This window comes from Odocoileus virginianus, chromosome 9 (genome assembly GCF_023699985.2).
Source record: "Odocoileus virginianus isolate 20LAN1187 ecotype Illinois chromosome 9, Ovbor_1.2, whole genome shotgun sequence".
Taxonomy (NCBI): domain Eukaryota; kingdom Metazoa; phylum Chordata; class Mammalia; order Artiodactyla; family Cervidae; genus Odocoileus; species Odocoileus virginianus.
In genome coordinates, this window is record NC_069682.1 from 37,292,090 (window position 1) to 37,409,066 (window position 116,977).

At 43.6% G+C, this 116,977-nt stretch overlaps 1 protein-coding gene and 1 pseudogene across 7 annotated transcripts; one reads left to right on the top strand and one right to left on the bottom strand.

The window, feature by feature from the left end:
- Nucleotides 1–751: 751 nt before the first annotated feature.
- Nucleotides 752–88,542, top strand: KIZ (kizuna centrosomal protein). 7 transcript variants are annotated; one of them, XM_020878382.2, is made up of 14 exons: nucleotides 776–944; nucleotides 8,764–8,826; nucleotides 10,567–10,720; nucleotides 15,245–15,337; nucleotides 23,625–24,270; nucleotides 24,647–24,962; nucleotides 46,818–46,931; nucleotides 53,647–53,797; nucleotides 63,162–63,327; nucleotides 64,198–64,257; nucleotides 75,187–75,291; nucleotides 77,163–77,259; nucleotides 87,947–87,990; nucleotides 88,394–88,542. In XM_020878382.2, exons 1-14 carry the CDS (start codon nucleotides 838–840, stop codon nucleotides 88,459–88,461), a joined length of 2,184 nt encoding a protein of 727 aa, XP_020734041.2. In that variant the 5' UTR covers nucleotides 776–837; the 3' UTR covers nucleotides 88,462–88,542. The 7 variants fall into 7 exon arrangements, with proteins under 7 accessions (XP_020734056.2, XP_020734041.2, XP_070328333.1 ...); XM_070472232.1 differs by lacking the exon at nucleotides 776–944 and adding an exon at nucleotides 1,009–1,181; XM_070472233.1 differs by lacking the exon at nucleotides 776–944 and adding an exon at nucleotides 1,009–1,181 and having other exon boundaries at nucleotides 10,567–10,705.
- Nucleotides 88,543–107,042: 18,500 nt separating this feature from the next.
- LOC110128381 (S-phase kinase-associated protein 2 pseudogene) lies at nucleotides 107,043–108,319 on the bottom strand (annotated as a pseudogene).
- Nucleotides 108,320–116,977: the final 8,658 nt, after the last annotated feature.

The following is a 116,977-nucleotide window of genomic DNA, read 5'->3' on the forward strand; positions in this document are numbered from 1 at the left end:
CAAGAAAAGTGGAGGGGATAGCCATTCCTTTCTCCAGGGTATTTTCCTTACCCAGGGATCAAATCTGGATCCCTGCAATGCTGGTGGATTCTTTACCCGCTGCGCCCTTAGGGAAGCCAACACTCAGCAAACTCTGGGAAGAGAGGGAAGGAGTGTATGCACCTAGTCAAATTAAAGCAGTTTGATGCCCACCCCCCAAAATACACCCATCACGGGATTATTCTAACCCAGCCTCCATCCTCTACCCATGGAGGGGCGAGGATCAGGTGTCATCCTTGGACCTGGCCTTCAGAGAAAGGCCCCGCCCGAAGGAATGCCAGGGTCTCTCCCACGAGAACTCCGAACGGTTAAGAGGAGAGGAAAGCCCCAGTCTCCCGGCGGGGAGGTGCGGGAGGAGGTGAGGCCACGGACACCAAGCTACAAGCCCGCCTCTCCACCACCCGAGTACAGACTCGGCCCGCCCTCTTCCGGGGCGCCCCGCCCCTACACAGTTCCGCGCCCCGCCCCTCTTGGCTGTCTGTCCCGCCCCTCTTGGCCGTCTGCCCCGCCCCTGCATGGCGTCCCGACCCTGAGGAGTGTGCCCCGCCCTCCACAGCTCCGCGCCCCGCCCCTCTTGGCCGTCTGCCCCGCCCCTTCATGGCATCCCGCCCCTCCATGGCATCCCGCCCCCGAGGCTGTTTGCTCCACCCCCCACGGCGCCGCGCCCCGCCCCTCATGGCCTCTGCCCCGCCCCTCCACGGAGCCGCGCCCCGCCCCCTGCGCGGCGTCGGGGCGCCGTATCGGCCCGCGGTGCATGTTGGGGCCGTCGCCTGGGACAACCAGGACCCCAACTGTCCCATGGCGGAGACGAGCGGCCGCGGCGGTGAGATGCTCTGGGCCTCCGCGTTGCCGAGCCCCGACTACTACGAGCGGGTGGCCCGCCTCCAGCAAGGGCTGCGGGACAGGTACGGCCTAGCTGGGGCGGGGGCGGGGAGTCGCCCGGCCGGAGGGTCCGCGGGAGCCCCACCCCCGACCACGGTTCCCATGGGCCGGAGTCCAGACCCGCCCTGTCCCCCGAACTCCCGGAGGACGGAGTTTACCGGAGACACCTCCCGCCCCGTGGGAGGTCCCCCGCGGGAATGTCCCTGGATACGCTCAGAAGTGAGAGCCGGAGTCTCCTGCCTGTCACTCTCAATCAAAGCGTGTGAGTTTCTCTGGTCTCCTTCCACACGCCCCCTCCCCGGCCCTTCAGGTTGTCATCCCACCCTGACAGCAGCGCTGCCTCGGTGATGAGAGGCCCAAGAACGCAGGCGGGAGTGAGTGAGTGTGTGTGTGTGTGTGTGTGTGTCAAAAACACGCAGGCGGGAGTGTGTGTGTGTGTGTGTGTGTGTGTCAAAAACACGCAGGCGGGAGTGTGTGTGTGTGTGTGTATATGTGTGTATGTGTGTGTTAAAAACATGTGCCCCGTTTAAAAGCACGAGACTTTTACAGGGCCAGATTTCCAGCGGGAGAAGTCCTAGCTTTCAGATGGTTCGTGATACCTTGCTTAAGACATGAAAAGATGAGAACCACTGAAAACCGCTTGATCACTGTAAAGAGAGAAAATTACAAAGCAATTTGCTACAAATATCTACATAAAAGATTGGTTGTTGAAGCTATTATTTAGCTGCTAAGTTAATTGGAGTTGGAAATCTCATTAGTCGACAAGAAAGGAAATAGATTTTTGGATCTCTTGATAAATAGCACCTTTAATGAGTGATTAAAAGTTATGAGTTATTTTACTGAAGAGGGGTGCTGCACACCATGATGATTCTGAAATGACAATAGTTACATGTAAGATAAAGGTAGAAGTTACTGGTTTTGAAAAGGAATTGTATTCATCCTATGCTAAATTCAATTCCTGTCAGATTGTTTATAGAGCATCTGCAACAGGCCTCCTTAATCTTCCTCACCTTTTAATTTATTATTAATTTTGTTTAACTCTTAATCCTTTTCTACCTCCTGTTTTCTTTCTGACATACTACTGCTCACCCACCCACTCACCTCTCCTCCAAATTTAAAAAAAAAAATCACTTCTTGCAGTGCCTTCCCTGTGCCAAGTATGAATCAACCAATTCCTGATTTATGCACATTCTTTGAGACTTCTAGGTAATGCATCAAGTGACTTGTATCCTGCCTACACTGGGAATTCCAGGAGGACAGGAACCACATAGAGCTGGACCTTCAGTTCATGTTAGAGTACCTGAAATGGCAGAGGAAGTGGATACATGTTTATTGAATGAGTAGAAGTGTCAGCCAGCTAGTGTCCCCCAGCTCATGTCCAAAGTCAACCAGCTAGTGTCCAAGAGTTGTGAATGTGTTATGTAGAACTGAGTAGCCACTCATTTACCATTAAATAATGACCATTTTCCAGTCAGTCAGGAAAACTGGCATTGTGATATTTCAAAAATGGTATTAAATGCACACACCTGATAATTAAGGGACAAAACATTGCTCTGTGCATCGTACACTTAAAGGGCTCATTGACTCTATTCTGTTAAAAGAGTGGCTTCCTTACCCCAGGCCTTAAGTTATTTGTATCTCTTAACCCATGTTCTAGTTTTATTTTTATTTTATTTTAAAATTTTGGTCTTACCATGTGGCAAGTGGGATCTTAGTTCCCTGACCAGGGATCAAACCTGCAACCCCTGCATTGGAAGTGCAGAGTCTTAACCATTGGACCACCAGGAAAGTCCCCCTTAACCCAGGCTCTAATTTTAAAATGTTACTAGTTTGAATGGTAGCATTAAAAAAAAAAAAAAGACAAAGTTAATTGTGAGTTATCATTCGTGTTTCCTGTGCTCAAAACACCTGGCTGTTTACAGTCCTTATGGTATAATAACTGTGCAATGTTTATTACTCACTTTATGTTTAACACTTAATGCTTTCACTGTTAAGCAAGGTGAGGCTGTTGAAATTATATCAGGAATCTGAGTCAAGCTTTATAGCCTATTCATGGTTCTGCCTTTGGAGGTTATTTTCATTTTTGAGTCAGTACAAATCTGTTACTGTGTGTGTTCATTTTTCATTTTAAAAGTCCCTAACTAACTCTAATGCATAGGTAATAAACACAGAGGCAAATAACTTTGGATACAGAGAAAACTGCAAGAGAAATGTAGAAACCAAGGTTCTAATCCAGGAACAGTTTTGTGATCTTGAGCTGGTCATTCAGCTTCTCTGACATGTTCATCACCAGAGATAGGGGGCTTGAGGTAAAGTAAGGCCAGGGATTTTTTTTGTCTAGTAGAGCAGTGAGATTCTGTTTTGTCTAACAGAAGCAGAAGACATTAAGAAGAGGTGGCAGGAATACACAGAAGAAGTATACAAAAAAGATCTTCATGACCCATATAATCACAGTGGTGTGATCACCAGCCTGGAGCCAGACATCCTGGAATGTGAAGTCAAGCAGGCCTTAGGAAGCATCAGTACGAACAAAGCCAGTGAAGGTGATGGAATTCCAGTTGAGCTATTTTAAATCCTAAAAGATGATGCTGTAAAAGTGCTGCACTCAATATGCCAGCAAACTTGGAAAACTTAGCAGTGGCCACAAGATTGGAAAAAGTCGATTTTCATTCCAGTCCCAAAGAAAGGCAGTGCCAAAGAATGCTCAAACTACCGCACAGTTGCATTCATCTCACACACTAGTAGAGTGATGCTCAAAATCCTCCAAGCCAGATTTCAACAGTACGTGAACTGTGAACTTCCAGATGTTCAAGCTGAATTTAGAAAAGGCAGAGGAACCAGAGATCAAATTGCCAACATCTGTCAGATCATCAAAAAAGCAAGAGAGTTCCAGAAAAACATCTGTTTCATTGACTACACCAAAGCCTTGACTGTGTGGACCACAACAAACTGTGGAAAATTCTTCAAGAGATGGGAATACCAGACCACCTGACCTGCCTCCTGAGTAATCTGTATGCAGATCAGGAAGCAACAGTTAGAACTGGACATGGAACAACAGACTGGTTCCAAACTGGTAAAGGAGTATGTCAAGGCTGTATATTGTCACCCTGCTTATTTAACTTATATGCAGAGTACATCATGCGAAATGCTCGGCTGGATGAAGCACAAGCTGGAATCAAGATTGCCGGGGAAAATATCAATAACTCACATATGCAGATGACACCACCCTTATGGCAGAAAGTGAAGAAGACCTAAAGAGTCTCTTGATGAAAGTGAAAAGGAGAGTGAAGAAGTTGGCTTAAAACTCAACATTCAGAAAACTAAGATCATGGCATCTGGTCCCATCACTTCATGGCAAATAGATGGGGGAACAGTGGAAACAGTGACAGACTTTATTTTTGTGTGTTCCAAAATCACTGCAGATAGTGACTGCAGCCATGAGATTAAAAGATGCTTGCTCCTCGTAAGAAAAGTTTTGACCAACCTAGACAGCATATTAAAAAGGAGAGACATTACTTTGCCAACAAAGGTCCGTTTAGTCAAAGCTGTGGTTTTTCCAGTAGTCATGTATGGATGTGAGAGTTGGACCGAGAAAGCTGAGCACTGAAGAATTGATGCTTTTGAACTGTGGTGTTGGAGAAGACTCTTGAGAGTCTCTTGGACTGCAAGGAGATCCAACTAGTCAGTCCTAAAGGAAATCATTATTCATTGGAAGGACTGATACTGAAGCTGAAACCCCAATACTTTGGCCACCTGATGTGAAGAACTGCCTCATTTGAAAAGACCTGATGCTGGGAAAGATTGAAGGCTGGAGGAGAAGGGAACAACAGGGGATGAGATGGTTGGATGGCATCACTGACTCAATGGACATGAGTTTGAGTAAACTCCTAGAGTTGGCAATGGACAGGGAGGCCTGTTGTTTTGCAGTCCATGGGGTCGCCAGTGTCAGACGTGATTGAGCAGCTGAACTGAACTGAGAGCAGTGAGTCTTAAAGTAAAAGAAAGTTGAAAGCTGTTAGTTTTGCAAAGCAATGAGCAATGAATATTATTGTCTGTATCCTGTTTGAGTGTTTGGATGTACCTGTTTGTTTGACCAATCCCAGTGACCATAAGGACCTTTGTCTCCTAAAACTGGAGTCATTTTGATGTCTGCAACCCCAGGTAGTCACAGCTGGTTTGTCAGTCTGGAAATGTCCTGGGGATGGGAGAGAAAAACAACTTGCCTTTTCTCAGTCCTCTTAGTGGTGGGTCATTGCAGTTTAGTTCAGTTCAGTTGCTCAGTCGTGTCCAACTCTTTGTGACCCCATGGACTACAGCATGCCAGGCCTCCCTGTCCATTGCCAATTCCTGGCAGTTCACTTCATAAGTGGTGTATTTCTAACCCACATTGTCTTAGCTGTTGTCACATAGAGATGTAATTTCATATTCTGAATTTTTTCCTTTTTGTATAAGGTGTTTTCTCCGCATTGTGATGAAAGCCAGTCACTGAATCTAAAAGAGCCTAATACAGTGATTTGTTACAGTGTATCTAGTGCCACAAGCAGGGTAGCAACATGAATGTGGAATCAACTCTTGGAATCCTATGAAAACATCCCTTTGAAAGGCTATTAACCAGCCCATTTTTTCAGTGCCAGTATTGATTCAGAATGTGATACCATAATAGTCTAGAAATTGATGCTAAGATATTTGTTGAGTAAAGCTGAAAACAGAATTACAAGTGGCTTATAAGGAGAAAACTAAAGCTCGTGGCTATGCTTTGAGGACCACCAAGGTGTGTAAAACTTCAAAAGGTCCAGGTCTGGGATGAGGTGATGGAAACTGGGACCTGTGAATATACATCCCAGGGCTGGGTATTTAAAGATTTTGAAATAGAGATTTAAGGTGTAGGAATTGCAAGATGATTCTCCCAATAAGCCTTTCTTTGGCTTTTTTGTTGGGGTAAATATCTTAAGTCTTAGATTTAGAAGAACAGATAGGAAAGTCAGTGTCAGGGGTGCTGCCGTGTGGATGTGTTTAGAAAAATGAGCCTGTGAGGAAGAGTTAATGAAATCGGCATCATTTTGTCTGGAATTAGAAGGCCAAGAGGTGTTTGACTGTGATTTTTCAGTTTTTGAAGTGTTACAGTAGAGAAGTGTGACCAGTGGATGTCTGTGGGTAGTGAAGATAGAGTACAAACAAGGAAGTTTTACATTCTTTATTGAAAAGAACTGGTTGTTTGAGAGGTGATGGATTTCCATAAAGAATATAGTCCTTTTCCATGTGAGGTCATAGGTGAATTTTTTTAATTATTTTAAAAGAAGGTCAATCTTACAGAAAAGTTGCAGGTATTGGACAAAGACCTCTAATATTCCCCTCACCCAGATCCCTCAGCTCTTAACATGTTATTACATTTTCTTTCCCCCTTTCTATTTGTCTGTCTGCCTGTCTAAAAGCACGAGACTTGTCCAAACCATTTGAAAACTGCAGATATGTGATGCCCCTGACACGATTACCATATAACCCTTCTTGTCAGGAAACTAACATTGATACACCAATCCACAGACCCCAATCAGATTTCAGCAGCTGTCCTAACACCATTTTTTTCCTGGTCCAGGATTCCATCTGTGAACCTGTGTTAATGTGTCTCTCCAACCTCTCCTGGAGAAGGCAATGGCAACCCACTCCAGTACTCTTGCCTGGAAAATCCCGTGGACGGAGGAGCCTGGTGGGCTGCCATCTATGGGGTTGTACAGAGTTGGACACAACTGAAGTGACTTAGCAGCAGTAGCCAGCCTCTCCCAGTCTGGACTCATTCCTCTGTCTTGACCTGTCTTTCGTGTTCCTCGCAGTTTCATAGGATACACCTCTCATCCCCTGGGCCTGTCTGATGGTTCCTCGCAAACAGACAATGATCACGCTATCCTGGCAGGAGCACCACAGGCCTGAAGCAGGACATCAGGGACAAAAGTCATAGCCATGTTTAAGGATCTTCTGCCCTTGTCATTTAGTGTCAGATTGCTTACACTGTCCAGTCAGCCACTCCTTGTTATCATACTGATAGTGAAATCTTAGACGGGGAATAAAAATTTCTAACATGGAAGTCGTTATTGCCATATTTATTCCAAGTTCACTCTTAGTAATGAGAAAGTAAAGATCTGTTTGAAGCTACTAGTTTAAAAATTTGTGATTCTACAATTTTTTTTTTCTTTTTTAAACATAGTTACTTCCCAGGTAAGGAATGGGTTGTATTCCACCATCAGAGATTACGTGTTTGGATTTTGGACATCATTTTCCCTTTAAAAGGATTTTGGCTAAATGGTGGTTTTCATTCTAGATTACACTGAGCAGAGAAATTTACTTATAATAGAGCTAACAGTATAACCTTTGGGGGGTTTAAGGGAAAAAAATGACTGAAGGAAAATAGAAACTAGCAATCAAGGGCTCCCAAGTGACCGTGCCTCAGCCCTTTCCCACAGGAAGCCACTGAGCCCTTCCTTTGCCGGAATCCTTGTCTTTGATTCACAGTCTTTTTTTTTTAAGACATCATATGATTCTTTTTCAGCCTTAGTTACTGTTAGCCTAAATTAGCCGCGTGGCTTCAGCTGAAGCTGTTACTCTGGTGGTCAGTGAGCAGAGTCTGCGGTTGAACCTCCTCAGGGCTCTTTTTGAGGCTGGAATGGCTTCCTGTCCAGCGGTTTTCCCCTCCAGCCACTGGGTTTTGACCACTGCCACCATTTCTGCTGCCCAATTTCCCCTGCTTTTCACCAGGCCGGGTGTGCAGGTGGGCATGCCCACTCTGTCCTCCAGCTTCCTGCCAGCACTCATCACAGGCTCAGACGCCTGTGTGGCGTAGCTCCTGGGAATGGCAGTCAGTGAGCAGTCATGATGGTGTTTCCAGGTTATACAAGGAAACGCCCTCAAATTACAGTCGTGGTGTCAGGGACCTGGTCTCCCCTAAACGTGAGTGAGGCAGGTCTGCTTCTCAGAGACCCCTTCCTGACTCAGCCATGAGGCCCTGCCCAGGCCTGTCTGGTGGAAAGCAGAATGAGCCCCCAACCTGCAGTCCAGGATGGATTTAGGGTAGCCTCATGTCTAGACCTGACGGAATCTTCGTAGCTCTCAGAGATGCTGGCCATGTTGTATTTTACATGTTTATCTTGTCTGTTGTCTGTCCTTAACTCTTGAATGTCACTGCCTTAGGATAGGAGCCTTAGTTGGCTCATTCACCAAGTCAATCCCTAGGACTAAAGCAGAGCCTGGCTCATGAAGGCACTCAAGAAATAATACTTTTGGAGTGAATGAACCTGCTTTCCAGGCTTTTCTCACTGCATTTCCACATTTACTTCGAAAAGCTTGTTCTTTTTGCTTCGTACTGGTGTCCTTTCTGCTTTTTGACTTCCCTCATGACTGCTAAGTTCTTTTGTGTCTTGAGTTTCAAATGCAGCTGGCATTTTCTGCTTCTTAGACCAGAGAGGGTTTCCCTAGTAGCTCAGCTTGTCAGGAAGATCCTCTGGAGAAGGGATAGGCTACCCACTACAGTATTCTTGGGCTCCCCTGGCAGTTCAAACTATAAAGAATCTGCCTGCAATGTGGGATGCCTGGGTTCAACCCCTGGGTTGGGAGGATCCCTTGGAGAAGGGAATGGCTATCCATTTGAGTATTCTTGCCTGGAGAATTCCATAGACAAAGGCACCTGGCAGGCTACAGTCCATGGGATCACAAAGAGTCAGACACTACTGAGCGACTTTCACTTTCTTTTCACTTCAGACCAGAGAAGCATTTTCAAAAAGGAGATCACGTTCTAAATTTGACTGCCTGTTACTGATCAGTGTAATTTATTCATAAAATATTTCTTTATTATAGTGAAAAGAAGAGATTGGACCTGGAAAGGAAACTTTATGAATATCATCAGTCTGATGCATTCAGGTAAGATATGACAGCAGAAAATTTTAAGACCAGTTTGCTTGGCTCAGATGGTAAAGAATCTGCCTGCAATGCAGGAGACCCGGGTTTGATCCCTGTATTGGGAAGGTACCATGGAGAAGGAAATGGTAACCCATTCCAGTATTCTTGCCTGGAAAATCCTATGGACAGAGGAGCCTGGCAGGCTACAGTCCATGGGGTCGTAAAGAGTCGGACATGACTTAGCAACTAAATAACAATCAAAATTTAACCCTAATATATGTTACAAATACTGCAGTTGTAGTTCTGTTACCATTCCTATTTCTAATGTATAAATGTTTCAAGTAAACACTGCAATTTAGTATAATCACTATCAAGTCTAAGAATAAATTTGATTAAAATAGATTTTAAAAAGTATATTTTCATTATTTGGTATTTCTGTAATTTCAGGAATCTATTTTGCTTAAATATCTTAAAAATTATACACATTATAGTCTTATCTTTTTTGATCACAATTTAAACATAGTGAATCTGTAAATGATTAAGGCATAATTATTATAGCTGACCTTTCAACAAAATGGTAGGCAGGATTATGTGGCATTTCATTTTGGAGTTTCCAAACATTTCTTTATTTTGGGGGGCTCCAAAATCACTGCAGATGGTGACTGCAGTCATGAAATTAAAAGACACTTGCTCCTTGGAAGAAAAGCTATGACCAACCTAGACAGTATATTAAAAAGCAGAAACACTACTTTGCCAACAAAGGTTCATCTAGTCAAAGCTATGGTTTTTCCAGTAGTCCTATATGTGGATGTGAGAGTTGGACTGTAAAGAAAGCAGAATGTTGAAGAATTGACGCTTTTGAATTGTGGTGTTGGATAAGACTCTTGAGAGTCCCTTGGACTGCATGGAGATCCAACCAGTTGGTCCTAAAGGAAATCATCCCTGAATATTCATTGGAAGGACTGATGCTGAAGCTGAAACTCCAATACTGTGGTCACCTGATGCGGAGAACTGACTCATTTGAAAAGACCCTGATGCTGAGAAATATTGAAGGCAGGACAACGGAGGGTGAGATGGTTGGGTGGACTTGATGGACACGAGTTTGAGTAGGCTCCGAGAGTTGGTGATGGACAGGGAGGCTTGGCGTGCTGCAATCCATGGGGTCGCAAAGAATCAGACACAACTGAGTGAGTGAACTGAACTGAAACATTTCTTCACAATTTGAGCAGAGTTACAGTCCATATGCTGTTATAAAATATTTTCATAATACAGTGCATTATTGCAATTTCTAATAAAAATTTAAAATATCTGAATGATATTTGGAGCATTTTAAATTTCTAAAATTTTTTTAATGTTTATGGGTTATAGTGTATAGTTTGATTCTATTTCTATATGAGCAAGTAGTTTTGAAGCTGTCACATAAAAGAATGCTGATGGGCTGTTCACCTGCACAAGGCCACATAGACCCTGCTGTTGACACCACACTTAATTTTGAGAAAGAAATCCATGTAAGTCTTTATGTGTAAGTGGTGTACTGTGGTCTTGTATCCATTTCTCAGGAAAGTTATGCCTAGAGGTGATACCTCAGTGATGTTGCATTAATTTCCTCTCTAAAGATGCATATACCTTCTGTCCTTTAGGCTGCAGCATTGGGTAAAATATCTTAGAATACACTGTCTCATTAACAATTTTGTTAAAGAAAATCCTTAGATTTCTCCAAGTGTAACTCCATTGTTTAAAAATCTGCTTTTACTTTTCTAGAGCTAAGCTGAAGTATATAAAGCTAAAGAAATACCTGAAGGAAATATGTGAATCAGAAAAGAAGGCTCGTATTCGAAACCAAGAATGTTTAAAACAGTTCGAGCGGATCCAAGCTGACATTACCGCAAGTTTAGAGAAGGTGCAACAACTGAAGGTGGTGTTTTGTAATGTTTTTTGTTTATGTTTTTGGGTTTTTTTGTCCTTTTTTGCTAAGGTTGGGAATGGTGAGCAATGTTTCATATCTGTGACAGTCACTAATGTTAGGTTGTTTATCCAGAAGATTAACTGTCAGTTTTTTCTGGGAATTAATTACCATATGGCCACATTTTGATCAGACAAGTTGAAATTGCGTGTTCTCAAATTTCTGCTTTATGAGTAACTGGAATGTCTGTAATTTGTTATACTACACAAGTGGTTAACTTAAATAGGCATAACCACTAGCCATACCTGGCCCCTCACCTGGTACCTGGTGTCTCTTTGCATCATCAGGATATTTTGCAGAGACTGGTGCCTCCTTCAGAGGGTTCTTTTTCTCTGGCGTGGGCCCCTCTGTTCTGGGCAGGCCAGGTGTCAGGAGAAACTGAGGGGGAGAACTGGTCCAAGGACTTGGTCCTCATGTCCATCGACTCTGAGAGTCAGAATAGCCTCCCCGTCCCTGCCCTCTCTCACCCTGGCTCCCCACTCCCTTGGGCTGCTTGACAAACCGTGCCAAGTGTGAAGGGCGAGGCCTCATTTCTCACCATTTGTGCTGCTCAGGGCTTTTACCTGACTTAACTGACCTGCTTACCAGTTACAGGAGAAGTTGGCTTCAGCACTCCCTTCTTTTTTTTCCCTCTCAAACTTTCCCCCTAGCCTTGTATTATAGAAGTTTAAGTACACAGGAAAAGATTATTATAATAAACATTCATACTATGGTCTGAACATTTGTGTCCCCCTGCCCAAATTCATATGTTGAAATCCTAACCCCACAAAAGTGTATTATTAGTGGGTGGGGTCTTTGTGAGGTGCTTAAGTCACAAGGGTGGGGCTCTCGTGAATGGGATTAGTGCCTCATAACAGAGTCTCCAGGGCACTCCCGGCCCATTCCACCTGTGAGGACACAGTGAGAAGATGGTAGCTCTGAACCAGGACGGGGGCTCTCTCCAGCAGGCCACCTTGATCTTGGCTTCCAGCCTCCACAAATCATAAACAATTCCAATTGTTTATGAGCCACCCAACCAGTGCTGTTTTACTATAGCAACCTAAATGGACTGACATCTTGTGATCTACCCAGTTATAAATATAAATATTTACAACAGTTATAAATATTTTGCTATATTTGCTTGACCTGTGTCTGTGTATGTGTATTTATTCCTGAGCCATTGAAAGTAAGCTGCAGAAGCCATGACATTTCTCCCCTAAATACTTGAGTGTGGATTTTCCCCAAACAAGGATAGTCTCCTCCATAATTATACCATTATCACATCTAAGAAGATTACTAATGATTCTATAATATTTAATATTCAGTTGATATTTTAGTTTCTGCAGTTCCCTTCAAAAGTTTGGTTTTCCAGACCAGGAGCCAACCAAGGTCCACATGTTACATTTGTTATTGTGTCTTTTTTAATCTGTTAATCTAATTTGGTCTCCTACCACTCTTCCTTTTTTGTTTTTTTCCAGATGATACTGGCTTTTTGAAAAAGGCAGGCCAGTTGTTTGTAGAATGACTTACATTCTGAATTTGACTTGTTATTTCTTTGTGGTGTCGTTTAACTTGTGTAGTGTTCCCTGTATTTCCTGTGAACTAGAAACTCAGCCTAGACTAGCACCTCCCAGTAGAGCTTTGTGGTGATGGGAACTTTCTCTCTATAGATGTTGTCTGATAACAGTTGCCACTAGCCATACATGGTTGTTGAGCGCTTAAAATGTAGCTTGGGAAAAAAAAAATGTAGCTTGGGACACTGAGGACTGAGTTTTGGTGTTAGTTAAATTTAAATAGTCATGGCTGAAGTTATATACACCAGTCAGGAGGTATCCAGTCAGGGGGTACATGAGCTGTGATGTCGGGTGGTCCTGCTTGAGCGAGGCTGAATTTGATGTCTTGGTTAATATAGTACTTTCTGGGTCTCTCTATCTATCATAAGGTACCTTTCTCCCCTTTGAAAATCAGTAAATCATCTGTGGAGTGGTGGCTTGGCATCTTGGAAATACCTTGTTCCTCAGCAGCCTTTTGCCTAGTGGTTTTAGGATCCATTAATGATGCCTGAATCAGTTATAGTGGAAGTTGTGAAATGTTTCTAATTTGATTTTATCTTCTATCAATACCTTTGTTAGCTGGCATTTCTTGAAGACCTTCCTTTCCTCCTCCTTCTCCCTCCCACAATTCACTGTGGGCTTGTGAATTTTTATTTCATCATTACATTATCAGTTACTGTAATTATTCTTTTGCTGTTCACATTTTCCCGTCCTTTTGACAGGATATTCCAGGTTTACTTCTACCTCCCTACCTCAGATGTGGAATTAGGCTCTTATCTGAGGAGTTCTGAGTACAGCTCACTGTGCAGCTCTGTACCACTTTGAGTGCAGAGGGTTACTTAGAAACCAAGATCTGGAGGCTGGCTGTGCTCAACTAATAGTCTTAACTACAGCTGTTCAGGTTTTCCCCTCTCAGTATTCAGGTAGAGTGCTTAAGGCTCAGTTCATGAATGTAAACCAGAGAATCAGCGGTGCTGTGAAGACATGCCCCCCCCCTCCCCTTCCTGCCCCCTTCATCCTCCCCCTCCATCCCAACTCCCCACCTTGGCAGCTTGTCATTTGGAGCATTTTTCCTCAAGTCTTGTCTGTTTGGCTTTTCTCTGAAGCTGATCCTAAGACAGGGTCTGGCTGTAAGTGGCTTGCATGGGGAGTGCAAAGATGCTGCAGGTGGGTAGCTGAGACAAGCAAGGACGGGTGACCGAAACGGGGTGTTAAGTCAGCTCCAGTCAGCACATGGAGATTTATCCCACAGGGACGCCCCACCAAGTGTTTCAGAGCATTTGGGAGATGCATCTCCGGGCTGCTAAGCATCACTGGTTTAGGGCTGATGGGGGAGGGGTACAGAGGGTGGGGTTTCATTACCCATGTGCTCCTGTGGACAGAGCAGTCTCCCCAGGGGCTAAGGAGCCTTCAGCACAGAGACAGGGGTGCTGGAACCTAGGAGCACCCAGAAAGCTTCCAGGGTCATATGAGGAGCATTGCCAGCCTCCACTTTAGCCTCCTACATTCAAGTGCCAGGCACAGGGCTGGCATGTCAGGGTTCAGGGAAGGCCCGAAGGGTCGGGGAGGAAGTCCCCATCTGGTCCTGTGTCTCCTCCCCCTGAAATCCTTGAGCATAAGAAAACATTTGTAAGCCATAGGAAGAAAGAGTTTTTGCTTAAGACTTATTATTTAGTAAAACCTCTTTATTTTGGGGTGTTTATTTTGTAAACCACCCCTCATCTCTTTTTAAAGATATTTTCTTTTGGCATTTGTAGAGGATGCCTGCTTAAAGCTCTTGGGCTTAAAAATCAAATATCTGTTGAGTTCAAAAGAGTAGATACAGAGCAGAGAGAAGTAAATTGTATGTTCTTAATTGCCTTATTTCTTTATCTTTTCTTGGCTTATTTTGTCATTTTTAGTGGCCTTATGAAACTTTGATTTAATTAGGTATCTCTTTATATCATTACTGCCATCTATTGTGTTAATAGCACTGTGATAGAGAAATAAGAAGTCCCTGCTTAACTTGTTACTAAAAATGGGGCATCATGTAATACCTTTTAAGATATTTTGAGGGAGACAAGTCAATTTTGGTTATTATTGTCTGTTCAGTTTTTGAGTATCAAAACAAAAACTTGGGCCCATTTTGTATTTAGACTGAGAACTGAGAAAACAGTTTTCTAATTTTATTATCTCATAGGTGTGTTTCTAATTGCAGAGCATCACTGCCTCATTTGGAAAATGTTCTGCGATGGAAAATTATCTGTGATGACCAGAGTCAAGGACTTTTTAAGGCTTTAATTACTAACATATGAATCAAAATGCTTTTTATGCCTTGCTTTTAAGGAAAAATCACTTCATAATGGAGTTACTTTCATCAGTTAGAGCGTGACAGTGATGCTGACATCTTTAAGTTATTAGGGCCAGAACAAACCTGATGCCTGCAGTGCTGATCACAGATGTCCACAGTGCATGTGTATTCCTAAGAAATGGCATGTGTTTCCAGTTGATGGTATAGCAAATAATGCACCCCTGGCTGTGACAAGTAGGACTAGGATACTATGTAGATATCATTCAGATAAGAAATCATTAGGATTGCTTTCTTTTTTCCCTTTTTAAGGACAGAACTTTTCAGAGAACATCTAATGTGTTACTTTCATGATAAAATAACTGCATTTTCATGATAGCTTAATATCATCAAGATTTTATTTCCTGAATTAATGAAAGGCTGAGTAAAACTTCCATCAGTGTTATTTTATTTAAAATATATAACATTTTACAGAATTCAGCTCTTGATATGTGTTGTTTGTGAAATTGTGTAGTTTCTAAGATACACTGAATTTCTCAGCTGTATCAGCTTCTACTGTCTCTTCACTGTTCCTTTTATGTTGTAAAGACTGAAAAATTTAGACAGGTGTTGGTTGTAATACTATCCTCCACAAAATCAAACTTTGTTTATTTTTAGATTGAATTTGAGACTCAAATTAAGAAGATGCAGCTATTCCCAAAAGATAGCCTGGGAAAAAAAGGTGAACTGAAAGATGAAGACAAAGAAAAGGTAGTAATTTAAAATGAGAAACTTTCTGTTAACAGAGGATTTTTGGAGTGTTCTTCTTTTAAGATACTTTTTAAAATATAATCATCTTATTATAAAGATTTTTTTGATTACACTCTAAGTGATTATTTAAAGACATTTGCTTATAGAGTATTGCTTTAGTGTATAATTCAATTAAACTTGCTGAAAGGCGGTCACCATGGCTGCAAAAGAGATAGATCCCAAAGAAAACCTCAGTGTTGTTAGCAGATGAAATTGTGTTTTTATAATGCTTTGTAGCTGCTTTTTTCTTCATTCCAGAAATGTTTTAAATGAGTGGTAAACAAAATAGGCATTTTGCTGCTTTTCTTTGTATACATAATTTTGTACATTTTAACCTTTTCATAGATAAAGTGGAAGGAAAGGATTGCATATCTCAGCAGCAGACAAAAAAGAACGGCAAGGAATACTTAAATAAATTCTGCTATGTATCTGCCATAATGCAGGCTTCTAATCCTCCTCCCTATCTCCATATAAATGATTCTGTTCAAGACCATAGATGTTTTCTTCACTAAAAGCAGTAAAGCTCTTTTAGATGAAATGTCTAAAAACATCTTGTAATAACTTGGAGCATGCTGGCAAGAGTAGTCACTTGTGACTATGTGTGAAACCCCCTCAGCAAGTCGATATTGTAATAAGCAAAACCGGGAGCATCACTCCATTATTCAGAGAAGCCAACAGCGTGCTTGCTCCTTAGGCTGCAGCATTCATTAAGAAAAGCTTCCTGGGCTGAAAGCTGGAAACAGATGATAACGGGATATGATTTTCATATTTAATGCTTTCCTTGGAAGAGTATGTGTGCTACAGATTGATAGAAGAATCAACTGCTACTTTACTAAAAGACTTTCAGGTTTGCCCTATAGCTACCGATGGAATCATTCAGCCAAGAAATTAACTTTTTCTCCTTTTACCTGCTTTATATATCTGCTAAGCAGGCTGCCTGGCTGCCAGTAAATGTTATTATGCAGTTAACTGTTTGGTATTTAAGACTCTTATCAGAAAAGAAACAGAGGCCACACTATTTTGTTTTTATAGTAGGAGCAAGGTTTTAGTTTTTCTTTTTCTTCTGTGCATTAGCAGGCATTAATCTGAGTTTATAGAAAGTTTTAGTTTTCCTTCCCAAAGATTAAAAAGTTAAAAAACCTAGAATTTAGAGCATTCTTTAAACTGTAAGATACAAAACACCAAGCCCCAGCAACCTTGACCTATATGAAAAGGCCTTTAATGGTAAATGACTTCTCTGCCATTAGATGTACACCAAATGTGGTGTGATGTGATAGACTTCTGAGCCATTCAGACAGTCTTTCTGTTTGACATTTGGTCGTGAAATAATTGGCGTGTTTTTAAATCTATAATCCAGTTTGTTCTTTCTGTGCTGCTCCTGACAGTCATAGTGTTAGTATGGCGGTGTCGATGGTACTTAAGCAAAACAGGAGGCTTTTTTTTTTTCTATTTGTACTACTGATTCCTTACCTTACATATAGTTATACATATAGTTATACAGTTTCCTTTTCAGTCATGTTTAACATTAGGGCAAGAGACATATAGTAGCCAACCCCCTAACATGTTATATAGAATAATTAGAAGTGTTTCCTTTTTACTGGAAAGTTACCTCCTTAAAAGCTTTGACTCTTGGCGGTATGTAAGAATCAATTAGGTAACACTTTGAGACATTTACAGGTTTCCTTTTTCAATTTCCCATTGATGTTCCATCAATTAAAAGGTAAAGACATTGCAGCAAAATCCCACAGTAGTTCAGTTAGTTCAGTTCAGTTCAGTCACTCAGTCGTGTCTGACTCTTTGCGACGCCATGGACTACAGCATGCCAGGCTTCCCTGTTCATCACCAACTCCTGGAGCCTACTCAAACTCATGTCCATTGAGTCGGTGATGCCATGCAAACATCTCATCCTCTGTCGTCCCCTTCTCCTGCCATCAGTCTTTCCCAGCATCAGGGTCTTTTCAGATGAGTCAGTTCTACGCATCAGGTAGCCAAAGTATTAGAATTTCAGCTTCAGCTTCAGTTCTTCATATGAATATTCAGGGATGATTTCCTTTAGGACCGACTGGTTGGATCTCCATGCAGTCCAAGGGACTCTCAAGAGTCTTCTCCAACACCACAGTTCAGAAGCATCAATTCTTCAGTGTTCTGCTTTCTTTATAGTCCAGCTCTCACATCCATACGTGACTACTGGAAAAACCATATCTTTGACTAGAGAGACCTTTGTTGGCAAAGTAATATCTCTGCTTTTTAATATGCTGTCTAGGTTGGTCATAACTTTTCTTCCAAGGAGCAAGCGTCTTTTAATTTCATGGCTGCAGTCACCATCTGCAGTGATTTTGGAGTCCAAAAAAATAAAGTCTGTCATTGTTTCCAAAGTAGTTAATACTTACTAAATACTAAACTAGAACAATTCCTTATCATTTGGGAGTGTGTTTTATCTTTCATTGGAAACCTGTGCACCTCTTCTTTCAGCATCATATGAGTTAGTCTCTGTGCCTGGAGCACTGGTCTCCAGGGACTGACCTGAGCCCCGTGGTTGAATTCAGTGGATCCTTGTTGAGTGAGTGCTCTGTTTGAGAAGCCACAGCAGGTCCCTCTAGGAATGCCACAATGCTTGCCCTCCAGGTGTTCCCCGCAAAGTGCTGTTCTTTCCCAGGCCCGGGGTAGTGTGTGCTGAGGGCCAGCTCGATGGAGAAAAAGGATTCATTTCCTCTGCAGTGCGTCCTCTGCAGCCTGGAGAGGAGGTAGCATGTGAGCTGACGTGAAGGATGGTGCAGGTTCCAGTCACCTGGGATGTGATAGACATTCTCCATTCTGGACGTGTTGTGAATGAGGGAGTGGAAGCTGAAAGCCTGGTGGGCAGCTGTCAGACTGGCTAAGGGCCAATGTTCTTAGAGGAAGTGGGAGAAGATGAGCTTGGAAAGGACCATCGTGGAACTCCAGTCCAGGCTCAGTGATTGAGATCCCGCGCCACCCCCGAATCAGTGTGTGTGCACGTGCGCAGTGGGGCAGGTGGAGAAAGCACTGAGGTGCAGAGCGATACCATCAGAGGTAGAGGAAGGCGGGGCTGGCAGGTGCCCTGGGGGAAGGAGCTCATGGAGTGAGGAAACCAGGCTTTGTTCAGATGCAAGGAATGAACCAGGAACCCTGAGTTGAGGTGGCCATTGAGATGGAAAACACCAATGAAGGGGAAAGGAGCTTTCAAATTCGTGATAATTCTGAGTTACAGAAGGATATCTTTAAAAAGTGGTTGTGCACCTTTCAACCAAAAGCAGTAACTTGGATGCTCTACTAAGGAGAATGATCAGATAGTGTCTGTTTTTTAGGGTAGAACTTTGGCTTGGTTTTATAATAGGGCACCCAGTGTGTCTGTGCATCCAGTGGCTGCTCTTCAGAGTCGGTCATGTGTTCTCTTCAGTAGTGATTGGTCTGTTCATCCCCCACTCTTGTTTCTAGTATTAATCCACTAAGTAAACACTCGTTGTTAATTAACAGGAAAGACAAAGTTCAGGTCCTAGTTTGAATCCTTACAAATTTTACTATCGTATAGTCATCCTGCTCTATTATACATTGTCATTTTTTTACTTTGGGGTAGACTCTAATACCATTGGTCTCTAGGCATGTTCTTCTCCTTGCCCAGTTTTATTATGTATCAGCAGTAACTAGGACATGTGCCTAAAAACACATCAAAACATATGTACCCAGGAGAGGTGGAGATGGCATTTGTGAATGAGAGCATCAACTTTGAGGTGGGGTTTCTGAAGTTTCTAAACTGTTAACACTGTAAAATATATGCCCCTAAAAGCAGAAGTGAACTGGGTATTTCACAGAAAAATTATACCCTACCAGGGCTGAAGGATGTAAAGGACGAGAGAATTTCATCACAGGGCTGCAGGCTGGTTGAGGAGTTCCACTCCCACTGTTGGAAACGTCCCTGCCAGAGTCACATAGAAAATGGCTGTGCAGGTTGTTATTTCCGCTTCTAATCCTAATAGTAAGAACAGGGAACAGTCACTGCACATCTATTTTGTCAAGGCCTGCAGTAAGCACTTTATATTCATCAACTCATTTAATCCTGTCGACAGTTCTGGAAGTAGATACTATTGTTACCCTCATTTTAGAGGAAGGCTCAGAGAAGTTGGCTGACTTGCCAAAGACTGCTCTGCTTGCAGGAGCCCAAGTTCAAACTCAGACCATGTCCATCTTATTAGCCATCTTGCTGCCACTGCCTTCTAAGGTAGTCTGGGTGAAATGCTCTTCAAAAGTTAGGAGAAATCCCTAGTCGAATAAAAGCAGCCTCGTCACATGGTGCAAAATAATTCAGTTATCCATTTAGATGTCACATTTTCACCTAAGCATAGGAGAAACTGAGATGGTCTCCCTTGCTGCTGGAATAGTCCAGCTGGATCAGGTGAAATGGGATTCTGTACAGGTTGAAGTAGAGTGAGAAATTAGACATACACTTCAGGGTCATTATGTGGAATTCTTGTGTTATTATGTAACCCAGTTTGAGTTTAACTCAGTTTTGAGTGTTGTGGCATAACGGATGGGCTATGGAGTCCTTGTATCTGGGTTTGAATCCTGTGACCAAGAGCAAATTGTCTGCCCTTGCTAAGTCTTCCTGGAGTGTGTATAACAAAAACCGTTGTTGCAAGGGTTCAAAAAGTAACTGATAGAAGTTGGCTTGATACCTGATAAGTGCCTGGCACCTGTCCACTGATCCTTCTGTCACCATGGTCAGCCATCTTCCTGCTCCCCTGGGCTGGCCATACTGAGGAGTCCTAATGTCACACCCCTCACCTGTTGTAGTGAGGCCAGAGGTACCTCCCAATTAGGAAACGGAAAGGAAAGCCACCTGGTGGTAACAACACATATTAGATGATTTTAGTGTGATGACAGTACCAAAAAACTTACAAGATGTACCTTTGAAGCCTGAATTTAATGGACCCATTTTGAAATTTTGGTAGTTCCAACCTCTATTGGATTTAGTGGCCTGAAACATCTCCTTTTGGGTACAGTTGTGAAAATTTGGTTGAGTCTCTCATCGACCCCAGTGGCAAAATGAAAAGTTAAAAATCACATTGTCATGGAGTCTCAGTCTGCCTGGACTGCCATAACAAAACAGCCCAGACTGGGTAGCTTGAACAACAAATCTGTTTTGTCACGGGCTGGACGTCTGAGATCTAGGTGCCAGCTGGGATGGTTTCTGGTGCAAGCTCTGAATTGCAGACTGTCTTCTCTCTCTGTCCTTGTGTGTCCTTTCCTCTGTGCATGTATGTGGAGACAGACAGATCTCTGGTCTGTTCCTCTTCTAAGCACAGCAGTCTACTGGATTGATAGACCTCATATAACCTTTATTATCTCCTTCGAAATCCTATCTCCACATACAGTCACATTGGAGGTTAGGACTTAAACATAATAATTTAGGGAAGGACACAGTGCAGTCTGACACATAATAAAGTGGAAGAATTCCTTCAGGATTGTTATATGTAAATTTTTATTAAGGGATTTGGGGAAGTCTCACTGTGACTTAAAGACTTGTTTACATAGAAACTAAGAGCAGTAATAGTACTGTGTGAAAAGATGGAAATTAGGTCTGACAGCTCCATTTTTCTATTCTGCATTCATCATGATACTAATTTCCTTATCTGTGGGGAAAAATAATAAGAAAAATAAAGATTACCTCCACATTCTGCAAAACATGCAGAATAACGTAAATATATTTTTCAAAGTGCAATAACGGTCAAGGTCCACCTGCTTTAAAAACTGTAGTTGGTGATTATTAGCTGAGACATTGTTACAGTAGTTCTAAATTTGCTGCTGTCTCCATCAGTGTGGCCTTTCCCCCTTCGCTCAGTAAAGATGAACTCCTCGTTTTAAAAGTTACCTTCTGTTCATTAATAAGTCTTTTCAGTTATATTCATTTACTTTGCTATAAGTTTTTCCATATACTTTCAGTTTATTTAAACTAAAAAAATTTTCACCATTTCTTTTATTCCCCACTCCTCCACCTCTGGCAACCATTAGTCTGTTCTCTGTATCTGTGAACTTGGTTTGTATTTGTATTTGTTTTTGTTTTTTTAATCCAAATGTAAGAGAGATTGGGCTTTCCAGGTGGCTCAGTGGTAAAAAAAAAAAAAAAAAACATCCCCCTGTCGTGCAGGAGATGCAGGTTTGATCCCTGGGTTGAGAAGATCCCCTGGAGGAAGGCATGGCAGCCCACTCCAGTATTGTCTGGAGAATCCCATGGACAGAGGAGCCTGACAGGCTACAATCCATAGGGTTGCAGAGAGTCAGATGCAACTTAGCAACTGAGCGTGCACGCACATAAGAGATTTTATACAGTATTTGTATGACTTATTTCACTTAGCATAATGCCTCTAAGTTTATTCACATTGTTGCAAATGACAGGATTTCCTTTTTTATAGCTGAATAATATGCCATTTTATATTTGTATCACTTCTTTACCCATTCAACCATTATTGGACTCTTAGATTGCTTCCATATCTTGGCTATTGTGAATAATGTTGCAGTATATGTGGGGGTGCAGATATCTTTTCAAGTTAGTGCCTTTGTTTTATTGGAATTGCTAGATCATATAGTAGTTCTAGTTTTACCTTTTGAGGTATCTCCATACTGTTTTCATAGTAGCTGTACCAGTTACATTCCCACCAACAGTACACAGGGGTTTCCTTTTCTCAGCATCCTCACCAATACTTGCTATTTCTTGTTTTTAGTAATAGCCATTTTAACATGTGTAAGGTGATATCTAACTGTGGTTTTCATTTCCTTTTCCCTGATTATTAGTGAAGTTGAACATGTTTTCCTATGCTTGTTGGCCATTTGTATGTCTTCTTTGCAAAAATGTCTATTCGGACTTTTCTGCCCATTTTGTTTGCTCTTGAGTTGTATGAGTTCTTTATACATTTTGGATATTGGCCCCTTATCGATATATCGACTTCCTGGTGGTTCCGCTGGTAAAGAATCCACCTACAATGCAGGAGACCTGGGTTCTATCCCTGGGTTAGGAAGATCCTCTAGAGAAGACAGTGGCTACCCACTCCAGTATTCTGGCCTGGAGAATTCCATGAACTGTATAGTCCAAGGGATTGCAAGGCATCAGACATGACTGAGTGACTTTACTTTCATCAATATATCATTTGCAAATATTCCCTCCCATTCGATAGTTTTCCTTTTTGTTGATGGTCTCCCTTGCTGTTCAGAAGCTTTTTAGTTTGAAGTAGTCTCTCTTGTTTGTTTCTGCTTTTGGTGTCAGATTCAAAAATCATTGCCACGGACTTACATTAAAGAGCTTACCACCTGTGTTTTCTTCTAAAAGTTTTATGTTTTTTGTAAAACATTCAAGTCTTTAATTCATTTTGAGTTAATTTTTGTGTGGTATTAGCTAATGATCTAGGTTCATTTTTTTTCATGTGGCTGTCTAGTTTTCTCAACACCATTTATTGATGAGATTGTCCTTTTTCCATTGTATATTCTTGGCTCCTTTGTTGTAAATTAATGACCATATGTATGGGTTTATTTCTGTGATCTCTATTCTATTCCATTGATCTATGTGTCTGTTTTTTTATGGCAGTACCATACTGTTTTAATTACTGCAGCTTTGTAATATATTTCAAAATAAAACCACATGATGCCGCTAGCTTTGCTCTTCTTTCTCAAGATTGCTTTGGCTATTTTGGGTCTTTTGTGTTTTCACAGAAATTTTAAGATTGCTCTGATTCTGTGAAAATTCTGCTGGAGTTTTTTGATAAGGATTACATTGAATCTGTAGATTGCTTTGGGGAGTATGGCCCTTTTAACAATATTAATTCTTCTAATCCATGAGCACAGACTATCTTTCCACTTATTTGTGTCTTTTCCAGTTTTTTTCCTTAAAGTTTTATAGTTTTCAACATGAAATCTTTCACTTCCTTAATTATATTTATTCCTGTGTATTTTTATGTAATTATGAATGGGATAGTTAATTTCCTTTTCTGATATTTCATTACTAATGCTTAGAAACCCTTATGGTCCAACTCTCACATCCGTATATGACTACTGGGAGAACCATAGCTTTGACTATAGTGACTGAACAACAACAAAACACAATGAGTTTTCTAAAACATGGTAGGTGTTGATTTCATTGGTCATGCTTCCTTACCTCATTTTGTTCCTGAAAACAACCTAAATAACCTCATTGTTCACAGACCGCATGTTTAACTCTTACTTACGTTGTTTGGGGCTGCAGGTTGTAATGCTGGCAGAAATTAACTCAGGGACAGCCATGTCAAGAGGACTATATCAACCAGCAACCATCTTTATGGGCCGCCAAATGTCAGCTTTCTCAGGCATTGGAGATTTCACTACAGAGCAGAAATCTCCCCAACCCACAAAGAACTTTTCAATTCCTGACCCACATTCACACTGGCAGACAGCCCAGAGCAGTGATGTGACAGACAGCCGTGTAGTACAAACTCCTGGTGACACACCGTGCTTAAATAAGTCTGACAAAATAGATGGAAAGACATCTCTTCAGATTGGTGAGAAAACGCCAGTCACAGCCAGCGCATTGTCTGAGGAGGAACAAACTCATTGCTTCGAGATAGAAAGCAACGCACGTCAGGGCAAGAGTAATTTATCTGAAAGCAAAAAGTCAGCCGAACTCCATTCCCCGTTACAGGAGAGATTAAGTCCAGAGAACAGAACCACTGATTTAAAGTATGACAGTTCCAGGAGATCAGAGAGATCAGAGGGAGAAATACTGACACTGGAGCATATTGAAGTCGAGGAAGAAAGAGCCAGACCGCCAGTCTCTCCGCTGTCAGACTCAGAATCCTGTGCATCTGAAAATGAGTGTCCTCAAGAGAAGCCCCCTGCTGGGGAAGCTTCCTCAGGTGGGGTGAGAGGCTAAGATGGTTTGCTGATTTTTGTCAGTATTTAGTTTTTCTGGGTGGTGATGGGTGTTAAAAATACAGAATACTGTCTTGTCGTATCTGTTCCAAAAGTAGTGACTGTGCCAGTGAATTCCATTCTAATGCATTCTTAAATATGTTCATAGAAGTACCTTTGTAAGCAGGTTCTCTGATTTTTAAACCCACTGTGATATTTTAAAAATATTTTTAATGGGCTTTTAAAAACACCACAGTTACTTGTGGATCATTTCTGTGTGTTCCTAGCTGATGAGTAGTTCTGCTCTGGGAGGTAGAGTATCTTACCTCTCCCAGCTCCCTGAAGTCAGTGATCGGCCATCTGTTCATGTCCCCTTTACAGATCACCTTCCTTGCGGGGACCCACAGTCACAGGAGCCCTTCAGAAAAAGCCAGGAAGAGCAGGAGGAGGAGAGTTTGAGCAGCAGCAGTGACCTCACAGTTTCTGTAAGCGAAGATGATCTGATTTTAAAGAGTCCAGAACCACAGCCAAATCTGGGAGACATGATGAAGCAAGAAGGTGGAACAGAGACCTTAAATGTAATCCACTCTGAGCAAGAAAGAGATGCCCCATCCACCAGAAAACCTAACTGTATTTTGCAAGCCCCAGGCACTCCTGATTCACCAAATGAATCCTTCACTAACTTGCCAGCAAGGGAGTAAGTCATTCATTTTTTTTCACTCTTCAGTTTTAATTACAGATATTTTGAGAGACCATTCCACTGGGAGTATATTATTGAACACTCAGCTATAAGTGTGTAAGTTCCTTAATTCTCATAGTCTTTTAGATAAGGGCTAGTTTCTTTTTTTTTTTTTAATGAAATAGGTTTAAAAGTCTGAATATCATTGAAATCATGGTGACTGGCAGTTTATAATGATATCTAAAGAATCCCTGGTTAATTCATAAGTAATTCCCTCTACTTCTTACGCACCATTCTTTTAGAAAACCAGTCATTTTGGACTTGCAGTAACACAGGTGACAAACACTTAAACTTTTGAGAATTCAATTTTTGAGACTGAGAACTTTGTATCTAATTAATTAATTTGCTTAATCCTTCTATCCCTTTCCCTTGTGTCATTTTTGTGATACAATTAAATATGCCTTAATAAGTTTTAATAAGTATATATGTAAGGCAGCTTTCCTTTTCTGAGTGTAAATGTGAGGACATTGGAGCCTTTAAGGTTCAAGAGGAGTGTCAGTGTTATATATTTTGAGCACTTATAAAATCCAAGTCATAAAAATTCATATGCGATTTTTTTTTTGTATGAGCTCCCCTGGTAGCTCCTCAGATGGTAAAGAAATCTGCCTACAATGCAAGAAACCCAGGTTCACTGTTGATTGGAGATAGTGGAGTTATAAGAAACATGAAAACAACATGTTGAGAATCAGTTCTACAATAAGGGTAGCACTAACAGCATCAAAATATCTTAGGGGTACAAGGAACCTAAGTAGACAAGCTTAGGGAGCAAGTAAACCTAAGCTCCCGAAGTAGAGCTCACCATCTAAGATGGGACACTAGGACTTCCCTGGCAGTGCCGTGGTTAAGACTCCATGCTCCCGACACAGGGGGCTTGAGTTCAGTTGCTGATCAGGGAACCAAGATCCCCATGCCACACAGAGCGGCCTAAAAAATAAATGAGGACGCCAAGGCCGGGCGAATAGGAATGACACCTAGGATGTGGGGACCAACCCTCCATGCAGCCTCCCTGCCCCCATCCCACCTTGGAACATGTGACACTGTGATGCCATCACTCGCTCTCCAGCATTCCCAGCAACAGCGAAAAGCCAAGTGGATTTCTTGCACATGAGGATGTATGTTCTCTTTAAAGTACCATTGTAGCTTTTAATATATTGCCTCTTACCCCTCATTACCTATTTACAATGAAAAGTTTATAGTCTAATGGACTTCAAACTGATGTTTAAGAAATATTTATTAAGAGCACCCAAGTACAAAGTACTTGCGCTGTAGATGGAAGAACCATTGTGGTTCCCATCCTTGGGAGATGGGCTTTATGGCAAGCCCAGTGGATTTTTCTAGTATTGGTATTTGTCTCTCATTAAGGAGGTATGGGCTAATATGTACTACATCATTAGGAACTTTATTACTAAGAAGAGAATGTTTCTATTTCAGGTAGTATTTACCTTCTTTTTATAGCAGTTCTTGCACAAGTTGGTATTTTGGTAGGAGGAGTAGTGGACTTACTCAGGACTCGGTCCTTTTTTGAAATGAATAGGTTGAGTATGAGTGTAGAATTAAGAATGTTCTATCTCCTATTCTGTATGAATGACTGTTTCTTATGACCCTAAAACCAATCTTCTTGAAATTTGGGGGTATATTTTACCAAAAATTGTTGAAAAATAAGCATTGGAGGAATTTTTGAAGGTTTATCATAATAGAATGCCCCCAGAATGAAAGATCAGTTGGTGATGCTGGTTTTCTGTGTCCATGTTATTAAATCTGAGCCTGTTGATCTTCTGTGGTGAAAGTCCTCCCCAAGCATAGGTTGACAGTGGTTTTATTTTTCTCCTTACAGTGGTTTTAAGTGGTGCTGGTTACCTTGCAGACTTCCCACATCTCTCGAGACCCTGCACTCTCTTCCTTTCTCTCAGCCTTTGCTCTTCTCCTTTGCTCAGAGGGTTATTTATTAATCTGATCCTGTGTCTTCACATTTACAGAATACCACCCTAACGTCAGAGCTTCTCAGTTTACTTTAGTGTCTGTTGAGGGCCTGAGAAAAGTTACTAGAATGAATTTTAGTTAACAAAGGTAAAGAGGTGGGACAAAGGAAGACAGCAGGAGTTGAACAGGAAACCAGACCCTCCGATTTGCTGAGATTGATGATGACGACTTCAGGCATGCCTCGGAGATACTGTAGACACACAATAGAATGAGTCTCGCAAGAAAGCAAGTCACACATGTTCTTTGGTTTCCCTGTGGGTCCACACTGTAGCATGTCTCAGTACTTCTTTTAGTCTTATGACTGAATTGTATTCCAGTGTATGGATAAACCACATCCTGTTTATCCACTCACCTGTTGATGGACACTGGGTTTGCTTCCACCTTTAGAAGCTTCTCTGCCTTCTCTCACAGACACCTCCAGATGTAGAGTGCCATGCTGTGATTCCTACACCTGAGCTGTAATTACAAGCTGTAATCAACCTTTCTCACAAGCACCCTTACTAGAATGAAGCTGGGTAAAAGAAATGTTAAAAAGGAGGACCTTGAATCTTGTATTTTCTCAAGGAGTGAGCAGTTCACTACAAAGTTTGGCACAAAGCTCCAGGACTTTGAACACTAGATGTTCGTTATTTGTCATGTGGCAGGTGGTTGACCCTGTGTCATTTGGGGCTACAGGGATAACTTGGCCACTTGTCTCTCATTTGGGGGATTATTTCAGCCTCAGTCACCTGGGAGAGGTAGCGGGGTTCCCAAGACAGCAAGAGAGAAGTCCAGTGCACAGATGCTCTTTCAGTATCTGCTTGCATCTTGTTTGCTAACGTCTCGTTGTCTAAAGATACCCAGGGGCCCAACGCAGAGTCAAGAGGTGGATAAAGACAGCCCATCTCTCGTTGAGATGAGTGGCAGAGTTACATTGCAAAGGGTGTGTACCCTGCAATGAGAAGTTTATGGTCAGTTTTTTTAATCCACCACAGTACTTTAAGACAAATTCAAATAGAGATAAGCTTGGTGTGAGTCCAAAGGGTCAGGAGAGGTTTTATACAGGTGTTGATGCAGCATCTTGAAGGATGTCCAGGCTTTGAGTACGGAAGAGGATGGTAAGGGATGGAATGGGTCTGAAGAAAGAGTGCAGGTACAGAGAACACAAGTGGTGGGGCTGGGTGGGCAGGCAGAGGACCTGAAGGCTTGTCTAGGAGCAGCTATCAGAGTGGAGGTTTGGAATGTCACCATGGTTGAGAAAGGCCTTCAATATCCAGTTAGTGTACATATAGTTCATCTCTATGTTCTGCAGAGCAGTTGAAAGCTATTTTGAGAGAAGGATAATATAGCGAATCACTTGATTTAGGAGAAACAGTGTCGTCAGGATGACTTACTCACGAGCTAGCCAGAATTCTGAGATGGCCCTTGATATTCCTGCCCCCTGGTGTACCCCTGTGTGATCCCCGCACCTGCGATGTAGGCAGGACAGTGAGGGTGGTAGAGCGCCCTCCTGTGATCAGGCTGGCATATGGTGGAGAGGAAGAATCTTGCAGATAAAATGGCTAGAGGTGTGTCCAATTTTTTTGAGGACCAGCTTTTTGTTTTGTTGATTTTCTTACTTGTTTTCAATTTCATTGATTTCTCCTCTAAATTTTATTATTTCCCCTGCTTGCTTTGGATTTAATTTGATCTTTTCTTTCTCGTTCCCTAGGGTGGAAGCTTAGATTATTTATTTTAGATCTTTCCTCTTTTCTAAAACATTTATTCAGTGTTATAAATTTCTCTGTAAGCACTGTTTTCACTCCATGTCATGAATTTCGATAAGTTGTATTTTCATTCAAGATATTTTAAAATTTCATTTAAGACTTGATTCATGTGTTATCTAGAAATGTGCTATTTAATCTCTAAACACTTTTAGATTTCCTATAATCTTTGTTATTAATTTTCTTTTGATCTGAGACCATATTTTCTATGATTTTTGTTCTTTAAACTTTGTTGAGGTGTGTTTTATGACCCACAGTGTGGTTTGTCTTGGCAAATGTTCCATGCGACCTTCAGAAGAATGTGTATCTTACTGTTACTGGATGAAGTATCTTTACATGTAAGTTAGATCAGGTTAATTAATGGAGCTCTCCACTTCAGCTGTATCCTTGCTGACTCTTTACCTGCTGGATGTATCAGTTACTGATGGAGGTGTGTTAAAGTATTCAGCTGTAAGAGTGGGCTATCTATTCCTCCTTGCAGTTCACCAGTTTCTGCCTGTGTATTTTGATGCTCTGTTGTTGCATGCGTACACATTAAGGATTTTTATAATGTTCCTTGGTGTGCTGATTTGGTGTGTTTGTCCTGCTTGGTGTTCTCTGAGCTTCCTGGATCTGTGGTTTGGTTTCTTTGGAAAATTCTCAGCCATTATTTCTTCAGATATTTTTTCTGCTTCTTCCTCTATTTATTCTAGTATTCCCATTACTTTTGTAAGTTTTTTTAAGAGACTTCCAAACTGTCTACCAGGATGGCTGGAACATTTTGCATTCCTACCAGCAGTGAGTGGCAGTTCTGTCACTGCCCATCGTCACCAGCATTTGGTGTCATCAGTGTTTTGAATTCGGGGCATTCTTGTAGGTGTGTAGTGGCGTCTTATTGTTGTTTCACTTTTATTTATTGTTTGTTTACTGGCCATGCCACGCATCATATGGGAATCTTAGTTCCTGGACTAGGAATGGTACCAGCACCTCCTGCAGTGGAAGCTCAGAGGCGTAACCGCTGGACCGTCAGGGAATCCCCGTCATTGTTGTCTTAATTTGCATTTCCCTGGTGACATATGATGTGGGGCATCTTTCCATATACTTATTTGCTGTACATAACATCATCTTTGGTGAGATCTCTCTTTAAGTCTTTGGCCCACTTTTAATTGAGTTGCTATATTTTCTTACTGTTAAATTTTGAGAGTTCTCTGTATATTTTGGATAACAGTCCTTTATCAAATATGTCTTTTGCTACAAATATTTTTTCCTGGTGTATAGGTTGTCTTCTTATTCTCTTGACATTATCTTTTGCAGAATATAAATTTTTCATTTTAATATAAAGTCCAGCTTGTCAATTACTTCTTTCATGGATCCATATCTTTGGGTATGGAAAAGTCATTTCCATACCCAAAGTCATCTAGGTTTTCTCTTATGTTATCTCTTAGGAGTTTTATAGTTTGATGTTTTACATTTAGAACTATGAACCATTTTGAGTAAATTTTTGTGAAGGGTATAAGTTATTTTTTCCTTTTTTGCACTGAACATCCACTTGTTCCAGCATGTTGATGAAAAGTTAACTTTTGGGAGGCTCATTTTCCTTCATTTGAAGATATTTCTATGTTTTTAAATTGAGATGCAGTTGACACGTAGCCTTGCATTAGTTTTAGGTGTCCAGAGTAGTGATCTGACATTTTCTATGCATTGGAAATGATCATCACAGTAAGGCTAGTAAGATCCATCACCACACGTAGTTAAAATTTTTTTCTTATTGTGAAATTTGTAAGGATTTACTCTCTCAGCAACTTTCATATATATAGTATTGTTAACTGTTGTCATCATGCTCTACATTACACCCCCAGAACTTGTTTTATAACTAGAAGTTTGTGCATTTTACTGCCTCCATCCATTTGGCGGCCTCCCACCCTTTGCCCACCTCTGGCAACTACTAGACTGCCAGTCTGTTCTCTGTATCTATAAAATTCAGGGGTTTTTTTTGTTTGTTTGTTTTTTTAGATTCTGTATGTAAGTAAGATCATACAGCATTTGTCTTTCCCTGACTGACTTATTTCATTTAGCATAATGCCCTCAAAGTTCATCCATGTTGTCACAAATTGCAGGATTTCCTTCTTTTTGTTGCTGAATAATATTCCATTGTAAATATATACCACAGTTTCTTTATCCATTCATTCATCAGTGGATACTTAAGTTTCTTCTGTATTTTGACTGTTGTAAATAATGCTTCAGTGAATGTGTGGGTGTATATATCTTTTTAAGGTAGTGTTTTCATTTCCTTCAGATAAATACCCAGAATTGAAATTCCTGGATCATATGGTAGTTCTATTTTTAATTTTTTGAGGAACTTCCATACTGTTTTCCATAGCAGCTGCACCACTTTGTATTCAAACCAACAGTGCACAGAGGATTCCCTTTCCTTTATGTCCTTGCCGACACTTATTATTTCTTGTCTTTTTGATGATAGCAGTTCTTACAGGTGTAAGAATATACCTGCTTGTGGTTTTGATTTGCATTTCCCTGATGATCAGTGATGTTGAGCACCTTTTCATGTACTTGTTGGCTGTCTGTTTATTTTCTTTGGAAGGATGCCTATTCAGATCTTCCACCCATTTTCTAAATCAGAAGCTTGGTTTTTTTGCTATTAAGTTGTATGGGTTCTTTATATATTTTGGATATTGACCCCAATCAGCCATATGATCTGCAGTTATTTTCTCCCATTCAGTAGGTTGCCTTTTTATTTTGTTGCTGGCTTCCTTTGCTGTGTAGAATATTTTTAGTTTGAAATAGTCCCACTTGTCTACTTTTGCTTTCATTGCCTGTGGTTTTGGTGTCATAACCAAGAAATCTTCACTAAGACCAGTGTCAAGCTGCTTTCCCCCTGTGTTTTCTTCTAGGAGTTCTGTAGTTTTAGGTCTTACATTTAAGTCTCTAATCCATTTTGAGTTCATATTTATTTGGTGCAATATAAGGATCCAGGTTTTTTTGTTTTTTTGTTTTTTTTTGGTCTGTAGCTGTCCAGTTTTCCAGCACCCCTTGAAGAAGAGATTGTCTTTTCCCCATTGTGTATTTTCCCTATCTTGACACTTTTGTCAAGATAAGAGTGGCTGTATATGCATTGATTTATTCTGTTCCATTTATCTATATGTCTGTATTTATTCCAGTACCATGCTGTTTTGACTTCTGTAGCTTTACAATATGTTTTAAAATGAGAATGTGTGTTCTCCTGCTTTGTTCTTTTTTCTCAATATTACTTTGGTTACTCAGAGTCCTTTGTGGTTCCAGTGAATTTTAGGATTGTTTGCTATTTTTCTGTTAAAAAAAAAAATGGTGCTGGGAGGTTGAGGAATTACATTGGATCTGTAGATCACTCTGGGTAGCATATATATTATAACAATATTAGTCTTCTAATCCATGAATATGAGTTGTCTTTCCATTTATTTGTGTTTAATTTCTGTTAATAGTGTTTTGTAGTTTTCAGTGTACAAGTCTTTAGCTTCCTTGGTTAAGTTTATTTGTAAGTATTTTGTCCTTTTTGATGCTATTGTAAATGGGATTATTTTCTTAATGTCCCTTTTAGATTGTTCATTATATAGAAATGCAACTTTTGCCTGTAGACTTTATATCCTGCAGCTGTACTAAAGCATCATAGTATAAATGCATTTTAAAGCCCCATGGGCCCCAAGAGGAACATTAGGAAATAACATGCATAGGAAAGCAGCCCAAGGCCTGGCTCCACATTCAGTGTCAGTAAGCTCAGACGGAACCAGAAAAGGTGTCTGAGGAGAGTCTGCAGTGAAAAGTGCAGAGAACCAAGGGCCAGGCTTGTGCTACAGATGCTAAGTAAAGTGTTTCACGTGGGATTTAGAGAGATTAATAACCTTCCCAGGTCACACAGCTGGTTGGAGGTGCAGCTTACATCCAGACTGATTGGCAGATGCCGTACTTATGCTCCCAGTTTCTGTGCTCTAACACATTAACACAACCAGTATGATGATGTTCCCTTCAGTAGCACCAACTCTGTGCCAGGCACTGTTGTGAGAGCTTTATTTATAACAGTATGTTTATTCCTGTTGTCATCACCATCTTACAGAGGTGGAAACGGAGACACAGTGAGGTTGTGTTCAGAGTCACAGAGTGGCTCAGTGTGCTTTGAACTCAGCTGTCTGGGTCCAGAGTCTGCATTCATAACTGTCTGCTGATAACTCTCTCCACTGCCTACATAACTAGAGTGTCATCAAGGATAATATTTCTTAAGGTTGAGTGAGGACGCTCAAGAAGCAAATAGATTCTTTAATTAGAAAAAGGAAACCACGCAGTGGCGTTTTCACCTTTGGCTCTGTCCATATTGATTTTGGTGCTTCCCAGCCTCATATAAGCTGGTGAAGTACTATATGCCTTTCTTCCAGCTTGAACAAAGTACTTGTAAAGTTGCTTTGTTCTTACTCCCGATGGAGCATGCCTGAAAGCAAAATGTAACACTGCCTTTTACGTTAAGTCAAACGAAAGCCTCGGTTTCTCAGGGTCAGAAAAATGCAGTCATATAGGTGGAGTCTCATGCAGTGATTTTAATTTTGCTCCTCTCACAAGTTAAGTATAGGAAGGAAGTTCTTGCATCTGAGAAAAGACTTGTTGCTGGAGTCATGTTGCCTGGAGTAATGGTTTACAACTGTTACAACTTTCGAATTGACCCAGAGTTTAAGAGGCACTGGAAGCATGTTAGTGAACTCAGTGTTCCTTCCAGCATGATAAGACCTTTAGATGTCTGCTCTCTGTTGCTCGTTTGTCTTCATCATGCCTTGGTTTTCCTGGACATGACCTCTGCTCCTCAATTCAGGTGCTCACCTGAGCTTTTTCTCACCACTCCACATATTCTGGCATTTTTCCTCAAAGAAAGGTCCCCATTAACACTTACAGAAAAAATAACAGTGCCAGGGTGGGGTTGGGGTGGGCAATGCGTCCCTTTCAAGTTCTACCTGGCATTTCATTCTCCAGTCTTGCCTGTGCCTCTCCTGTTAGCTCAGCTGTTTTATTCTGACATAGCTGAGGCTTTTATCTTTATTTTGGTTTAAATTTTTAAAAGTTCATAACCAGGTTTTCAAGAGGACAGGAATCCTGAGACCCATTTGTCGGCAAAGTAGGCAGTAATTACAGCCACTGTCACCTGGTGTGTGAACAGACGTTGAAAAAACTGTCCATTGGCCAGCCTCAACCCAGTGTCCCACCTCTGCCAGCCATCTCATCGCAGGCTGCTGGCCTCAGTCAGAAGAGGTGGGGACCTGGAGTGGAGCCAGGGTAGGGAAGACTGAGGGGCACTTGAAAGGCTACAGCAGGAGAGCTGCTTTCAAAACCAGCAGAACAGTCTGTTGATCAAAGTTCTCTCCATTTTTGTTTGATTACTTATTCTACTTCTTAAATGCTCATCTGTATGTTCAGGTTTTCATATATTTTTGAGTCAATTTTGAAAATAATGTAGTATACTAGAAAGAGATCTATTTTTCTAAGTTTTCAAATTTGTGGGCATAAATTTGTATTTTAGAATTTCTGCTATGTCAATAATTATGTCCCCTTTTTTCTCTGCTCTTTTTTGGAATGACTTTTAGATATATAAAATAACACGAGTTTCAGGAAGAAACCTAAAGAGGATTTACATTTGCTCCTGGCAGTACCTCGGGCAGAAGCAGTCCTGGTTCACATTCACCCAGGTCTGAGGAGTGAGATGGGTTGAAGCCAGGCTTTGGTCCCTCTGAGGACCAGACTATGTGTGTTTCACCCTTATCTGTAGGAAGTAGCCCCAAGTATCCAGTTCCAAGTGTGAATCATTTATTAAGGTTCCCCTTCCTTGGTGGACCTGTGCTTCCATTTTTATTCTCTTGCTCTCTAGGATTATCCAAAGATGACCCCACTACATCAGCTACCTTTTCAGAAATTGGCATATGCCCTTCAAAGAAAAGGTGCCCCAAACATTAGGCTCATCTCTCCAAATTTCCTTTTTCTCTAAATTTTGATCCTGTAGTTCTTTCCTAGAATTTCCTTTTTCTCTAAGGTTTGATCCTGTAGTTCCTTCCTACTTTGTGTCTCTAATGCTATCGAAGACATACTTTACACACCCACATGCACACACACACACACATATATATTTTTTCTTAGTGCAAGGATTATCCTGCATTACCTTGATGGCACTACATGAGGCTGAAGTCCTCCTTGTATGTACTTTTAAAGATAAGTGTTACTCTTGAAGTATAGCATGCATGCAGAAAAGCAAACAAATCTTGAGCATACTGCTCAGTTAATTATCACAGGTGACTACCTGGTCCCCCACCCAGTCAAGAAACAACATCAGCACCCAAGCCTGCTCCTCCCTTCCCCACCATGTCCCCTGCTCCCGTCTCCCTCATAATCACTTCTGCTTGGCTGCTTCTTCCTTCCTGAAAACCTAGGAAACCGGATCTCGTTTGGTCCCTTTCCTTTGTCATGATGAAGTGCATAGTTTTGACCCAGTCCTTTCTCATTTGGTTTGCTCTTTACCTTTTCAATCTATTCCTGGGACGGCTTTCTCCCCTTGTATATCATGTTTCTCCCCTTGTGACAAGCCCGCTCAAGACTGTTAACAATTCGTCCCTTTAGATTGTACACAATACTTTGCTGTTTTCCTGAGTGTGATTTTTAGAAAGCCTTCCAAGCTCATGATTGTCTGCTGACACGTAGAATATGCTATTTCAGGCTGTGATTGTGTTTTGTACACATTTAGGAACAGTAACCCAGAATTCAAACCTGTTGCCTTATTTCTCGGGTTAGCCCTGCCCGTCACAGGAAAAAAATCAGGAATTGTTTGGTTTGAGATGTTCTCTCGATCTCTCCTTGCTTGAGATGTGCTGTGGAATTGCAGGAAGAATTGCAGAGCAGTGACATTTTGCAGCTGTCATCTTGGATCTCTTTCTGGCAGGTATCACCATTGACTTATCGAGCTTGACTTCTCAGTTCTGATTTATCACCCTCATCAGAGTCACATTTTTGGCACAAGCACCTGGCACAGTGGCTGGCATATGTTGGCACCTGATAACTAATTAGCTTGTAGTAATCTGATGTGAGGGATTCACAAGTCAAGAATCAGGGACATCCATGAGGTGAGACAGAAATGGCCAGCCTTTTTCTCTCTTCCAGCTTTATTGAAATATAATTGACATATACCACTGTATAAATTTAAGGTGTGCAACATATAGTGATTTGACTTATACACATCACAAAATGATTACCACAGTAAGTTTAAAGAACATCCATCATCTCATATAGATACAAAATTAAAGAAATAGAAAAAAACTCTCCTTGTGATGAGAACACTTCAGATTTACCCTCTTAACTTAGGCTTTCATATATAACATGCAGCAGTGGGCCAGCCTTTTTTTTTTTTTTTTTAAGTTAGAAATGAACTTGGCTTCTATCTCTCCCACTTCTGACTGTTGACCATTTGGTAGATTTAATTTCTAGCATCAAAGAATCCGAATCCTGACAAAATGGGTGTTTTATTTTTCCTGGTCCTTTTCATTGAGAAGTGGTGGGTATCGGTGCAGAGTAAGCATAACTTGTGCTTCGCATCAGCACATAAGATCACAGTGAGCCCCCAGAACTCAGGGTTCAGCCAGGAGATAGTCATACAAATGAATGTGATAAGTTTTCCCCCAAAAATGGGATCCCTTCCAGAACCAAGAGAATTAGAGCTGATAATATATCATAAAGGAAAACCCTTATCTGAAACCCTGTGGGGTTCACTGAAGCCAGGATGTGTGAGCAGCTGGACCAAGGTTCACCTGCAGCCAGGAAGGGAAGGCAGAGGAGAACTGGGGAGTCACGTTTCAGCCCTGTTCTGGGGGGATAAGCCTGAGCCCCAACCTGGGCAGCTCCGAGGTTGTCGTCTGGGGTGGGACAGTGGTGTCTCACCACGCTGCACCTTCAGTTCAGTTCAGTCACTCAGTTGTGTCCGACTCTTTGCGACCCCATGGACTGTAGCACGCCAGGCCTCCCTGTCCATCACCAACTCCTGGAATTTACTCAAACTCATGCCCATTGAGTTGGTGATGCCATCCAGCCATCTCATCCTTTCTCGTCTCCTTCTCCTCCCATCTTCAGTCTTTCCCAGCATCAGGGTCTTTTGCAGTGAGTCAGCTCTTTGCATCAGGTGGCCAAAGTAATGGAGTTTCAGCTTTAGCATCAGTCCTTCCAATGAATATTCAGGACTGATTTCCTTTAGGATGGACTGGTTGGATCTCCTTGCAGTCAAAGGGACTCTCAAGAGTCTTCTCCAACACCACAGTTCAAAAGCATCAATCAATTCTTCAGCACTCAGCTTTCTTTATAGTCCAGCTGTCACATCTCACGCTACAGCTTGGTCTACCTGGAATCTTTAATATCTCATTAAGGATCAGCTTAGGCTGTTCTGTAAACTTGACATGCTAATACATAGCATAGTGATGAACATCTCTCTCTTCTTGGAGTGGGGCAGGGGGTGCCTGCCTGTCTAGTGGCCCCAGAGCTCCCCCTCCTGTTGCTCTCCCATCATGTTGACAGGTGGCCTCTTCCTTTCTCTGGTCACTTCCTGCTTCCCCCTCCGCACTCCAAGTGGAAAGATCCCTTTTGCTGCCCTGATCCTCTCAGTTCAGCTCCACTCAGAGCTTACACCTAGAGTTTGTCCTTAGGGCAGATGTCCCTGTACCCACTGCAGTCCCTTTTCCTCACCCTGAAGTGGACCAGGGACCCCCTTTCAGGTGGGCTGCCCAGCTTGGACGGTGCCCCTCAATGACTTGGAGGTGCTTACACTTGGGCCCAGCAGTAGGGCTTCTGCCTCCATGGCTCTGACCACACTGTGTGGCCACGCCCTGAGCGTCCCTGGGCCAAGGCTCCCAACAGACCCTGCGCTTCACTGTGAGTCCCTCTCGAGGTGGGTGGGTGATGGTGGGGAAGGCTCCTCAGGACAAAACTGGTACCTGTCTCCAGTCATCGGATGGCACACGTCAACACTTGGCTCCTCTCCATCTTGCTGCTGTTTTTTTCCCTCCTCTTCAGCTCCTCCCTGCTCGGCTCCCCTTTCATAGTCCCCCTATCTGATATTTCCCACCTCTGAAGAACAGTCTTTGAGCCACGGTGACAGGCTTCTGAAAAAAAAAAAACAAATTCCTGTGAAAGTGGGATTAGAGAAGGGACACTGGAGCTGAGGACCTGAGTGAGAGGTTTTCCTTTGGGCGGGGTGGGGGGCATCATGGGGAGCGTATGCACGTAAGACAGCTGAAAACCCAAATGAAGCAGAAAGTGAGCTTTTAAAACATACAAGATATGTTTTCTTGTACTTTCACACTTGATCTCACCATTTGAGTCCTTGTTGAGTGACTCATTCTGTTAACTTAACCTCCAGGAGAGCCTGAACCCGGTTCAGGAGAACCTGAACTCCTGGGAGGAGTCCTGAACCCTGTCCTCCGTGGCGTCCAGCTGACTCACTTTTTCTCACTGCTCTCCCTCATCAATGAATATCTGTTTTAATTTGCTTCTCATTTTGATGGACTGAATGAGTGTCTGAATCTACTGCTTCAAGCAACTCTAGACTCATTTCCTCCATCACAGTGATGCTCAGACGTGTTCCACTAGAATTATCCTGCAGTGAGTTAAGTGCTTTTCTCCAGGTCTGTAGGAAAATGAATGTTTGTGATGTTGAGAACTTGCTCAGAATCATTTTCCCTAAAACTTCGGTACTTGCTGTAGCTTGCCTACTAGAGGATGAAAAAATGTGTGAGAGCATCAAGTGAATAAGGACAAATCTGTAGGAAGCCGCTGATCTCATTAGCTTTGATGGATTGGGTTTTTATCACTGATGTGTGATTATAATATTGTACATGTATATTCATTGTCCACTCATAAAATTTTTTCTGATTTGTGTGATGAAAAGAAGTACATCAGCATGCTGGTGTTCTGCACAAAGTTCTGAGAACTCCAGGTGTCCTGCCACCTTAAACACTGAAAGTGAAAGGAAAATGAAGTCGCCCAGCTATGTCCAACTCTTTGGGATCCCATGGACTATAGCCCACAAGGCTCCTCCGTCCATGGAATTTTCTAGGCAAGAGTACTGGAGTGGGTTGCCATTTCCTTCTCCAGGGGATCTTCCCAGCCAAGGGATTGAACCCGGTCTCCCGCATTGCGGGCAGACGCTTTACCATCTGAGTCACCAGGGAATCTCAAAACACTGAAGAACACTGCTTTCTAGACCCTAAACAAATTTCTTATGGTATTGGCTCATGGCACTGACAGTCCTTACTGATCGGCTGAAATACAGATCATGAGGACACATGCTGACCATGCTTGTTGGAGCATAATTATGTCTGTCATCATGAGTGTGGGCTTCCCCGGTGATTCAGCAATAAAGAACCCGCGTGCAATGCAGGAGACTCAGGTTCAATCCCTGGGTCAGGAAGATCCCCTGGAGAAGGGAGTGGCACCCACTCCAGTATTCCTGGAGAATCTGGTGGACAGAGGAGCCTGGTGGGCTACAGTCCCTGGGGTTGCAAAAGAGTTGGATACAACTTAGCGACTAAAACAGTAACAGTCAACGCACATACTTGGAATTGGTTTCCACTGTTTTGAAAGATGCAGTTACCCCAAATTAGGGATGTGTTTGTCTGACATCCCGTGAAGCCCAGCACTGACAGGAGATGCCGTTTCGTCTGACTGCCAGCATCTACCCAGGAGGGCCAGTTAGCATGTCCTGTTTCCTTGCTCGCATCCTGCCTACCTTTCCTCCACAGTTAATTCATTTGTTCATTCACAATGATGATTTGGTATCGTCTGCTTTCTTGTTTCTTTTTTTTGTCTTTGGGATTCTTTTAGTAGCTTCTTAGATGATTGTGCATTTGAATAGTAAAGTGATTGGTTTTTTCATTGTAGTACAGTATTGCAAGGGCAAGTAGCAAGCAGACACAGTCTTTCCCATGGTGCTCTGTTCAGTTTCTACTGTACTCCTGTAGGAGGGGACAAGCATCAATAGCCAAGTGTTCAGTCCCTTCTCGCTGGTCCCTCCCTGGGTGCTGCTTCTCCCATTTCAGTGTCATCATTGAGGTGGACCCGGAACACTGATCGCCCTGGACAGCACTTCCACTCATCAGACATAATTGGCTTCATAAGAACATCACCTGTCCTGGAAAAGTGACTTAATATACTAACTTATTTCAGGGTCTGACCACTGCCTGAGCCTCAGTGAGCTTGTCCACCACCCGTCATGCCTTCTGGTCTTCCTCACATGCTGGAACTGTGCCAACCTGAGCCTCCTAGTCCTTTCTACAGATGCACGCACACATGCATGCACACACCCGCCCCAGTGCATGCACACATGTGAAGACAGCTGTGTAATAGTGCAGCAGAAGTCTGGTGTTTGGTTTAGGGTCCTCCATCAGTCATTATGCTGCAGCAAAGTTGTTACCCTGACAGTAAGATGCCCCTTTACTGAAAGCACCCACTCAGTTCAGTTCAGTTCAGTTGCTCAGTTGTGTCCGACTGTTTGCGACCCCATGGACTGCAGCATACCAGGCTTCCCTGTCCATCACCAACTCCCAGAGCTTACTCAAAATCATGTCCATCACGTTGGTGATGCCATCCAACCATCTCATCCTCTGTCGTCCCCTTCTCCTCCCGCTTTCAATCTTTCCCAGCATCAGGGTCTTTTCAAATGAGTCAATTCTTCGCATCAGGGAAGCAAAGTATTATAGTTTCAGCTTCAGCATCAGTCCTTCCAATGAATATTCAGGGATGATGTCCTTTAGGATTGACTGGTTTAATCTCCTGCAGTCCAAGGGACTCTCAAGAGTCTTCTCCAATACCACAGTTCAAAAGCATCGATTCTTCAGCGCTCAGCTTTCTTTATAGTCCAGTTCTCACATCCATACATGACTACTGGAAAAACCATAGCTTTGAGTAGATGGACCTTTGTTGGCAAAGTAATGTCTCTGCTCTTTAATATGCTGTCTAGGTTGGTCCTAGCTTTTCTTCCAAGGAGCAGGCATCTTTTAATTTCATGGCTGCAGTCACTATCTTCAGTGATTTTGGAGCCCCCCCAAAATAAAGCCCCTCACTGTTTCCATTGTTTCCCCATCTATTTGCCATGAAGTGATGGGACCGAATGCCATGATCTTAGTTTTCTGAATGTTGAGTTTTAATCCAGCTTTTTCACTCACCTCTTTTTACTTTCATCAAGAGGCTCTAGCCTTTAATTATAGAACCGATGATGATAATGTCTAATAAAAATTCTTTAATATGTTCATAGTATTGTTTTTTTTTAAATTTTTCCAAAATATGTGGTATTAAGTTGGTATTAATTAAGATGGTATTAAGTTTCACAAAGACATCAGGTAGTCTGATAAGTCATTCATCCTACATGTTCATTTTTGCAGCAGGGATTTCAAGCCAGGCTCTGCATACCTGTTGCGTGCACCTCTGATTGGAGAGCGCAGCCAGAACCCTAAAGGAGACACACCCCCCCCCCCCCCCCCGCCGTGACATGTCAGGGATGTAGCAGACACCCCGGGAGCAAACGTGTTCAGCTTTCATTTCCTGAAAATGAAATGGGCTGATTTTTATCAACCTGGGTGTGAAGTTGGGACCCCCAGAAATTCTTGGCTACTAAGAACTGGGTTCTAGGTTCAGACTGGTTCTCTCTGTTGAAGGGTGAAAGGAGAACACCTGTTATAAATCAAGCCTTCCAGAATCTCATTAAGGAACCTAAGAAAACAGGTAGTCTGGGAGAGGCAGTAGTTCTGAAAACTGAAGTGGGACCAAATAAGAAGGTCTGTTTGGAGGCCAGCGAGAGGGAAAGGCAAAGGTTTTGCTTGTAAGGCCTCTGCTGCTTTAAAGAAAGAACCGCCTCACAGACGCGGGTGCCCCGGTCCCAGCTGTCAGCGCCATCACCCGGCCTCCAGGTGAAGACAAGGAGCCTTGTTTCCCGGGTGAAGAGAGGAGCCTTGTTCGTGACCCCTGGCCCGCGGCACCACAGACCCCTGCCCCCCGCCCCCGCCCCAGCCTTTGTGCCGCCGCCCCTCCTCCCTTCCTCCAGGCTTTGTGCGCCTTCAAGTGGCCCCCCGGAAGGGACCACCCAGGGGGCTACACAATGGGGGCCGAGGTAGCCCCCCAAACCTAGGTTTCTTGAGACAGCCCTTGAAAAGAAAAGTACTATTTAACTATGTATGTGTTTGTCCTTTCTATCACCGTTTTGTGTGGCCAACAAAACCCCCCCCCGCCCCCTCGCGTCCAGACTCCCCCAAGGCCGTACCCCTAGCTGTTCTGGCTGCCGGGCATCAAGCCTGAGACCCTTGCTCCTAGTTCCTGCTCCCAAGGCACTGCTGCCTCAGTCTGCTTGCATGCACGCCTTTGGATGGATGGTCAGGAAATTTGATATCAGAGCAAACAAATGATGCTTGCCTGATGAAACTGTTTTATCAGTCATCCTCAGAGTCGGTGGCTTGGTGATGCTGCTGGATGAGATGTGTCTGTAGGACCACTCGGCAAAAGCTGGCAGCCGGAATTCAGTTCTCAATAGCCATTCACACCTCTGTAAAAGGATTAGCTCCGGCCGATTGTTAGCCTGTTTAAATCTTAATTTGCATCTTTATGGAGGTAGGGCTTCTCCGGGCCTCTCTGTTACTCGGTGGTGGTGGTGGTGTCTGTGTGTGTGTGTGTGTACCTGTGGGTGGGTGGGCGGGCGTCTCGGGAGGTTTTCTCTTACTGGCGAAGGTGCTAAATTGTTTCCGGAGGACCTGTAAGCTATGCAGATTGAGTTAGCGACTTGGGTTTTGACCTTGGTTGGACTTTGGTTCATTAGTTACATTTGGTTTAGCCAAGAAGTCCATTCGGGTTTTTCCTTACAGCTTACAGAAAAACCACCCAAACTTTTTGGCCAACCCAATAGTTTGCGGCAGTTGTGGGTTCAGAACATGAGGTGCATGAATGCATTCTGTTGCTTCTGTTTAAATCCAGGAACCTCATGGGTCTTAGGAGTTTTCAGTGTTGTTCATTATAATCAACAAATTTCCTTGGGCTTTAAATGCAGAAAACCAGACCTAGGATCTGATGGAATGATAGTTTTAAAATATTCTATTCTACCCAGACCATGTGTTCTTAGTGAAAAGATCAAAGCCACCTTAAGTTTCAAAAGCAGAGTATGACCTACCAAAGCTGTGAGTTTCCAGGCGAGGTTTCTGCGAGCTCTGGAATCCGATAGAGACTAGCAGGCCGTGTTGCCTTCTTCCCACCCTCACGTGTGTGGGTTATTCCTCCATGACATGCTCACATGCCACCACCACCTCTGTGAGTGATGCCTGCTTGTTGTTGCTCTTTCTGAAATAGTTTCCTCCCTAAAACTTTGTTCTGGATATAACAGCCTTCTGATTCTTCCATTTCCTGTAAGACACAGTAAACATCATCCATAAAACTTTAAACAAGTAACATTGTGTTGTGTAACTTGTGTAAGCAGACTCGTCCCTGCCTGGAGTCCGGGCCCACACCATGCAAAGACTGCATCTCTGGAGAGAATGAAACCCCAAAGTCAGGCTCCCATCACTGCAGCTGAAGCACATGCTCTCCAAGTGCTCACCAAGTGCCCTGAAGATGACAGCTAGGGCAGATGTGAAAGTCATGTACTAGAGTTGAGGAGAAATTTATTTTCTGTTTGCCAAGAAGTAATTCTCAGTTTGTGATACTGAAAGAAAAAGCGTCTTTTCTCCTTTTATTTCTTTAAAAAAAAAAAAAAACTCTACCTTGACTGCTCACATTAGCCTGGTATGAAGTTGCTTTCTTGTAAATTATGTCCTAAATTCTGTGTTACTGAAAATGAAGCTTTCTCAGAAACTTAATTACTTTAAATTTAGCCAAAACATAATTTATTGCATGCTTAAGTATTATTGGATAAAATAAAAGTTTGTTAAAGCATCCATTTGTGTTACTAGGTGTTGCTTGTCCTCAAGCAGGTTTGTCCTCTTGCTGGACCTCACAGAAAGCAAACGGATGGTAGGGGCCCAGTGCCTTGGTGCCTCTCTCCGCAGGAGAGAGATGGTCTGTCAGGCCGATGCTCTTCTAGCTGAAGTATTCTGGTAGGAATGCAAATAGAAGACACGGAAGAAACTGGGCTCTTGAATTTGAAAATGATATTTTCATCACACATCATCTTTAATCTTTTAACTCTGTACATTGTGTGAATTATTTAAGTTGTTTGCAGGCAAGTGTTGATGGGTATTTTGCAAACTAAGGTCTGTCCCATGGGGAGATAAATGTTAGAAATCCTCAACTCAGAGCCACTCATCTTTTGGCACACAAGGTTAGGAGTTAATCTGGGGTGGGCCATGACTCCGTGGGTTCAGTGCTGGTGGCCGTCTCACTGACCATCTTGTTGATCATTCCTTGCTGAGCCCTGGAAGCCCTGGTCCAGTGTGACACCACCGTGTAAAAACATGTAACAACACACATGTCATGAATTGTCTTATGTGGGTTTAAATCTTGTCCTGTCGTTCAGCACACAGTGTCCTTAAGAGTATCGTCAGCATCCTGTGAAATCCCAAGTACCCTTGCTGTTCTCAACAGGCCTCTTTCTTAGTCATGTGGGGAAGACTTGTCAGACGGGGCATAGCTGGAGGACAGCACAGGGTGGAGTGCTGTCTGCTTCATGCTGGAGGAACTCAGAGATGAGAAGGATCCTGTGAAGGAGGCAGCTGGTCTGAGCAGGCCTGACATCTGGGCTCAGCACACTGGCAAAGAGGGAAGGCATTCGGCGTGTGATTGCTCACTGGCCCTGCCGTGGTGGTACTTGGGATGGAGAAGGGGGAGGATGCTGGAGTCGGGGAGCATTGTCTGTAAGGAGTTATAACAGTAATCAGACCCCACTGATCGGCTTTCTCTTCTCATCATTCCTAAGAGTGGCAGAGGTAAGATACTCGTCCCTGGGGGCACTGCTGCATTCCACCTTGGCACAGCAGCGTGAGCTGATGTCTGTCAAGCTCCTCTACTGTACTCAGGTTTGCAAGGATACAGAAGCCACATCCCTTGTTCGGGGCTCACCCCTGGTCCCCCTGGTCGGAAAGTGGGTCTAGAGGCCATCTAAGCTGGAGATACCGAGCCCATAGCGTGGCTTTGTTCATCAGGCACAGTTTTTAACATTCTTCTGAATAGTTGCCGCATGTTAAAATCTGAGAGATATCCTATAAAAATAAAACAAGCAATGGTGAATTTCCAGCTTCTTTTAAAAACTGGAAAGACCTAACCTCACTGAGACACTCTGCCATGGGAGCCTGGGATGATCAGCCCTTTAAGGTTGACGTGTGCCCCAGCCTTTAGCATCCTCACCCCACCAGTGGTGGGCTTGTAGGTCCTCCCCATCTGCCGTCCACCACTGTGCTCACATCTGCGGACTCATCCCCTGCCACCCAGAGCAGAGGGTCGGTCCCTTGGCCCGTCTCTCCCTCATCAGCCCTGTCCACAGCTACAGCTGCCAGGAAACCAGCCATGACTCAAAAACTCACGACGTTTATCACTGTTTCCTTGCCAGGGTTTTATACTGAATCTTATTTCCTGTACTATCCAGTCACCACCAAGGCCAGCTTATCTTCTTGCTAGGCCCCACCCCCTCTTACCCTGGCTTTCCCTCGCCTTTGCCTTGCTGCCTCCTGGCTTCAGCTATGGTCTCCCTTTGTCTACATCCTGCCCAGCATAGGGCCCTGCCCCACCTTCCTGACCATCTTCGCCTCTACGCATCATTACTGCTCTGAAATTGGCTTATCTTCGTCTTCTTAAGGGCAGGTCTCACTGTGAATTGCTTGATGACAAGATACAACCTTCTAGGGAGAATTGGGACCCAGAGTTTCCTTCGAAAAAGCTGGTAGACATAGGTACTGCACATCCCACAGGTGAGGAGGTTTGGGGCAGCCGAGGTCCAACAATGAGGACCCGGCATGGCATGGGTCACAGGCTAAGGGTTTAGACAAGAGCTGGGACTTGGCCTGGAGCTGGGGGTGCCAACAAGGGGGCCCAGAGTCCAGAACAAGGCTTGAATCTGTGGACCCATTTCTGTTTCCTGCCCAGGGTGAAGGCCTGCTTTGGAGGGGGTGGCGGGACAAGCCTCCAGTGTACAGATGGAGCAGGTCTTTTTCATCCTTGTATCATCAGGCACATGGCCGTCGAATAGATTGAGTAATTTAGCCCAACCATTAGATCTCTCCCAACCGTTAAGACTGATTACAAATTAGTAATACTTTGCTATGAACATTGCTTTATAAGTTGCTTAGTTTTCCTCTTGGGGGATGTGTTGTATATTGCCAGCTACATATGTGATCAGTTTCTTTAAAGGAGAAGTATTTTGTCTTTGATATCTTCTCCCATGACTTTTTAGAATCATGCAAACTGTCATTTTTTTTTTAAGGAAGTTACTAACCAAACTCTTTGGAGACTGTTGTGACCCTGACAGACCTAACCTAGAACAATTAACACTCCACCAGTGTCCCTGTGGACTGCAGAAGGATGACAAGGGCTAAATCCCTCTTTCCACTCCTTCCTGTTCTTTCTAAGAATAAAGAAAATTTCATTGCAGTGGGATCTGAATGGAGAAATAATAGTCATTTTTTCTGCATTCAGAAATAGAGGACGTAACCTCTACTTCAGACAGCAGTTTTCAATTTCTTAGCAGTGACAATTTAAGTAAATTTCATGTGAGTGAAGGAGATCTAACTTTGTTATGATTGACAATGTGAAATTAGCCTTTTCTGCTGTTCAGATTATCTGGCATTCCTATCAGTCAGGTGGGATGTTCAGTGAGATTGCACAGCTGTGGATGTGAACCTCATGAAGTCTGCGAAGGGTTAAAAGCCACTTCCTCTGATGGATTTAAAACAGCCACCTTCACGCAGACAAGTTTTTCAAACCACCCCATTTTACATCTTTGTCAAGAGACAGTCTAGTTGCTGCGTCTTTATATTTAGATTATATTACAGATACATTTCAGTAAACCATGAAGAGCCACCATAGATTCTAGAAGCTGACCATCTGGGCTCAAATAAATGTCTCCTGCGACACCTGTTTTATTTTATAGGCTCTGTAACCACAGTGACATCCTCCGAGAAGGCCCTGACACCTGCGGAGCCGCTGTCCTTCACCAGCTCCCTCAACTCTGCCCCGGGGGTGGCAGTGACAACAAGCAAGTCAGGTGTGACAGTCTTCAAGTTGCTGCTGTGGTGGATAGGCCCTTCTTGTTCCCAGATAAGGGTGGAAAAACAACTGCTGTACACAGTCAGCTCTGTGCTGGGCACCTGGAGCATCGATTTAACTGTGGCCTCACCATCTGTCTTTGTGAATATATTTGTTTCTAATTGCTAATCGGATACATCTGCTCAATCCCTACTCCTGTATCTTGCTCAATCCCTGCACATGTATCTGCCGAACCCCTGCCCATAGCAACATTTTAAGGCATACTCGTGGGGAGGGAACATGGGTAAGCTCAGTCTCGCATGTTCACATGACTTGGTGAACACCCAGGTGGTAGTCCAGCAGAACTGCCCACTGGACAGGTGTCCATGGCAGATGTCCCTGCGTTTCCTAGGTCATGATGGTGATGCAGGCCTCTGATGAGTATAGTTCCTGTACCAACAGCATCCACAAATCCTGGAAGCTCGTTAGAAATGCACGTTCTTAGGTCCCATCCCAGATCCACTGAAACAGGAGTCTGGAGGTGGGGCACTGCTATCTGGGCTTGAATGCATGCTTACCTCTGCTCCCTCAAGTGTGAGACTGCCACTCCAACCATGTGCCTTCAATGGCTCAAAAGTGGGGGTGAGTGAGCGAGGTTAATCGTTTGCAGGGTGGTTGGCACACGTGAGTCATGGTTCTTTCTGACAGAAATCTTATCCCTTCACGCACCTTCTTGACACTCTGGGTGTCTTGTCAGGGCCTCAGAAGCTTTGTGGCAATCTGGACTTCTGAATTAAATTCACAGCATTACAGATAGATAATATGGGTAGTGGTTTGTCCACTGCTGCCCCTGGTAGGTGCCTAATTCATGGGTGCATGAATGTTACCAGTGTCCTTACCCTGATTTTTATTTGGGGGACTGACTGATTTTTATTTTATTTCAGTGAAGTCCCCTCACTGAAGTCTGTCCCCACCATTTTCCAGCAGAGAACAAATGGCTGCTCAGATGTGGTCAGCCGACCTGAACGGGCCTTGTCTGGCAGGGAGAGTGAGATGGCTTTCAGGTCGGGTTGTCTTACAACTGGAGTCTACTGTCCTTTCTGTGTGTCATGCAGACTCTTTTGTATGAGGATATAAACAGGCAGGATAACATGGTTTTCAGAGTGGAATTCGGCATAAATCCAGTGTGTATTGGGTCCCATCAGGGCGTGAGGAGCCGTCAGGGTAATGGTCTCTAAAAGGACCTTGTCCCAAGAAAACGTAGCTGATCACAGGACTCCATCCCACAGACAGCAGGGTGAGCATCACCAATGCTGAACGTGTTTACAGCCGCTTCCGCACCTTGCTGTGATCTCCACACTACAGAGAAGGTGGGACCTGCCCATCCTGGTCAGTAGCTTTTCAGCTTACAGCAGTGAAGGGCAATGCACAGAAATCCTTTCATGTTTTTTATCATGCAAAGTGAAGATAATGGCAGTCTTAAAATGCCCTTTCCAAGGGTGGGAGAAGCTGGCTGGAGAGGAGTCTCTCTGGCCATTTGGTGGTTGTGTGCAGTGAGGCTTTTCAGCTGGACCCCCAATTCTTTCTCACCACCTCTGTGTCTGTTGATATATTGTTTGGCATAAACCACAGTGGTGGTATGTCGCATGAAGGCATATACGCATTTATAATTCTCTCTGTGGACTGAGTTGTTAGACTAGGTGATTCATCATGTGACTCTCTTAACCTGGGCTGCCAGACTGTGGCGTGGTGATAAGATATGCCATCTCCATCGACTCGGCCTGCGTTTGTTACAGTTTCTCAACATGCATAAATAGAGCGTCCGTTCCCATTATGAGAGGTTGCATTTTCCATGACTATTGATCTACAGTTATGTATAAATCAGCCTTCCAAGAAGAAATGATCTTTCTTTATGACCAACACAAATTTTAAAATTAATATCTGGAGCCTTCAGAACTGTGTCTCTGCCACAGTCATTTTTTAAAGCCAGATAAAGAAGTCAGGAATGGTTCCTGAAGTCACTGTTGTGGTCTGTTATAATCAGAATTACCCCGTGTCATGACTGAGGATGCTGTTCCTTGCACACTGATTGCCACTGGTTCCCTCTCTAGCCTCAGAAAAAGCCCCAAGTGTCTACCTGACCTTTGAGAGACAGGCAGTCAGGTCTTAGCTGCCAGTCCTTCCTAACAGGTCTTAGTCCCGGCATCACACGCCCCTGCCCTCTACGTGTTCACCACCTCCTGTGCCCTCAGCGCCCAGGAGGTATTCCTAGTGCTGTGCTGTTCTGTCACTCAGTCGTGTCCAGCTCTTTGCCACCCCGTGGACTGTAGCCCAACAGACTCCTCTGTCCATGGGATTCTCCAGGCAGGAATACTGGAGTACATTGCCGTGCTCTCCTCCAGGGGATCTTTCCAACCCAGGGGTTGAACCCAGGTCTCCTGCATTACAGGCAAGGTATTGCTAGGTATTTCCCTAAGTGGGGTATTCTTGTCTGCCAGGGACAGCCCTTCGACTGACGCTGTCAGCTGGTCATTCCAGAAACACAGCTTTGAAGAGAATCGTCTACTTCTGTTTCTCAGTTGTTAGTGACATTGATGTCAGCCGGGCAGAATGGCTGACATAAGTCTAACAGCATATGGACTCCTGAAAGCCTGTGAGCAGAGCCATGTTTTGTGTGGCCATGGCCCTGCTTGTGCCCCTGAGCAAACCTCAGCAAGTAACATCCGTCTCTCTGCTTCATTTCCATCCAGGAAATGGGACACCTGGTCCACAGCATAGATTGGAAAGATAGATTTCTGAATTCTCTATCACAAAATGAAGGCTCTTCAAAGAAAAAAGGACAAAATCATTCCTATCATCATTATTATTGCTTTTATCGATTTTTGTTATACCTGGGATTAAATGTTGTAAGACCTTCATGTGAAAGGCTTACTGTTACTAGTAAGTTGTTATTTTAGACAATTCTGAGTTTTTAAAATATTATGCATGTCATTTGAGGCAGTCGATTTTTAAAAAATTGTTCTTTATTGCCTCCTGGAGAATATATTTTAACATAAAAGTGATTATTTAGTCGCATTGTCTTCTGTGGAAACCGTAATGAGACCACCCATGATTTTGTATCTTTTCCAGGTGCAATTGTCTCTATCCGTGGCTCCTTTCAGAGCCCCATTGTGCTCTCAAACTAATGCTTTAGGTTTATAGTATGTGGAGTATAGTATGTAGAAATCTATTTTATTCTGTTTATGTTCAGCATAAAATTCAAGATATTTATTATTTTGTCTGCATTTAAAACTTTGGTCAGATTACCCATCTGTTATAAATCAGTTGTAGTTAGGAAATGCTGGTACCTTTGCTTAAATTGCAGTTTTCTCATTGGAAACCATTATAAGTGTATGAAATTAATTATAGACTTTAAAATCTGTTTTTAATTAGAGGAGTATATAATTGAACTGACATCATGCTTTGTTTTTTGTTTTTTTTTCTGTGTGACGTTGATACTAGAAACTTAGAAAAGTGAAGTGGACAAAAGAGGAAACAACTCCTTTAAGTCCTCTGAACTGCTCCATAGATGTTCTGATTCTGTGTGTTTGTATAGAACCAGGGGCAGGACTCCACACAGGGCCTGCCATGGCCCAAGCCTTCCTGGTTGCCAGGTGTTGGCTCAGCCGCTCAGAAGTCACAGATTCTGATGCTGTCTCTCCTCCAGAAGTTCATTTGCTTTTTGAGCCTGTGGGTTTTCTCCTTTTATGAAGCAAGTGTAATAATTACAGGAAACCTCAGCTAGTGCTTTTGTGTCAGGACACAAAGAATGGTTACAGTTGGAAGAGTTGCTAGTAACCAGAGTCTTGCCTTGGCTTTGCTTCTGCAGAAATCATGTGTCTCAGTCACCAGAAGGGCTGGTGTCTGATAAGTCAGTGCATCCCAATTAATTCATCCTCATTAAATTTGTTTTCAAGTTGAGTTCAATCTAACTAAACATGCTTTCTAGATAGCAACAATTGATTTTACTCATTATGAGAAATATACCTGCTGACTGGACTAGAATTTGACAATGGCCCATGTGTGCGTTTTCCTAGAAAGGAAATCGCTATAAACCCAGATGGAGATACAAAGGGTAACTCATTGACATAGAACAGAACAGAGGACTTGGAAGCTTTATGATGTTGGTGAGGTCTAGATGTTACCAGGAGAAACAAGTTGCTTAAGGGGCTTCCTTCCAGACCAGCCAGGAACCTTGAAATCATCTGGGGAAATTTTTAAATAAGTTCAAGGATTCCAGTGATGCATCCCACTTTATTCAAGTCTTGGGGAAAAGCAGGGGTTAGGTCAGGCCAAATCTTATAACAATTAAGATTTCTTTTTAAAGGTTCTGAATTACACCTAGACTTCTTTCCCATTTTATTATGAAAATTTCCAAACATACAGAAAAATGAGAAAAACTGTAATGCTGACATACCTACCACCCAGCTTCTACCATTGACATTTTATTACACTCCCAAATCTATTTCCCATTCATCCATCCATCAATTCCAATGTTATTTTTATGCATTTCCAAGTAAGTTGCACATATTAGTACACAGATTTTTAGTATATACTTTGACATGTTTTGGAGAAGGAAATGGCAACCCACTCCGGTACTCTTGCCTGAAAAATCCCATGGGCGGAGATGCCTGGTAGGCTGCAGTCCATGGGTTCACAAAGGGTCAGACACGACTGAGCGACTTCACTTTCACTTTGACATGTTTAAACATCTAGAAAAGTCGGCGTGAATATAATAAAGTCCCACATACCCTCTCCCAGACCCACAGTTGTCAACATTTTTGCTTGTCTTGTTTTATCTCTTTCCCTCACCCACACTTTTTCTTCAGTAGTTTAAAACAGACAACATTTTTTCCTCTCACAAATACATCTCTAACGTACAAGTATTTAATACTTGACCACTTAAGAAAATTCTTTGTTACCTAGTCCTTGTCACTTTGCTTTGGTTTTCTCAAAAGCAGTGTGTCTACATTTGCTATCTTTGAATCAGGATCCAAATTATTTTCCCTGTAAACTGCTGGTTGGATCGGGATCCAGAATTATATTCCAGGCAGGTTATTCTGGCAGAATGCCATCACAGGCAGTCCTGCTGGTCCTTCTTACTTCACCTCCTCAGGTGGAACGTGACTGCTCGTCCCTTCGTGTGTGCTTCCAGGACTGGGCTAAGGACTTGAGCACTGGCAGACGGGTGCCTCTGATTCAAAGCTTCCATTATGCAGTTTCCTCAACATTATGATCATTTCTAGGTGCACTCATTAATTTGGACTTAGAAAACAGTGACTTTTCTAATGCAGCCCTTTGTTTGCATCTGTTAATTGAAAAAACTTTTCCCATCAACTGCTTGGTAACTCTGAAATTTTTTTTTTTATTTGTGTTTTTTGTTGTTGACCACAAAGGCAGGACAAATGCTTGACTCCATCCCTTTCCTTAACCAGTTTCCAGAATAACAAATTGTTTCTCTAGCAGCATCCAAAGGTTGGTCTGTTGATACTTTGGTGGTAAAAACACACATAAACATAAAATTTACCACCTTAACCCTTTGAAGTGTGCAGTTCAGTAGCATTAAGTACATTCACATTTTTGTGCATCAGATCTCTAGGGCTTTGTTGTCTTACAGAACTGGAGCTCTGTCTCCATTAAACAAGTCCCCAATCCTCCTTCCCCTAGCCCCTGGCAGCCACCACTCTACTCTGCCTCTGAATTTGACTATTCTCAGCATCTTATGTTAGTGGAATCATACTACTTTTTTGTGACTGGCTTATATAACAGAGTAGAATGTCATGTTGTAGTACATCTATGTTGTAATCTGTGACAAAGATTTCCTTCCTTTTCAAGGCTGAATCCAAAGGTTTTTTATTATTTATCTTTTAAACGCACTCATGTATTTTTATACATCCCCCGAGTCCTAGTCCATGTTAGTCACTGTTCTTTTGGCTCTCATACTGTCTCATCTTTGGCCAGTGGGTGCCTCTTTGGCACAACCGCTGAGGCCTGTTCACACAACTCAGGGTCCGAGAGCTTCCTCTCTTCCTGGGACAAGGTGCTCCAGGCTCATCTGATGCGTTTCCTGCCCCCAGCTTAAAATATAGCACATTTTTCTTCTGTTTAGTATCTAAATACAATATTATAGGCAGCAATATAGGCTTACGTTGGACTTTTTCCTAATAGTAACTCATTTAAAAAAAAAATGAAACCAGTGCAAGAGTACGATAAGAGTAAACTAATTAAGGTGGAGATATGAACTCTTGTTTCTCTTTACCTTTAAGAGGAGCCCGACCGCCTCTGCACTAGTTAGAAACAGTGACCACATGTCAGAATTGCTCTGAGAGTCTTAAAGAAAGTCTCAATTTGCTGGGTTCCCCACCCCCCGACAGACTAACTAGTTTTCCTGAACTCCGAAGCAATGGCATGAAGTACCTAGGTGATGCAAAACCCCCTAAGTGGTCCTAGGGTGCAGACAGAGTTGAGAATGCTCATCTATCAATGATATCGTAACTAAAATAAAATGAAAGTTACCCTGCAAAAAGAAACCTAAACTCTGGAAATCCCCTTATCCCAGATTATATTAGGTTCCAGAATTTTCTGTGTAAACTGTCTTCTACTAGCATGATTGTGGGGACCTTTAACAATACAGGAGACTCATAAGTCACCCAGCATTGCACATGTCTAATGGGACTCCTAATTGTGTTTCATAGGTTTGAACAAGCACCAGCCTCAGGCTTATTAAGGACACGATCAGGTCAGCATATTGCCGCCCTGAAAGGACATGGTACTTCTGTCCAAGAAGAGAAAGTAGGGAAGCTGTCTGAAGTTTTCCTGGTCAATAGACTGGACCAGAGGACAAAGGTTAGTACTTTAAGTTTTCTTTAAGTTTCAAATTGTACAAGTTAGTCATTTGAGGAAATAGTTAACATCTTTAACAATGATTAATATATTTGAAAAATGTAAATTGTAAGTGAGCTTTTGTGGTTGGTTGGATGAACTTTGATCTCAGACCTTTTGCATAGTGTTTTGTGTAGGCATTTCAGGTCCTTTCTTATGTAAGGTTAGTTAACCCAGGGCCTGGAGGTAACCTAATTAAACATACCTACTGCAACATTTGTCCAGGGAACTTAGGAGCCTCTTGGAGAATTCTGGTTTTCTTTCTCTACACCATCCTTTAAACATACTGTGTGGTGGTCATTTTTGTCAACTCAGCAAATATGTATTCGTCCACTTCTGTGGATCAGGCAGCAGCCCAGATCCACAGGGGGGGAGAGAGAGAAATCCCATGCGGCCCCTCCTCTGGGAAATGACAGAGTGGGTGTCCGCAGTAGGAACATGGCAGAGGGCTTAGACCCTCCAGAAGGGGAGCCAGGCATCTGGAGAAGCAGGGAGGGCAGACAGACCTGATAACAGAGAGCTGAGGTGCATGCGAAGGTGACCCTGAAAAGCCCGGCAGGATTTCAGCAGGCTCCGAGGGGGTGGGTGACAGACTTAGGGGCCAAAGAACAGGTCAAGAAAGTGCACACTTTCCCAGGAAACGGAGCCATTGTCGTGGCTGAGGAGCCGACTACACCTGGGGACAGGGACCAGAAGTTGTACAGGGTCTGGCCCAGCTCAGGAGAGGTGTTGACGGGTTCAGCAGAGTTTGGGAAGCTACAGAGCCCCTTGAGCCGGGCTGCAGGAGGGGCCTCAGGGAATTTAGTCCCCATGGACTGGGAAGGGGACAGCCAAGGATGCACCCAGCCGTGGTTCAGCAGGACAGTCGGGAGTGGACTGAGCACTTGGCGCAGGTAGAGCGGGTCATGCTGAACCAGTCATGGAGCCAGTTCCCAGGGAGGTGCCGTGGGTGGGGCTGGAGGGCAGAAACCAGGTCCAGAGTGGCCCATCTGGCTAGTGGATCTTATCCCTAACCAGGGATCCAGCTTAGGCCGAGGCAGTGAGAGCATGGAGTCCCAACCTTTGCGCCACTAGGGAATTCCTTCCAAGTATGTGTTTTCATCCTTACACATGCTTAACTCGCTATATAACAGGGTTTTCTGGCTTTAATACTTCTATATTTTGATTATGCACAAAGTTCAGGATTCCACAGGAGCCCCCTCTGGAAGCAGTCCTTGCCCCTCTGTCCCAAAGCTACAGCCTGTTTTGCAGCGCTGTCCAGAGCCTGTGTTGCCCTCCAGCCTTTCAGACACCTTCAGCCCTGCCCAACACCCCCTCCCCCAGCTCTCTAATTAGAAAAGAGTAGAAGGACTTTTTAAAAAGCGTTTCACACATACACACATGGAGCAGCACAGTGAAGCCACCGACCCGTCTGCATGTATGTTACCCCTGCACTCTGCAGTTCCCCATCCCTTCGCCCTCCCCTCTCCTCTGCTCCTACCCTTGCTCTTCTCTCCCTCCTCCCCTCCTTTCTCCCCATTCTTCTCCTTCTGGAGTGGATTATTGCAGGTAGAGATATAGCCCCTGGGCGCCCCTCACAGATCCTGCCCTTTTCAAAGGTAACCTTGTGCACATCCTTCCTGAACACATTTTCATTTTTCTGCGCTGCATGTGACTCAGTAACTAACCCTCAGTTTTGTCTTGTTTGCGGTATGTCATCGTCCATGTAAATGTTCTTGAAGAAAGAACTGTGTTCTTTAGGAAGAACAGAACCATTGCTTTTTAGATTCTTTTTCGTATCTATTGATAAATGTAGATCTTAAGAAGGATTTTTTCAGGTTTTGTTACCCATTGCATTTAGTTCTGTTTTGTCACAACATTGTTTTCCATTCATACTCATTGCAGATACACTACATCTCAGTCACATCAAGGGCAAAATAAGCATTGGTCTACAGTATTGCCATTTACCATCTCCTTGTCTATTTTTTTAAGATGTTGTTTATATTAGAAAACATATTCCAAGTTCCAGACAACCAGTTCACTCATAATTTTTCAAATAATATACTCCATAATTAATAGGAAGAGGGGTGCCCAATTGATAGCTCATTAGTCAAATAACCTTCTACCTCCCCTAGTAGGTATTTTATTCCTTTTTAAATCACCATCTAGTGACAACCATAAAAATTACAATAAATAAATGACAAAATCCGTCCTTATAAATAGAAGCAAGCAGGCAGTTTCTAAATAGGTTGTGACTGAAAAAAAGCACAGCCCTAAAGACGTGCCCACCCGAGTGACGTGAGCAGGAGAAGCCTAGCAGATGTGAGGACAGGATGCTTTTCTGGGCTCTAGGACCATTAGAGTCACAAATCAGCATAGTCAAGTGTCTCTGAGTTGTTGTCCTGTATTCACAGTATATATATTCAGTAAATAATACGGTTAAATATTTTGCTGTAGATAAAAATTTTAAAAGTAAGAGATTTTCAAAATTTAAGAAAGCTCTAGTAGAAATCACTTGATTAAGAGTCTAATGAAGCTGAGAAATATTTACTTTGATCTCTTGGGTAAATGGCTAATTAAACAGCCACATGTAAATGATGTTTACCTGTGGGTCCCTTGCCGTCAGCTGGAGTCAATCCCGTCTCTTGAGTAAATACATCATTAAAGCCGCTGAAACTCGGATTATGTCCTCCCGAGACCAGATAAGATCCACAGCACCCGCATAACCTATTAGGCAATTACATAATTGAGCTGCATGCTTTTAAATCAGGAAAATCTGTAATTACTCTATGTGGAAAAAAAAAATGAGTTGGGTGCTTCATTAAAATACCAAGTACCTTAATACTGCTTTTCTCCTAAGTGGTGCCTGCTTCCACCCAGGGAAGCATCCACAGGCAAAGCAGCCCAGCCACCAGTGTCACTCACAGAGCAGGTGGAAGCAGCCTCGAGAGTCCCTGCCCCCTTCCCAGATGGTGGCCTGGGCTTCCATCCTCTTCTCTTGACTACTCGTTCACTGGCTCATGTGAATACTTCCCTTTTCTTCTCATTGCTACTTTGATACCGTCTCCTTCCTGTCCTGTAACTCACATACAGCTTCAGTGATGACACTTGTACTTCTGTTTGGACACTGAGCAATTACTGCTGGTGTGCCAGGTTCTTGAGGAAGGGTCAGTTAAATCTGTGTATGAGGGGAACAGCCACGCTGTCAACTTCCCTGGTTTTTCATTCTCTTGCTCTTCTGTATCTGCATTAATAACACTGAATTCCATATGGAGGTTTTTTATTTTATTAAGTATTTTCACATTCATTTTCTCTCTGTACCACCCATTGCAGAAACCGTATTCTTGTAGAGTTAGCATATGTTTTCTTTTTCTAAAAAGCATAGCAGGAAAAAAACAAACTTGAAATATTAAGGTAAACAGAAAGAAGACAAGACTGCCTATTACCCAGCTTTCTGTATAAAACTTTGTTGACACTGAGATGTGTTGTCTTTAATATTTAATATATTGACAAACATGGGTTGTGCTGTGTGTGTGGATGACCTCCATGACCTACCCCCCACACCGTGTCACAGGGGAAACCTCCTTTCACACCACCACATGCTCTCCATCCTTTCTGATGGTTGCACAGAAACCACTGTGTGGCCCTTCCACTGTCTCTTTAACCAGGCTCCTGGTGTTGAACATTTTAAGTTGTTTTTAATTTCTTCTCTAGTGAAAAAGTTTCAAAGGATATCTGAGAGCTCAGTTTTTTACAGATTCTCATGCTGATTCCTGAGAATGAGTTCCTAGATGTAGATCTCTTAGGTCAGAGGGTCTGTGCATCTCCCAGCCTTCTGCTCTGCACTGCTTGAACTCACCCTGGCAGGGTCATAGCTTACCAGGAATGGATGAAAATATCAGTTTTCTGCACTGTTTATGAAACCGGATACCATCAACCTTTTTTGAACACCAAATTTAGAAGTGTAGATGATAGCCAATTTTTTTGTGTGTTCATTTTACACAAATACAGTGACAAATAGATTCAAGGGATTAGATCTGATAGACAGAGTGCCTAAAGAACCATGGACAGAGGTTCGTGACATAGTACAGGAGGCAGTGATCAAGACCATCCCCAAGAAAAAGAAATGCAAAAAGGCAAAATGGTTGTCTGAGGAGGCCTTACCAATAGCTGAGCAAAGAAGAGAAGCGAAAAGCAAAGGAGAAAAGGAAAGATATACCCATTTGAATGCAGAGTTCCAAAGAATAGCAAGGAAAGATAAGAAAGCCTTCCTCAGTGATCAGTGCTAAGAAATAGAGGAGAACAGTAGAATGGGAAAGACTAGAGATCTCTTCAAGAAAATCAGAGATACTAAGGAAACATTTCATGCAAAGATGGGCACAATAAAGGACAGAAATGGTATGAATCTAACAGAAGCAGAAGATATTAAGAAGAGGTGGCAAAAAAAAAAAAAAAGAAGAGGTGGCAAGAATACACAGAAGAACTATACAAAAAAGATCTTCATGACCCAGATAACAGTGATGGTGTGATCATTCACCTAGAGCCAGACATCCTGGAATGCAAAGTCAAGTGCGCCTTAGGAAGCATCACTATGAACAAAGCTGGTGGAGGTGATGGAATTCTTTGAGCTGTTTCAAATCCTAAAAGATGATGCTGTGAAAGTGCTGCACTCAGTATGCCAGCAAATTTGGAAAACTCAGTGGCTACAGGACTGGAAAAGGTCAGTTTTCATTCCAATCCCAAAGAAAGGCAATGCCAAAGAATGCTCAAACTACCATACAATTGCACTCATCTCACACGCTTGCAAAGTAATGCTCAAAATCTTCCAAGCCAGACTTCAACAGTACTTAATCTGTGAACTTCCAGATGTTCAAGCTGGATTTAGAAAAGGCAGAGGAATTAGAGATCCAATTGCTGACATCCATCAGATCATTGAAAAAGCAAGAGAGTTCCAGAAGAACATCTACTTCTGGTTTATTGACTATGCCAAAGCCTTTGTGTGGATCACAACAAACTGTGGAAAATTCTTTAAGAGATGGGAATATCAGACCATCTTACCTGCCTCCTGAGAAACCTGTGTGCAGGTCAAGAAGCACCAATTAGAACTGGACATGGAACAATAGACTGGTTCCATACTGGGAAAGGAGTCCATCAAGGCTGTATATTGTCACCCTGCTTATTTAACTTATATGCAGAGTACATCATGAGAAATGCTGGACTGGATAAAGCACAAGCTGGCGTCAAGATTGCTGGGGGAAATATCAGTAACCTCAGATATGCAGATGACACCACCAATATGGCAGAAAGCAAGGAGAAACTAAAGAGCTCATCACTCTTTAGTGATCTTTCAGCAATTTATTGATGAAAGTGAAAGAGGAGAGTGGAAAAGTTGACTTAAAACTCAACATTCAGAAAATTAAGATCATGACATCTGGTCCTGTCACTTCATAGCAAATAGATGGGGAGACAGTGGAAACAGTGACAAACTTTATTTTGGGGGGCTCCAAAATCACTGCAGATGGTGACTGCAGCCATGAAATTAAAAGGTGCTTGCTCCTTGGAAGAAAAGTTATGACCAACCTAGACAGCATATTAAAAAGCAGAGACAAAGAAAAAAAAAAAAAAAGCAGAGACATTACTTTGCCAACACAGGTCCATCTAGTCAAGCTATGGTTTTTCCAGTAGTCATAAATGAGTGTGATAATTGGACTATTAGGAAAGTTGAGCACTGAAAAGTTGATGGTTTTGAACTGTGGTATTGGAGAAGACTCTTGAGAGTCCCTTGGACAGCAAGGAGATACACCCAGTCCATCCTAAAGGAAATCAGTCCTGAATATTCATTGGAAGAACTGAAGCTGAAACTCCAATACTTTGCTTACCTGATGGAAAGAACTGACTCCTTAGAAGAGACCCTGATGCTGGGAAAGATTGATGGTGGGAGGAGATGGGGATGACAGAGGATGACATGGTTGGATGGCATCACTGACTCAATGGACATGAGTTTGAGTAAACTCTGGGAGTTGGTGATGGACAGGGAGGCCTGGAGTGCTGCAGTCCATGGGGTCACAAAGAGTTGGACACAACTGAGCAACTGAACTGAACTGACCTTTATATTACAACTGAGATCAGACTCTTTCGCCTCTCTGTTTGTTAGCCTTTTGTATTTCTTCTTTTTTAATTTGCCGGTTCATGTTCTTTGTTCATTTTTCTATCAGGTTAGTCATATTTTTTCTTACTGACTTTCGAGAACTCCCTGTATAAATTTTTGCTGTTTGCTATAATAGTTTGAGCAGTTTGATTTTCATCTTTCACTTTTCTTAATGGTGTTTGGATATAAGCCTCTTCCATTAATATCTTCATTTATTGATTTCTGCATTTGAATATCACAATTGCTAAGTTTGGGGATATAAATTTAGAGTTAGCCTAGGTGACTCTTAGTGTTCTAGACTTAGAAAGATCTGCATTTAAACTGAACTTTGAGAAAATCCTAGAGGAATTGAGGCAATTAACTCTAGGTGTCCTGCTGAATGTAATTCATAGGATGATTTATGTTCTTTGAGTTCTGAAATATGGAGATGTCTTCCTCACTCATCCTGCAGATAGTGTATAGCTTGGCATTGAATTTCTAAGTGCTTTCTCCTGGCTCCTGGGAAAGTTAGAACAGTGAGGAGCTAGTTCATTGGTATTGACTTAGGCTGCAGACTGCTGAAAACCATGAGACAGTATCCAGCCCCCCACCCCACCCCTCCTCACTGTACCAGACTGGCTCCAAATGTATGAGAGGAGAGAAAGCCTTTATTGCCTAACAGATCAGATGGAACCCACACATGGGCCATTCATAAGCGCCATCAGAAGGTCCATCTGTGGTGAATTTTTCAGATAGAAGGTCGCACTTTGCAGAGCCCTTCAGTCCCAGGTGGCACATGCATGGCAGTGTGTTCACTCTCCTCTGGGCTTTGGTTCCTTTGCGGGTATGGGTTCATGTTGTCAGTGTCACTCTGCAAACTCCTTCTGTCTGGGACCTTCTTAGAAATGCACCCTTTCAAAGATCTGCAAACAGTACATCTTGAGTAGGTATCACAGGTATTCTTCCTGATTCTGCATAAGTTGTTTTTGACTGATCCTTTGAATGGACCTTCTGACCCATCCTTGGCTGAGGCTGACTTGTTTCTGTCCCAGCTTGTCATGATTCCCTCCCTGTGAGGGACTTATCTTGTGAATGCCTCTGCAGATGACCCACTGGGCAGATCTGTGCCCTCTCTGTTGGCCTCATGGTCCAGCGGTCAGATCAACCATTCTCATGCTGTGATTTGACCATCCATCAAAACCCGTATAGATATAAAGGACTTAATCTCTGATGACTTACCTCTAGAATTATCTTTAAATGTTCCTATCAAAAAGCTAAGAGAAATCCCAGAGATATGAGTATTAAGTAGTAAAGATAAATGGGATAAAATATACAAAATAAATGAAACCTGTAGAGTGCCCAACACTTGCCATGGTAAAAATTTTTAAAAAAGGGCTCCAGGTAGAGATGATGGTATTGGTGGTCCTCTCACCAAGCTTACAAGGGGTTGTTAGAAAGATGTTTGTAGCTATAATACTTTAGTCTGTGTTCTTTTGAAGCCCAGGTGGAACCCAGTTGAAGCAAAAGAAGTTCTTGTAGGAAAGGGATGTGCAAAACAGATAGCTCATGTGTCATCACCAGGGACTAGTGAGAAATTGTCTGAGTCACTGACCATCCAGGACAGTCTCCTCTGTCTACACATTGCACAGTAGAAAGTGTAGAAACCCTCAACAGGCTTTTAACAACTTTATTCTTAAACCATGGGTTCAGACAGTGGCTACTGTGAAGTCACGCCAAGAAATTATCAGTTACAGCTATTGCATGAGATAATACAAAGAAGAAATACATATTTGAGGCCCTGTTAGAATGTTTGGATTATTTTAAATATCAGGAAAAGGAAATTACAGCTTTAACTACAGAGACTAGGCCAATTCTTTTCGTTCATCTTCTGAAATGCTTTCCATATAGCCAGGATTATTGGGTGCACAGAGGAGGCTCCTGCTCTCTACAGGAACGGATTCGATTAGATCAGGATTGGTGGAGATCTCGAAATGAGGGGAAGGCCAAAGGCAAGCGCCTCGCTGGGATGTCCAGGCCAATAACAGTGGCCTTAGCCAAACTCACCAGGCTCAGTTGTTGAGGTTCTGCCTTAGTGATTCTCCCTGTCAAAGCTTCACGTCCTTTCACGTTGATGACAAGCAAAGAGTAGAATCTTCCCCTTTGTTCACTCGACACTAACACTGTTACCACTTCGCGCTTGGATAGAAGATGGCTGGAGAGGCTGTGCCCAGCTCCCTCTTCACATTCACTTGCATGGTCTCAGATACATTCCCCACACAGTGGGTTTACTGCTGCCATCATGTCCCAGGGAGAGGTCAGCACCGCTAAGCAGTCTTCCACTCCAAATGGGGGAGAGAGAGACATGTGCCTTGGCAGCCCGACAGTGAGTGACATTGTGTTGGTTGTTCAGCTTGGTCACCAGTGTATTTTTAATTCTTGAGGGAGGAATGCTGACCCAGACGTGAAGTATCTGGATATTAACCTATCCTATTTTTACCACATTTTCTCTACGTCTCACGTTGGCTGTGGTCAGATCTCCACCCACCCCCCTGCCCCAAACACTTGGGGTGACACGGGTAAGACCATTCCATGCCTGGAGGAAGCAGACAGGCTGTGTGGCCGCTGAGTGTCCTGAGCTCCCTGGCAGACTTGGTGGCAAAGTGCAGAGCATCCATATCCTTGACTGAAGGTTACAGTTTCCAGCGAGGTCGGGTCTCTCTTTGCTTCAGTGTACCCTACTCAGCCCCCAAGTCCTTCCACAATCCTCCTTATGGGGAAAGTTTGGGGGTCATTTCTTGAAGTATGAGGATACCGTAAGGTCACATTTTTCCAAATCTCCTCAATCCAAACCAACTCTGTCTCATGTGCCTGAAAGACAGAATTCAGGCCATGAGAGAATGGATCTGGGATGTACCACCTGGGTTAACAGAGTTAGTCACTGCTCACACACATCCTTCCCAAGTAGAAAGATACTATATTACAGAAGATTCAGTCCCCAGAAAACATCTCCTTGTGAGTGTAAATTATCGTGAAAAATTCAATTATGCTGGAAAATAGCCTAGTGTTACTTTATCTTGAAGACATTTTCATGTAGGTTAAATGTCAGGAGACAAATCTCAAGTAAAGCTTGACGTAAAATAGTATTTGAAAGCTGATCTCTGAGACCAAGGGGAGTGTGACCACAGTTTGTTAATTTTTTGTACTTTCTTTTAAACACTATAGGCAACCGCGTTATTGAAAAAAAATCTCGAAGAAGAGCATGACAACAGGTCGGCTGTTGACAGCAGCAAGTCATCTTGCAGTTTGCCATCTACTCTGAGTGATGAAAGTGGAATGAGGAATGGAAAACCCACTCTGTGGCCCAAAGGTGTTCCTACAAGGGAACAAGGTAGCTATTGTTAAGGGTTCATTCACAGCAAAACTGCACTCAGAATCAGCGTGCCACCCTCTTTCTCAAAGTGTGCCCATAAAATAAAGCTGCTGAGCAATGCCTGTGATTCAGTATGCATGATACATTACTCGTTTTATACCATCTTCCACTTCAGGAAAACACCTGAAGTCTGAGAAGAATGGGAAACCTAATTGTAGGTCTTCAGTTCTGCTGAATTTGCAATAAAAGTAGTTTTTATAAAGCTATGAAATATCAACAGAATTAACAGTTGACATTAGGTGCTTTTTTGATCATCCTGCAAAGGTGGAGATGATTCCATTAAAATGAATTCCATGAAGTACTGTGAAGTTTTTTATATCACTTAATAGAATTTACTCATAATTAATAAATATTCTTTTAAATTAGAATACAGCCTTATAAAAGTCTAAACAAATGATTAGGAATCAATGAATTTATGACCCCCCCCAAATTTTATTACCAGTTTTTAGTCTCTAGAAATGGTGATTATTTTAGTGTTACTGGTAAGATGTGCCAGGAAACCACTGTCAGCTGCCTGGGACGTGAGCTGCCCGGGATGTGGTCAGAAGTCGATAACATGTGCTGGACCTGAGGCCCGCGTATGTTAAGCCCCACCCAAATCTGATAGATGTCAGGCTAAATTATTTTGCATGAAAGCAGTGTAGAGACACCTTAGCTTTTGAATAGGCTTTCTTCTAGGCACAGTGTATTTCAGATAAGAAATAAACTAACCAAAAAGAGAAGGTGGGAAGTAGGGCAGTTAAAAGGAATGGCAACTAAAAAACCAAAGGCCAGTTCCATCAGTATAACCTTGAAATACATTGTTATTATCACTTGTTCCATTTTTAGAAGATGAGAGCACTGAGGAAAGCACCGAAGACAGCGTGGCAGCGAGGATGCCCATCACAGGTAAGTTCACGGCTGCCTGAGGACCTGGGATTCTACTGTCTTCTCTAACCAAAACAGTTTAGGTTAGTGTTTGTGGACTCCACCAAGAGCAGGCAGATTCAGTGACCATGTGCTGGAGCAGGGGCTCCAACCTGAGAGTGTGGTGAGCTTAGGTTAACACAAATGGAGGTGGAAAATGCTCAGGTCTGCCGAGTCCTTCAGAATTGTTGCACATTTATACTTGCGAGCATCCCACCCCCACGAGCCTTTCAGCACCAGCCTCTGTGTGTAAAGGCCAGTGCCCATGGGGACACCAGTCATTAAATGGCCAACTACAGATGTGTCTGATTTCCTCTATTCTTTCCTGTTATAATTGACTGTATCATTATAAAAAAAAAGTAGAAAAAAGCTCCCTGCCAGACAGGGAGCTTGCCTGTGTGTCAGTTACAAAGCCCATCTGATCAATTACAAATTTTAGCAGTGAAGTTTCGTTAAGATCTGTTAAGATTTCTGCACATGTATTCAGCTTGTTTAGATGAAATCTGAATGTCATTACTTATTTTAGTTTTAGAATATCAACAGCAGCAATTAGTATTCTGATCAGAATTCTATTTGTCATACATCTAAATTTACTAGTACCTTATTTTGTAAAGTGGTATGCTACTTCATTATAAATTCAAAGGTCTGACTTTAAATATTTATACAAGTAAATACACCATTGCACCGAGGTACTGAGGCATGCATCTGCATATGAGTTAGTTTTGTTGTTTATCAGCAAAGAGAATGGTTTATTTTATGGCAGTAGGATTCATGGCCTGATGATGAATTCTGAACCCATGTGTCTGCAATGAACTCCGATTTTGAAAAAGGAGTTTATAGTGGAGCAATTATTGTATATGTTCTGCATCAGATAATATTTCACTCTAAAATACAGAGGTTTTCTTTTCCTTGAAATGTTTTCCCAGTGATATACTTATTGGATTTTTATTCTTCATTTTGAGAAAACTCTGATAGAATTCCCTGTTTGTTTGTTTATTAATAGAATTAATAAAAGTATAGATGTTTCCAAACTACAGACACCCAAAAGGTCATTTGGGTGCTTTTCTTTTGCATCTGCCTTTGAGTGCAGGATATCTCATGACCTCTGAATTTGCTTCAGTTAGAATCACAAGGGCTTGTTGGGGAACTAGGAAGTCCCCTAGTCTCCTGTCGATCCCTGGTCTGCTCAGCATTCTTTCCAGACACCCCTTGTAGTGAGTCAGTATCCCCACATTAGTACTGGTGTGATTTTCCCAGAGGACTTTTTAACTGAGGGAGAGCTGGCACATAACATTATACCCATGTCAGGTGCAGAGCGTGATGAGTCACTGTGCGTAGACATTGCAGTATGTTGGGCCAGCCTCACGAGTGTCTGTCACCGCATGTAGTTACAGGTTTTCTTTCTTTTACTGAGAACTTTTAAGTTTCCTCTCTCAGCAGTGTTTAGGTACACAGTCCTGTGGTGTTAGCTATAGTCACCTCGCTGTGCATTCGATCCCCGGGACTTACTGCTTTTATAACCAGAAGTCTGTGCCCTTTCACCCCATCACCCGTGTCACTCACCCCACCCCCTTAACTTCCAGTGTGTCCTCTGTATATCTCAGAATTTCCTAGTAAGAGAAGAGATAGTTAAGTATCAGTGTTTCAAATCTTTCTTCTCTTCACTCAAGAAGAGGTGTGATGTGCCTCAAAGGAATACAGGTTATTTGCCATGAAGATTTTTTTTTTTAAAGAAATTATAATTTCAGCAGTCTGTCATTGATCTGTCAATAGTTGGCAGCTAAAAAAATAAAAGCTTTGTGCCTATTATAGGCCAAAGAAGTAGACATAAAATAACCTGGAAAATGTGAAAAAGCTGTCCAAAGCATCTTCTTAGTGGGAACCTTGTGGTTCTGGCCCAGCCACCACACTCCCCTCCTCAGCACCTCCCAGCACGTGCCTGCCGGAGGCCTTGGGCGCCTCAGCTCTGCTCTGCTGTGGTTGTGTCTATTGTTACAGCTACTTTGATCTCTGATTTCTTGATCTTGACCTCTTTATTAATGTTTGTGTCTTGCCATGATTATTTGGAGATTTGGCCTTTGGTAAAGTAAGGCATTGGAAGGACTGATGGTGAAGCTGAAGCTCCAGTACTTTGGCCACCTGATGCGAAGAGCCAACTCACTGAAAAAGGCCCTAGTGCTTGGAAAGATTGGAGGCAAAAGGAGAAGGGGGTGACAGAGGTTGAGATGGTTAGATAACATCGCCAGCACAATGGACATGAACTTGGGCAAACTCCGGGAGATAGTGAGGGACAGGGAGGCCTGGCGTGCTGCAGTCCACAGGGTCACAGAGCATCAGACATAGCTTATCAACTGAGCAGTAACAGAGTAAGGCAGGTATATGAATTAAGACAGAATCCTCCCCCTTTGTAATAGTTCTGTTGAGGCTGCCTCATCTGTACAGGCTGCAGTCCTTCTAGAATATTCCAAAGAAAAGGAACATTTTCAAGGCTGCTCTCGGAGGGTTAAGAAAACAAGGTGGTGTTTGGCATCAGCCATTGCTGTCAGCCAGCTCTTTACTTCCTGCTGTTTCTTCACCCGCTGAGCCTCTGACCTGGGAAAGCAGACCTCCTGCCTAGCCAGATGGGGTGTGAGGTGAGGTGAGGAATGTGAAGGCACTAAGCCTGTACTGGACACGCAGCCCACATCAGCTGTGGTCTACATCAGTGATCTTTGTGTGCATCTTATGTTGGTCTTCTGAACCGGCCCCACTGGCCATAGCATTTTCATCCCAGTACATCTAGTTAAAAGGAACCTCACACGTGAAACCCAGAGGGTAGAAGTGGGAGGACTGGGACAGTGCCACAGAGGGAGTAACCCTGAGACAGTCCCAGAGGGGCGCCTGGGCACCTCTGGCCTGGAATCCTGACAGCAGCTCGCTTTCCTGGAGATGCAGTAGCTCCTCGTGACCACCTAGCCTTGCGCTGCCACAGATCCTCATGGACAGCACCTCCCACTGAATCCACTTCTGCCAGAAGTTTCCACATCAGAAGGCAAATGAAAATTTGAATCCAAAGGGCATTACCTCATCAGAAAGGAATCTTGAAGAGAACTTCACAGACTTTGGGAACTTCTTATTATATTCGTGAACAAACCTTCCAAGAAGAGGCCCAAACAGCAGCTGCAAGGGCTCCCAGCAACCTCGCTGGTGAGGGCCCCACGTCCCCGTGCGGTGTGTGGTGGGTGCCTCTTGGTGGGGGCCAGGCAGATGCCCTGGGAGCTGGTGCAGAGTTGCACCCAGAGAACACAGACCCTCGGCTGCCTGCATAGCACACATACCTGCTGAGGACTTGGAGGAGAATCCATCCATGAACCACAAATAAGAGCGAACCTTTGATCTGTTTGCTAACACAGTCCACCCCTTTCATTAGTCTAATTGTTCACTTTAAAGAATCCAGGTCGAAATCAAAGGTTAAGGGGATTATCTATGGGTGTGTGGGTTTCTGTATATAAGAATAGTATATAATCTGCATATATGTCACACCTCTACTTAAGCTGAATCCAGGGAAGGCCAGAGACAGCCAGAGACTGGGTCCTCACCCTCCTAAGCCTCCAACGTCTCTAACCGTCATAGCAACCCTGCAGAAACACAGACAGTTCTCCAGATGGCCCAGCAAACGGAAAGATTGAGAGCCCTTTTCAGGGCCATATAGCCAGAGTGTCAGGTCTTGAATCACATTCAAACTTCAGTATTTAAGCCCGAAAGTCCTTCCATCCCACCAGCCGGCCTCTCTTGTTTTATAGGAGAGGCACCTGCCTCAGGGCATCTGGATCAGTTAAATACCAATTTGTAACTTAACAAAAGATGAGCCCTGAAAGGATGCTCTTGAGAGTGATGAAGAACAAAGCCTGGAGAGGTGGGCAACTTGCGAGGATTTCTGAGTGCAGACTGTCCCAGGGTGGCACTTGTAAAGTGGGGTGAGCCTGTACCCCTAGGTGAGCCTGAGACCACAAGAGGTACAGGGCCATCAGGTCAGTGTCTCCCTGGAGCACTTAGGCCAGAATTGAAGCCATGCTTGTCTATATTAAGAAAGGCTTCCTCTGAACCACTCACACCCCCAAAGGGAAGTTTCCCCCATTGGTAATTTTATTGGTATTTATACTCAATTTACCTTGACAATTTGGTGACTTTTAATTTTAGTAAATGATGCAGCTTACACTAAGCGTCAGAGAAAACAGAGCCCCTGTCACAGTATCTGGCACACAGTGGGCACTCATTTTGTCAAACGAATGAAAATGAGAGTGTAAAGGAGTTCCCTTAAGCGTTTGTTGATTCAGGCCAGCACACCGTCTCTTTCCATCAGTCACTCCACCAGTACTTTTCCCACCCACGTGCCCATCCTGGCAAAACTGATCTCCTTAAGCTCCATGTGAAAAGGGCTCTCAGCTTTTATCTCAAGAGGATTAAGCCTCTAAGAATGTCCATTCAGCCTCTCATTCTTTTGACACCAATTCTCTTGGTCAAGCTGTATTGAAAGTGGTTGCCTGACTGTGCCATTTCTCACTGATATTCTTTGGCAAGCTGAAATATTCCAGGTCAGACTGTGGTCCGTCCCTTTAGAAGCTCTGTGGGAGGTCAGCCTAGGTTTGAAGATTGCAGTCAGACTCTGGGCAGGGCTTCCCCAAACATCATTGCTCAAGCTTTACCACAGAGTGGGAGAAGGCTGGAAATGGATGATGGCCACGTCGTCACAGGAGACTGGATCTATCCTGGGAGAGAAAATTGCAGTGACGACTTAGGACCGTGAAGACGAATGGCAAAGCGCTTGCACTCTGGAGCCTGTCTTGAGTCTGCACCACACCTGTTCTGTCCTGGAGATGCCCAGTCAGGTCCGGATGCCGTGCCTGGGGCAGCCAGGCAAGCACCATCTGCTGCTGGGTTGGCCCTGGCCCTGCCCAGGTGGCCCCATGTCTGTGGCAGGAGTCAGGCTGCCATGCCTTCACCCTGGGGCCTGCTGTTCACGAGAGCAGAGAGCCTCTTACTCCAGACACTGTAGGCTGGCAGCACCCGTTTACCGTGGCCGTGGAGGAATGGAGGGCACCTTCCGGGAGAGCTCCTGAGCAGATATGTTCCCAAGAATGAATTCAGAAGTGCCTAAGAAATTCTGCTCAGAGGCTGCCCAGCAGAAGCCCACGTGGGCCTTTAAAACAGACCCATGTGCCAACCACATCCTGAACTGGGTACCCCAGGACCTCCAGGTGTGAGCCAAGGCCTCAGTCTGTGTGTGTAACACACCAGGCAACTCCCTAAGCTTGAGAACCATGGAGCAGGGAGCCTCAGAGCTGAACCCTCCTTGTAGGTTATCCTGCGAACCACACTTCTTTTCTGCAAGAGACCCCAGTGGAAAGAGGGGGAGGTCGGGTTCTAGATGCTTCCATGCAGTCAGGGCTCAGGGAGGATGTGACTTTCCGAAGGCTGCTGTGACAAAGCGTCACAGACTGAGAACCACAGACCTGTTTGCTCTCACAGCCGTGGGTGCTAGAAGTCCAAAATCAAAGTGGCAGCCATGCCCTCTGAAGGTTCCGGGAGCATCCTTCCAGGCCTGCTGCAGCCTCAGGTCTGTGATGGCACAACCTCAATCTCTGCCTCCAGCCTCGTGTCGCCGCTGTCTCTGTGTCTGGGCTTCTCTGTCCTCTTCCCAGTGGGATAGCAGTCAGCGGAGTCAGTGCCCAGAGTGAATCCAGGATGAGTTCATCTTGAGATACTTCACCGAGTGCATCTGCACAGATGCTGTTCACAGAGCAGGTCCCATTCTGAGCTACTGGGTGGCCGTGAATTTGGGAGAAGCACTATTCAACCTGGCAGGGGAGGGGAGGGATTTGGTCCTATTTTACGTTGTTGCCTCTGGTTTATCACCTACGTGATTGCTCCTGGCCTAACTCTAGATGATGATAATGCTGATATTATAATATCATGATATTATGATAATAAAGAGTCTTCATTTCCGACTCTTCTCATTTTATAAATCACTCAGTGCAAATGACTAAAAATATTGTTTTTAAGGACTATTAATTATGCCAGTAAGATATAACTTCCTGATCAAAATGACTCAAAAGTTAAATATTCCATGACCTCAAGAGTTGAAAATTCACCTCCCGTGACAGCAGTGTTATATGGCTGGCACCGTGATTATGAATTTTCGTGTGCGGTATCATCAGCAAAATGGTTTCAGTTCAGTTTTTAAACATTCACTAAAGGTCAGTTCCCAGCCAGGCACTTATTTTCAGGTGTAACCATTGAATTGTCCCATAGAAATTCAGGATGTGGTGGAAACACCTCTTTTCTGAAGCATCTCCAGGCAACTGGTTGGAAGGAGAAGCTTTTCCCTTTTCTGAGCATCAGCCATCTCGTGTGAGAACAGAGAAGAACCCTGGGTTGAGAGGTGCCCTGGCCCAGGACTGCTGGCAGTGTGGCAGCCTACATATGACAAGTGATTCTGGTTATGGAGCCAACCTGTGTACCTTGCGTTCACATAGACAGGTGGTGTTTTGTTGTTTTTTTCATTTTTAAATCCCTAAATATAGATGAGTTTTCTGTATTTTCAGAATTGTGAAAGCACCTTATCCTAATATTTTCTTGTTTTAATTTGAGATAACTGGACAAGTGATTTCTGGGTTTTCAGTAATAATGTTTACCTTTAGAATTAATTTTAGCATTCCATCCCACAATTTTTGCCTTATTTAGCTGGGTTTGCTGCATCTAGCACGACGTGAATGAAAAGTCAGCCTGGATGCAGAAACACACGAAAAGCAACAGCACTGGGGAACCCAGGGACATAAAATATTTTTTGAGTTTAAGTTTAGAATTTCTGCATGCTTCCTGCAGGAATCGCAATTATCTTCCCTGGCTCAGAGATGCCCCGTTCTTTCTCGGTTCAAGGTTGCTTTTCTCGCTGCGCTAATAGCATTGTTTGCATCTCCTTTTGTTATTCCCTCTCTGGACCCAGCTCTTTCTTCACCAGGGATTTCCTCGAAAGCCAGGCCGACCCTCTGCCTTGGAGACACCCCTCAGAGGCTGGGGGACCAAGTGTTTATCTGGCTCTTGTAATGGGTTGTTAAAAGCACTTGTTCATCAGATATTTTCTTTTTCTTTTTATTTGTAGATTTAAAAGTATTTTAGCAGGTGTACATTTGCATATAAAAGAGAACGAAAGATAAGAAGTTGGGGCTTTTTCTCTCTCTTCCTCAGCGCCATCTCTCTCCTGCCTCTCTTTATTCAGCACATTTTCGTTTTCTTGGTTTTCTAGACACAAAATGAATATCAAAAAGAAAAAAGAAAACAATCTCAGGGATCCTTCACCACTTTGTAAGAAGATAGATGATTGGGTTCAGCCAGCTTGTGTGACCAAGTAGGGAAAAATAATATTTATCTCATTGTGTTGTCAGCCTGGAATTGATAGCCAGGGATAGATATTAATCCCCTGGACCCCTTGCCTTATTTTGTATATTAAGCTGCAATATTTTCTACTTTTGAAACTCCCCCCCGCAAAAAAAAAAGAAACTCCCCATCTCAACACAACTTTGAGTATGTGAGAGAAGCCTGACTGAGCGACTCAGAGCTGCAAGCTTGTGGATGCATGTATGCTATTTCTGTGTGCATCTGAGCGTCATTATGTTCTTAGAAATAGTTGTTTTATCTAACTGTTTGCACTACTCAGTATTTTTTTATATTACTGACAAGAAGTAGCTCTCTGCAGTTGGGAGTCACAGGCTACAAAGCGAAGCCTTAAGGGGCCTCCAAGTCCTCAGGTTTGTAGACTTACAGTGTCCGTGCAGTGGTGAAGACTCAGGTCTCAGGGCTTTGCTCCTTGAAAAGATACAAAGGACCCTCGTCCCGACCTTATTCATAACAGGCCAACTGGAACCTCCAGCTTTGTTCCCTTCGCTCCTGTGTCTGCTCACTCATTCATTTAATAACTGAATATGCACGGCTGCAGTGTGCAGCCTTCAACTGATTGATTCTTCACTGCCTTCTTCCAGAAAAACCTGGACTTGGATTGCTCCAAACTCAAGTCTGTAGCTTTGCCTTATGATGTTGAAATCCTGGCCAAGTCTTCTAGGCTCTTCCAGAAGAGGGTCTGAATTGTTTGAGCATCCCTAGCAAAAACTGTTCTCTTGCTTCCAAGGATTCTGAAATCTGGTTTGTTTGATACGGACAGCTCCTTCTAAATCCCCAGGGGACTGCTGCAGCCTCCCTGCTGCTGTGTTGTAGACTCTGCTGGGCCCTTCAGCGGGGAAAGCTAGCCCTGACATCCAGCTTGTGTCCCATGGCCGAGGTTTGTCTCTAAGGGTGCTTGTGCCTCATTCAGTGAACACAAGAAACTTTCTCCCTGCCCTCCAGTTTCAGGGTTGCAGGTATGTTCTGAGTGGCCTGGGCAGTGATTTAATTTTTTTAGGGCAGAAATCTGGCAAGTCTAGGCCCATTTTCTCACCTGGCAGCTGTCAGCTATGGCCAAAAGACAGCTGTCCCCCCGCCCCAAGACAGGACACGAACCCCCTCCCATCCCCTTGCTGCCCCATGGCCACAGGACCCAACCTCCCTCCCCCCTTGTCTGGCCAGAGTCACATGTGTGGTCCTGCCCGGCCCCCGAGAATCGGCATGTATACCCTGCCCTGTCCTTGCTGTCTGAGGCAGAATCTGTGATCTGGGTGCTGAAACTCCTTGGCCCCTATTTCTACACAGGCTGCATGGCCTTCAGCCTCTCTTGGTCACTTTTTTTTTAAACCAAACCTTGATTTTGTTTTTCCTGTCCGGGTCATCTCTCAGTGCTTGGTCTGCTATTTTGTGCAGCTCTTCTGACTAAAGAGTGAGGGGAGAAGGACTGGCATCCTGAGCTCTGCTCCAGCCCCTCCAGCTGCTTTGGGGGCACTGGTCCTGCCTCAGTTAGTCTGTTCCTCCAGTGAGTGCAGCTAATCCTTTCACCTTTGAACCTCCCTCTGTCCTGAAACCATTAACAGAAGCTTTCACCAGAGGTAAGGCAGGCGATGCCCCTGGAGGCCCTCAGCTAGCTTTGTCAACCCTGTATTACTCAGGTCCGGGCTGCCACATCCCAGATAAAAACTATCCCAGGGGCCACCAGCGACTCACCTTGGAGAAGGGCCCCAGGAGGTCTAAGGATCAAATGCCAGTGAGGAGCTGGGTTAGGAAGGAGGCAGGCTCAGTCTGAATGAGTGGGAGATGTTAGCTTTCTCCCTCCAAACCGATGTATGTGGACAGCAGACGCAGCTCAGGGAGAAATTCCGGAGTCCTCTGCGTAGGACAGGCAGCAAGCACCCTGTGAGGGAGGTGTGGGGTGTGTGACCGTGGCCCCCGATTTCCAAGCACTAGGATGGTCCCTGGACTGAGGCAACTTGCTGCCCTGTCCTCGCTCCCAGGCTCAGACGAGCGAGGAGGTCCGTTCCGTCTCATATTTGAACAGAATACTTAATCCCCACCCCACCCGCCAGTCTGAAATCACTTCACAACTAGTAACGTGATGTTTTGCACAAAAATCCTCTCCAGAAAATAAATAACATGTGTTCCTGATTTCTGAGAAGCCTGAGAACCGGCTCGCTAGAGTGAAATGATTCCGTTCAGACGGTTAACAGACGAGCCCAGCTTCCAGCTCCAGCCACCAGGGGCCTTTGTTCACCCAGAGGCTGCTCTCTTCTCTTTCTTCCTTTTTCTTTCTTTCTCTTTTAAAAAAAGTTCTTTCCATCTTTGCTGTCTTTTCCTTGCCCAAATAAGTTTAAATGAATGTAGAAATAGCACATAGTCATTAAAATCTGGACTTGTATCATAAAAACTGAAAAACTTTTTGGTTGATCTTCACAACAGCATGTTTATCTCCTTCATCTCCTTTACCTGTTCAGAATTCAGACACTCCACCTTTGACTTCGTTAGCACCTTACCCCCACCCCAGGCTGCCTTACAGGGACTCTGAAGTGACAAGGACATTAGAGTCAACCAGAGTATTACAATGCACTCCTGTCCGAGTCACCCCGGGACAAAGGGCCAGGCCACTGCCACACACACACACTCACTCTCTCTCTCTCTCTCTCTCACTTTCCCCTCCTGCGTGTGCTGCATCTGGTGTTTTCTTTAGTAAAGTTTTCAGAATACACAAGATGCACACGATGCACACTAGATGCACACTAGAACTAGTGTGCACTGATTTCACAACCCAGCAATTTTTTTAAAAAGTTTCTTTAGAATTTATTATTTTCAAAATCGAATCCCTGATCTGTACTTTTTTAAATTAGAGAGCATTTACTACTCCAAAATAGGATGTTCATTTTAAATGCTTATTTTTTATCTCATGTGATTCTGAGTAGGTAAGTTATGTCTTTCTCCTTTCGGTAGTTTTTAACCAGTAACAAGGGCCTCGTGGTTCAGTTCTTAAACTGAACCAGCAGGAGCAGGAATTCAGCCAATGGCCAACCCCCATAGTCTGTGGCCCTGTGGGGAGCATGGCCTCGGGGGCCGTTTTGCTGTGTACTGCTGGAACTCTGTCTCCTTTCTCCACTTCACCCACGAGGCCTTGAGACCTGAGGGAGCAGGAAAGCCTGTGTCACTCAGGTCCTTCACGGGACCTCTCTGTATTGCTTCTCCCAGCAGTCTTCCCCACTTAGAGAAGGACCAAAGGGTCTGTGGGTTGTTTCCTGTTTGTCTGTATTTTGTTGACTGTGCTTTTGGTGCTGTATCCAAGAAATCACTGCCAAATCCTGGAGCTCTTCTCCTACCTTTTCTTCGTGGAGCTGAATAGTTTTAGGTCTTACATTCAAGTCTTTAATCCTTTCTGAGTTGATTTCTGTGTGTGATGTAATGTAAGGGTCCAACTTCATTCTCGTGTCTGTGGGTGTCCTGTTATCTGCGCCTTTTTCTCACCTGTAGAAACGAAAGCCTACCAGAGGCTGAAGCAGTCTGCCCTCCAGGGCAGCACGCACCAGGCCAGAGAAGGATTCCAAGAGACCACGGCCCCCACGTCACAACCTTCAGGTGAGCAGAGCGACACTGGGAGCCCCCAGCCACCGCCCGGGCTTGTGCAGGGAGCAGTGTGCCCTCTCTGGAGTTTGCTTTGTAACGCGTTATCACCACCTTAGGATGAGCCAGGGAGCCATCATTAACAGCAGGCGTTTGGAAGCAGCTTCCTTCTAGGATGTGTGCTGCCCACAGCCTGCGGACCCTTGGAGTCTGCCTGACGTGTCATGACAGTGCCACCAGAGACAACCCGAACTCCCTCTCTTCTCACACCTTCCAGTTTGTTAACCAGCGGTGGGGTGTGTCATCCGGGCCGTCTCCCTTGTCTGAATGTTGGGGGATTTGAGCTCCTTTAAGTAAAAAGACTCTGAATCCCAATAAAAGCTCAATTTTTAAGCTTAAATGTAGTTCCTTTAATCCAGGGTTTTTGTTTTAATTGTAGTCTTGCTTAGTTTTCTTGAAGGGAAAGGCTACCCACCCACTCCAGTATCCTGGCCTGGAGAATTCCATGGACTGTATAGTCCATGGGGTCGCAGAGTTGGACACAACTGAGCAACTTTCTCTTTCACTTAGTTTTCTTACATGTTATTATTGTATTTTTATTATTTTTCAGTGGTTTCTACTTTATTACATTTTATTTTTTAATGTAAGTCACTTCAGCTCCTATTGTGAAGGTAATGAATTAATAACAGAAGGAAGTTTACTTTAACGACTTTCTAATTTTGGGCGGTGGGGGTGGATACGTGCTGCATGGCTCATGAGATCTTAGTTCCCCGACCGGGGATTGAACCTGGGCCCTCAGTTGTGAAAGCACTGGGCCCTAACCACTGGACTGTCGGGGAATTCCCTCCAATTTTTATATAAACCAGCACGCTGGAATTCACCTGTAAGAATGATTTCTTAGCACCACATAATTCCTAGTCCATGTTTAGATTTCCCGGTTGTCTCAAGGATGTCTTTATCAAACAGACACTTGGGGGGAATGTCAGACATAGTCCCAGGCAGTGCTGGGCGTGCGCGCCGATCTCAGAGCCACCTCAGATTGAATTGTGGACGTGTGACATGTCGGTTTGTGTGCCCGTCTCTACGAGAAGCCACTTTGTTCTCATGTCTGAAAAGACCTGGTTCATTTAAGCAGGTGCAGACCGTCCAGGGGCTGAACGTGGACACTTTGTTGACAGAACCGCTTTGCCTCAGAGGTTACGAGCAGACGCACAGGTTACAGGTTAGGAAAACAGCACACGCCTTTTGAGGAGGTGCTCACGCACCCTGTAGCCATGATCTTGGGTGACTGCCAGACTCAGACTGGTAGCAGAAGCATCCAAGGCTGAGGGCAGGCAGAGGTCAGGGATCACCCCAGCGAGCTCCAGGGAAAGGGCTGGACAGTGTGTGTTCCCCATCGGCCTTTTCAGGCTAGTTAAGGGGTGGCCTCGATGGTTCTCAGCGGAGGTTTATTCTCCTCTGCAAGAAGGAAAAGTGAAGGGTCTGGCAGAAGGGCTTAAAGGTGGGTGGGCAGGCACTGTCATCTAGAATACCAGTTAACGCACGAGACTGTTCCCACCTCTCACTGTCTCTCTCAGTGATCTGTCGCTGCCCAAGTGTCACAACACGAATCGTCCAGAGCTTAGGAACACCGTGGAGACCCTGCTCGCACGTGCCTTGTGGCCATTTCAAACGGTGCTGTTTGAGTGACTTCACTTTCTACTCACTCTGTGTCAGTATTACAGGAAACCACCTGCGATAACAGGTTATCAGGGGAACTCCTTGCCTGTCATCCCCGCCTTGCCTTCTGTGAACAGCTTTCTCTGCTGACGCTTGTTTAACAGGTTGGGGCTTCTTCACCCCCGCGGCGGCCAGGCTCACTGCACGTTTCTGCTTGCTTCTCTCAGGTTTGAAAACCGGCAGCAGGACATTCCAGACAAAGACGACTCACAAAATCGCTTCGGAAGCAAGTTTTTCATCCAGCAAAGGGAGTCCTTTGTCAAGGTAAAGTCATGGAGCCTTTCTGAATCGCGCCAGCAAGATGAGAAATGTCACTCCGCTCAGGGTGAAACTCTTGCTGCACATGATTTCGTTGGGTGACTTGATGGAACATTATGGTTTGGGTTTTGTTTATCTGAAGTGACAGTTGAAACTTTAGTCTACCTTTGAAAATATTTGTCCCAGAGCCAGGTATTGTTTTGCAGCTGTTGTTTCCTTGGTTTAAGACTCCATTGACACCTCAGTGAACCACAAATTAGCGTCTACAGCTGCTCGCAGTAGGGCTGCTTAGAAACCACACAATGGAGGGTGTCGGGAGAGGGCAGAGAGAGAACGCAGGGCCTTAAAAGAAATAAAGTGGCCTGTTTCTTCTTTTGGAGACAGCGGGTATATATACAAGCAGTTGCTGGATATTTATTTTTGTATTCCTCTTTTTTTTTTTTTAACCAAGTATTTGGGCTGGACTATTTCCCTTTCTGATATTTTCTTGCTTATTTTCAAACATGAAAATTTATCTTTTCACATTTTGTAGACTGTAGTTTAAAACTAAGTTTTGGGGGCAGTGATAAGCGAGTTGTATGCTAGCTTTGCAATCAACATAAAATACTGATCGTGCAGTGGCATTGAGCCACGGAAGAAGAGTATGTGGGTGGGGGTAGAAGCAGCTGTCTGATGACAGACCTGCCTTTTCACTTTGAGCTACATATTGTTTCAAACAATACAGAATTGCCTTTGCAACATTTCCCCTTAAAAGATGTCCTGTAGATGATTACATTTGAAATAATTACTTGCCCTAGTGAAATTTTAAAACAGAAACTTTACATTTCTGATGTTCCATAAGATTAACTTTACTTGTTTAGAAATGTAGTATTTTTACAGTGGAAAAAAAAATCTTATTTTCATTTGTGTTTTGAAAACTCTTACAGTATTTTTAGGACCTGGAATATATTTAAATGAGGTTGATTTTCTGAAATTAAGTTTTTGCTTTTAGAAACTTGATATGTTCAATTTAAGGGAATCACTCATTTAATTTTTAGAAACTATTATTTTTAATACCTGCGTTTTTGTCTGTTTTTGAAGGAAGTGAGAGATAATGAATTATGGGATAAGAAGAGTTTTAAAGTATTATATTTTTATGATTTTACTATAAATTCAAGTTCTAGGTCTCCTGAAAGGAATTTTAAAAGAGAATAAATTCTACAGGTAGTTTTTAGGGATTAATGTCAACATTGGCTTAATAATACATCCCTTTAGTTTTTAAAGATTGTTAGAAGTGTTTGTTTTAGAGGTCCTAAAAAAAACACAATTCTTAAATTTTTCCTGTATATTCCCCACTTTGGGCAATGTTTAAACACATTCAGAAAGCAGTCAGATTCCGTAGAACATTTTCTCAGTCTGATCATTTGACATATTACAGCTCGCATCAGTATTTCATTATAAAATCAAACTTCTTTTCCCTTCAGTTTGAGGCAGGGGCCTTTTGTTATTACTGTCATTTCTGCATGAAATTTATTTCCTAAGTTACAAGTGATCACATCATCCTCTTTAAGGAGAAAAAAAAAAAGTCCTTCTAGGAACCCTTGGTTCCACACTTGATAATAATCCAGTGATGAAAGTTCTGGGCTTGAAGTGTGTGGGTTTGGCTCACTGTTGGTTACAGTTGGTTCTTGTGCTGGGTTTGGTGTTCATATGCCGCCCCAGGCTCGCTCTTTGTGCCTGGATTCACTGAAATTTCTTAGAGGCTTACATTTAAGGACCCCACTTACTGCAGTCATTCCTCGTGCTTTATTGCTTTTACAAGTGGTCTCGAAACCCAGTACTCGAGAATAAACATAACAGTGCAGTGCTGCTGTAGCACTTTTAAAAATTCTTCTTTGCTCTATTTTGTCAGTGAGCTGATGAGCAATCTCAAAAAAAAAAAAGAAAAAGAAAAAAAAGACCCTGCTGGACCTTTAAAAAAAAAAATGGCTTCCTCTGATGTCCTAGAGACAATAATTATGATGTGCTAGTTAAGCCCAAACTACAGCTGAGGGATTTTACTTTAAAGCAGCGGCTTGGGCGCAAAAATGCATTTATAGCTCTTTGTCTGCACCTCATTATGTGTGGGCCTGATTCATTAAGTAATTGGTTTGCAGTTGTTTACATGAGTATTAAGGCCTTCCTTTCAGCCGCCTTTGAGAGATACATTGTGCAAATGTTGCCTGTGATGAATGCAGAATGAGGGCCAGAGGGTCCGTCCTATTGGCTAAACAGTGCGCTCTGTTGAAAAGCCAGAGAAAGGGATTGGGCGCTGCTTTGCATAGCAATGACTTTCTTAATAAGCGTTACAGATTAATACACACCAGCTATAAAAGATGCAAAGAGATACTCTTAGCACATTTATCCCTGCTCATTTCATTGTGATGGTGGTGGGGTCCCTGCGCTTTCATATTCCGTTTTCCCGAGCCACGGCTTCAGTGCCTGAGCCGTAATAGAATCCGATGTTTATTGTATTATAAATCACGGGCAAGTAGGCAGATCGGCAACAGTTTATTATTAAAGATTCTTTCAGTGTAAATCTTTTCTCCCATTGTATTTGCCTGAGCAAAATCATTTTGTGGTTGAGTGGGGATGAAAGGCATAATGTACGAAGGAGTGAGTCCTAATAGGAAGCTGTTCTCCGAGTAAAGACCACTTGTCCCCTTTTGTTCAGGGGTGCATGCCGGAGCTTCCTCTCCTACGCAAACATTGTCTCGCCCCACCTTCCCCAGGAAGCCGTTTCCACTCTCCCGGATCCATGTATTCAACCGAAGAGTGTATTTTAACCGCCTACCACGTTAACTGCAGTTTACTGCCTGGATCGAGATAACCTTTACCAAAAGAAAAGGAAGTGTGCTTGTAACATAATTGCCTGGGGAAAAGGTAGCAGAAGTCACCCAGCCGCCCCACCCTGGCAGGGCCCGCTGTGGGTGGCTTTCAGGGCCAGCCCTGCTGCCCCGGGAGCGGCCGGTGGAGGGCGCAAGGCAGCAGCCGTGCTCCAGTGGGGCTCTCCTGGTTCTGCTTGCCTGGCCCTGGGGCCACTTTCCCTTGGATGATCTGAAGATCACAAGGAGCCCGTAGTCCAGAGAAATAAACACGAGGTTTTCCTGGATGGCCTCGAGGTTCTAGGGTAAAAGCCGCCAGTCTCTGGCTTAGCAAATCTACATTCTCCTTAAATTCTACCAAAGTAGCAGTTTCCTAAAGATTCCACATGTTTCTCGTCATAAGCCCGCCTACTTTACCCCCACCCCCACCCCGCCATGGCCTGAAAGAAGAGTCTTTGCTTGATTGACTGAAGGGATGGAGTAAGGAAATTGACCCCTAAAAATGGCATCTGCTGCAGGGCCCCTGGTTGACCGTCAGGGGGCGCTCAGACTTTGTCTAATTAAAGCTCTCCGCCTTCAGAAGACCTCGAAAATTTATTATATTATTTTTTTTTTACCTTTTTACCCTTTATTATTGCAGAGAGATTCTAAAGAAACTCAGAGACTACAGTAACAGGAATAAAATAACCTATTTCATTAACTTCCATTCCTCTGGATTTTAGCATCATTTTATATTACTTAATTTTTGTGGACATGCAAATCATTTTTAGTTTGCATTACATGACAGACTAAAACTCAAGTTTCACATTAGTTTCACAGAAAATAACTCACTTCTTTTTTTTTTTCTTTTCTGCTGTAATTTTACCTTATAAATTATACTGATCATGATTTTTCTCAGAGTCTAGTCCAGGTGAAACTTGGTAAACAATTTAAAATTTCAGAAGAAAGTTTAAGTAGCAGTAAGGGGAAAGGAAATATGGTATTTGTTATGCAACTTATTATATTAAGAGATGGTGCTGTGCTAGACATTTTAACATGCCTTAGAGCTCTTAGTTTTCTTAACAAGTATACATTGTAGATATTCTAATCAACATTATTTTGGATGATTTGACTAAGACTCAACTATAGTTCACTGCTGCTACTGCTAAGTCGCTTCAGTCGTGTCCGACTCTGCGCGAACCCAGAAACAGCAGTCCACCAGGCTCCTCCGTCCCTGGGATTATCCAGGCAAGAACACTGGAGTGGGTTGCCATTTCCTTCTCCAGACCTCGGAAATTTAAAATCAAGGATTCACAGTGGTTTGTTGGCACGGTGTTTGGGACTTTTTTTTTTTTCCTTTGTTTCTGAATGGTCTTTTTGCCTTATATATTTCCAGAAACATGTCTGTTTGGGGGAAAATTCTAGCTGAAGATGCTGTGTGAGAGATTTTAATGCTGATTTTAGCCAGCAGTCAAGCTCATTAGAAGTTACAGAATTCAGAGTCTAGAGACCACATCTTCTCATAAGTCAGTTATTCTCTGCTGGCTTTTGATCAGACCCTAGAACTGCAAGGACTCTTCCCACGGGGGGGCCCTTCCTCATTGTCCCCAGCACCAGAGCTCTTGGCAGGACCCTCGGAGTCTCACTACCAAACTCGATGGGTGTGGCCTCAAAGCCACAGTAACTTGTGTATGTTTGTTAATGGGCTATACATACATTTTTCTTTCAAAACTATGATACCATGAGGTTGAGAGTGTGTTACTAGTATTAGAACCTCCCCAGCCCCGAGGAGCTCCTGGGCCCAAGCCTGGGCCTGCCTCCCAGGACCCTTTGCTCACCTGACAGCCCTGACATCCTTCGCAGGCACAGTCTGTCATGAACCCTGGTGCGACTTAATACGGAATCTCCTAGGAACCTGTAGAGCTTCCCTGGTGGCTCAGATGGTAAAGAATCTGCCTGCAATGTGGGAGACCCAGGTTCAATTCCTGGGTTGGGAAGATCCCCTGAAAAAGGAAATGGCAACCCGCTCCAGTACTCTTGCCTGAAGAATCCTGTGGACAAAGGAGCCTGGTGGGCTACAATCCATGGGCTCGCAAAGAGTCGGACACAACTGAGCGACTAATACACACTAGGAGCCCATAAGTGTTTCAGGTCTCCCTTCATCTCTGCTTGCCGGCCCCACGAACCTGAATCCTTACGGATGTCCTTGCCGCCTCATTTTGTACCTGTGTTGACTCTGGTGGCTCAGCTGGTAAAGAATCCTCCTGCAATGCGGCAGACCTGGGTTTGATCCCCTGGAGAAGGGAAAGGCTGCCCACTCCAGAATTCTGACTTGGAGAATTCCATGGACTGTATAGTCATGGGGTTGCAAAGAGTCAGACAGGACAGAGTGACTTTCACTTTCATATTAACTATGTAGACTCTTTCTAGCAATATTATTACCTTTTGTTCATATAACATGAATAGTCAACGCTCTCAATTTTGGCTGTTTTCTCTGGTATCCATGTCAGCAGGATCACATCCTAGGTGCTCACGAGATGCTGTGCTTAGAATAAGACCTGCTGTTTAAGACGCTGGCCAACCTTAACTTGCTACATGTAGCAGGGCTGAGAACAAAAGTGATTTTGATGAGAGTTGTCCCAATCGTGTGTTCTAATCCCTTATCAACAGCAAGGGAATGTATAAACAGCATGGGAAACTGAAATGGCTTGATGGATAGACAGAGGGAAGACGTGCGATGAAGCCAGAGTGGTAGAATGTTGACCGGTGGGCACATGGTGCTCGCTGTGCGGAGGGGGCGGTGCCACCCTGCTGCGACACTGTGCGGAGACACTGTCCTGTTAGAATGAGACCAGTGGGGCGTGATCACACCTTAATCTAATCATCTCTCCTGGTGTCTTACCTGAAAGAGCTCTGTTTGGAAATAGGATCTCCAGTCTAATGGTGTACTTTTAGGGAAAAAAAAAAGAAGAACCCACAGACCCTGCCCTCTTGGACTGCAGGAGTCACCCACGGGGCCGGGGAGGGCGGACTCCCTGGTTTACTGCCTGGGCATCAGGTGATGGCCCTGCTTCATGAAGCAGCCTTCATGGACCCAGCCCTGAGCCTCTGCCTGGTTCTGGGTGCAGCCTGCAGGCTGAGAGAGGTTTTACATTTTTTAACAGTTGAGAAAAATCCAAAGAAGAATAAAGCTGCCTGACACCTGAAAGTTATATGAAATTCAAGTTTCGGCATCTCTACGTGAAGTTTGAGCAGAACACAGCCACATCCACTAGTTCACATACCGCCCTGGCTGTCTCTGTGCCGTGGCCAGAGTCGAGTAGTTGACAGAGACCACACACCTGCGCCGTTTACCCCCCATAGCTCACCTTTGCTGCCTCTGCCGCACAGACTGGAGGGGTGACGTCCACACCGTCGGGGAGCTTCAGGCTGTCGGGGTCCAGATGCATTACATCTGATGGAATGCAGGGACCTAGCCCATGGCCTGTAACCTGAACTCTTGCATTCTTATGCTTTTGGGAGTGTGTTTGGTTTGGGTTTTTCTCTCACTTATGGTAATAGCCACACAATATGGCTCTGTCTACACCCAGGAGATTTCTCACACCATCCCCATTGGCCTTGACTTAGCTTTAGATGTTAGATGTGACCCAGAGAAAGAAATGTTGACCCTGCAAATCACGTGTAATAAAAACAACCTTGCATTGAGTGTCACGTCAACTTGCAGGGATGGCTTCCCAAAGGGAAAAATACTTGCTCCTAAGGGGTGAGAATGGTGTTGGAAACGCCCAGAAGCATCATCCACCTTCCTTGGTGAACACAGGTGTTTAGTTCTGAAATATGTTTCTGGGTAGACACTTGAACAACCTAATCTGAACTCACATAGAAATAGAAACATGCAGATTAAATAATCTAACATCAAATATTGATCAAGTGCCTTTAGGCAAGGCCCTGTGATTATTGAGGCTATGGCTCAGATGGTAAAGCGTCTGCTTACAATGCGGGATGCCCGGGTTCCATCGCTGGGTTGGGAAGATCCCCTGGAGAAGGAAATGGCAACCCACTCCAGTACTCTTGCCTGGAAAACCCCATGGACAGAGGAGCCTGGTAGGCTACAGTCCTTGGGGTCGCAAAGAGTCGGACCTGACTGAGCGACTTCACTTTCACTTTTTCTGTTCCTTCTGCATGTATTACTGAGCACCTGCTAAGGGCAGGACACGGTATCCAGGGGACCGAAACGGGTATAGTGGATGTTCTCATGGAGCTGACAGCCTAAGGGCAGTCACATGTCAGTTTGTAACAGAAATGGCTGTGAAAGAGCAAATTTGATGAAAACTTGGGGATGGAGGATGGGGTGAAGGGGATGGGGAGGCTATAGCAGGAAGCCGGATGAAGTCTAGGCATTAACCTTGGAGGTGCTGTTCAGGCTTCTTTTGCCAAAAGCAATGGGAAGGCATTGAAGAATTTTCATTTTCGGCAGAGAGGCAGAGTAATCAGAGTTGTGTTTCAAAAGCTCACTCTTACTGCCGAGTGGAAAGTGGGCTGGAGGGAACAAGGTGGATGTGGTGTCACCAGGTAGGGGGCTGTTAAAAGGCAGGTAAGAGATGCTACCTTGGCCAACCAGGTAGTAGCAGTGCCAGTGGGTAGGGGACGAGTGAGGACTTGGGAAGTGCAGGGAGGTGAGCTTGGTAGGACCTAGTGACTGATTGGGTGTTGGAGGGCAGAGGAGTTGCAAAGGGTTGGGAGGGAATTGAGGCTTGGGGAGCCGTTGGCCAAAACAGGAGAAGGGCCCAGGTTTGGTGGAGAAGCATGAGTTTGGTTGTGGGTGAACATGCTGGCTGGTGTGCTGGCCATGAGATGCTTTGGAGGCAGCCAAGTAGAGCCAGCCAGTGAGCTCTGGACATGAGTATGGAGCTCAGAGCAGGGGCCAGGCTGTAAGGACCTGGTGTGTGCTTACCTGCCTCTGTGCCCTTGTCTTGCCCTGGCCTGGAAATCCCTTCCAGCTGTCAGAGTAGAATCCAGGGGGCACCTTGCTTCCCTGGGATTTTGCAGCCACACCACCACCTACCCCATCATCTACTTGTTCTCTTATTCCTCTCTGTAGTGCTCCTGCCAGCCCCCCGCCAGCCAGGTGGCTCTTATTATTTGAATATGAACTGGCAAATTAGCCTCTCTCTGCATCTTTATAGCATCATTATATCTGCTGACCCCCGCCCCACAGTGAGCCCCATGTCCTCATGAAGTGGGAGCCAGATAGATAGTAGACACAGCCCACAACAATTTTTTTGGGGGGCGGGGGGTCTGTCTCCTAAAGCAAAGGAAATAAAAGCAAAAATAAATGGAACCTAAAAAAAAAAAATTAATGGGACCTAATTAGACTTAAAAACTTTTGCACAGGAGAGGAAACCATTGACAAACTGAATGACAGTCTACAGACTAGGCAGAAATATTTGCTAATGATATGACTGATATGGGGTTAATATCGAAAATAAATAAAGGGCTCATACAACTAAATATAAAAAAAGAAAACCAACTAAAAAATGGGCAGAAGACCCAAATAGACAGTTTTTTTTCAGGGACATGGAGATGACCAACAAGAACATAGAAAGATGCTTCACATTGCTAATTGTTAGAGAAATGCAGATCAAAGCCACAAAGAGGTCAGAATGGCCATCCTTATAAAAGACTACAAATAACAAATATTTGTGAGACTGTAGAGAAAAGGTAACACTTCATACATTGGTGGGAATGTAAATTGGTGCAGCCACTGTAGAAAACAGTATGGAGGTTTCTCAAAAAAACTAAAAATAGAGCTATTATATAACCCATCAATTCCACTCTTGGGTATATATCTGAAAGAAATGAAAATACTATTTGAAATGATATATGCACCCTGATGTTGCCAAGATATGGAAGCAACCTAAGGACCCACCAGCAGATGAGTGGATAAAGAAGATATGGTCTATATGTACAATGAAACACTGCTCAGCCACAAAAAGGATGAAATTTTGTCATTTACAGCAACACCGGTGGACTTGAAGGATTTTACACCAAGTGAAGTAAGTCAAAGAAAAATACTACATGATATCTCTTAATGTGGAATCTAAAAAATACAATAAACCAGTGCATGTAATGAAAAAAGAGGCTTATAGACACAGAGACCGCTATCAAGGATCTACTGTATAGCATAGGGGACTCTACTCGATAATCTGTTAACGACCTATATGGGAAAAGAACCAAAAAAAGGGTGGTTAGGAACTTCCCCAGTGGTCCAGTAGGTAAGACTTCGTGCTTCCAGTGCCAGGGGCCCAGGTTTAATCCCTGGCCAGGGAACTAGTTCCCACATACCTCAACTAAAAGTCCACGTGCCACAACTAAAGAACTCTCAACTAAAGAACAGCGAAGACTGAAGATCTCACGTGCTGCCACTAAGACCCAGCACAGCCAAAAAATAAATGTTTTTAAATAAATAAAAAGAGTGGTGGTGTGTGTATAACTGATTCACTTTGCTATACAACAGAAACTAATACGATGTTCTAAATCAACTATACTCCAATAAGAATTTTTCAAAAGATACAATGAACAAACTAGTGGTTACCAGTAGGGCAGGCTACGGGAGGGGATTAAGAGGTACAGGTTTTATTGTACAACACAGGGAATATAGCCAACATTTTATAATAACTATAAATTAAATATAACCTTTTAAAGTTGTGAATCACTGTGTTGTATAAATGTAATATATAATACTGTACATCAGCTATATCTCAAAGCAAAGAAACAGGCACCAAGTTTAAAGGGAACATTGACAGATGTTGAGCCTAGAAAATTATGCCTTCATGGAGCTTCTATTCTGGGGAAAAAAATGTAAATTATGGAAGCTATGGCAGAAGGCAGATTTTCAAGCCCTAGGTTAGCCCAAAGGAACAGAGGTGAGTCCCCAGGGTTTCCTGAGTCAGCAGGGCCAGGGTCCCACTGAGAGAACAGCCTCACTGCTGCACGGTGGCCCTCGTCTTTTCTCAGCCCTCTCCCAGCTAAAGGCCAGAATCTGCCTTCATGGAATAATCTCCAAATGTAAACTCGAGTGAACACTTCAACAGAAACATGAGAAAAACATCGGAATGTCAAGCCATACACAAGCGACTGTTTGTTTAATATCCCCTTGACCATTTAGTATGAACCTTAAAGAATTTAAGTGTAATTTAAAGCTTGGATGGTGCTCCCAGAGATGACTCTCACATGCATGACAATTGGGAAAGCTCCAGAGAAGGTGATGGAGGTGGGAACCGCCTCTCACAGAGCCAGCTTCTCGGGCCAGCGGCTTTAGTAAGCATGTCATCCAGCGTCAGATGCATCCTTGGACCCTCACATTTTCACGTGTGTGACACACGGAAGCCTGAACACAGGTGACAGGACACTTGAGTTTTTCTCCACCAGGAGTCAGTGTCCTTAATTAAGCACACACAGTTTATTCTGAACTCCTTGTTAAATGGTTGAGTGTTGGTATCACTGGCTTGATGGAGGTAAGTTTTGTAACCTCCTGACTGACGTCTCACTGTTCCTGGGTCATCTACTTCCAGCTGGGCTGGCAGTGATGAGTTGTGCCCTCTTGTGTGCCCCCAGGCCTGCCTCCTGCCTCCCACCCAGAAGCCTTCCCAGCGAGTGTGAGACCAAGGCTCCTGGGACCCTTCCACCAGAGAGCATCAGTAGGTGCCTCTCGGCCAAGGGGACCCTGACATTTGCTTTCTGCTTTTAAAACTTGGGGAGTAAACATAAACTTTCTGGTCTCCCAGTGAGTAACAAGTGCCTCTTTCCTCACTCCTTGTAAAACTGTTATCTTTTTTTCAAAATTTAGGTTCTATTTCTTTATTTTACAGGCATGAAAATGAAGGGAAGCTAACTACCAATTTAAAGTCTAAAGGTAAGAGAAACAATTGGAGACCAGACTCTCATTTTGTGTTTTAACTGGAAGGGTGGTTTGTGAGGTGTGGTGTCATTTGCACCCTTAAAGGAGATATGAGGGGGTGTAGAGCCTTCCTGTGCTCCCAGGCCCTGCAGGTCTTGCTGGAAGGACCCGGGGCTTCTCCTGAGAATAGGAGGCTTCTCCCCGGGAAGGACCCGGAGGCTTCTCCTGTGGCCAGGGGCCACAGTGCACATTTTCTCTTGCAGGTATCAGTTTTCCAGGGATCCTGACCTGTGCTCCAGGCACATCTGCTCACAGGCACGACATGAGGTCCCCAGGGAGCCCTTTGTGGGCAGGGTTGGTGAAGTCGAGCTAATCAGACTATACAGATGCTGAGCTGCTCTCTGGTTTTCTCTTCCAGGCTTCTGGAGCGAATCTGATGAGACTAACTCAGAAATCGAAGCTGCTTTACGTCCCAAGATACCATAACACATCCACCAATGATTTTGATGATTTTTATGACTTATAAGCTGTAATATCTGTTAGAAATAAAGCCTTCAAACAAGCTAAGTCCCAGTGTTCAGACGTGATGTCCAAAATAAATGTGCCTTTTAAGTTTTCTGGTTGTTTAACATGAAAAGTTGGTCCCTAACAATCTTAGGGACCATATTGTTATTCCAGTGAAATTTCATGATGTAAATATAAAGTGGCATATTTGTTTTGAAGCGTTATCAAAAAGCACAGTGATGAATACAGTGCCCATCAAAACCCAGTTGGTTTCTTTATAGAAGTTGACAGGCTAATTCTAAAATTCATAACAAAATTCAGGGGACCCAAAATAACCAAATCAGTCTTGAAAAAGTTGGAGGACTTGCACTTTACAATTTTGAAACTTACTGAAATGCTGTAGTAAGTAAAGATCGGGTAAGTAAAGATGGTATAGTAGCTCAGATGATAAAGCATCTGCCTTCAATGCAGGAGATCTGGGTTGGAGCCCTTGGTCAGGAAAATCCCCTCGAGAAGGGAATGGCAACCCACTCCAGTATTCTTGCCTGGAGAATTCCATGGACAGAGGAGCCTAGTGGGCTACAGTCCTTGGGGCAGGCTACAGTCCAAGGGTCAGACACGACTGAGCGACTTAACACACATACAATTAAGATAGTGTGGTACTGCATGATATATTGATTTACATATAATCTAGAATTGATGATCCAGAAATAAACTGTCAAATTTATGATCAATTAATTTTCAATAATGTTGCCAAGACCATTCAGTGGGGAAAGAACTGTTCTTTTCAACAAATGATGCTGAGACATCTGGACAGTCTCATGCGAAGGGATGAAGTTGGATCCCTACCTCACACTATGTACAAACAGTAACCCAAAATGGGTCAAGGACCCAATATAAGAGCTGAACTATCAAATTCTGAGAAGGAAACATGGGTAAACCCTTGTGACTTGAATTAGGCAAGATTCCAAAAGCACTAACAACAGAGAAAAACATAGAAATGGTCACAGACCAGAGGAGACAAAGGAGGTATGACATCTCAGTGAAATGTGGAATGCTGGGTTGGATCCTTGAACGAAAAGAGTGGACATTAATGGAAAATTTGGTGAAATCCAAATCAAGTCGAGTTTAGTTGATAAGATAAGGATTCTCTGGTGACTCAATCAGTAAAGAGTCTGCCTGCAACGCAGGAGACCCAGCTTTGATCCCTGGATTGGCAAGATCCCCTGGAGAAGGAAATGGCAGCCTACTCCAGTATTCTTGCCTGGAAAATCCCATGGAAGGAGGAGTCTGGCAGGCTACAGTCCGTGGTGTGGCCAAGAGTCGGACACACAATGGGGCGACGTCACCGCACAGCTTTGCTGATAGTGATGCCCGGTGTTGGTTTCTTAGTTCTGACAAACAACCACAGAAATGTGAGATTAGGGACTTCTGTGGTGGTCCAGTGGCTAAGAACCCAAGTCCCCAAAACAGGGAGTCCAGGTTCCATCCATGGTCAGGAAACTAGATCCCACATGCCACAACTAAGACCCAGGGCACCAAATAAATAAATAATATTTTTTTTAAATGTGGGGTTAGAGGAATGTACCACTAGAGGAAACTGAACCTGATTGAAGGGTACATAAGAACTCTGTGATCTTTGCAGCTTCTCTAAAAATCTAAAATTAGTCCATACACACACACAAGCCCAGTGGTCAACTTTACTGACGTTTGGGTGATTGCTTCCAGAGTTTTTCTATGCATATAAACCCTTTAAAAACTCGTAAATATTTTTAATTTTAATTCTAGATTTTACCAAGTTTAAACAGCTTATACTCACTAAGAAAATAAAACAAGACCTTCAGCCAGGACACTTCTTAGATATTGTCAGGCATGCTGATGGAACATACAGAGTCCTGCCTCTGAATACCTCCTACTAGAGGCCAACACACGTGAGCACTGATGCTGGTCCAGAGCAAAGCCTCTGTTGGTGCTGGACTTCAACATGAGTGTATCTTACATTCAGTAGTGGTAGGGAAGGCCTGGGGCCCAATGCCATTATCAGGCAGAATTTTCCACCGAAAATTAATGCATTTTGTTTTCTTTTTAAATTACTTTCTATTTATCTCCAGTGACCCTGGTTTAAAAAGTGGTATAAATTTCCCTTTCCAAATACACTTTAGGGGAAAAAATATAATTGACTTTTGAAAATAAACAAAGAGCGGGATCTCTGCTTACCAACAACTTGCCGACCTATTTTGGGGGCTCTGTTGGGGCTAAGTTCCCGGGGAGGTCGTGCACTGGGCCCACACCTTGTCTTGTTTCCCAGGTAAGAGCAGAATCACAGTCTTAAGTAACAACCTGTGTTTTCTTTTGCTCTCAAACAACTACCACACTCAGAAGACTGACCCCAGATGTTGGCATTCTTTTCCCCTACCTCAACCCATGTTCTGACACTGGCTGCAGGTCCTACAATTCAGTTCCATTGTGATAGTAGCTGGAGTTAGTGCAGACCCCACAGTTTCCTGGCTGAGTCCCACAAGGCTAACCCCTACTTCAGACGCCAATCAGAGGTTGTAGCGGCCCAGATTCCCAAAATCTCCATCTGACTGCTCTGTATATTGAGGTCCCCACAACTTGAGTCTGCTAATCTATCAGAATGACTCATAGGACCCCAGGAAACCCTTCCTTACATTTACCAGTTTATCATGAAATATGATAAAGTACAGCGGAGACCGTCCAGGTGCAAATATGTGTAGGGGGGATCTGGAGAAAGGGCGAGGAGCTCCCATGTCCCCACTGGGTGCGGTCCCCTCCCAGCACTGCCACAAGCTGCTGAGCAACCCAGAGGCAGCGTGAATCTTTGGTGATCTTATGGCGGCCTCATCACGTAGGCATGATTGATCATTAACTCCACTTCTAACAACCTGAATGTCCATTGACAGGTGAACGGATGAAGAAGATGTGGTACATATATACAATAGAATACTACTCAGCCATAAAAAAGAATGGAGTAGAGTCATTTGCAGCAACATGGATGGACCTAGAGTTTATCATACTAAGTCAGAGAAAGACAAATACCATATCACTTGCGTGTGAAATCTAAAATATGACACAAATGAACCTGCCTATGAGACAGACTCACAGACATAGGGAATAGACTTGTGGTTGCCAAGGGGGAGGGGTTTGGGGGAGGCACAGAGTGGGAGGCTGGGATTAGCAGATGCAAACTATTATACAGAGAATGGATAAGCAACAAGCTCTCCTGTAGAGCACAGGGAGCTATATTCAATATCCTGTGATAAACCATAATGGAAAAGGATACAAAAAGGAATGTATATATGTATAACTGAATCACTTTGCTGTACAGGAGAAATAAACACAACATTGTAAATCAGTTATACTTCAACTAAAAAAATGACACACCTCTAGCCCCTCTGCACTGTCCAAAGAAGGGGAGCCTGGAGCTGATAGTTTCAAGCTTCTAATCGTGGCTTCTTGTCTGCAGTGTCCAGCTCCCTCTCCTGCAGCTCTCCAGGAACCCCCAGAGCCACCTCATTAGGAAAAAAATAAAACACTCCTTTGCCCAGGGAATTTCAGGGGTTTTAGGAGCTCTGTGTCAGAAACCAGGGACAGAGATCGATACGTATTTCACAATATCTTATTTCACACTAGTCAAAGAATCAAACTTTATGAGCTTGGTTAATATGATTAAATCAATCCTTGGAACCCACAGTGTTGAGAATTCAACTCTAGATCTGGGGTAACCACCCTCCCAGCTCTACCAAGTGAAGTTCGGATACAGCTTGATCAAGCTGCGTATCCTGACATTTCCCGTGTGTCAGGCTCTGGGGGGCTAGTCTTTGGGAGTACAGGGCTGGATCTGAGACAGGCACTCACCTCGGGCACCCTCACTCCAACAAGGGTGAAAAAGCCTGAAGCTCAGCACATTGTGTACAGCCCCTTCGGTAGATGCCTTTGTTCCTGAAGCTCTGAGGAGGGAAACACTATTCCTCCTGTGGCTGAGTTGGCGAACTTGCACGTGGGAGGTGACATTAGCACAGGACAGGGGGAGCCTGGAGGATCAAGAACACTCCAGGCAGAGAAATGACCCCGGCAAGGCCCAGAGGCATGAGAACTGGTGCAAATGAAACGGTCCTCACGTGAGACCAGTGCAGGACACGTGCAGCAAGGACGAGGGCTGGAGGGGAGCCCCAGAGGAAGAGGGGCTACAGACTGTTGGAGCAAGGAGGGGAGGCTACAAAGTGTGGCTGATTGATGCCAAGATTGTCTCCAAAGAAGATCAGCTGCTGGAGAGGAGCATTAGAACCAGTGAGAGTTTTGATATAAAAGCAATTTCAACCGTCAACCATATAGGGACTTTCCTGGTGGTCCACTGGTAAAGAATATGCCTTGCAATGCAAGGGACATGGGTTCGATTACTGGTCAGGGAACTATGATCCCACATGCTGCGGAGCAACTGAACCCATGTGCCACAATGAAAGATTCTGCCACAATGAAAGACTCAACGAAAATGCTGTGTTTAGCAACTGAGACTCAACACAGCCAAATATAAATATTTTTTAAGGTTAAAAAAATTAATCAACAGTATAGTGATACACCGAGAAAGTCAGTTTGAAAATATTTTTTAAAGATGCCATTTGCAGTAATCAAAAATTTCATGTGAAAAATCTTAGTTTTTAAGCCATCAGTGAAAGATGAAAGTTTAAACATCTATTGACAGTAGAGAACTACACATTCATGGATGAGAAGATTCTATTTTCAAAAGCACAAATTCTGTCCAGATTAATCCCGAAAGTCCATGCCATTTCAATCAAAATCCCAACAGGTCATTTCCAAGAAGTTGACAAGCTGGTCATTAAGCTTGGAAGGAATTTAAAGATTCAAAATGGCCAAACAGTTCTGCATAATAATGAGAGGATCTTACCATAGCAAACATCAAGATTTATCAAGATCATCATTAGGTCTGTGGTCCTGGCTCAGGGCTGGAAACTCGGAGCAGAATAGTGCTCAGTTGCTCAGTCGTGGCCGCTCTTTTTGTGACCCCATGGACTGTAGCCCACCAGGCTCCTCTGTCCATGGAATTCTCCAGGCAGGAATATTGGAGTGGGTTGCCATAGAGGCCCCAGAAAAAAACCCAGGCATGAGATCTGAGTACAGACAGATGTTTGAGAAACCAATGAGGTGGTAACAGACTTTTCAGTGAATGATGCTTGACCAGTTGGTAATCCACATGGCAAAATACAAAATTAAGTGTGTTATGTGGCAATCATAAAGTATATATTTTTGCTTCAATTATCTCTCAGCGGATAGCAGCATCTGTAGTGACCTTTTGTCAGTTTCTGAAGGGAGCAGCCCCACACCCGCTCCTCAAGCCTCAACCTCCCCAGCTCAGGACGTGGCCTTGCCCCTGTTCAGCCAAGACTGAGGTCGAAGCATCTGGCCGTCCTTACACTGCCATCTCTTAATACCTGGCATCTTCTATCCTTCCCTCACTGCCTTATTTCTCCCCTACCATTCATTCATTCATTCTCTCATTTATTCATTTACGCACTCAGGGTACATTTGACACCATTTTCCTCAGTACATTTTTTCTATTTTTTTTAGCTGGCTAAATGTACATAAGATTAGCCATCTTAACCATGTTTTAAATGTACAGTTCATTAGTATCACATACATTCACAATGGTGTGCCAATTGTCTATTTTCATTTATTTAAAGATAAAAATATTTTTCATTTTCAAATAAACTATTTCCACAACTCATCTCATCTTGTAAAACTGAAACTCTGTTCCCATCACACAATAACTCTCTGCCCTCCACTCCCCCCAGCCCTGGCACTCATCCTTCTACTTTCTGTCTCTATGATTTTGACTAGTCTAAGAACCTCATATAAGGGGATCACACAGTATGCCTTCTTGTGACTGGCTTATTTCATTCAATATAATGTCCTTAAGGTTCGTTCATGTTGTAGCACACATCATAATTTTCTTTTTTAAGACTGAATAATATTCCATCATACAGTTTCCCCAGTGGCACAGTGGGAAAGAATCAGCCTGCCAATGAACGCGACACGGGTTGGATCCCTGGGTCAGGAAGATCTTCTGGAGAAGGAAGAGGCAACCCACTCCAGTATTCTTGTCTGGGAAATCCCATAGCATGACAGAGAAATCTGTCAGGCCATGATCTATGGAGTCCCAAAATTGTTGGACATGACTGAGCAACTAAACAACAACAATATTCCATTGTAGTTATGTGCCATATTTTGTTTCTCCAACACCTGGGATGCATCCAAGTTTTAATTATTGTGAATATATTCATGTATTTTTATGAACATAAAAATTACCTCTTGGAGACCTGCTTTCCATTCTTTTGGGTATGTCCCCAGAAGCAGAATTGCTAGATCACGTGGTAATTCTGTTTTTAATTTCTTGAGGATCTGCCATCCTGTTTTCTACAGTGGCTGCACCATTTTAAATACATTCCCACCAACTGTACATAAAGGTTTGAATTTCACCAACACTTGTTATTTTCTGATGTGTTTTGATAGTAGCCATTCTAATGGGCATAAGGGAGGTAAAATTTGTACATCACCCTTAACACAGAGGAAATTCCAACTAGAATAAAGAACTAAAGTGAAAATGAAGACTTTAAAACCCTTAAAGAAAAAAATAATAGGCAAGTGTCTTTATGACTTCCAAGCAAGGAAGACTTTCTTAACACACATAGAAAATGCACAAACTCATAAAGAAAAATATTGACAAATATTACATTGAAACTAGAATGTTCTGTATGAGAACGACACCGCCAAGATGCAAAGACAAACCATGGACTGGAAAGTGACATTTGCAGGATGTGAGTCCGTCAGAGCTCTGCAGCTAAAATACATAAATAACCACACATCAACAAGAAAAATGTGATGCAGAAAGATGAACAAAGGATTAGAATGAGTGATTCCTAGGAAGAGTAACTTACATGGGCAATAAACATGAAAAAGTACTCAACAGAAAAGCAAACGGCAAAAGGAGAGTACAACAAGGCAGCTTTCTATACCCAGAGGACGAGGCAAGGATGTCAGGCAGATCCCTCTGAGTGTCAGGAAGGGCACCAGGAAAGAACTTGCACACACTTTGAAGAGCACATTTATATCAAGCCTCATTGCAGATAGTGTCATAACCTGTGATGCTATGGTTCTGTTACCGGAAGTGGGATCTGGCTGCTCACCACTCAAAAAGCAATGAAAGAGGCAAGGTTGGTGGAAAGGAAAGTTTGCTTTATTTCAGATGCTGGCCACTTGGAGGGAGGGCAGACATCAGTCCAAAGGCTGACTCCCTCCACTGACAGTGTACAAGAGCACTTATAGATGGACGGAGGGGCTGCTTGTAGAAACTGCACAGTCAGCTCTTGAAATCGATCGTTGGTGGTCTGACCAGCATCATCTTGATTATTTTAAGTACAATTAATCTTTAGTTCCAGGGTCGGTTTGTTTTCATTTCTTGAGGCCAATTCTTGGAACTGTGGCCGCTCATGTCATGGCTGGGGCTTCCCAGGTGGCTCAGTGGTAAAGAATTTGCCTGCCAATGCAGGAGACCTGGGTTCAATCCCTGGCCCGGGAAGATCCCCTGGAGAAGGAAATGGCAACCCACTCCGGTTTCCTTGACTGAAAAATCCCATGGACAGAGGATTCTGGTGGGCTACAGTCCATGGAGTCACAAAGAGCTGGACACAACTTATCAACTGAATAATAACAACAAATGTCATGGTGATAGTCTGCTCATCATGTAGCAAATTTCTCCATCTGGTGGGGGTTTCAGTATCTACCAGACAGCTCACAGAATATGGCCCAGAATATTATCTATAGTCTTTGAGAAGGAACTAAAGGTCCTTGTTTATGCTTAATGACTAAACTAATATTATCTTTCCTTTGTTTCTGCATGTTCTCACTTCTCTGATTAAATTTATTCTTTGGCTAAATATTTCCATAGACAAAAAGCAGCAGAGGGCATGGGGGGGGTGTGTGTGTTGGAGAACCATGAGGTCCTATTCCATTTCAGTTCTATCTCTAAATATATACTTGACAGTCACATTGCCCATATACTCATCACCAGCTTCTTGTGACCCCTGAGAGCTTGAAACGTGGCTCATCTAAACCAAGAAGTTCATATCGGATTTGAAGACTTTGTATGAAAGAAATACTATAGGGTGTTTCACTAACATATTGGTTATATGTTGAAATGGTATATTAAATAAAAATACATTAGATTAACTTTATCAATTTGTATATTTTATAATGTGGCTACTAGAACATTTTCAGTTACATACATAGCTCTCATTTGTGGCTTAATTATATTTCTAGTAACAAAGTCTCTGTGGAGAAACTCTGTTGTAAACACAAAGAGACATGATCAAAATGTTAATTGTTCTATTGTTTGAAATGGCAAAAATTAGGGCACATTAGTGCCCACTGCTGGGAAAACAATGAGAAGCACATGTTGCTGGAGGATTTAAACTGAGTAAAACCCACGTTAAAGTGAAAGACACAAAACTGTATCATTTACAGGGAAGGAGAGGGGCGTTCAGATGAAGTGAAAATGTAAAATGTGGGCATAACCCACATAACCATATCCTGCAGAGAGTGACCAACCCTGGGAAGAGGACAGTAGGGCGAGCTGTACATACAGAGATGATGCACCCAGAACAGCTTCTTTTAGATTAAAAACCAAGTGTGCTAGGCAAATGTGGCTAAGTGCCAACTTTTGTCAAATATTCATCCAATCTGAGTGGTGGCCCCATGACATCTATGCTATGTTATTCTCTACATGTTTGCGTGCTAAAAATAATTCATCATTTTTTAAAGAAATGGTCGTGAAGAGATTTGTATCTCATGCAGAGGGGTTTGGACTTTATTCTTTGGGTCAATGTTTGGAAGCCATAGAAGGGTTTTAAACAGGGGACAAGATTTCCTTTTGGAGGGAGCATTTTGGCAGCCTCATTTTAGGCTCACCCAGTCCAGCTAATAAAAGTCAAGAAAAAGATTTCATTGCTTCCAACACATACTTTTCACCTCGTTTAAACAGCTCTGAGACCAGGCTGTGCTGTGTTGGCCAGTCAGGAGTCAAGGCATGTGTGTTGCTGATGTCGGCACTTGCAGGATGGGCGGCAGGCCCCTGGGTGAATGTCCTGGGGATGATGGAGCAGCCTTAAATGCTGCCCAGCCTTGCTCCTCAGGGTGCAGAGAGCAGCGATGCTGGCAAACCCTCAGTATCAGTGACTCTGAATCAAAGCGTGATATATGCGATTTACAAGGATGGGTTCTGTATGTGCCGGACTTTTAAAACAGTGTTAACTTTCTGAATTAGCTCATAGTTTCCTTTGTGTGTGTGTGTGTGTGTGGTGTATTTTCTTTATTGAAAAAACGCACTTGAATTTTTTTTTTTGCATAGTTTCCTTTTTATGTGTGCATAAGAATGGAATTTTTTAAACTTTTTTTTGCATTGGGATAGAGCTGATTAACAATGTTGTGATAGTTTTAGGTGAACAGCAAAGGGAGTCAGTACATATATATGTATCCATTCCCCCTGAAACTTCTCCTCATTGTGGATTGTTTTTTTTAATCAAAAAAACTTAAAAAAAAAAATTTCTCTAGTGGTCCCTGGAGTGATTGGGACTCCAAGTTTTCACTGCCAGGGTCCCAGATTCTATCCATGGTCAGGGAACTAAGATCCCACAAGCTGCAAGGTCAAAAATAAAAATGAAAATATAAAAATCATGGTAAAATTCACCTAACATGAAATTTACCACCTTACCCATTTTCAAGTATATGGCTCAGTGGCTTTAAGCACATTCACCTTGTGCAACCGTCACCACTATCTGTCTCCAGAATTCTTTTTATCATGTACAGCTGGGATCCTGGCCCATTTATGCAATAACTGAGAAGGCTGAGCGCCAAAGAACTGATGCTTTTGAACTGTAGTGTTGGAGAAGACTCTTAAAAGTCCCTTGGATTGCAAGGAGATCCAACCAGTCCATCCTAAAGGAAGTCAATCCTGAATATTCATTGGAGGGACTGATGCTGAGGCTGAAGCTCCAATACTTTGGCCACCTGATGCGAAGAGCTGACTCATTGGAAAAGACCCTGATGCTGGGAACGATTGAGGACAGGAGGAGAAGGGGATGACAAAGGATGAGATGTTTGGATGGCATCACCGACTCGATGGACACGAGTTTGAGCAAGCTCCGGGAGATAGTGAAGGACAGGGAAGCCTGGAATGCTACAGTTCATGGGGTCCCAAAGAGTCGGACACAACTTTGCAACTGAACAACAAATGCAATAACTCCCGTTCCTGCCACCAGAACAAACCAGTCTCCAAGTCTCACACAGGTCCTTCTGATCAGTAGGATCTCCTGAAATCACAGCAGAACTCTAGTCCAAGGAGTCCGGAGGGGGTCATTTAGCGAGGTGCCCTGAGGGGCCTGGATGGAGGTGGGGACCACTCTGCCGTTTGTGCTATCAATGCCCACCAGCCCTGGTCCAGGAAGACTGGGGAGGGATTGTTCGAAATAGAGAAACCCGAGCAGAGGCGAATTCTGTGACTTGGAACCACCAAGGTTGACCTTGCTTGAACTCTGTCCCTAGGGACCCAGGCCTCCCAGCGGAGGCCTCTGCAGGGTCCCGATGGCAATGGGACATCACACATCCTCCAGGAAGAGACCCTATCAGGGCCAGTCCAGGCTGAAGACCTTACGAAGACCCTCTGAAAGGCCCATGAAGTCTGTGTTTGCGGCCGCTGGGACTTGGCTGTCCTGGAACTTCTCATCTCAGTGAATTGCCCTTCTAAAGTGTTTCCTTTCCCAACCGCCTAAGTGCCTCTTGGGCCCCCACCCCAGGCTTTCCAGTTGCCACGTGGTCTGAGGGTTGTGCTGTTAACGGGTGGGGTTGTTTATGCCCAGTTCTCTGTCGGGGCAGCTCATGAGTTCCCTCCTTCCTTTCCTCAACAACAACAACAAAAAAAAAAAAAAAAAAAAAGAGGAAAGAAAACAGCCACAAATCCTAACAACTTTTATCCAGTTCTCAGGCTTTCATCCACTTTCAGTGCTCCTGTCACCGGCAGTTGTGTCATCAGCAGAGTGCTTTGGAGACGATCAGATTTTGATGCATCAAACTAGCAAAAACACATTAAAGGAGATCTCAGTAATTCCAGCCCCAAATCCAAGCAGATAAGGATTAGATTACTCAAGAACAGACGCCAAGTGACAGAAACTGAACTTATCCAACAAGAAAGCTCATTAGTATTCAGCACCCAAGACCCCAAGTCTAACAGCTTTGGGTAGTGGGTTTTATATATTTATTTCGAAATCGTCTGAAAATCTCTGGCTCCTGGAGGTAGCTCCCTTTAAATCTTTTTTGAAAGACATGGTGTCACCATTTGCCTGCCTCCGCTGATGTTTTCCATTTCCTCAGGCCGGTCCAGCCTTTGACACCAAGACTAATATTTGGTGACAGATGGCTCTGTGAGCTTCTGGTAAGGCCATATCTCACTTTTGGAATGCAAGTGATAACTGGGTGCCTCTAGAGACTTATTTATTATACTATTATTACGTGCAAACTCATTCGATGTAAAACATTCTGCCAGTCAACTTGAACCCTCTCTTCCCCAGCTGTCATGCTGGCAGCTCAAAGGACAGCGACAGCTGATGCTGATGGACAGGACGTCTGCCATCTCCTGTCTTCCCAAATTTAAAGCTGGATGCTTCCTGATCAAGGGAACGTGCTAAAGGACAAGAGCTAGGAAGGCACTCTGAAGCATCCTGCTGGTTAATAACCATGGTAGTTTACTGAGAGTCCCTTGGACTGCAAGGAGATCAAACAAATCAATTCCAAAGGACATCAACCCTGAATATTCATTGGAAGGACTGATGCTAAAAGCTGATGCTCTAGTACTTCAGCCACCTGATGCAAAGAGTTGACTCATTGGAAAAGACTCTGATGTAGGGGAAGATTGAGGGCAAAAGAAGAAGTGGGCAGCAGGAGATGAGATGGTAAGATAGCATCACCAACTCAATGGGCAAGAATTTGAGCAGACTCCAAGAGATAGTGCAGGACAGAAAAGCCTGGCATGCTGCAGTCCATGAAGTCACAAAGAACTGGACACAACTTAATGACTGAACAACAGCAACAAAGTTTACTAAGCGGCGTTTGCAGGGTCCTGTTGCCAGGCTTCCTAACACTTGTGAGCATATTTATGGCAACGGAATGAAATCAGCTGAAAGTAGACCACCTCACTCTCTCCAGAGTCACGGGAATGCTGTCAGTCTTCCATCTTGGTCCCAATTCTGGCCAAGGACAAGTTCTTTCTCCTTTTCAGAGATGCCAGCATCCAATCTCCAAGCTCAAACATTTCTCATAGACACCTTGGCAATAATAAAAGAAGTAACAATTTATCCAGTCACTCACTTAATAAAGGCATGCAGTAAATACTAGCTAATGGTATTATTGGGCTTTCCAGGTGGCACTAGTGGTAAAGAACCCACCTGCCAATGCAGGAAGCATAAGAGACACTGGTTTGATCCCTGGGTCAGGAAAATCCCCTGGAGGAGGGCGTGGCAACCCACTCCAGTATTCTTGCCTGAAGAATCCCATGGACAGAGGGGCCTGGCAGGCTACAGTCCTCAGGGTCGCAAAGAGTCAGACATGACTGAAGCACCTGAACACGCATGCATGCAACAGTGTTATTACTTGCTGTTTCCTGGTGGCTTAGCTGGTAAAGAATCAGCCTGCAATGCGGGAGACCTGGGTTCGATCCCTGGGTTGGGAAGATCCCCTGGAGAAGGGAACGGCTACCCACTTCAGTATTTTGGCCGGAAGAATTCCTTGCACTGTATAGTCCATGGGGTTGAAAAGAGCCTGACATGACTCAGCGACTGTCACTTTCATTTTTCTGTGGAAACACATGTAAAGGACAGGATAGACCTCTGTGCATGGATTCAATCAGGAGGTCACCTTTGGAGTGAGTCTCGGAGGACTAATAGGAGTTTGACTAGTGGACTACTGGGGGCTTAGCAGTTCTTGGGCATGAGTGTGCCAGGGGAGGTGTTACATGAACAGGTAACCATTTTTACCTGTGAGCAATTAGAATTTTCTTATGTGAAGAGAGCTCATGTTAGGCTAAGTCTCCCATTCTAACCCCATGGTGACTTTAAACCTCAGCAAGTCCCCTTGAGAGCATGTGGGAGAGGAACGATTATTAATATATTGGATTGGCCCAAAAGATCATTCAGGTTTTTTTTTTTCCCCATAAGAACTTACAGGAAAACCCAAACGAACATTTTGGCATTAAACAAAAGTTTCCACGTGAAGAAACATGTATGTGCACAGTAGTAATTCTTTTCAGTTTGCACATTATCTTGCCCAAAGTTGAATAACCTCACAAGTTTCTTCTTCCTTTTTTTTTTTTTTTACTTTTACTTATTTATTTATTTGGCTGCATCGGGTCCTAGTTTTGTCATGTGGGATCTTTGGTTGCTGCTCCCAGGCCCTCTATTTATGGCTCACAAGCTCTAGAACACGAAGGCTCAGTAGTTGCGGCTCCCAGACTTAGCTACGGCATGTGGAATCTTAGTTTCCCCACCAAGGATTGAACCCACGTCCCCTGCATCACACGGCAGATTCTTAACCACTGGACCATCTGGAAGGTCCCACACAAATTTCTTGGTATTGTGGGGAAGGATACTGAAGGTTCCTGGGGCACTTATTGTCATGGCCCATTTGCAGGTTGGAGAAGAATTTCCAGGCATGAGGCAAAATAAGAGAAGAATAAAGTTTATTAGAGTGGGAGACACTGTTAGAACAGTGGACTGGTTCAAGGGAGAGCTGACCTCTTTTGTGGGCTAGGAACCGATTTTTACAGCCTCAAGACAGAGAAAATTCCTATGGGAATGGTGGCAGGAGGTGATTGGTTAGAATGCTATAGACTGATACCAGGGTGGGTATTTTACCTAATATGGGATCAGGGAGCTGGCAGGTTTAGATCCAGAGGCTCATAGCAACAGTTGCAATGGGGCTTGGTCAGTTCCAGAGATTTTTGTCCTGTGACCTTGATACAGGGCTCCACACATAATGTTGCCCTCACATCACATGGGAGAGTCAGAATTTTATTCTAATAAATGAACGTTTGAAAAATGTTTAAAAGGACTTTTGAAGGTTTATTTGTGACCTGAATCCTTTAAGGTGTAGTGCCTTTCCAAGAGACCTCTGCCTAGAGGGAAAGGACCAGGACCCTGGTTTAGCCAGCTCCCACCTCCAACCCTCTCCCCCAGGAAATCTCCAGAAACAGAATATTGCAGGGACCCCATGGGCTATACCAGGACCTGGGAAATCAGATGTCTTCCCTGTTTCTTCCTATAGAAGCAGCTCTGCGAGAACTGGGTAGGGACTGATTGCATCCCATCTTCTCTGTGGCCTCAGGGGAAGAACTGATTAAAAACGGAAGGTTGATATCATCCCCGCTGGGCAAACTTGAGATCCTTGAAGAGCCTCTCAACCCAGTAGGACTCTTAAGCCCTGCTCGAAGCAAGCAGGAGACTCAAAGCTTTCCCCTTGGCGACCCATCTTGGCCTGAGCTCATCAGCAAATGAGGAGTGTCTGGATGTTTATGCGGCCTGTGCTGCCCCGGTCAGAAAAGCAGTCATCACAGCACCTCGCTTTATCACTTCCTGCAGAACCTAGATTCCAAGTCATGCCAAGCCTCTCTTGTCAGAACGGGGGAGATGACATTGGCCCACATGAGTCTAGAGTAGCCTACTGGCTCTCAGTTGCAAAACTGGTCTGTGGCCTTTCCTGATCCCTCCAGCCTAACGCTGCATCCATTTGCCAAACCCAACTAGCTCCTTCTTCAGGGCAACAGAAAGCTGCTGAGATATTAAATAGATGTCAGATATTCTTATAGCTGCCGTTTAGGGTCATGGCCATCTTTCTCCATCCTGGTGGTTACAGGCAGGGACTCTGATCTGGCTATATTCTCCTGGGGGGAGAGGCGGGGTGAGGCCACCTCTCTGTGCTCCCAGGCCCACAAGAGGCAGACCACAGGCTGGGGAGAGGCCCCCTGCCTCTTCATCCCTGCCCACCAGCGCTCTGACCTGGCCTCCGACGCTTTCCCCATGAGGCTGTCTCTGCCTCGGCTTCCCCAAGCCCTGCTTGGGTTCCCCACCTCCTCGCCTGGCATATGCGACTTGACAAAGAGAAAACCAATATTCCCAGGCTGAGACCTCAGCGGGGGCTGTTGGCCAGAATGGTGACACCTGGCCTCTCCACGTGGTTTCTTGGCATCTTCATAACCTGGTGGATGAATTGAGAGAGAGCAAAAGACACTCTCCCTTCAGGGTGGAAGTTGTATTGCCTTGTCTAACCTGGTTTCAGAGAAGGCAATGGCACCCCATTCCAGTACTCTTGCCTGGAAAATCCCATGGACGGAGGAGCCTGATAGGCTGCAGTCCATGGAGTCGCTGAGAGTCGGACATGACTGAGCAACTTCACTTTCACTTTTCATTTTCATGCATTGAAGAAGGAAATGGCAACCCACTCCAGTGTTCTTGCCTGGAGAATCCCAGGGACGGAGGAGCCTGGTGGGCTGCCGTCTATGGGGTTGCACAGAGTCGGACACGACTGAAGCGACTCAGCAGCTGCAGCAGCAGCAACCTGGCTTCAGGAGTCACATACTATCCCTTCTGCCACATTCTGTGTTGGGATCAAGTCAGTCAGGCCAGTCAAATTCAAAGGAGGGAAATGACGAGAACAGTGCTACAGCAGGTTCAGACCTGTTTTTCACTTTACTATGCATCTGCACAATTGTCAAAGTTCACTGACCATTTAAGAACTGTTCACCATATGGTTGGTTGTGATATTATGACTTATCATAAGAAATATATATGTATTTGGTCTTGGTCTCCCAGGTCCTGGCACAGAGTTCCTGAAACCCAGGGAATTTTCGAAGTGCTGAGAGCGAGTAGAGATTTCTTTTGTGAGGTTTAATGAGGCTAGAGAACCAGCCTTGATTGGATGGTTGGGAATTTCATTCCCACCCTCTGGTTTCAGGGGAGGAGAGAGGGCCTGGAAATGGAGTTAGTGATTCATCATGCCCACCAGATAAAGCCTGCAGAAAAGCCAAAAGTGTAAGTTCAGAGAGGGTCCAAGTTGATGAACATATTGAATTGGAGGGAATGGTGGACCCCAGAACAGGAAAGCTCCATGCCCCTCTCCACCCCCTAGCCCTGTGCATCTCTTCCATCTGCCTGTTCCTAAGTGAGGTCTTTTTATAACAAACTGATAAGCTAGTAAAGAAAGCTGAGCACCGAAGAATTGATGCTTTTGAACTATGGTGTTGGAGAAGACTCTTGAGAGTCCCTTGGACTGCAAGGAGATCCAACCAGTCCATCCTAAAGGAGATCAGTCCTGAATATTCATTGGGAGGACCGATGCTGAAATTGAAACTCCAATACTTTGGCCACTTGATGCAAAGAACTGACTCCTTGGAAAAGACCCTGATGCTGGGAAAGATTGAAGGCAGGACAAGGGGACAAGAGAGGATGAGATGATTGGATGGCATCACCAACTCAGTGGACATGAGTTTGGGTAAACTCTGGGAGTTGGTGATGGACAGGGAGGCCTGGTATGCTGCAGTCCATGGGGTCGCAAACAGTCAGAGACGACTGAGTGACTGAAATGAACTGAACTGAACTGATAAGCTAGTAAATAAAATGCTTCTCTGAGTTCTGTGAGCTACCCTAGCAAATTAATGACCTCCTGAGGAGGCAGTCATGGGTACTGCTGATCTACAGCCCCTGGGTCAGAAGCACAGGTGATGGCCAGGCCTTCAGGTGGCCTCTGAAGTCTCAGAGGAGGACAGTCTTGGGGGACTGAGCCCTCAACCTATGGGACTGTAACCAAACAGGGACTGTACCTCGACAGAGACCCTTCATTCCTTTTCTTGTTCAAAACTTGCTCTCCTCAAGATTGAGGAGTATCAACTTTTTAAAAATGCACAGGGGCTTCCCTGATGGTCCAGGGGCTAAGACCCCACACTCCCACTGCAGGGGGCCCAGGTTCAATCACTAATCAGGGAACAGGATTCCACATACTGCAACTAAGAGTTCGCATGCTGTAACTAAAGATCCCGGTGCAACCAAATAAATAAATCACTATCTAATAACAAAAAAAGGCTGTTAAAAAATGCACAATGTGAGAGTTAAAAGCTAAGTTTTACTTGAGGCAAAATGAGCTATCTGAGAAACTGCTCTCAAGAGGTGGGGGGGAAGGTCAGTATAGATGTGACTTTTGGTGAAGAGAGAAGTACATACCATCAAGCATATATTTTTCCAGAAGATCTCTACTGGTCTTGGGAAATCTTTGCTAGTCACAGGGAACCATCTTCACCATGGACGATTTCAGTGCTTTTTCTAGATATGGGGAGATACAATAATTGGGCTTCTAAAATCAGCTCCTGGAAATATCTGTCTGAAGACGTGTCCTGCCAGTCCCCACCTGCCCCCAGGACTGAGGGCCTCATTTCTGTTCTCCACCCTGAACTCCTTTCATGGGGTGTTGAAGGTCAGCAGCTGCAGCAGCACATGATTTAATCTTTGTAGAGGTAGGTAAGTAGATAAGTATTAGTCCCTCAGTCGTGTCTGAATCTTTGTGACCCCATGGCCTGTAACCCACCAGGCTTCTCTGTCCATGGAATTCTCTAGGCAAAAATATTGGAGTGGGTTGCCATTTCCTCCTCCAGGGGACCTTCCCAACTGTACCTAAAGGGGACTTCATTAATGGGCATTAGAGGATACCCCAGGTTAACCTGTCATAGAAAACTGTCTCTTGAGCCTTTAACTTCTATACCAATTCTAGACCTCTGGTTGGCTGATTATTTCTTCCTTTATTTAGGTTTTAAGGTGAATGACCTGGGACTATTGGTTTCCATCAACCTGATTGCAAATCTAAAGGCATAGTTGAGATGTCTATTTTTCTTGCTATCCTCAGAAGAGATTTCTGCAAATCTACTCTGATTCTCATTCTGCTCAGCTTACAATACAAATAGCTTATTATTTTTTGCAACCTATGTCTTACAATAAAGCAGTGCTGAAAAATTAAATAGAATAAAGTTCAGTTGCCATATAGGCTATGAAAATGATTTTCTGGTGCTGATTTTTAAGCCTGATTCTAAATAGATTTACTAAGAAGAGTGCTTGGAAAACGTGGTTCAAATTTTGCTATTTAAGGTATCTTGAAATTAAACGCTCACTCTCCCTAAAATTTCAAAAAGCATAGAGCTTAGGCTTTTAAGGGGATAGCAGTGATAAAAACTTTCAGAATCATTTCTAAAAAGCAACACTTCATAGTTTTCTTTCTCCAGTGGTTCTCTAATATACTTGTAGAAGGAAAGCAACGGAAAACCAAGAATAAAAATAACTGAGCTCTCCACAGTTGGGCTTCCTGCCTACTTTTCCTGTTCAAAGAAAAGGGGAGACACCATCTTGCAATAGATGCTTCATAGACAACTGGCCTTCTCCGACAAGTCAGCATTTGATGCCCCATATCCCTTGGTTCTTGTTGCCAATGGTCAGCCTGGCGATGGTGGTGAAATGGGGGCAATTAATCTGTAGATGAGGGAGGGCTTCCTTTAACGGTTGAGGGGTACCATCAGGCATGATTCCAAAGACTTGTAGTGTTTTTAGTGTGGGAATTTCTCCAAGTTCAAGTAAAGTTTCAGGTATTATGTCATAGCACCGACTAAGTGCTATGTTGGAGGTAGTCGAATTGGTAAAATTCTGGAAAGCAGTCATTTTTCAGCATGACACTATTGCTTAAGTCTAGGTGGACAAGACTGGGACATCTTCCAACTGAGGTAGAGACACCTGATCTCTGCAGATTCTTCTGGTACCTGCTGAGATTCAGCTGGATGATGGTGTCTGACATGTGTGCGATAGCCACCTATACATGCTTTTCAGTGAAGTCAAAGCACCAAGAGAGTTTCAGCTCATCCAATCCGGAACAGCTGCTCAGCAAAATCTTCAGGGCAGATTCAGAGAATCCAGAACACCCAGAAAGGTTGAGTTGCAGAAAACCTGTGTTCTTAGTAAGATTATCGACAATGGGATCAGAAAGCTGGAAGACTTCCAGGCTGAGATTCTGCAACTTGAAGCAATGAGACAGAAGGCCGGGGAGGGTAGACACATCAATCACTGAGTTCGACAGCTCCAGGTGCTGTAGACAAAAAGGGCTGAAATATTCAACTAACAATTGGTCCATAAATGATCATGGGCAGTGGAAGGCAACCACCCATCGGGACAGAAGCCGACCAACCACATCTGAGTAGAGGTTTCTGCCTGTGAGGTCTACAGTCTGCCAGAGAGATTCATCAAATTCTAGATAATGCCATCTCTTAACAAATGCTGGAGACTTTCAGGATTTCAGGGAGGAACAGACAGGAAAAGATTCCTAAGAGTAGCTCATCTGGAAGGGAGTCTCAAGAAACAGCTGGAAAGTTCTCTCGGTTTAGCTTGGGCCTGTGGATAATCGCAAAGTCCTTGTCATTCCCTTTGCTTTTCAGCCATTTTCATGGGGGACTCTGTGGGTGGCCCAGGTTTGAAAGCAGTTCCTGGGGGATGTTCTCACTGTCCATCTCCTCCTTCTCCAGGGTGGAGACCTCCATGCCTGAAAGCAGTTCAGAAGTCTTGCTAGAATCCCATTCCCATGTGAAACTGGTGGTAGCATTGGTACTCTGGTCGGGTATCTCCTGGAAGTGTTTCCTGTGTGTGGTGTCTGCAGGTTGGGGAGCTTTAAATGTGCTCATTAATTGCAGAGGTGCCCGCCTCCCGGATTCCCACTTTGGCCTGTAGAGGTGTACCAAATAGATAAGTAGATAGCAAGTGCCAATTTGTAGTTGACAGGAGTACCAAAGAAAGGTAGGGAGGAGCAGAAATTGTAACCAAGAAGTACCCCTCGGGGCCTTCCTGGGTTGGGGGAGGGACATGCCTCCCCCCCCACCCCCATCCTCTGCTTTAGCTGCTCTCATATCTCAGATGGTAAAGAATCCGCCTGCAGTACAGGAGACCCAGGTTCGATCCCTGGGTCAGGAAGATCCCCTGGAGAAGGAAATGGCAACGCACTCCAGTATCCTTGCCTGGAAAATCCCATGGACAGAGGAACCTGGTGGGCTGCAGTCCATGGGGCTGCAAAGAGTGGGACACAACTGAGTGACTAACACACACACAAAGTATCTAGATAACAATATTGCATGCAAATTTCCTGAGTTGTTTTGAAGATGTAAAAGCCTCCCAGTCGACAACAAATGGAAGATGTTGACTACTTAAAGACCGAGAGCACAGAGCCCCAAGCCTCCTGGAGCCTGAGGAATGATACTCTGAATCCCTGTGATAACATCCTTCTGCCTCACCATCAGCCAGTCAGATAACTGCACAAACTGACCAGAGACCTGTGACACCACTCCCTTCCCTGGCCCTAAAAATGCTTTCCCGAAACTCTTTTGGAAACTAGAGGTTTTTCAGGGCAAGAATTACCTTGTCTCCTTACATGGCCTGGTATTAAAACTTTCTTTGCTCCAAACTCTGATGTTTCGGTTTGTTTGGCCTCACTGTGCATCGAACACACGAACTTGCATGAACATGGTCTGATGCTGTCTCGGGGTAGACAGTGTCAGAACTTAGTTGAATTGTAGGACACCCAGCTGGTGTCAGAGAATTGCTTGATGGAGAATTGCAATTATACACTGAAACTGGTGTCAGAAGCATATATGCTAATTATAACCCAATGTTAGGGTTTCCCAGGTGACGCTAGTTGTAAACAACCCCCCTGCCAATGCAGGAGACGTCAAGAATCACAGGCTCGATTCTGGGTTGGGAAGATCCCCCGGAGGAGAGCATGGCAACCCACTCCAGTATTCTTGCATGGAGAATCCCATGGACAGAGGAGGTTGGCAGTCTGCCATCCACAGGGTTTCACAAAGTCAGACATGACTGAAACAACTTAGCACACACATGCACACTCCAATTTTAAAGAATGGAAAGTAGCTCTTTTTGACACTAAAATAGAGACCACACCCCACTCTCACTCTCTATCCCTAGGCCCTGTTTTATTTTACTCCATAGCACTTATCACAACCCAATTACATGCTGTTTCTTCATTTAGTTGCTCCCTACCCCCAAGCAAGACTGTAGAGTCTAGGAGAACAGGCCATTTTTGATAAATACCCAGCAAAAGAGGTGTGTCAGCAAAAGAGGCTGACACAAAGCTGTGCAGTCAAGATCTATCAAACGTCACCAAAAGCATTGAATGACTGCAGGGAGGGGAAGCCCCATTCAGCTGAAAACAAGTGGCAACAAGCTGTGTATGTCAGCGTATTCAGTGAAGATCACAAATGCCACAGGCATTTGGACAAGGAAGGGGTGTCTAATACTGGATGGTCAGAGCCAGAAGAATCCTCAGAGGTGACTGGGTTTAGCAAGTGGCTTTACAAGTGAGGACAGTGAGGTCCCAAGGAGGTGAAAGGCTTGTTCAAGGCCACACAGCGGTCGGCTAGAGTCAGGCCAGTGACTTTGGTCACGATGTAAACTTAAAGCTCCACATGTCTTATTCCTCTTTCCAGTGAAGCATCTTTTAGGGCTGCAGCATCCGTAGCCTGACAGCGCTGGTTGGCCGGACAAAAATGAATGAGATTTCAGGAGGAGACTATGGACTGGACAGTAAAAGTCAGGCTCACGTGCTGTGGGATCTCTGGGTACCAGACAGAGGGAAACGTATTCTTTGCAGTTTTACTTGATTCACCTTGGGGCATGGGATCAGCTGCAGGAAAAAAACTTCCAGTCTTTGGTATCATAAAAGCCTCTGTTTTTTCCAGACGTCAGCTGAAGTGCTCACTGTAAAAGATAGAGGTTTCTAAGCCAGTTCTCCTTAAGTAAGTGATCCCATGATAGAAAGACAGAAACACGTGACTTCCATTCACACACAGAAAAGCTTTAGGGTTCTTGCCTTTGTTAACTTTCTGAGAGTACTAATTAATTTGAGGCACTCTCCCATGGTGCTGGACTAGCTCCCACACTGTGTAGCTAGAAGCTGAATCATGACTCATTTCTGCATCACACAAGTGTCCAATTCTGTTTTAGTTCTTATTCAAGTTTCTTGAGTGATTCCATTTGAGTAACATGTTCTGAGACAAAGACATGCACTAGTCCGGGTAGAAGTTTCATTTCAGAAAAGAATACTAGGATTTGCAGAACAGTGGAAATCAGTTTATAAAAAATAGAAGAAACAAGAAATGGTGCTTGCATGTTTTCTATACCAGTGCACTTTCTCCTTCAAATTGGCATGGTTTTAGCAAATTTAGCAAAGTGGGCCACTGGTTATTTTTTAAAATGCACAATTCTTCTCCCAGCTATCCTTCCTTTCATCTTCATAATTAGCTTTACCTTGAACAGTAAAAGTGAAAGTCACTGAGTTGTGTCTGACTCTTTGTGGCCCCATGGACTATACAGTCTATGGAATTCTCCAGACCAGAATACTGGAGTGGGTAGCCGTTCCTTCTCCAGGGCATCTTCCCAACCCAGGGATTGAACCCAGGTCTCCTGCATTGCAGGCAGATTCTTTACCAGCTGAGCCACCAGGTAAGCCCACCTTGAAGGGTGTTAACTACAACCTGGCAAGAGTGTCAACTACGAATTGGCACTTGCCATATACCTCTACAAGATTAAAGCATGTGCTGTTGATCTCCGACAACCCTGAAAGGAGTTCAGGGTGGAGAGCTGTAATAAGACACTTTGTGCTGGGGGTGGGGGTGGGGGAACTGACAGGACACATCTCCAGATAGTTCGATATTTTCAGGGGCCAATTTTATGAGCCCAATTCTTATATCTTCTTTATCTAGAAAAGCATGAAATCCTTCATGGTGACAGCTGCTCCTCATGACCAGCAGAAACCTTCTGCAAAAAATAACATACTTAATTGCATGTACTCCACCTTCGCCAAAATCACATATATACTGACCTTTCCCCTTGCCTCTTTGGAGCAGTTTCTCAGAGCTATCCGAAACGCTGTCTCCCAGGCTACAGTCCTCATTTTGCCTCAAATAAAACTTAACTTGCAACTCTCACACTGTATATTTTTTTAAGTTGACAAGAGAAAACAGCTGAGTGAGACAGGGTGAAAATAAACCTTTTCTTTTTCTTCCTCTTTGTAATCATCATGAACTATACATTCCAGTTTTCCTGTTCGTGCTTCAGATAAAATTGTATCAGCCCATGTGGTCGCTTCATGCTCCCTTAGAGCTGTCTGCTACTTGCCCTTTTCAGACTGCTGCACTGACACACACCCATCCTACAGACACTGTACAAATGTATCTCCTACTAATGCCTTGCTCATAGTAGATGCTCACTAAACGCCTGAAGACTGAATCTGTGAAGAGAATGCCCTTTCTACTCCCCTCTCTTCAAAAAGAGGATTTCTGAAATCCTACAAATATGCTTTGAATGTTTAGAGACAAACAAAATCATGGTATCTGTGAAATTTGTTTTAAGAATGTGCATAAGTCACACATCTAAGTTAGTACTTAAACCTGATCATTTGGCTGGTAGGTATGTGGTCACAGACAACGCGGCAGAAAGAGGAGGAAATCCATGTGCAGTCCTGGAAGCACTGCCACTTATATTTGGCTCAGTTGTGGACAAGCAAGTTCAATGGTGTGTGAGTGAGTGAAGTATACTAGCTTGGTGGAAAAGTAAAATAATGAAAAGCAGATGGCAGAGGGCCAAAGATGCTAGTCTAAGGAGTATGAATTCCACTCATAAAAATCAGAGAGACTCATAAGGTTTTAGACAATGACAAGAATGCTCATAGAGGCCATGCCTATAATCATCAAACATATATAACATAAATGTGGCTCAGTCGTGTCCAACTCTCTGCAACCCCATGGACTATAGCCCACTAGGCTCCTTCGTCCATGGGGATTCTCTAGGCAAGAATACTTGAGTGGGTTGCCATGCCCTCCTCCAGGGAATCTTCCCAATCTAGGGATTGAACCCAGGTCTCCCACAAGGCAGGTGGATTCTTTACCGTCTGAGCCACCAAGGAAACTATATATGTTACCAGCAGCTCTTATTCCTAGTATTTTCTCTAAAGAAATGAAAAGTGTATTTGCAAACACAAAAAATTTGTACATGGGTGTCCACAGGAACTTTATTCCAAAAAACTGGAAACAACTCAAATATCCATCAAGAGGTGAATGGTCCAAGAAATTGTAGTATATTGACATAGCAATTAACAAAGGATTGATTCACAGAATATGGATGAGTTTCAAAACCATTACGCTGAGGAAAAGACGTCAGACAAAAGATTACAAACAGTAGGTTTCATTTATAGGAAAATCTAGAAAAAGAGCAAAAAACTTGCCAGGTGGTGCTAATGGTAAAGAAACTGCCTGCCAATGTAGGAGACACAGGTTCGATCCCTGGGTCAAAAAGATCCCCTGGAAGAGGAAATGGCAACCCACTCCAGTATTCTTGCCTGGAGAATTCAATGGACAGAGGAGATTGGCAGGTTACAATCCATGGGGCCGCAAAGAGTTAGACACGAATGAGCACATGCGCATGCACTAGAAAAACTATTCTGTTGGGACAAAATGCAGATTAACTGTTGCCTGAGGCCAGGGGTGAGGGGGCGGGGAGTTGCCATCCCATGCACAGGAGCACAGGGAATTTTGGGGGGTGGGCAATGGAATTATTCTATATCCCAGTTGTAGTGGTGGTTTTGCAAGTACATACATTGGTTAAAATTCATTGAAGTGTACACTTGAAATGGATGCATTTTAATGTATGTAAATTAAAGCAAAATGAAGTTGGTTAAAAAAAAAAAACAGAACTCTATTTGGGCACAGCACTACCTAGGGCAAAGAGAAAACAGAACAGACTTTCCTAAGGTGCTTGTCCTTTAGCCTGAAGGGGAAGTGCAGCCCGTGACTTAGAGGCCCTGCTCTGTAGCACCATGGACAGCAGCGTGGGGGGAGGGGGCATGGCCAAGGAACCACGTGGACAGAAAGGAGCCAAGAATGCCTCTGTGTGTGTGTGTGTGTGTGTGTTGAGGGGATGGGATCCCTGGAGTTAATTAATGCACATCATTCTAGTGAAGATCATACCTACTGGCTCGTCCTTCAAGATTCTTCCCAGTCCTATTTCCCGTGAAGTCTTACTTGAGTTCCTGCCCACACCAGGCTTTTCCTCTTTCTCTCTTCTGAAATCTTACAGTAAGTCCTGTTTGTTTAATTTGTTTGGAGGGAACTATGGCCTTTTTTTCTTCTTCTTCTTCTTGTACTGCTCTTCCAGTTGCTTATTGCTACTTAATTTGAAATGTGGATACACTTTACATCATCTGCTACTGCCAGGACCTGAAGAGGGAACCACCGTTCAGATCCCCCTTAGTGCCTCCAGAGAAGTCAGGCAGGGTTTGTGTATGTTCTTGATTCACGTTGGTTTTCACTTCCTAAAACTGGACTCTGTTAACACTTTGGCATAAGGAAGAGACAGCCACTATTCTGTTACGATTGAACTTAAGGGCTAAGTAGGGATATACTGGGGTTTCCCAGGTGGCTCAGTGGTAAAGAACCTGCCTGCGAATGTAAGAGACGCGGGTTTGATCCCTAGGTTGGGAAGATCCCCTGGAGAAGGAAATGGCTACTCACTCCAGTGTTCTTGCCTGGAAAATCCCACGGACAGAGAAGCCTGGTGGGCTACAGTCCACGGGGTTGCAAAAGAGTTGGACATGACTCAGTGACTAAACAACAAGAAGAGATACCGAGGTTTGTGAACCCTTCGGTAATTCATCTCCGTTTCTACTTTAATTGACTGACCATAATTTCTACCACAAAGCCAATATCCTATTCAGGCGATGTCATCTCTGCAGCAAACTGAAATCGAGTTGATGTATTTCCCTGATGATTTCGTATCTCCATGATTTTTTTTTTCAATCCTGAATTTCAGCCAGGGCAGTCACATTTGTATTCAAAGCCTGCCAACTCTGGCCAGAAATCAGGTGTCCGCTTAAGACACACCTTGACAAGTGGATTAGATGTTCCAGTGAAAGGCAGATAAATGTCACTCATGTCACTACAAATAAAAGTCTAGGCCTGCTTATCAGCTTGTAGGGTTGAGGTTGTACCTTCAACACTTCTGAGTGCTTCACACTTTATTATCCTTGAAACGAGGCGTTTTCCATGCAGTTTCTCCATTTACACCCCCAGAGGGAATTATTACCATTTGACTCCTTGAAACATGTGCCTTCTGTCAGTGTCCCATCTTTTGCTTTAGGAGACGATATAACCTGTGGCCTTAAACAGAAATCTGCCAGGATCTTCTCAAATGTCATTTTATGGAATGAAATGTAGAAGAAGCCTTTCACGGTGCTGACTGAGAACGTCTTGTACCTGCTTTATAAGCAAATCACATTCTAGTGGACTTTGACTGTTTGGGGTTATGTTTTAGAGTGTGGGATTTGTCACTGAAATCCATGTAATGATAAGTATGAGTTAAATTTGTGGTTTTGGTCAAATCCTGTTCTTTGAAACCAAACTACGTATAGCCAGCCACACTTTGCAAAAATGTCAGTCACAATGTGTCACACTTACAAATATACAACATCAATTCCAAAAGTATCTGAGGCCTTGCAAAAAAAAAAAAAAAAAAGATTTTTTTTGGTTGGAGAAATTGAGAGATGGGGCATGCAAAAAGGCTCTAAAATGGCCACAGAAATGTAGTCCAATTAATGCAATTTAACCCTAAAGTCATTTCATTACAGTTTCCCTTTCTCAACACTTTGGGGTACAATGCTCATTGTTTAATGTCTTTGGTTAACTTAAGGTGTGAGCACAGACGGAGAAAGTTGAGAGGGAAATAATCTTTCTGGATGCCTTCAGCAATGTGTACAGATGGAGGACTTACAAATGCATCTTTCAGTTATGTACATTTCTGAGCTGCATTTTGAAGTTCAGCCAGGACAGGACTGCATAGGAACAAACATGCTTTCACCAACGTCATGTTCATTTGTACCTGTAAACTACACTTGGTGATAATGATTGCCTATTGGGCTGTGTTGCAAGGAGCATTTGAGACAAGATCCGAATGTATCAAAATCCTAAAAATCTGAAAAAGTAGCTTTGTATTGGGTTCTAAGAGCAGAAATTTGTTGATTCTATTTCCATTTCTTATGTCTTAAGATAGAGGTTCTAAAAAGTGTTTGGCCTTGGGACTCCTTTATACTCTTACAACTCATCCAGTACCCCAAAGAGGTTTTGTTCAGGTAATTAATACCTGTCAATATTTACCATGCTTGAAATCAAACCTGAGAAAATTTTAGAACATTTAAAATGCTAAAATAAATAATTATTAATTCATTTAAAAATAAGAAGCCTTTAACATGCTAACAGAAGTAACATGCTTATGAAAACAACTATTTTTCCCAAACCCAGATTAGTGAGGAGATTGGCACTGTTTTATATTTTTTGAAATTCTTCAGTGTCTGACTTAATAGAAGACAACTGGGTTGCCACAGCTGCTTCTGAGTGTCAGTTCATTGAGAGATCCCATCAATAGCCTCTAGAAATTACCACTATATACTTTATACACTTGGATGATGAAAGTGAAGACAGAAAATCACACCTTTTTTTTGGATATTCAGCATGCGGGATCTTAGTTCCTCAAGGTATTGAACCCATGTCCTCTGCATTGGAAGCTTGGAGTCCTAGGCACTCGACAATCAGGGAACTCCCCCATATCACATCTTAATATTATTAGAAAAAGTTTTAACATCGTGGACCCACTGAAAGAGTCTCTGGGATCTTAGGGATTCCTGGACCACATTTTGAGAACTACCACTCTCAAAATTCCATTCACTGAAAATATTGACAATCTACTGGATGCTCATCACAAGATCAATAAAGACACATCCCTGCCTCAGGGAACTTACAGTGTCTTCTTCCACACACACCTCATTTCCAACCCAATCTCACCAAGATTTCAAGACTCCTTGTCATTCTACTTCCTCTCTATCATGTCTGACTACCCCATTAGATGACTAGATCTGTATCTTTTTAAAATGTCTGTAGCAATTATTGTCTGTGCAGTTCATTTGGGATGTTTAATGAGAGTTTTGGTATGAGGCTTATTATTCATCAAAATGTGACTTAATTACTTCATCTATTTCATATGCTGTGGCTGTACCTTGTCCTTGTTAGTGATGGATAAGACAAGTGATGGTAGCAGGACAATGATTTATTTTGCTAATGGTGCCCACATAGGCAGCAAAGGCTGTGGACCTTAAATAGATATTTAATAATTTGATTTGCAACTTAACTAAGGAGTGTGGCAGAGACAATGCAGTGTTCCCCAATCCTGTTTCCTTTTTCTATTACTGAGTACTCCAAAAGACGAGATTGGGTAATATTTCCTAACGG

Coding starts and splice junctions, on each gene's coding strand:
- KIZ (XM_070472232.1), top strand. CDS start 1,024: ATGGGCCGGAGTCCAGACCCGCCCTGTCCCCCGAACTCCCGGAGGACG. Junction 1,182..8,763: donor CTGTCACTCTCAATCAAAGC/GTGTGAGTTTCT, acceptor TCTTTATTATAG/TGAAAAGAAGAGATTGGACC. Junction 8,827..10,566: donor CATCAGTCTGATGCATTCAG/GTAAGATATGAC, acceptor TTACTTTTCTAG/AGCTAAGCTGAAGTATATAA.